The sequence below is a fragment of the Bos taurus genome, chromosome 20 (genome assembly GCF_002263795.3).
Source record: "Bos taurus isolate L1 Dominette 01449 registration number 42190680 breed Hereford chromosome 20, ARS-UCD2.0, whole genome shotgun sequence".
NCBI lineage: Eukaryota > Metazoa > Chordata > Mammalia > Artiodactyla > Bovidae > Bos > Bos taurus.
The window spans coordinates 49279034-49423212 of NC_037347.1; positions in this window are offsets into that span (position 1 = coordinate 49279034).

Sequence of the window (144179 nt, forward strand, 5' to 3'; positions counted from 1 at the left end):
TAATATTACTTCCAGAAAATGGTACATTTTAACTAGTCAGATTTTCTCTTTTCTTTTTTTTTTCATCCTGATTATGTATTAACAGCAAAGAGGTCAAATCAGTCAATCCTAAAGGAAATCAACCCAAATATTCATTGAAAGGGCTGATGCTGATGCTGAACCTCCAATACTTTGACCACCTGTTGCCAAGAGTTGACTCATTGGAAAATATCTGATGCTGGGAAAGAGTGAGGGTAAGAGGAGAAGAGGGTGGCACAAGATGAGATGATTAGATAGCATCACTTACTCAATGGACCTGAATTTGAACAAACTCCAGAAGATCGTGGATAGAGGAGTCTGGCATGCTGCAGTTCATGGTGTCACAAAGAGTTGTACATGACTTAGCAACTGAAAAACAGCAGAAAATACATTGACAGATAAAGAAACAACAATCTAAAAGTTACAGTTAAATTACTCACTGGCCAACTCATATCAGGAATACCTGTTCTTGGAATCAAGATTTTGTCTTTGTCTTCTTTATGTCACAGCTTATAAAATAACAATCAAGATGGAATGAAGTTGAGCAGAATAAAATTCATAATGACAGGGAATGTAAATATTAATATCAGTTCAGTTCAGTTCAGCCATTCAGTCGTGTCTGACTCTTTGCGACCCCATGGACTGCAGCACACCAGGCTTCCCTGTCCATTCACAACTCCTAGAGTTTACTCAAGTTCATGTCCATTGAGTCAGTGATGGCATCCAACTATCTCATCCTCCATCATCCCCTTCTCCTCCCACCTTCAATCTTTCCCAGCATCAGGGTCTTTTCCAATGAGTCAGCTCTTTGCATAAGGTGGCCAAAGTATTGGAGTTTCAGCTTCAACATCAGTCCTTCCAATGAATATTCAGGACTGATTTCCTTTAGGATGGACAAGTTGGTTCTCCTTGCTGTCCAAGGGACTCTCAAGAGTCTTCTCCAACACCACAGTTCAAAAGCATCAATTCTTTGGCACTCAGCTTTCTTTATAGTCTAACTCTCACATCCACACACAACTACTGGAAAAACCATAACTTTGACTAGATGGACCTTTGTTGGCAAATGCCTCTGCTTTTTAATATACTGTCTAGGTTGGTCATAACTTTTCTTCCTAGGAGCAAGTATCTTTTAATTTCATGGCTGCAGTCACCATCTGCAGTGATTTTGGAGCCCCCCAAAATAAAGTCTCTCACTGTTTCCACTGTTTCTCCATCTATTTGCCATGAAATGATGGGACCAGATGCCATGACCTGAGTTTCCTGAATGTTGAGTTTTAGGCCAACTTTTCCCTCTCCTCTTTCACTTTCATCAAAAGGCTTTTTAGTTCCTCTTTGCTTTCTGTAGTAAGGGTGGTGTCATCTGCATATCTGAGGTTATTGATATTTCTCCCAGCAATCTTGATTCCAGCTTGTGCTTCATCCAGCCCAGCATTTCTCATGATGTACTCTGCATGTAAGTTAAATAAGCAGGGTGACAATATACAGCCTTGACGTACTCCTTTCCCATATCAGTTGTAATAAATCACTGCAAAACCTATTGTCCTTCTTTCATAAAGCAATTATTGTTTTTCAAATTTCTGTGTATTGGCCGTGCATTCTTCCAGCCTGAGTTGGCCAACCTGCAGGTAATTGACCTCATAGTGTTTGACTTATCTGACTCATATCTATGCGTTCTCAACTGAAAAAACTAGAGTAACAAGGATGTATGGAACCACTCTCTACTTGGTCTCTCATTGTCCAACCAATCTCCCATCACTGGTTCACATGGTAGGAGAAGCTATTCCATAAGTGAGAGAGAAAATGTCCCAAAGTACAATTACTTTACATTCCTCTGCCTTCCTTACTTTTTTAAGGAAAGTCATATAGCCAAGCCCAGAATCAAACTGGAAGAGCATTAACCAAAAGTCTGTATAGATGGGGGTGGTATATAAAATATATTTTCACATTTATACAGAATAGACTTTTAGAATAAAAATCAATATGCATGTGTTATCATTTTTATATGATCAATAAAATCACCATATGAAAATTATTTGCTCCAATTAAATGCTAGCTAAGAAAGCTCTAATTTCATTTTGCTTTCCTATACACATTTTCTACTAGATAATTCACTGGAAAGGAATCTCAGAATTTGCATTTATAGTTCATAGGTATGAATGTTTAATATTGACATATACTCTATGGGCTTCCCTTGTGGCTCAGCTGATAAAGAATCCGCCTGCAATGTTTGATCCCTGGGTTGGGAAGATCCACTGGAGAAGGGAAAGGCTACCCATTTCATTATTCTGGTGTGGAGAATTCCATGGACTGTATAGTCCTTGGGGTCACAAAGAGTTGGACATGACCAAGCAAATTTCACTATAATCTATAATCTACATTTTATATATGTATAATATATATGACATACATTTCCTTCAACATAAATTTCTTAACATACTTGAAGGCTTAGAGCTTCTGAAAGAAAATTCATATGCATGCTTTCTTTGTTATATTATAGTCTCTTCCATTTAGAAAGCCATGATACAGGACATCCTAAAGCTCAATCATATATAATAAACAAATTATGTTTAATTCTGAGACTATTTCACCTGGCTACCGTGAATTTTCAATGTTTAATCATATCCCTTATCAAAAATGAAATCCAGTATACTATAAGTTCTCTATGTTTGTTAAAATATCCCATTAAAGAAAAAATCCCATGGACAGAGGAGCCTGGCAGGCTACAGTCCATATGGTGGCAAAGAGTCTGACATGACTAAAGTGAGAGCACAGCACAAGAGTGACTAGACATATTTACAAAAGAACCATGAAGGAAGAATGTGATCAATGTCCCTGATTGATTTGAGAAAGAACTAGTTAAAACATCTTGTAATATTATATTTAAATGTGTCTTCTCAGGCAGGTATAACAGAATACTGTAAACTGCATGACTTGAACAGCAGACATTTATGTCTCATAATTCTGAAGGGTGGGGAGTCCAACATTAAGGTGCTAACCTATTCAATAGTGAGAGCTAGTGAGAGCTCATTCCTGGCTGGCAGAGGGCCATCTTGCTATATCATCAAACGGTAGAAGGAAAGAGATAATCTCTATCATGTTGGCTTAAAACTAAACATTCAAAAATCTAAGAACATGACATCTGGTCCCATCACTTCATGGAAAATAGATGGGGAAGCAATGGAAACATTGACAGACTTTATTTTGGGGGGCTCCAAAATCACTTCAGATGGTGACTGCAGCCATGAAATTAAAAGATGCTTGTTCCTTGGAAAAAACATCATGATCAACCTAGACAGCATATTAAAACACAGAGACATTACTTTGCCAACAAGGGTCCATCTAGTTAAAGCTATGGTTTTTCCAGCCGACCAGTGTGGATGTGAGAGTTGGGCTATAAAGAAAGCTGAGCACTGAAGAATTGATGCTTTGAACTGTGGTGTTGGAGAAGACTCTTGAAAGTACCTTGGACAGCAAGGAAATCCAACAAATCCATCGTAAAGGAGATCAGCCCTGAGTGTTCATTGAAAGGACTGATGTTGAAGCTGAAACTCCAATACTTTGGTCACCTGATATGAAGAGCTGACTCATTTGAAAAGACCCTGATGCCAGGAAATATTGAGGGCAGGAGGAGAAGGGGACTACAGAGGATGAGATGGTTGGATGGCATCACCAACTCAATGGACATGGGTTTGGTTAGACTCCGGCAGTTGGTCATGGACAGGGAGGCCTGATGTGCTGTGCTTCATGGGGTCACAAAGAGTCAGACATGACTGAGCGACTGAACTGAAACTATAGAAAGGAACAACTGTAGATGCAAATATCAGAGTTATTGATTCTCCATACATCCTCTGATGAAAAAACAATATTCCTATTTTCAAGAAAAGAATTATTTTCATGATCCAACTAACATATACATTGAATATTACCTAGTGCTAGCCAAATTATACAACTTTATTTTATCATGAAAGTAGCCATACATTTACATAATTTTCCATCTTGTCCTACTTATGATAAAAGAATGGGATTTAGAAAGAGGACTGAAAATACAAGAAAAGTATGGCAAATGATTTCATAACCTGCCTTCATGCAGTTACAGAGGATAATTGGTAGACATTATAAAATGTCAGCTTTTATCTATAGTAAATATAATTTACAAAGCAGAAAAGAGTGATTAGAGTCAGATCACTGAGAGGCTAATGAAAAGAGCCATCGGCACAGACGTGGATTGTTCATTCTGCAACAGATCAGAGAGATGACAAGTGCTGAAGGTGTTTTTACATGCACTAAAACTCATCGCAGACATGCTCAATCATGCCCTGGGATGCAGAGCAATCTAATCATTTTTATTAAATAATTCAAATTCTATGGCCTGTGTTTGACTCACACTTTGAAAGGTATTGAATTGAGTCATTCATTGCTGGGAAGTTAAAGTATATTTCATAAACTGAGCTTGTAAGAAACATTAACAAAAGAAGCCTTAGCAAAACAGAACAGAATAGAGGGATGGGGCTTGGCAGAAACAATAAACTAGAGATCGAATTGCAAAACTAAATTGCAACAACAAAATAAATAGATCTTATATGCTGTTGAAAATAACAGTCGACATATTTGTTTTGTAAATGATGGCCTCTAATAACTATTAAAGGAGTTATTTGAAAAGTTTCATGTTTTATTTTGTACTCCAGTTAATGAGATTGTAGAACTTAAAACACTGCCTAAGGAAGAGAGGATGAAAGAAGAAAATAATGCTTCTTTAGCATCTTGTGGTAAATGAGTGCTATTGCCTAATCAAATAAAACTGAATTGCAAGGGAAATCAGAGGGAAGCACAAATATCTGAGAAAACACCCAGGAAAAAGTGTAAAGCAAACCTAGAATCCATGAAAGAGGAAAGGGCAATAGTAACAACTTTTTCTTTATATATATATAATATAAATAATATATATATTATATATATAATAATATATAGTTTTGGATAATAAATCAATTGGAGTAATAAAATCCCATGAATTGCTCATATTATTTAAAATTTCATTAAAGTATGTGATTAATATTTGGGGTGATTTTAGACAAGAAGATTTTAAAGAATAATATGTCTATTATGCTTTGGTTATTTGATAACATGTTCTCTAAAAATAAATATACTTGTGCAATTTTTGACTAGAATTGCTCTTTTATTTTTTCTTTGGAAGGTAAAATATAATTTAAATTACTATTCTCAGGAGAGATTAAGCAAACAAGAAATTAAAATGATTTAGATAATTATAGTAAATAAAGAATCAAGCAAAAGTATAGCAACAGCAGCAATAGCAGCAAAGTAATTAGAAAACAAGGGTGAAATTAAAGCAAAGAAAAATAAATAAAATTTCAATTTGTCTGACCATAAGCCCGAATGAATGAAGGAATTTATCTAGCAAGAGAAGAAAATTGAAAGATAAAGTATCCTTCATTCTGAACATACTATTCATTCAGAAAAAATACAATGACAATGAGAAAAATAAAAACTGAACTAAAATTTGCATAAGAGAAAAAGAAAATAACTGCTCACTATAGACTGCCATACAAAAATGCCATTAACCCTTTTAAGCATGTACAATGTGTTTAGTACCTGCATGTATGCTAAAGTCACCTCAGCCATGTCTGACTTTGTGATCCTATGGACTGTAAAAAAAGATGCCCTTTTCATTATTGGCTTCCCTGGTGGCTCAGAGGTTAAAGCGTCTGCCTGCAATGCAGGAGACCTGGGTTCGATCCCTGGGTCACAAAGATCCCTCTGGAGAAGGAAATGGCAACCCACTCGAGTATTCTTGCCTGGAGAACCCCATGGACAGAGGAGCCTGGTGGGCTACAGTCCACGGGATCGCAAAGAGTCAGACACGACTGAGCGACTTCACTTTTTACTTTACTTTTACTTTTCATTATAGGGGACTGGAATGCAAAAGTAGGAAGTCAACAAACACCTGGAGTAACCGGCAAGTTTGGCCTTGGAGTACAGAATAAAGCAGGGCAAAAGCTAACAAGTTTTGCCAAGAGAATGCACTGGTCATAGCAAACACCCTCTTCCAACAACACAAGAGAAGACTCTATCATGGACATTACCAGATGGTCAACACTGAAATCAGATTGAATATATTCTTTGCAGCCAAAGATGGAGAAGCTTTATATGGTCAGCAAAAACAAGCCCGGGAGCTGACTGTGGCTCAGATCATGAACTCCTCATTGCCAAATTCACAGTTAAATTGAAGAAAGTAGAGAAAACCACTAGAACATTCAGGTTTGATCTAAATAAAATCCCTCCCAATTATACAGAGGGGGTGGCAAATAGATTCAAGGGACTAGATCTGGAGTGCATAATGAACTACAGACTGAAGTTCGTGACATTGTACAGGAGACAGGGATCAGATCATCCCCAATAAAAAGAAGTGCAAAAAATAAAAATGGCTGTCTGAGAAGGCCTTACAAATAGCTGTGAAAAGAAGAGAAGTGAAAAGCAAAGGAGAAAGGAAAGATGTACTCATTTGAATGTGGAGTTCCAAAGAATAGCAAGGAGAGATAAGAAAGCCTTCCTCAGTGATCAGTGCAAAGAAATAGAGGAAACAATAGAATGGGAAAGACTAGACATCATTTCAAGAAAATTAGAGATACCAAGGGAACATTTCATGCACAGATGGGCTTGATAAAGGACAGAAATAGTATAGACCTAACAGAAGCAGAAGTGAACTGACTGAAGTGAACAGAAGCAGAAGATATTAAGAAGAGGTGGCAAGAATACACAGAAGAACTATACAAAAAAGATCTTCATGACCCAGATAATCATGATGGTGTGATCACTCACCTAGCCAGACATCCTGGAATGGGAAGTCAAGTGGGCCTTAGGAAACATCACTAGGAACAAAGCTAGTGGAGGTGATGGAATTCCAGTTGAGCTATTTCAAATGCTAAAAGATGATGCTGTGAAAATGCTGCACTCAATATGCCAGCAAATTTGGAAAATGTAGCAGTGGCCACAGGACTGGAAAAGGTCAGTTTTTATTCCAATTCCAAAGAAAGGCAATGTCAAAGAATGCTCAAGCTACCACACAATTGCACTCATCTCACACGCTAGCAAAGTATTGCTCAAAACTCTCAAAGCCAGGCTTCAACAGTACATGAACCATGAACTCCCAGATATTCAATCTGGACTTAGAAAAGGCAAAGGAACCAGCATCCATTGTATTATCAAAAAAGCAAGAGAGTTCCAGAAAATCATCTATTTCTGCTTTACTGACTATGCCAAAGCCTTTGTCTGTGTGGATCACAATAAACTGTGGAAAATTCTTCAATAGATGGGAATATCAAACCACCTGACCTGCCTCTTGAGAAATATGTATACAGGTCAGGAGGCAACAGTTAGAACTGGAAATGGAGCAACAGACTGGTTCCAAATAAGAAAAGGAGTACATCAAAGCTGTATATTGTCACCCTGTTTATTTAACTTATATGCAGAGTACATCATGAGAGATGCTGGGCTGGATTAAGCACAAGCTGGAATCAAGATTGCTGGGAGAAATATCAGTAACCTCAGATATGCAGATGACACCATCATTATTGCAGAAAGTTAAGAACTAATGAACCTCTTGATGAAAGTGAAAGAAGAGAGTGAAAAAATTAGCTTAAAACTCAACATTCAGGAAACTAAGATCATGGCAAAGGGTCCAATCACTTCATGGCAAATAGTTGAGGAAGCAGTGGAAACAGTGACAGATTTTATATTTTTGGTGGGAGGGTGCTACAGAATCATTGCTATGGTGATTGCAGCCATGAAATTAAAAATCGCTTACTCCTTGGAAGGAAAATTATGACCAAACTAGACAGCATATTAAAAAGCAGAGACATGACTTTGCCAACTAAGGTCTGTCTAGTCAAGGCTGTAATTTTTCCAGTAGTCATGTAGGTATGTGAGAGTTGGACTATAAAGAAAGCTGAGTGCCAAAGAATTGATGCTTTTGGACTGCGGTGTTGGAGAAGACTCTTGAGAGTCCCTTGGACTGCAAGGAGATCCAACCAGTTCATTCTGAAGGAAATCAGTAGTGAATATTCATTGGAAGGACTGATGTTGAAGCTGAAACTCCAAATACTTTGGCCACCTGATGCAAAGAGCTGACTCATTTGAAAAGACACTGATGCTGGGAAAGACTGAAGGGTGGAGGATAAGGGGATGACAGAAGATGAGATGGTTGGATGACATCACCTACTCAAAGGACATTAGTTTTGGTAAACTCTGGGAGTTGGCATGGACAGCGAGGCCTAGCATGCTATTTGGGTGCATATATCTTTTCAAATTACAGTATTCCTTGGATATATGCCTAGAAGTAGAATTGCCAATTCTGTTTTTACTGTTTTGAGGGCCGTGGGGTTGACTGTTTTGAGGACCAAGTGCATGGGGTTTCGAAGAGTTGGACATGACTGAACAGTTGAACAGAACTGAACTGTTAGATTGTAGCCTGCCAGGCTCCTCTGTCCATGGGATTCTCCAGGCAATAATACTGGAGTCGGTTGCCGTTTTGTTTTCCAGGGGATCTTCTTGACTCAGGGATGGAACTGACATCTCTTATTTGTCCTGCCTTGGCAGGCAGATTCTTTACCACTAAAGCCATCTAGGAAGCCCTTATTTAGCCAGAGTGATTTTCGCTTCATGTGCTTTTTCCTTTGCCATCTTCCCTCATAGCTCAGTTGGTAAAGAATCTGCATGCAGTGCAGGAGACCGGTGTTGTTGGTGAAATTTGTTCAAATTTTTGGCTTCATATTATTGTTTATTTTTTCTTTTAGATGAATACTTATCTACAAGTTCATAGATTGAGATAAAATATTTGCATGCCACATCTAACAAAGTGTTTATATCTGACAAAAGATATTAAACATATTCAGATCAGATCAGATCACATCAGTCGCTCAGTCGTGTCCCACTCTTTCAGACCCCATGAATCACAGCACGCCAGGCTTCCCTGTCCATCATCAACTCCCGGAGTTCACACAGACTCACATCCATTGAGTCAGTGATGCCATCCAGCCATCTCATCCTCTGCCGTCCCCTTGTCCTCCTGCCTCCAATCCCTCCCAGCATCAGAGTCTTTTCCAATGAGTCAGCCCTTCGCATGAGGTGGCCAAAGTACTGGAGTTTCAGCTTTAGCATCATTCCTTCCAAAGAAATCCCAGGGCTGATCTCCTTCAGAATGGACTGGTTGGATCTCCTTGCAGTCCAAGGGACTCTCAAGAGTCTTCTCCAATACCACAGTTCAAAAGCATCAGTTCTTCGGTGCTCAGCCTTCTTCACAGTCCAACTGTCACATCCATACATGACCACAGGAAAAACCATAGCCTTGACTAGACGGAACTTTGTTGGCAAAGTAATGTCTCTGCTTTTGAATATGCTATCTAGGTTGGTTATAATTTTCCTCCCAAGGAGTAAGCGTCTTTTAATTTCATGGCTGCAGTCACCATCTGCAGTGATTTTGGAGCCCAGAAAAATAAAGTCTGACACTGTTTGCACTGCTTCCCCATCTATTTCCCATGAAATGATGGGACCGGATGCCATGATCTTCCTTTTCTAAATGTTGAGCTTTAAGCCAACTTTTTCACTCTCCTCTTTCATTTTCATCAAGAGGCTTTTTAGTTCCTCTTCACTTTCTGCCATAAGGGTGGTGTCATCTGCATATCTGAGGTTATTGATATTTCTCCCGGAAATCTTGATTCCAGCTTGTGTTTCTTCCAGTCCAGCATTTCTCATGATGTACTCTTCATATAAGTTAAATAAACAGGATGACAATATACAGCCTTGATGTACTCCTTTTCCTATTTGGAACCAGTCTGTTGTTCCATGTCCAGTTCTAACTGTTGCTTCCTGACCTGCATACAAATTTCTCAAGAGGCAGATCAGGTGGTCTGGTATTCCCATCTCTTTCAGAATTTTCCACAGTTGATTGTGATCCACACAGTCAAAGACTTTGGCATAGTCAATAAAGCAGAAATAGATGTTTTTCTGGAACTTTCTTGCTTTTTTGATGATCCAGCAGACGTTGGTTATTTGATCTCTGGTTCCTCTGCCCTTTCTGAAACCAGCTCGAACATCAGGAAGTTCATGGTTCACATATTGCTGAAGGCTGGCTTGGAAAATTTTGAGCATTACTTTACTAGCGTGTGAGATGAGTGCAATTGTGCGGTAGTTTGAGCATTCTTTGCCATTGCCTTTCTTTGGGATTGGAATGAAAACTGACCTTTTCCAGTCCTGTGGCCACTGCTGAGTTTTCCAAATTTGCTGGCATACTGAGTGTAGCACTTTCACAGCATCATCTTTCAGGATTTGAAATAGCTCAACTGGAATTCTATCACCTCCACTAGCTTTGTTCGTAGTGATGCTTTCTAAGGCCCTCTTGACTTCACATTCCAGGATGTCTGGCTCTAGGTCAGTGATGACATATTAAAATAAGTTAAAAAAGCATGTGTGAAGTAGTAAATAAGACAAAGATAATTACATCCAAAACTAAGCTTGTAAAGTGATTATTTTTAAATGACATTTCTTGGTTTTTGTATATGAAACAATGCTAATTTTATTCATTTTTTCAAATTTATATCCATAAACTGTTACATTTTATTCCTTTTCCCATCTACATGGTTTGTAGTGATGTTCCCTCTTCAATTTATAATATTGTAATTTGTGTCATTTCTCTTTTTTTCTTGATTAATCTGACTAGAGATTGATTAAATTTATAAAAATCCTTTCCTCAAAGCAGTTTTTGCTTTCACTGAATTTGTGTATTATTTTGTTGTTTCTAATTTAATAGATGTCTGTTCTTATGCCTTTATTTCCTCCTTTCTACTTGTTTCTACTTGCTTTTCATTTAATGTGCCCTTTTTTCTACTTTCTTAGATGGAAATATGTATTACTTACTTGAAATCATATTTTTATATGAAAATATTTAATGCCACAAATTTCCTCTGAATTACTATCTTTGTTACAGTCCACTAATTTTAATATCTGTGTTTTAATTTTGTTCACATAAAAATTTTTATTTTATTTTAATCTTCCTCTTTGACGTGTGGTTTATTTACAATTAGATTGCTTAATCACCAAATTTTGGAATTTCCCAATTATCTTTGTGCTATCAATTTCAATTAATCATAATTTATTAACTATTATCAGTTAATTATTAATTCTTACATAGGCTGCAAAAATACTAGAAGAGAAAGCACAACAGTAGTTGTGAGTTGTAGTGCAACTAGTTAGAAAAAGAAAGGCAATTTGGAGTAGTGTTTCTGTTGGTTGGTGTTTGAGAAACACAGAAAAATACTTGTGTTATATCCAAATAAATATTTGGCTGTTTTGAAATTACATTAGTTAAACTCTACTTCTTAGACTTAAATATTGCTACAATACTGGATCATGAAACTTTCTGAATCAACAATGTGAAACATTTTTGTTATTGAACTCCTACACTCTGCAAAGCAGGTTTTTCTCAATGCTTTCTTTATTGACAATGTGAGCCACACAATTCTTCATGGTAGTGCTTGCCCTGTGCAATGTAGAATACTTAACAGTACTGATTTTTTTTTTTTTTTTTTTTGCTCCATGCCAGTAGCACCTGTGTCCACTTGTGACAACCAAAAATGACTCATGAGATTCAAAAACTACCCTCGAACATAGACAAACATCTCCTGGGGGCAGACTCATGCCTGTCGAGAGCCACTGCTGTAAAGGAACTTAGTCCTAAGCACACTGCCTAATAAAACTTCAGCATCTTCCTCTCTGTCATGGAGTCTTATGTCCCCAGAAAGCTAACCTGAAACTGTTGGCAGTTCTGAAAAAGCTGATTTGATAAGGTGCTTCCTCTTGGTGGGGGATGAGATTTTTGTTGAATATTGTGATGATCGTGGTATTTTGGTCAGTGTCTCATGAGAAATGCTGCTCTGGCTCTGAATTTTTCAGAAATATTAACATCGCTGCAGTAACCAGTCAAAAACTTAAGAGTCACATTGGACTTCCTTCTGTATCTTGTCATTGGCAAAGTCCTATCTGTACTGTCTTGCAAAATTTCAATCATGAGTGTTTACTCTTAACCCCCACTGCTATTGCCTATGTTCTTGCCTTGAGCATCATTCTTTAAATTTGATTGTCTCATGTTATTTTCTAATCAATCCTCCATTAGCTAGTAGAGTGGTCATTCGAATATTAAAAATTTATCTGGATACTTCCAAACTTAGCATTCCTCTGTGGTTTTTCATTATATACAGAAAAAATGTATGGTGCTCTGTAACAGGTCCTTGGGGATTATTCTCTTCCTTACATTGCTGTCCTTCTCTCCTGCTCTATTTTTCCTACTATAAGCTATTATTATAGAGCATAGTTAACATTTGTAGAGTATGTGCTACTAATCAGGACAAGAGTTGTCCAAAGTGACTTTCATGGGTTACTTCATGTAATCCTCACAGAGTACAAGCCTATTAACCTACTGACAACACAGTGAGTATATCAAGCTAATGTGTGCCTCAGTTTCCTATTATTTCCTCCACATCATATGGTGATATCCCCTTTCTCCTCTCTGCTATGTGATTATTGGCTAATCCTCCCAGACTCTGTTCCTTTATTACCTCCTCTATTAATACTTGCTGCCTGCCACTTCAAATGTTAGTGTGGACTTACTCCCCACCATTCATTTTAGACATTTCTATCATAAAAGCTCTAAAGCTTTATTAAAGTCTTTTTTTCAATCATTCACCTCCCTACTGATCTTTTAGCAATATAATGACGAAATAAATCATATCAAATATTTTCTTTTTTGCTAGCTAATTTAATGAATTTTTAAAAAATCAATAATACTACTGTCTTTTCTGCCAACAAGAACAATGATTAAATTAGTTTCTCAAATGTATATAGTTACTGCCAAAACTTGGTTTAGAGCTGCATCGAATACAGCTGCAAAAGGGCAGATTTTAAAACCAATCACATCAGGGTTTGAATCCTGGTTTTTGTCTCCTATTAATACATAAATTCATCCATGGTTCCTTTTTATAATAACACTTACCTCTGAATGTGATGATAATGACACTTTATTTTTTTCAACAAATCTGAAAGGCAGACTGATTACTTCCAATTACACATAGGGCATAGGAAAGCCACAAATGACAACCAGACATGTTGATTTTACAGCCGAGCTTTAACTCTACCTTCTGATATGTCAAGTTGAGTGAAATCAGAACTGGTAGTCAGAAATACAGACTATTAATAGTTACGTTGTGTCCTATAAAACAATAATTCCACCCCTCAGATTTGTTGAAAAGTATAAATGTCAGTCTCAGGATGCATGGTGCTAGGTAGGGTCTAACTGGCTTTCGCTATAAACCAGGTTCTCTTAAGGTGTCCGGTTTTGGGAATGTTCCTTTTTGCAGTTGGAGCTAAGGAAGGAAGCCTTGTGTGGGCCACAAGTTGATAGTCAAACCTCTGTTAATGGCATATGGAAGACTGCCATCTACATCCAAAACAACAAGCCACCGTGGCTGCTGGAACTGAATTACCACATTACCTGCTGCCTCCCATCCCCTTCTTCCACAATTGCCCCCATTCAACTGCAATCCCGCTGCGCTTGCACCTTATACTCTGCTTTGTATATCAAATTCCACTCTAGGGCCTGCTACCATTTGTATACCACTGTTCTCCATGACGGAAATTAACTGATAAGGTGATACTTCATTGCATTTGGAAAATGAACTGGCTTTGTAGAGAAGAAATGAAATGACTGAAAATTCTCTTAATTATGAAAGTCAGCTACAAAGGAAAAAACTAATAAACCAACCTAATAAAGTTGTTTTTCACTTTCATTTGCACTATCTCAGGATTTAAGTGAAATTCAGATAGAAATTTCAGCAGCAAGCTAGCAGAGCATGAGAAGTTTATATTAAAAAATGTATAGGTAAATTATCATTTTGTACTAAGCATTTAATAAACACCAACAGATAAAATTACTATACTATCAGACAATCTATCAACTACATTTGCATCCAATGGTTTCCTCACTTTCAGAAGATATTAACTATAACAGATTAATTGTGAACAGCAACAAAAAAGAATATATTGTTATGTATTTCTGAATTGTTTAATTTAAAATTATAAAATAAATTGATATAACCTTGAGCTTACTGAGTAGTAATTATCTTTCTGAATTTTTTTCCTTAATACAGTTGCTTATTTAGAATGCTTAAATGAACGTGTTTTAAATTAAATTAAATATAATTTAACTTTAATTTTATAACAAGAAAAAAAAAACCCAGAAGTACCTAAAGGCTACTTGGCTGACATTCTTCTATTTATTGATATAGAGGTAGTCCCCAACTATCCACTGTGATATATTTCTTTAAAGCATATTTTACAGAAAAACAGTATAAAGTAGAGTTTTCATAGGACAAAAAGGCTGCAGATACTGTTTTGACACTAGATGGCATTCCTGTGTAATCAGAAGAGCAAAAGGCTAAAGCAGTCTCTGCTGTTTCCCAGGACATGTCATAAATTTGGATTAATGAATTGCAGCTGAAGAAATTTAAAACAGGCTTTTATTCAGAAGATAATGTGAATAATCTGATTTTGTAACATGTTATTTACAGTTTGCTGGCTATTACAAATTAAAAAACCTTTTTTCTGCCTTCATAAATTATAAGTACAGATTCTAGCTACTAAATTTATCTTTTCGCTTTTTTCTATGATATCTATTCCCATGCAAGTATTTTTGTTTATGTTAATAATGCAGAAAACATATTTACTTCAATTTTCTATAGTATACTGTCACAAGATATTTTAATGGGAAGATAATTCCACAGATCAAAGTTAAATATTATCTTAGGTTCATTGTCAAAAGTTTAAACAACATAGGAACTTCTTAATAGGAACTTCTTAAAATTATTGTAAAAGTTAAACTTTCAAAAAAAATCTTATTGTTTGTAATTGTATATGATGGTGAAATAAGCCACTAATTTAATAGGACATGTCCTTTGACATTATGTTACATGTATGTATCTTGTCAACACATAGCTTCTCAAACTTTTATATAACAAAGCAAACTCATAAAAAATGATGAGAGAAAAAAGAAGTTGTCCTAAACATGGAACTGAGGGACAGAACTATCAAAAACCTGGAAGTCATTCTTGATACACTAATGGAGACACTCAGTGCTAGATATAAACACACAATAATTAAAATTTTAATATAATTAAATACCTTTTTCAGAATTATAGCAAAAAAAATACATATCATAGAATTTGTCTCTGTGAAACAAGAAGAACATTAATTTTTGTAGTAAGAGAGCTTACTTATTGACATAATATATGCCCAGCACATCACAAATATAATCGCTAATTTTCAGAACAGTCCACTTAACTCAATTCCATTTCCCTATTACTTGACATGAGAACATCCTGGGTTGAAGAATTAAATTACTAATCACAGGTCACCAAATGTGAAGCCAGAATTTGACCCACAGCCTATTGCACCACACACAGTGAATCTTTCACTACATAATTCAGCATGCTTGTTATGGAGTGGATTGTACTCCCTACAAATTCATTTGTTGAGGTCCCAAAGCCTAGTACCTCAAAATTTAACCATATTTAGAGATAGTCCTTAAAAAAGTAATTAAGTTTAAATGAGATTATATATGCTTCCCTTGTGACTCAGCTGGTAAAGAATCTGCCTGCAATGCGGGAGGTCTGGTTTTCACCCCTGGGTAAGATCCCCTGGAGAAGGAAACAGCTACCCACTCCACTATTCTGGCCTGGAGAATTATTTGGACTGTATAGTCCATGGGGTTACAAGGAGATTATATATGGCGGTGTCCATACATGATGAGAAAAAGAAAGTGGGGTACACGCTCAGAGAAAAGGCCATGAGAGGACTAGGTCAGAAGACAGCTGCATGGCAACCCAAGAGAGAAAGGCCTTAAGACAAAACAAACCTGCCAACATCTTGATCATGGATTTCTAACCTCTAGAACTGTGAGAAAATAAGTTTCTGTTGTTTAAGCCACCCAGTCCACAAAATTTTGTTATGGTAGCCCTGTAAATAACATTCAAAATCATATCCTTAACCTTTAATGGAATCTGCCTTATAATGTTTTCTAATATATTTAAAACAAAGAATCTTTCTGCAAAAATATTCTTAAAATAAAATACTATATGTGTATGCTTGATAAGTCGCTTCAGTCATGTCCTACTCTGCAACTCCATGGACAGTAACCCACCTGGCTCCTTTGTCCATGGGATTCTCCAGGCAAGAATACTGGAGTGGGTTGTCATGCTCTCCTTCAGGAAATCTTCCTGAGCCAGGGATTGAACCTCATCTCTTACATTTCCTGCATTGGCAGGTGGGTTCTTTACCTCTAGAGCCACCTGGCAAGTCCCAAAATACTTTATGCACAACCACAATGCTAGTATGTATATGAGAGAGAGAGAGAGAGAGAGAGAGAGAGAGAACTATTCTGCTACTATCTGTTCTAGAGAAGAACTACAACAAATAAGCCTTCAACTTTATTCAGTCACTTTTGACACCTTAGAAATATTTTTCCTGGTATATATTCAGGTAAAAACTAAAGTTAAAAACTAATGCTTAAGTGAAATAGAGTATTTTTTAAAATCTTATTTAAATTGTCTGCAACACCATGTATGCACTGGAAATTTCAAATATTAAAGCAAAGTCTTAATTTTGTTGACACTAAACTTGCATCTCTCCCATGCATGATATTGCATGCATACGTGCTCAGTCATTTTCGACTCTGTGCAATCCCATGACCTTGATCAGGCTCCTCTGTCTATGGAATTTTCCAGGTAAGAATACTGGAGGAGGTTGCCATTTCCTTCTCCAGGGAATCTTCCCAATCTAGAGATCAAACATGTGTCTTTTGCATCTCCTGCATTGGCAGGTGGATTCTTTACCATTGCACCACTAGGAAGCCCATATATCTTTCCCACGAAAGTATTTAAAAGTACTGATACTCAAGTAACAATAATCACTCCAACCACAACCTACTTGGACTCCCACTAATGTGTGGATGATAGCTAATGCTGTGCTGTGCTTAGTTGCTCAGTCATGCAGACCTGGCTTAAGTCAAGTACAAGTTGAGAATCACAATTTTTGATGCACCAGAAATAAAGAAATTTTCCAAGACTAATGATCACTCATCAGATACAGTATTCAGTTTGAAAATTCTAGTACTTTTTAAATTTGTAAAAATTGGAGTATCAAAATTTTAATTATTTTAACTGATTAGAACAGATTGAATAAATAACAATCTATGACTTCACAGGAGGACTCCAATGAAAGAAATACAAAAACCTAACAAATAAACAAAAAACAATTATCACAATTAGGTGTCTCTAATAAATCAGTTTTTCAGTCCAAAAATTGATATTAAAGAAACAGGCAAACACTTAGTCTGCTTTTGATTAAAAGTGTACTTCATTTAACATATAATTCTAGACAAGTAAGAAATCATACTCTCATGACAACAATGCTAGTTGAGAAAAGTGAAAGGAATCAGGAAATTGAAAATTTTCAATGGCCCCCAATGATATCATTAATTCAGAAAAGAACCACCAATCAGTGCTAAACCCAACAGGTGAAATACTGTTGTATGATTGAACATTCACAGAGTTCCAAAGTACTATGCCATAAAATCTTCTCAACAAAATATGGTAACAATGCAATGAAAAACAAAATAGCATAATTCATCTCTTGATGTTAAAACATTCAAAATGAATTCAACCTCTCTCCTTTGGAGATAATTTCCTGTTTACATAAAAAGAGAAGACAGAGGAATATGTTAAATAACAATTTGAAAAAGTTGATAGAAATCTAGAATAGATAACATTCTCCAGGTCAAATGTCTTCAACTTTCCCATAAGCCAATATGAGAAAAAAGGATGAAGGCTAGCATTTTACTAAGTTAAATAGATTGTTAAAACATAACAAGAAAATTAAATGAGTGGGCATTGGTTATATATTTTATTTAGGGGTAGAAAACAGTTACTAAAGAAATTTTGGAGAAACGTTGGAGAAATCAGAAATGAAATGTAAAACAGATATTAATTTCGTTAGCATGGTATTTAATTGCAGTAAAATATGAAAACTTTATGATTTGAACATACTTGTTCACAATTTTCAGAGAAGGCAATCGCACCCCACTCCGGTACTCTTGCCTGGAAAATCCCATGGATGGAGGAGCCTGGTAGGTTGCAGTCCATGGGGTCACTAAGAGTCAGACACGACTGAGCGACTTCACTTTCACTTTTCACTTTCATGCATTGGAAAAGGGAATGGCAACCCACTCCAGTGTTCTTGCCTGGAGAATCCCAGGGATGGGGAAGCCTGGTAGGCTGCTGTCTCTGGGGTCGCACAGAGTTGGACAGGACTGAAGTGACTTAGCAGCAGCAGCAGCAGCTCACAATTTTAAACATAAAGTGCTATGACACCTCCTAATAACTTTTAGGTATTTAACACCTAAAATACCTTCATTATTGCTCCGCTGGTATCTTAGCTGGTAAAGAATCTGCTCGCAATACAAGAGACCCCAGTTCAATTCCTGGGTCAGGAAGAGCCGCTGGAGAAGGGATAGGCTACCCACTCCAGTTGTTCTTGGCCTTCCTTGGTGGCTCAGCTGGTAAAGAATCTGCCCACAAAGTGGGAGACATGGGTTTGATCCAGGGTTGGAAGACTCCCTGGAGAAGGGAACTGCTACCCAAGCCTGTATTCTGGCCTAGAGAATTCCATGGAATGTATAGTCAATGGAGTCGCAAAGAGTCGGACATGACTGGGCAACTTTCACTCACTTCACTTTCACCTTGATTATTTGTTTTTTTTTTTTTTGTGGGCAAACGAAACAGGTTATCAAAACTGAAAAATTAGTGAATCTAGACATTAGTATACTTGAGTGTTCACAAGATTACTCTTTATGCTTTCCTTTGTTTTTGAACATTATTCTTAAATAAAAGTTTAAGGTTCCTCAGATTGTTTTCTGATTTACCTAAAGAACATCTACAGTATAAATATCAGTATCTAGTACATAGCATGAATAATAGATGTTTTCACAGCAGTGAGACTATGAAATCCAGTGTTCTGACATATAAGTAACATGCAATTTTCCAGTGTCATGTGTTTATAAAGAGACATGTTCAGTGTTTATAAAGAGATGAAACATGTTATTTCTAATTCATGTAATCAATTAGAGGAGTTACAGTTAAAAATTCCTTCAGAGTATTTTATGCCAGACTATCAATCATTTAAAGACTTTGAAAAACAACTGTCATTTAGTATAGGTTTAGATGACAGAAAACTTATTTAATGATTTGAGGCTATGTTCTCTGTCATGTCAGGAGTGTACTGCTCAGAGTTCATTACCAGTTCTGCATGACCTGACATAAAATCCAATACAGCACATGCCCCATGGTATTCAGTAGTAAGGGATAAGAAGTCCTTTCCCTGATGAGATGACAAGGAGGGAGAGATGGCAGGTAATTTGCTTTTTGTGACCTCTAAGTCTTTCCCATTACTTACTGATAGCAAATGCACACTAGGTGAGCCCTGCGAGGGCAGATAATCAAAGTCACATATGGCTACTGGATTTTTGTTTACTTGACTTTACTTAATTGTATTCTATGGAAAGCAATTAGTGACTCTGAAAAATCAAATTTATCTTCCACAATTATAAACTGATCTTCACTAAAAAAAGAAGTATTTCATATTACTGAAATTTTCACTATTTTTTAAAGAACTGTACTTCTCCACCAAAAAAACACACATATTTTGCATTGAGAGAGTAATTATTATAAGAACTAAAATTTTACTGACTTGCCACATGGATCCCCCTCAACTGCAATCAACATCTCATCAGGTCTTGAGGCCAAAATATGTGTATTTCCTGTCACATTAAACATTATCCATTTAAAAATTAATTGAAGGAAATTCTTCCTCATGGAATTAATTCTGAGTTTGTTAACATCCTTATGAGAAGCACCTTCTTGCAAGTTCTGAAAACAAAAGTACAAATTTTTAGTGATAAATATGGAATTCTTGTACTTTATTCAAGCCCAGATATATCGATTCATATATATATATATATATATATATATATATATATATATATATATATAATTACATGTATATGTATTATTGCAAGATAATTATGACTTGGGAACTGTCACAGACTATTTTTCATATTTTAAAAAAATACCACGGATAGCTTGTCACTAAAAAGTCTTACTTCTACACTAATGAGGCTAATAGATTTTCAAGTTAATCAGGGTGATAGTAATAGTTTCACAAACTGACTGAATGCAGGTTGGTAACTTAGATATATCTTTCTTCTTTTAAATACATTCTTGCCTAAAGTATGTGATGTTCTATAAGGCTAAACAAATTCTATTAATTTTCAACAAGTTACTGTTAAGTAAAATAAAATTGTTGTTTGATTGTAACAAGGAAAACTCCGAACAGAATGTATTAAATCAGCATTATTGGCAGTTGGAAAAGACACATTGCCTAGATTACTGTTAGTGACTAGGGGAATAAATAACCAATTTCAAAGTTTTAGAAGCACTTGGAAGAGTAAATGAAGATAGCTTTTGAAAATTGCTGATGGGAATTCATCATAATGGAAGCCTGAGTTATATAAACAACGTTTATTTTCCTGAATTGATCATTCTAAGAGGGAATAAAGTTGGGTGAAAAGAGATTCCATTTTTTCAGCATCAGAAAAATGCTGAAATAGCATAACATTCAAAAAAACTATGGTTGATACTAACCCGGTAGTAGAAAACATTTAGTTTACATCATGTTGAATTTGGAAGTCTGAGATTTAGGTTGCACAGAGCACTGGCTATAGTTTCCTGAGTTACACAGTAGGTTCTCATTAGTTATCTATTTTATACATGTTATCAATAGCGTACATATGTCAATCCCAGTCTCCCAATTCATCCCCCTCCGTTACTCCTCCTTAGTATCCATATGCTTGTTCTCTACATCTGTGCCTCTATTTCTGTTTTGCAAATAAGATTTTCTATACCATTTTTCTAGATTCCAGATATATACATTAATATATGACATCTGTTTTTCTCTTTCTGACTTCAGTCTGTGTGATAGTCTCTATACTCCACTAAAAATAATTTCAAAAATAAAAGTAGCAATCTTCAACTTATGTAGATGCCCAATAAGAAGCTCCAAGTGTTTTCTATTTAGAATACAATAGTGGGATTTAGAAGGGGGATATATCAAGAGTATTAACTTGTCTTTGACTCTAGGTATTGCTGCATTCAGATACAGTTCTGGCAATCTGTTGTCTCAGTTTAGTAAGACAAAAAGTGGTTCTATTTGTTGTATGTATGCTATAAAACTATAAGTGAAGATATCTGTACAGAAAGTGTGTTCAATACATGTGCTCCAGGGGTAAGTTTGACAGGGTAGGAACTATGATTTACATCTCTAAGAGAATTTTTTTTAATTTCACATTTTTCCAAATATTTATAATTTTAGTAAACATGAAAAACCACAGTCTCTAAGTTAATACCTGAGAAATAAATATTTAATAAAAATCAATTTGAAATCACTGACCTGAAGCTCTCAAGATAATTAAGAGAAGTTTTACTTTTATTGATTTGATTTTTATTTTAATTTATAGATTTGATCATTTAAGAGAAAATACCTTATCATAATTAAAAGTTATTTTATTCATAAAATATGCCCTCTTCTCTTAAAATTACAGTTTTATATTTCGGATTATAGGAAAAAAAGGAAATGGTATAATTTTTATTCTTTATTTTTAGAAAATTCAAATTTTAATAAACAATTCTAATGAATTTATAATGAATAGATGTTCAAGGAGTAGCTCTCATTAAGTGACCTAGTGAAATATTTCATCCTACTGTTATTTTATATATATATATATATATATAATTCCCATTAAAAACAGGATCACTTCATACTTTTAATGTCTATAACTTGTCTATCCTCAATATTCTCTTGAGTTACTGTTCTTAGTAAAAGTAACCAAAGCATATGATCCACACAAGACTAGACTCTACTTTTTCTTTACCTTTCATTTTTTTCTTGTTATTTGGAATGGATTCCTTTACACAGGTAAAACGTTTTCAAGTGTAGTGCTCGATTTAATCAGTTATAAAAGGTAAACCTTAAAAAGAAATAGTGGAATATGTGGTTGAAAGGCAGGTGGCTGTCATCATAGTAGGCCTCAGATATGATGCTGAGCAGATTGAAATTCTCATGACAACTGTACAAAATCAATGAAATTTACACCATTGCATTAAAATAAACAGGTATATTTTTGATAGATGCCAATGTCTGCTGAACTAAAAAAATAGATTTAAATTATGAAAGACTATAGTTAAGTGATTTTTGGAAGATTCTTGCCACAACCCAAATAATAAAGGCACAGATTAGATCAATGATAGCTATGAAGGAAACAGATGGTACTGAGGCAGAAAATACCATATGCAGAAAGGAGAAATTTGAAATGTATTCTATGACAAGGACATGAGGTCTTTGTATTTTGTTTTCATGTCTTGTTTAAATGTAACATTTATCACTTTAAAACTGAAGCATTAGGTCACAGAAAATGTTCCTTCTGGAAATTATTCACTTGAAGTAGGATTAAAAGCAACATGTAGTAACACATTAGGACACTGTAATAGTATGAATAAGCAATTGGCAATAATTAAGATTTGTACTGCAACTGCTGAAATAATTCATAATGAATATAAATTAAAATTTCTGTAGTTACATAGGGATAAAGTTAATAAAATAAAAAATAAGTTATTATACATTGCATGTATATATATTTTGTACATATTAATTGTAAAATAATATGGGATAGAAAATAGATAGACAACATAGGTAGATGTTTAGAGATGAATAATTATTAGAAAAATGGAAAGTTTTCACATGATCTATAAACATAAGCCTGAACTTAAAAATAGGTAGCAATTTAGAGTTGCCAGACTTATCAAAAAAAGCTGTTTGAATTCAGATTAATAAATAACAATTTATTATTATAAGTATATCTCACACAATATTTTGTATATTTTTATACTAAAATTTACCTATTATTTATGTAAAGTTCAAATACAACTGAATAGCCTGTATTGTATCTGGTAAACCCAGGCTTTAAGGAAAATAGCAATCCAACAAGGAAAACTGCTTGCTCCTAGGATGAAAAGTTACAACCCATCTAGACAGCATATTAAAAAGCAGAGACATTACTTTGCCAACAAAAGTCCATCTAATCAAAGATATGGTTTTTCCAGTAGCACGTGTGGATGTGAGATTTGGACTATAAAGAAAGCTGAGTGCCGAAGAACTGATGCTTTTGAACTGTGGTATTGGAGAAGACGCTTGAGAGTCCCTTGGACAGCAAGGAAATCAAAGCAGTCAATCCTATAAGAAATCAGTGCTGAATATTCATTGGAAGGACTGATGCTGAAGCTGAAGCTCCAATACTTTGGCCACCAGATGCGAAGAACTGACTCACTGGAAAAGACACTAATGCTGGGAAAGATTGAAGGCAGGAGCAGAAGGGGACAACAGACGATGAGATGGTTGCACGGCATCACCAAATCAATGGGCATGAGTTTGAGCAGGTTCTGGGAGTTGGTGATGGACAGGAAAGCCTGGTGTGCTACAGTCCCTGGGGTCATAAAGAATCAGACACAAAGAGTCAGACTGAGAGACTGAACTGAACTAACAGTGAGGTCTGATAAATATGTCACATACATACTGTGGTGAAGGCATATCGTAGAAACAGAAAATATACAATTAGATAGAAATCCAGATCTAATTGTATATTTTCTGTTTCTACAATATGCCTTCACCACAGTATGTATGTGACATATTTATCAGACCTCACTTTTATGGGGAGGGAGGAGGGAGGAGGGTTCGGGATGGGGAACACATGTATACCTGTGGCGGATTCATTTTGATATTTGGCAAAACTAATACAATTATGTAAAGTTTAAAAATAAAATAAAATTAGAAAAAAAATAAAAAATAAAAAAAAAAAGAAATCCAGATCTGATCAGTATTAAATGTTAGGCAGAGAAATGTAACTTTTTAAATTACAAAGATTAGACTGTTTAAAACTTTGATCAAAAGATCAGTCAAAATATGTTTAAGAATAATCTGTCTAGAAATTGAATTCTTGATGGATTGAAAAGTTAAAGACTCTGGAGTCAGATAACGGATTCAAGAGACCATTTAACCTAGGTTTGTAGCATGCTCTTCTGATAAATTATGGAAAAGAAAAGAGGAAGTCTACGAAAAAAGGGAAAGTGTGGTCAAGAATAGCAAATGCAATCACAAAGATAGGGCAACCAGAAAGAGTATGATGAAAATACTGAATTTCTTACTAGGCGCTTTTTTTTTTTTTAAGTTCAGCTCAGTTCAGTTCAGTCGCTCAGTCATGTCTGACTCTTTGCGACCCCATGAATCGCAGCACACCAGGCCTCCCTGTCTATCACCAACTCCCGGATTTCACTCAGACTCATGCCCATCGAGTCAGTGATGCCATCCAGCCATCTCATCCTCTGTTGTCCCCTTCTCCTCCTTCCCCCAATCCCTCCCAGCATCAGAGTCTTTTCCAATGAGTCAACTCTTCGAATGAGGTGGCCAAAGTATTGGAGTATTGAAGTTTCAGCTTCTCCTGATACTGGACACAAATGTTAAAGAAGAAAAAAAAAATTGTAAAATTAGAGATCTTTAGATGCCAAGCAACCATATTTCTAATGAGACTAAAGGTAGAGAAAGAAGGGACAGTAGTGTGAAAACTGAATTTGAGAGAGGTGTAGCTGTCAAATAGGGTATCTGGAAGGACATCACTGGAGCGAGTGCAAGGATGACTATGCACGCTGTGTTTCTTGTCACTTAGAGGATGCCATTCTTAGTGTAGTCATCATGGGTACATACAGTTATTAGAAACTTCCTCACAATACCAGTGAAGTGCTTTAATTTACATAAAGCCACCATGTTGGTTACTGATGGAGTGACAAGAGGCAGTAAATTAAGTATTGTAGAGTGCTGTACAGGGCCTGAGTGATATTCAACCAGTCGGATAGGCAAAGGCTACCCAGGGAAATGGGAGCAATGAAATAAACACGCTCAGCTATGCACACTAATGTGTGACAGACATATTTTTGAGCTAAATGGAGTCTAAATTGGATGTGAAAAAATAAGAAAATCTAATAAACATTGCAGAGAATGTGTAACAAGTCTGAATATACCCGATTCTTCCCTTCATTTCTCCTTTCTGCCCTTCCTCCTTTCCTGGCTTCTGTCCTTCCTTCCTTTCATTTCTTATTTCACTTCCTGGTGCACCACATAGGGATTTGACATTTCTATACATTACAATATGATTGCCACAATAAGTCTAGTTACCATCTGTAGGCATGCAGAGAGATATTACATTATTATTGGCTGTATCCCCACACTGCACATTGAGGTACATGAATATACCTGATTTTGATCTGAGAATTATAGATATCATTATAGAGTTTTCAAAAGATGCTTTAAGAATAAAATAGTTGAATTTTGCATCATCAGAAATAAATAATATGTCTGAATGGTGGTTTAACTTTCCAGTATTGACAAGTATTATTACTAGTCAGAATACTGAAAACAGAATTTTTAAAAAGTGTTCTGGATTTTCCCTCTGATTAATGTTTTATTATCTAATCTGTTTGCAGATTTAATGAGGAGAAATAATTATGGCTATAAAATGGTAAATTAATTTTGATCATAAAGTGATCTTAACTATATGCTATATATATAATTTAAATGGTGGTAAGTTTTATCACACTGTTGATTTTTACTACCTTAATCTTGGATTTACTGGCAGTGGTAGTTTTATCAGATTTTATATTTTTGTAAGCAGTTCTAATCCACTTGACTGACAAGTTTGCTTGCTAAAAGCTTTTGTTATTTAACCAGCTATATACATGGATTTAACCGAAAAAAAATGGGGAGGGGATAAAACAGATTATATAACAAAAATGGTAATACAAACTATTTCAGTTCATATTAGAAGAAAGAGTATAATTAATGTTATGTGGCATTTACAATTATTAAAGATGCTATAGCCTACATTTAAAGTATATTTAAATCTAAATTTTCTGTTATTAGTTATACACTTTAACTTTTATTTCATATGTCAGATTATGAAATGTGGGGTGAAAATTTAAATACTATTTGTTATATATATAGTATATATAGTGATCCAGAGTCATACATCATGGGTTAAAATCTCCACTCCATCACTTGCTAGAAATACACATTTGCATAAATTACCTAACCTCTCTATATACCATTTTGCTTATCTGGAAAATAGGGGTCATGATAGCTCACATTGTTGTTGTGCTTAGTCGCTCAGTTACACCCGACTCTTTGCGATCCCATGGACTGTAACTCACCAGGCTCCTCTGTCCATGGAGTTCTCCAGGCAAGAATACTGGAGTGGGTCATCATGCCCTTCTCCACATGGTTGTTAGGCAGAACAAAACTGTCATGAAGTAAAATATTTAGGAGAATCTGGCACAGAGAAAGTGGAACTGTCCAAATCACAGAGATTTCTTATATTGCAATTTTCTTTTTATTGAAAAAAAAAAAGAAATGTTTGCAATGCATTTTAATCTGTCATTCTCTCAAGCAATGATTCTACAATGTTCTGTTCACTTTAGAAATGAATACCATGGTACATCTTAATAAAATAGCTTTCCAAGAGTATAAAGAATTGCTATTATGTACCAGGGCTCCAACTCCCAACCACACATTTTAGCACAGCTCTTGCACTTTATGAATTTTCATATTTGGCCTCTGAATGTTTAATTTATTAAAAGCTCAGTGGGTGAGTCAAGTGTGCATACCTGGTTAAGAATAATGATTAAGGTTATCTTATATAAGGTTTCTCTCATATTAAATTGTAGAGTCACTTCTTTGATTTCCATGGTTTCAATACAGTAGTTGGTATTGTTGCACCAAAAATGACAACATTTGTTTAATTCTATTTCAGTAGAACTTCTTAATTAACTTTATGAATAATAAAGATATGAATAAATCTCCTTGGGACATTCTTTTAAAAATATTACAATTGTTTCTGATTTTTTGTGGTAATATCTTCTTAGATTTTCATAGCTTTCACATTTTTGTGCTGGCACCAGAATTCAATAAGTAATGACTTCTGAAACTCTGAATAAAAAGTTATGTTTGTTCATTTAAAATATTTAAATTTTTCTATCATTCATCTCTCTCATCCCATGATAGACGGTTATTTACAATATATTCTACACCTCCAAACTCAGTTCCTATTTTCCTCCATAGGATGATAGGGTTACTCTGATAATATTTAAATAATGAATAAATTAGTCTTTGTAAATATTTTATCATAAGGAACTACTGAGAAAGGTATATTTAAAACTTTTTATTTTTCTTTTAAACATTTTTCTGGGATAAGCTGTTCCATTAAACTGGCAGACCTCCACTAAGTTTAACACAAAACTGAGAACTTGATTTTCTTTTATGTTTTTAGTTATATTTATTTTAGTTGAACACCTAGAAGCATAGAGTACAATGTTGTTGTGGTTCAATCACAGAGTCTTGTCCAACTCTATGACCCCATGGACTGTAGCATGCCAGGCTTCTCTGTCCCTCACCATCTCCCAAAGTTTGTTCAAGTTCAGGTCCATTGCTTTCGTGATGCCATTCAGACACATCATCCTCTGACACCCCCTTCTCCTTCTGTCCTCAATCTTTCCCAGCATCAGGGGCTTTCCCAATAAGTCAGCTGTTCATATCAGGTGAAAAAATACTGGAGTTTCAGCTTCAGCATCAGTCCTTCCAATGAATATTCAGGGTCGATTTCCTTTAGGACTGACTGGATTGATCTCCTTGCTGTCGAAGGGACTCTCCGGAGTCATCTCCAGCACCATAGTTCGAAGGCATCAATTCTTCGGTGCTCTGCCTTCTTTACAATCCAGCTCTAACAACCATATGTGACCAATGGGAAGACCATAGCGTTGAGTATGACCTTTGTCAGTGATGTCTCTGCTTTACTACACATTGTCTAGGTTGTCATAACTTTCCTGTCAAGAAGCAAACGATCTGATTTCATGCCTGTAGTCACCATCTACAGTGATTTTAGAACCGAAGAAGGGGAAATCTGTCAATACTTTCACCTTCCCTCCCCGTTTATTTGCCATGAAGTAATGGGGCCAGATGCATGATCTTGGTTTTTTATATTTAGTTTTAAGCTGACTTTTTCACTCTCCTTCACCCTCATCAAGAGGCTCTTTAGTTCTTCTTTGCTTTCTGTCATTAGAGTGGTATCATTTGCATATCTGAGGTTGCTGATGCTTCTCTCACCTATATTGATTCCAGCTTATAACTCATCCAGCCCAGCATTTCTCATGATGTGCTCAGCATATAGATCAAACAGGGTGACAGCAGACAGCCTTGTCGTACTCCTTTCTCAGTCTTTTTTTCTTCTATTTTTGATATTTCTTTTTTTTTTATTTTATTTTTTAACTTTAAAATATTGTATTGGTTTTGCCATATATCGACAACCAGTTCTTCCATACAGAGATCTATTTGTTGCTTCTTGATCCACATATATGTTTCTCAGGAGACAGGTAAGATAGTTTGGTATTCCCATCTCCTTAAGAGATTTCCACAGTTTGTTATGAACTACACAATCAAAGGCTTTGGTGCAACTGACAAAACAGAGGTAGATTTTTTTTTTTTTTTAACTCCCTAGTGTTTTCTATGATTCAGCAAATGTTGGCAATTTGATCTCTGGTTCCTCTGTCTTTTCTAAATCCAGCTTTGTCTTCTGGAAATCCATGTTTCGCATAATGCTGAAGCCTAGCATGCAAGATTTTAAGCATGACCTTACTAGCACGGGAGATGACTATGATTGTCTGATAGTTAGTATATTCTTTAGCACTCCCTTTCTTGGGAATTGGGATGAGGACTGACCTTTTCCAGTCCTGTGGCCACTGGTGAGTCTTCCAGATTTGCTGACATATTGAATGCAACACCTTCATGGCATCATCCTTTAGAGTTTTGAATAGTTATACTGGGATTTCGTTGCATCCGTTAGCTTTATTAACAGCAGTGCTTCTTAAGGCGCTGCTACTGCTGCTAAGTCGCTTCAGTCTTATCTGACTCTGTGTGACCCCATAGACGGCAGCCCACCAGGCTCCCCGTCCCTGGGATTCTCCAGGCAAGAACACTGGAGTGGGTTGCCATTTTCTTCTCCAATGCATGAAAGTGAAAAGTGAAAGTGAAGTCATTCAGTAGTGTCTGACTCCTAGCGACCCCATGGACTGCAGCCTACCAGGCCCCTCCATCCATGGGATTTTCCAGGCAAGAGTACTGGAGTGGGTTGACTTAATTCTCAGACTGTCTGGCCCTGGGTGACTGACAACACCATCATAGTAGTCTGGTTTAGCTGTATTAGTTTATACTGTTATTCCATATATTCTTTCCATCTCTTCTTGATCTCTTTAGTGTCTACTATGTCTCTATCTTTTACATCCTTTATTGTTCCCATCTTTGGGCAAAATGTTCCCTTATTGTAATACTTTCCACAATATTGTACAGAAAGAAATGAAGAAAACCATCACAAAGAAAAAGAAAAGCAAGAAGGCAAAGTGGTTATCTGAGGAGGCCTTACAAATAGCTAAAGAAATTGGAAGAAAGCAGAATATTGATTATCAGATATCATGGGGTGAGGGCGACGGTGGTCCTGGTCAAAGGATACATGGTGTGTTGCTCAGTCGTGTCTGACTCTTTGTGACCCCATAAACTGTAGCCCACCAGGCTACTCTGTCCATGGGGACTCCCCAGGCAATAACACTGGAGTGGATAGCCATTCTTTTTCCAGGGGATCTTCCTAACCCTGGGATCAAGCCCGCATCTCCTGCATTGCAGGCAGATTCATTACTGCCTGAGCTACCAGGGAAGCCTTCAGTTACAAGATAAATAAGCTCTGGGGATCTAATGTAAACATGGTGAATACACTTAATAATACTGTGATGTAGACAGAAAATTTGCTAAGAAGTTAGATGATCTTCATGACGCAGATAATCACGATGGTGTGATCACTCACCTAGAGCCAGACATTCTGGAATGTGAAGGCAAGTGGGCTTTAGGAAGCATCACTATGAACAAAGCTAGTGGAGGTGATGGAATTCCAGTGGAGCTATTTCAAATCCTGAAAGATGATGCTGTGAAAGTGCTGCACTCAATATGCCAGCAAATTGGGAAAACTCAGCAGTGGCCACAGGACTGGAAAAGTTCAGTTTTCATTCTAATGCCAAAGAAAGGCAATGCCAAAGAATTCTCAAACTATCGCACAATTGCACTCATCTCACATGCTAGCAAAGTAAAGCTCAAAATTCTCAAGCCAGGGTTCACTAGTATGTGAACCATGAACTTCCAGATGTTCAAGGTGGATTTAGAAAAGGCAGAGGAACCAAGGATTAAATTGCCAACATCTGTTGGATCATTGAAAAAGTGAAAGAGTTCCAAAAAAACATCTATTTCTGATTTATTGACTATGCCAAAGACTTTGACTGTGTGGATCACAAGAAACTGTGGAAAACTCTTAAAGAGGTGAATACCAGACCATCTTACCTGCCTTCTGAGAAATTATATGCAGGTCAGGAAGCAACAGTTAGAACTGGACATGGAACAACAGACTGGGTCCAAATAGGAAAAGGAGTATGTCAAGGCTGTATATTGTCACCCTGCTTATTTAACTTATACACAGAGTACATCATGAGAAACGCTGGGCTGGAAGAAGCACAAGCTGGAATCAAAATTTCCAGGAGAGATATCAGTAACCTCAGATATGCATATGACACCACCCTTATGGCAGAAAGCAAAGAGGAACTAAAGATCCTCTTGATGAAAGTGAGAGAGGAGACTAAAAAAGTTGGCTTAAAGCTCAACATTCAGAAAACTAAGATCATGGCTTCAGTTCCCATCATTTCATGGCAAATAGATGGGAAAAAAGTGGAAACAATGACAGACCTTATTATTATTATTATTTTGGCTCCAAAAATCACTGCAGATGGTGATTGCAGCCATGAAATTAAAAGACTCTTGCTCCTTGGAAAAAAATTTATGACCAAGTTAGACAGTATATTAAAAAGCAGAAACATTGCTTTTCCAACAAAGGTCCATCTAGTCAAAGCTTTGGTTTTTCCAGTAGTCATTTATGAATGTGAGAGTTGGACAATAAAGAAAGCTGAGTGCCAAAAAATTGACGCTTTTGAACTGTGGTGTTGGAGAAGACCCCTGAGAGTCCATTGGATAGCTAGGATATCCAACAAGTCCATCCTAAAGGAAATCAGTCCTGAATATTCATTGGAAGGACTTATGTTGAAGCTGAAACTCCAATATTTTGGCAATCTTATGTGAAAAACTGACTCATTTGAAAAGACCCTGATGCTGGGAATGATTGAAGGCAGAAGGAGAAGGGGCGACAATGGATGAGATGGTTGGATGGCATCACCGACTCAATGGACATGAGCTTGAGTAAGCTCTGGGAGTTCATGATAGACAGGGAAGCCTGGCATACTGCAGCCCATGGGGTTGCAAATAGTTGGATATGACTGAGCAACTGAACTGAACTGACTCACCACACATAAGGAAAGGTACCTGTGTGCGGTATAGCCTGGTTGGGGCAGACAATTTGATTACTGTGATATTGAATGGTTTGCCTTGGAAATGAACAGAGATCTTTCTGTCATTTTTGAGATTGCATCCAAGTAATGTATTACAGACTCTTTTGTTGACCATGATGGCTACTCCATTTCTTCTGAGGGATTCCTGTCTGCAGTAGTAGATATAATGGTCATCTGAGTTAAATTCACCCATTCCAGTCCATTTGAGTTCACTGATTCCTAGAATGTCGACATTCACTCTTGCCATCTCTTGTTTGACCACTTTCAATTTGCCTTGAGTCATGGACCTGACATGCCGGGTTCCTATGCAATATTGCTCTTTACAGCATCGGACCTTGCTTCTATCACCAGTCACATCGACAGCTGGGTACTGTTTTTGCTTTGGCTCCATCCTTTCATTCTTTCTGGAGTTATTTCTCCACTGATCTACAGCAGCATATTGGGCACCTACCGACTTGGAAAGTTCCTCTTTCAGTATCCTATCATTTTGCCTTTTCATACTGTTCATGGGATTCTCAAGGCAAGAATACTGAAGTGGCTTGCCATTCCCTTCTCCAGTGGATCACATTCTGTCAGAATGAGGTCAGAATGATTAGAGTACAGAATGATCTCTGTTCGTTTCCAAGGTGAGCCATTCAGTATCACAGTAATCCAAGTCTATGCCCCAACCAGTAATGCTGAATAAGCTGAAGTTGAATGGTTCTATGAAGACCTACAAGATCTTTTAGACTAACACCCCAAAAAGATGTCCTATTCATTATAGGGGACTGGAATGCAAAAGTAGGCAGTCAAGAAACACCTGGAGTAACAGGCAAATTTGGCCTTGGAATACGGAATGAAGCAGGGCAAAGACTAATAGAGTTTTGCCAAGAAAATGTACTGGTCATAGCAAACACCCTAGTCCAACAACACAAGAGAAGACTCTACATCACCAGATGGTCAACACCAAAATCAGATTGATTATGTTCTTTGCAGCCAAAGATGGAGAAGCTCTATACAGTCAACAAAAAAAAGACCAGGAGCTGACTGTGGCTCAGATCATGAACTCCTTATTACCAAATTCAGACTTAAATTGAAGAAAGTAGGGAAAATCACTAGACCACTCAGATATGACCTAAATCAAATCCCTTATGATTATACAGTGGAAGTGAGGAATAGATTTAAGGGCCTAGATCTGATAGAGTGCCTGATGACTATGGAATGAGGTTCATGATATTGCACAGGAGACAGGGATCAAGACCATCCCTATGGAAAAGAAATGCAAAAAAGCAAAATGGCTGTCTGAGGAGTCCTTACAAATAGCTGTGAAAAGAAGAGAAGCAAAAAGCAAAGGAGAAAAGGAAAGATATAAGCATCTGAATGCAGAGTTCCAAAGAATAGCAAGAAGAGATAAAAGAGATAAGAAAGCCTTCTTCAGCAATCAATGCAAAGAGATAGAGGAAAACAATGGAATGGGAAAGACGAGAAATCTCTTCACGACAAATAGAGATACCAAGGGAATATTTCATGCAAAAATGGGCTCAATAAAGGACAGAAATGGCATGGACCTAACAGAAGCAGAAGATATTAAGAAGAGATGGCAAGAATACACAGAAGAACTGTACAAAAAAGATCTTCATGACCCAGATAATCACGATGATGTGATCACTGACCTAGAGCCAGACATTCTGGAATGCGAAGTCAAGTGGGCTTAGAAAACATCACTACAAACAAAGCTAGTGGAGGTGATAGAATTCCAGTTGAGCTATTTCAAATCGTGAAAGATGATGCTGTGAAAGTGCTGCATTCAATATGCCAGCAAATTTGGAAAACTCAGAAGAGGCCACAGGACTGGAAACGGTCAGTTTTCATTCCAATCCCAAAGAAAGGCAATGCCAAAGAATGCTCAAACTATTGCACAATTGCACTCATCTCACATTCTAGTAAAGTAACGCTCAAAATTGTCCAAGCCAGGCTTCAGCAATACATGAACCGAGAACTTCCTGATGTTCAAGCTGGTTTTAGAAAAGGCAGAGGAACCAGAGATCAAATTGCCAACATCTGCTGGATCCTGGAAAAAGCAAGAGAGTTCCAGAAAAACATCTATTTCTGCTTTATTGACTATGCCAAAGCCTTTGACTGTGTGGATCACAATAAACTGCGGAAAATTCTGAAAGAGATGGGAATTCCAGACCACTTGATCTGCCTCTTGAGAAATCTGCATGCAAGTCAGGAAACAACATTTAGAACTGGACATGGAACAACAGATTGGTTCCAAATAGGAAAAGGAGTCTGTCAAGGCTGTATATTGTCACCCTGCTTATCTAATTTATACGCAGAGTACATCATGAGTAACGCTGGACTGGAACAAACACAAGCTGGAATCAAGTTTGTCGGGAGAAATATCAATAACCTCAGATATGCAGATGACACCACCCTTATGGCAGAAAGTGAAGAGGAAATAAAAAGCCTCTTGATGAAAGTGAAAGTGGAGAATGAAAATGTTGGCTTAAAGCTCAACTTTCAGAAAACGAAGATCATGGCATCCGGTCCCATCACTTCATGGGAAATAGATGGGGAAACAGTGGAAACAGTGTCAGACTTTTTTTTTCTTTCTTTTTTAAATTTTATTTTATTTTTTAACTTTATTGTATTGGTTTTGCCATATATCAACATGAATCTGCCACAGGGATACATGTGTTCCCCATCCTGAACCCTCCACCCTCCTCCCTCCCCATACTATCCCTCTGGGTCGTCCCAGTGCACCAGCTCCAAGAATCCAGTATCATGCATCGATCCTGGACTGGTGACTTATTTCATATATGATATTATACATGTTTCAATGCCATTCTCCCAAATCATCCCACCCTTTCTGTCTCCCACAGAGCCCAAAAGACTGGTCTATACATCAATGTCTCTTTTGCTGTCTTGTATACAGGCTTGTATTGTCCCAGAGAAGGCAGTGGCACCCCACTCCAGTACTCTTGCTTGGAAAATCCCATGGATGAAGGAGCCTGGTAGGCTGCAGTCCATGGGGTCGCAAAGAGTCGGACACGACTGAGCAACTTCACTTTCACTCTTCACTTTCCTGCATTGAAGAAGGAAATGGCAACCCACTCCAGTGTTCTTGCCTGGAGAATCCCAGGGACGGGGGAGCCTGGTGGGCTTCCATCTATGGGGTCGCACAGAGTCAGACACGACTGAAGCGACTTAGCAGCAGCATACAGGCTTATTGTTACCATCTTTCTAAATTCCATATATATGTGTTAGTATACTGTGTTGGTGTTTTTCTTGCTGGCTTACTTCACTCTGTATAATAGGCTCCAGTTTCATCCACCTCATTATAACTGATACAAATGTATTCTTTTTAATGGGTGAGTAATACTCCATTGTGTATGTGTACCACAGCTTTCTTATCCATTCATGTGCCAATGGACATCTAGGTTGCTTCCATGTCCTGGCTTATAAACAGTGCTGCGATGAACATTGGGGGACACGTGTCTCTTTCAATTCTGGTTTCCTCAGTCTGTATGCCCAGAAGTGGTATTGCTGGGTCAGAACTGCCTTATGATCCAGACTTTATTTTGGGGGGCTCCAAAATCACTGCAGATGGTGACTGCAGCCATGAAATTAAAAGACGCTTACTCCTTGGGAGGAAAGTTATGACCAACCTAGGTGGCATATTCAAAAGCAGAGACATTACTTCACCATCAAAGGTCCGTCTAGTCAAGGCTATGGTTTTTCCTGTGGTCATGTATGGATGTGAGAGTTGGACTGTGAAGAAGGCTGAGTACCGAAGAATTGATGCTTTTGAACTGTGGTGTTGGGGAAGACTCTTGAGAGTCCCTTGGACTGCAAGGAGATCCAACCAGTCCATTCTGAAGGAGATCAGCCCTGGAATTTCTTTGGAAGGAATGATGCTAAAGCTGAAACTCCAGTACTTTGGCCACCTCATGTGAAGAGTTTACTCATTGGAAAGACTCTGATGCTGGGAGGGATTGGGGGCAGGAGGAGAAGGGGACGACAGAGGATGAGATGGCTGGATGGCATCACTGCCTCGATGGACGTGAGTCTGAGTGAACCCCGTGAGTTAGTGATGGACAGGGAGGTCTGGCATCCCACGATTCATGGGGTCACAAAGAGTCGGACATGACTGAGTGACGAATTGAACTAAACTGAGGTACAACCTGTGTTAGTTAACTGGATTCTGGTAATTATTTCACGAAGTATGTGTATGTCAAATCATAACATTATATTCTTTGTCTACAATTTTATTTATCAATTATAATTCAGTAAAGCTGAAGGAATAAAAAAGAACTTTAGATGTCCATTAGGAAACCACCAGGATGACACCTATAGCTGGAAAAAAGTTTAGTATATTAATATTTGTTACAAGAGAAAAAGGGAGATGATAGAGCATGTGTAATCATGGAGTGTCTCAGAAATAGAGTTTAGGAGGGGCTGTTATAGGTCTAGAATGTGTTAGGCAATTTTGATGAGAGTTTAACAAAGCAATAGTTTATTCTAGATAGGTCACTTTGAGAAGCAGGGACAATGCTGGATTGTGTCTCTATCTCGTACTTTTTTTTTTAAATCTAAATTATGGAACAAAGGGAAGCCAGTTTGTAATTTTCAAAGCAGCATCAGTCATCACACCAGTGAAGAGGTATTATAGCACTTTCAATATGTTAACAATGTATTAAATATCAATTAGTAGAAATTAATAAGTAAATAATATGTTATGGTTTGTGATCCCCCATTTTTTAAGGTTAACCCTAATGACTCATCAAATTTCTTACCATTGGCAATTGGGTTATTTTAGGAAAGTAAATTAAAATATGTCCAGAAGAATAACAACTCAACTTCTACAAATAATTGTCAAATGCTGTAACATTTAGAATGTAGAGATTTCTATGCTGTTTGCCAATGGTTTCATGAAACAGAGAAATTTGATTTTAATTTTAAATCAAACTTGTAACAAGATATTTATGTGACTGGTGATTTGAAAATAGTTGAGAATCTAAACAGTCTTACAGCACTGCCCCACTTGCTGTTACTGACCAATTACAGGTGAGCCTTTGTTACCCAATTTTCTTATTTATAACTATATTGTTACCTTTCATCCACCTCTCACTAAACCGTTTACCACAGTATCATGCAATTAGAAAAGAAGCTATCACGGACTTTTCTGTCTTCCTTAGAGAAAGAACACTGATTCTCAAAATCATACACTTTAAAAATGAAAACACACAGTAGCTTGAAGCAAACAATGACTTCACTTTTAAAGACTATAAAAGCTTTTAGAAAATGAAAGACTTGAAAATCATTTAACAATTTTCCAGTGGTGGCATGTGAATATTTTATGTAAGCCATAAACTTAAAAAAATGTTTTTGTGAATCTGTTAAGGCATCATCAGATTCGATAATTTTTAGTGTTTACAGAAGAGATACCATCTGAATAAACATGGTTAAGATTCTGAGTGAGAAATTGGATGATTTCTGTTCAGATTTACACTTGTTCATATTTTTATTTGTGTTAACACAGGATTGTAAATATATATATATATATATATATATATATATATATAAAATTCATTAGGCTATTCTTTTTCCTGACATAGTTTAATTTCATAATTGAACCAATACTTCATTTGTATTACTAGATACCTGTGTTAAACATATTGATAGAATTTCATTATGTCTTCTTCCAAGCTTCCTAAACATGAACAGTAGTTAGCTTCTAACAGTGAATGATTTTGCAACTATTTTTGTCAGTATAGTATGCTGAATTTGCTTTTGCATAAGAATAATATATATATTTTTTGATGTGTGTGCTCGGTCGTGTCCAACTCTTTGTGACCCTATGGACTGTAGCTCTCCAGGCTCCTCTGTCCATGGGTTTCCCATGGACAAGAATCTAAACAGTCTTACAGCACAGGCAAGAATACTGGAGTGGGTTGACATTTCCTTCTCCAGGGATCTTCCGGACCCAAGGATCAAACCAGAGTCTCTTGCAGCTCCTGCGAAAGGTGGACTACCTACCATTGCACCACCTGGGAAGTCTGAGAATAATATAATGTAGAGTTTAAAACATAGAATCTGGAGGCTGTCCAGTTTAATATTTAATTTCTATGACCTACAATTTTTTGTGAACTGGAACAGATTTTAGCCTCTCTTTCAAAAACACTGTTTTTCACTTATGTCCCTCTTGAATAAAAAGTGTTTAAAAATAATACTTGACTCATATGGTGGTTTTGAGCATTACAGCAGTTAATAATGAGAAATACTTAGCAGGGAGTCAGGTATACATGTGTGGGCCATGTTATTATTCCTTGTTTTCCTTTCACTGGATCTTCGTGACACTAATCATTCATTTTATCATTCCTTTCTCCCAGAATTGTCAATGATATACAGTGACACTAGGAAATGTCAAACTGTAGTCTGTTTTTCAAATGACCGCGCTTTATCATTTCTGGCCTATGTTCCAGTGCTTCAGCATAGAGAATTCTTTTGTTACCACCTGTTTCAACACCCCAAATCTAATAAAGGCCAAAAGTCGTGTACTTTTTTAAAGAGACTCAATATATACACTCCAGTCCCATTTCTTCTTTTTTTTATCTCCTGGCTAATTTTCCTTCTTCCCTTTGCAAGTAAGTTATGCCTATAAGAGTGAATGTTTGCTAAATAAGTGGGGATGATAGTGATCAAGTCATTTCCAGGTGCATTTAATCATAACATCTAGCACAATCCTGGAGAAGGCAATGGCACCCCACTCCAGTACTCTTGCCTGGAAAATCCCATGGATGGAGGAGCCTGGTAGGCTGCAGTCCATGGGGTCGCAAAGAATCGGACACGACTGAGCAACTTCACTTTCACTTTTCACTTTCATGCATTGGAGAATGAAAAGGCAACCCACTCCAGTGTTCTTGCCTGGAGAATCCCAGGGATGGGGGAGCGTGGTGGGCTGCCATCTATGGGGTCGCACAGAGTCGGACACGGCTGAAGTGACTTAGCAGCAGTATCACAATCCTCCATTTTTCTTCTCTTTCCTCAGGATACCAGCCAGAAGAAGAAAGGAGCCTAGATTACTGAATGACTTGAGTGCATGATATAAAACCTCTCAGCTGACTGCATTGTATTGGCATATAAGAAATATAAAGGTTTTTGTGTGCAAGACATGCCATGTTTCATTAGTGTATTTGTTGTGACAATTACCTGACCTTATCTATTTTGCAATATATGTCTTCAATCCCCCAATGTTCAATATATGACTATTGCTTGTTGGATGAACTTAAATCATAATTTACCAGATAATATAACAATCTTTTAAAAAATCTCTCAGTAAAACTACAAGAAGGGTAAATAACATTTTATCTCTTAAAAAAATTCCTTTCTAATTTATAAAAATTTTGTTGTTCAGTTGCTCAGTCATGTCTGACTCTTTGTGGCCCCATGGACTGCTGCACACCAGGTTTCCCTGTCCTTCACCATCTCCCAGAGCTTGCTCAAACTCATGTCCATTGACTCAGTGACTCCATCTAAACATCTCATCCTCTGTTGTGCCCTTTTTAATACACCTTCAATCTTTCTCAGCATCAGGGTCTTTTCTAATGAGTTGGCTCTTTGCATCAGGTCGCCAAAGATTGTAGTTTCAGCTTCAAGATCAGTCCTTCCAATGGACACCTAGGACTGATCTCCTTTAGGGTGGACTGGTTGGATCTCCTTGCACTCCAAGGGACTCTCAAGAATCTTCTCCATCATTACAGTTCGAAAGCATTGATTCTTCAGTGCTCAGCTTTCTTCACAGTCCAACTTTCACATCCATACATGACCACTGGAAAAGCCATAGCTTTGACAATATGGACCTTTGTTGACAAAGTAATGTCTCTACTTTTAATATGCCATCTATTTATAAAAATACCTTCTCTAGTAACTACATGATAGAGTTTAACATGCATGTGAACTTAGCAAAGGATACCGTAATTTTTTTTAGCAAACACATAATTTTAAAACTTTAATCTTCTTGATTTACTGAAATATCATAGAAGTGAATTAATCTTGCAGGTATTTTACCTTGTTTGAAACTGGCTCAGTGGTGCAAATAAACTTCATATCTCTCTCCATTTAATTTTCTTTAGCTTATATGTTCTAAATTCTAATTAATGTAGTCAGAGATTTCAAAATGCATATCTCACACAAAGTTCTGCAATATTCACCTTTTCTGAATAATTCCCTCATTGTATTCAGAATAGTCAATACTTTATATGTGCATAATATCAACCCAACTTAGGTAAAGTGAAAAGAGAAAATGAACTGAGAAAATATAAAAACTGCTGACTAGCTCCTCTCTGTTTTACTAAGGGCAGGAGGAGAAAATATGAAGAGGAATTTCAGCATGAAGGATTTGGAATTACTTCCTGTCAACAAGGGCCCTAAAATATATGCTTTTTTGATTGAACAATAAACTTAGGTAATAAAGCAGTAAAAAATCCAATAACGTCTGATTACACAAATATTTTATGTACCATAAGTAAGTCAATACACAATTTAAAGCAAAAACAAAATCACCAAATGTTATTGTACTTTAGGTTAAATATTTTGACCATTATACTTTGCCGTGAATTGCACATTAATAATTGCTAATCACTATGTAATACAATCTTTGACAAAGGTTTTAAACTATTTTATGTGCTATTTAGGCACAGAGTGCTTAACAGAACTTAATTCGTCTTCTAAATCTTTCATAAACTTTTTAATGAAGGGAATACCAATTCTATATCAGAGATAAAATGTTAACAATGTATCTCCATTTACTGCATGATAATTCATTCTCCCAATTATAGAACTGAAAAATGTTTTCTACAATTATCTGATTGTTTGATGTGATATTACTTACCCTGTGTCTAACTAAAAGATAATGACCCTATTTGTTTCTAATGGTTTCTGATAGATGTACCAACCAAATGAAATTGAAGAGGGAAAAGTCAGCTAGATTACAATTTTTGTCCTATAGTGTCTTCCCTGGTGGCTCAGACAGTAAAGAATCTGCCTGAAATGCAGGAGACCTGGGTTCAGTCTCTCAGCTGGAATGATCCCCTGGAAAAGGGAATGGCAACCTACTCCAGTATTCTGGCCAGGAGAATTCCATGGACTTTATAGTCCATAGAGTCTCAAACAGTCGGACACAACTGAGTGACTTTCACTTTCACTTGTAAGAGTGGCAGAATTTTACCCCCAAATCCTAAGACTCTGCTCTGTGATTCATCTCTCAGTCAGTTCAATTGCTCAGTCATGTCCAACTTTTTGCGACTTTTTTTGTAGATTCATCTATAAAAGCCTGCAAAATGCCCAAAACAGCATCTCTATCTGCCACTGACACCCCTCGTTTGCTATTTTTATTGTACAAAAGGAAAGGGAGGGAGGGATTAATGTGATCTAAAATGAGTTCATTTTATACTTGACTAGATACACTTTTTACTATATTTATTAATATTTTTGGTGACTTTAAATAACATTTGGGGTAAAATCCTGGCATTCATAGGCTTTTAGGCACAAGGTCATGCTTATTTGTAAAGCTATTTTTGCCCATTTAAAAAGCAATCACTTCTGGGCTTTTATGGTAGATATGATGAAGTACAAGACTAGAACAGTTTCTCCTTATAAAATACCAAACCAAAGCAATACTGAATTCCTCGAGGGATTGCAGAGTTTAGTACTATAATTTGAAAGGTTCAGGAGTGGTGATATGACCATATTCCCATTCAACCTAACTATTTGCCTGGCACAGAAAGAAGGCAGTTTTGTTTTGTTTTGTTTTGCAAAAGGTCTCTCAATACATTTCTCATATTGGTTTGATTTCTCTGGTAGAGCCTTGACTGATTCAGATTTTGGTACCTGGAGTGGAGTACTGCAATAAAAAATTCCTGAAAATATTGAAACAGCTTCAGACTTTGGCAGTTGACAGAGGATAGAAGATTTCAATAATCCTGGTTATATTTGATCATGCGTGGTGGGTGAGGGCTTAGAAGAAATTGAGTATGAGAGAGAAAATCTGTCTCATCTTAGAGAATATCTAAATCATCTTAAAAAAGACTTTCTGGCAGTAAGAGTTCAAAAGGAAATGAAAAAAAAGTTACTGGAAACTGGCGGAAAGTTGATCCTTTTTATATAGTGTCAGAAAACTTAGTTGAATTGCATTGTAAAGACATGTGAAAAGCAGAACATTTAAGCAATGAACTTGTGTGTTTAGATGAGATTTCCTAGTGAAGTGTTGAAGATGTATTCTTTCTTCTCACTGCTCATAGTAAAATTTACAGGAAAGAAATAAATTGAGGGAAGAACTGTTAAGCAAAATGGAACTAGACTTTAATGATTTGGGAAACTGTGAGCCTATTCAAATTGCCAAAGACTCTAAAATGAAAAGATTTACTGTCAGTAAAGTATGCTCTTGAGAGAAAGTTAACCTTTAACTAGTGCCTCCGATGTGTCAAAATGCCAGAGTATTCAATCATATAGATTGGTGGTGTGACAGTAGAAATAGAGGGGAAAAGAGACATGTGAAAATGGAAGCAAAGATTGGATTGCTGTAGAGCCATGAGCCAAAGAATTCAGGTATCTTGTAGAAGCTAGAAAAAAGAAGACAAATTTTCCTCTAGAGTCTCCAAAAAGATCACAGCACTGCCAAACCTTGATGTTAGACTGCGTGCATGTGTGTGCTAAGTCATTTCAGTCATGTCCAACTATTTGCACACCAGGCTTCTAAGTCCAGGGAATTCTCCAGGCAAGAATACTGGATTGGATTGCCATGCCTTCCTCCAAGGGATCTTCACAACCCAGGGATCAAACCCACCCCTCTTACCTGTCTCTTACATTGGCAGGAAGATTCTTTATCACTAGAGCCACCTAGGAAACTCTGATGTTAGATTACTAAGACTGATTTTATACTTCTGAACCAAAGAACTATAGACTACTAAATGTGTTTTGTCATTAATTTTGTGGTAATCTGTTGCAGTAGAAATAGAAAATTTATGTATGAATTCTATTCATTCAAAAACATACACTGGGAAGAAACATATTGTCCCCAAAATTAAAAAAAATATAATTTCTTCTTGAATTCTAAAAAAAACTGTTATTCTCCCCACCCTTAATGAATAAAATTTTACAAATGTATATTATTGATTCCAATATTCAAATGTCCTTCAACACTTTAAATATAGGTTTCACTTTTCTTTATATGTTAATGGAATATTAATCATAGAGACAAATAAAAATTAATAGCCACTTTTTTAATTCAGAAAATCCATATTCAGTAAGAAATAACTTGACCTCATATGGTTTTAGGGCTTTCTAGGTGGCCCTAATGGTAAAGAATCTGCCTTCCAATGCAGGAGAACCAGGTTTGACCCTGGGTGGGGAAGATCGCCTGCAAGAGGGCATGGCAACCCACTTCAGTATTTTTGCCTGGAGAATCCCATGGACTAGGAGCCTGGTGGGCTGCAGTCCATAGGGTCACAAAGAGTAGGAAATGATTGAACCAACTTAGCAAGCATGCATATGGTTTTAACTAATGGTCTATAATCATTACAAAGCTTGATAACTAATAAGGAACATTTTTTATCAAATTATATTTTATAACAATTCTTTGGATTATACTTAGATATATTTAACTTATCTCTTTTCTTCTGCAAAGTTTTTGGAAAACAGTCCATGGATAAATTGATTGTAACACATATATTATTGGAAAAAAACAGTTTACATGGTGTATTAGTTTGCTAAGTTTGCCATTAAAAAAATAAATAACCACAAATTGAGTGCCTTAAAACAACAGAAATTTATTTTCTCACAGTTCTGGAGGCTAGAAGCCTTAGGTCAAGGAGTCAACATGATTGACTTCCTCTGAGGCCTCTGCCTGGTTTACACAAGGTCAGCTTTTGTGGCCTCTTTAAAAAGTCATCCCTCTGTGTATAAGACCTCTGGTGTCCCTCTGTTCTAGTCTCTTCTTATAAAGCCATCAGGCAGATAGGATTAGGACACACCCTAATAAGTAGGTGAAGTTGTTCAGTCATGTCTGACTCTTTATGATCCCATGGACTGTAGCCCACCAGGCTCCTCCATCCATGGGATTCTCCAGGCAAGAGTACTGGAGTACCATTTTCTTCTCCAGGGAATCTTCCTTACCCAAGGATAAAAACCAAGTCTCCCGCATTGTAGGCAGATACTTTACCATCTGAGCAACCAGAGAAGTCCAATTATAACTAAATTACATTTTAAAAGCTCCATCTCCAAATACATATTCTGAACTATTGAGTAAGAATAGGGCTTTAACATTTGAATATGGGGAAACATATTTCAGTCAATAATAGATGGTGAAGTACATTAGTATTATAACATCTATCTTGCAAATTATATTTGAGTTCATAGACATAAATACACTATGATCACCCTTTTTTAAACCTCTTGTAAGAACTTTTTCCAAAATCACTGCAGATGGTGACTGTAGCCATGAAATTAAAAGACGGTTGCTCCTTGTAAGAAAAGCTATGCCAAACCTCAACAGCATATTGAAAAGCAGAGACATTACTTTGTCGACAAAGGTCCATCTTGTCAAAGCTATGGTTTTTGCAATAGTCACGTGTGGATGTGAGAGTTGGACCATAAAGAAAGCTGGTCACCAAAGAATTGATGCTTTTGAACTGTAGTATTGAAGAAGACTCTTGAGTGTCCCTTGGACTGCAAGGAGATCAACCATTCCATCCTAAAGGAAATCAATCCTGAATATTCATTGGAAGGACTGATGCTGAATACTCTGACTGATGTTCTAATACTGATGCTCTAATACTTTGGCCAACTGATAATGAAGAACTGACTCCTTGGAAAAGACTCTGATGCTGGGAAAGATTAAAGGCAGGAGGAGAAGGGGACAACAGAGGATAAGATAGTTGAATGGCATTACCGGGTCAATGGACTTGAGTTTGAGCAAGCTCTGGGAGTTGGTGGTGGACAGGGAAGCCTGGCGTGCTGCAGTCCATGGGTCAGACAGTCATGTCCAAAGAGTCGGACACGACTGAGTGACTGAACTGAACTGATTGACGGACTTTTTCATTAATATCTGTTTGGTTCATATTTACCCACTTTCTCATTTATATAAAAATAGAGAAATTATATATATATATATATATATATATATATATATGTATACTTAGTTCATTTGATAATTTAGTTTAAAAGAAAACCTGTGATGATTCAATAGTCCAAAAACAAGGGAAAATATCAAAATATTTGCATTTTGACTGATCCTTTTTATTAAAACTTTTAAATAACAAAATGCTTGGTGGAACTATTTTTGTATAAAATAATAAAGAGGGGATGAGTTATTCAACTAAATCACAGAGAATGCATAGATAGCAGATGGAAACTGTAAGACTGGAGATGAAATGAGATTCTTAAACTCTGTGGGAACTCATAGAAGCCTCAGGGGAAGTTGGGATTTGCCCAAACTAACAAAACTGAGGGCTTGAGGAGGGAGTGGCAGATGATAGTGGTAGCCTTCTGAGAAGTTTTGCTAAGAATGCAAATACCATTAAGTATTTTAAAACTTGTTATGGGTTATTAAACTGAACAACCTACCACAAATAAAAGGATTTTTCACAGCGCTTGAAGACAAATACTATTAAAATCACTGTGCTTCCTGGTATAATCAGAATTTAAATTCTTTAAATGCTTTCTAAAAGAGTTTACAAAATTAGAACAATCAAACATATTGCAAAAGTAAATACAGTAAAATATGCTATCTGCACTGGTAAGATTAGATTCATTGAGGGTTTGGGGGAAGTGTTAGAGCTGTGCCAAGGAGAGGTTTTTGCAGGAAGTATACTGATTACAAGAACATATAAGCAAAGAGAGCATCTTACTTCAAAGACATAAATCTTGAAGAGGCAATTATCATTGTAAGATAAAAAAAAAACAAAAAAACAGATTAAGGTTGGTAAATGACAGTAAACTTCAGTGAATAAAACAATTTTGCCAGCACTTGGAATATGGGATATACTTCAGCCACCAACTAAAATTCAGACCCTCCCTCTGTCACTCACAACAGGCACCAAAGAGTCCTTTGTTCAATAGCAAATCAGTCATTTTCAGGCTTTTATGACTATTTATAGTCTTCCCTCTGGTAATTGCCTTCACTTCATTGACTAATGACTGGATATTTGCAGAGATCCAATTCAAAAACTGCCTCTGTTTGTGCTCTCTTATTATATAATGAAAGTTCACTTTACTTCTTTTTATATGGGATGGTAGATTATTATTTGAAATCTTTTGTCTATAACCAAATGTGTTCCATACAATTACCTTCCTTTGTACTCTTGTCTCTGTTGGTACAAGTAAGAGAAGAGCCACCATCTCCCTTTGCTTCCAAATCACCACAGTCAGAGACGTCAGTCTGCTGACAAATGTCCATATAATTAAAGCTATAGTTTTTTCCAGTTGTCATGTACAGATGTGAGAGTTGGGCCATAAAAAAGGCTGAGTGCCGAAGAACAGATGTTTTTGAACTGTGGTGCTGAGAGTCCCTGGGACAGCAGTGATATCAAACAAATCAATCCTAAAGGAAATCAACCCTGAATATTCATTGGAAGGACTAATGCCGAAGGTCCAATACTTTGGCCACCTGGTGTGAAGAGTCAACTCATTGGAAAAGACCCTGATGCTGACAAAGATTGAGGGAAGGAGGAGAAATGGATAACAGAGGACAAGATGGTTGGATGGCATCACTGACTCAATGAACATGAGTTTGAGCAAACTCCAGAAGATAGTAAAGGACAGGAAAGCCTGGAGTGCTGCAGTCCATGGGATTGTAAAGAGTCTGACATGATTTAGCAACTCAACAACAACATTACCATGTCAGAAGAGGTGGCTTCAAATGCCACATGTCCTGAAAGTATCCTACCCTCCCATCTCATCCAGAGTTTCAAACTGAGAAATGAGATCTGTGTCATTCATCACACCATTTATTTCTGTCATTTCTATCACAAGAAACTTGGATGTCAGGGTATTGTTTATTCACAAGCTCTAAACCTCCTGAATGTTGATGAGTATTAAGTAAATCTATTTTACTACCCTTCTCATCCTTATTTCCTGTGCTTATTAATATCTGGTATCCTATATACTTTAGTTATTATTTGTCTGCCTTCCTTCATTAGAAAATATGCAACATGAAGACAGCTTTGTGTATGTGCATGCCTTGTTCATAGTTGTACCCTAAGGGATTGGAACATTTCCTGATTCATAATAGGTGCTAATTACATGTCATTGAAAAAAAAAATGCTTAGAATATAGTAGTTCCTTGATAATTGCTTGTGAAATGTATCAAAGCATTTATTTTATGTAGAACAGTAAAATAATTATAAGCTGACTCATATTAGGCACACATTGTTATAAACAAGTAAAATAAAAATTTACTTTTGGTTTTGATAAAAGTAAATCTCACTCATCACATTGGCAAAACCAATACAATATTGTAAAGTAATTAACCTCCAATTAAAATAAATAAATTTATATTAAGAAATAAAAAAAATAAATTTTGAATTGATTTACAAAATTACTAAACTTATCCTAAAGATTGATTGACAACTCCCCTAAGATTATGAGAAATGCTATATTAAAAATAAATAAATTCACATATTTTTATCAGTTTTGTTTTTCTTATTTCAACTGAATGTCTTCCATGGGTATAGCTACTTATAAACGGTCATGTTTATATGAACTCAGACATTCTCATATTTTATTTTAGCATATATATATGTATATATTAATAACGTTATTTAGTCACATGATGGAATACAATACAGACATGAAAATGAACTACGTACAAATACATGTGAGAAAAGTCTGTCACACTGTTAAGCAAATAAGCCAACATGAAAGAATACATACATTTGATTCTAATAATATAATGTACAAAAACAGACAAGCCTAATTTGTGCTCTCAGAAGTCCAGATAGTGGTTATCCTTGGGAGACAACAACTGGGAGGCAACAGTAGGGTCTTCCACGGTCTTGGCAATATTTTTTGATCTGCTTGCTGAATATATGTGAGTTTTCCATTTGTTGTTGAGGTCCTTTAATGGACCGGGACCTGGCGATCCAGAGGCGACGATAAGAAAGTGAAAGAGAGAAAGAGGCTGATACTCCCTGGTTTAAAGTCCTTGACACAGGACTTGCATCCCTCACGAAGGCACCAGGCACCCTCTCGAGGGGTGGTGAAGGTACAGGGTGCCTTCTCGAAAGAGTCTTAGAAGCCCGGGCAGGAGAGTGAGGAAGACGAGTCTCTGCGCTCCAAGGAATCAGCCGAAGAGAGAGAGAGAGAGAGAGAGAGAGAGAAAGACAGACACGGGGACCCAAGCTCTGATGGAGCAAAGGTGCTTTAATGAATTTTCTGTGAGTATATATAAGCTATGGTACAAGAAGTTTCTTACGACTATGATAAAGATCAGAAAACCAAGCGTATAACAACTGTTACCAAGGGAACAAGGGATTAATAATTGCCACAAGGTCAGAAGACCATCCATATCTCAAGAAAGAGGATTGAGACTAAGCAGTTTTGTCATAAAGAGAATGTTTACTAAAGGAGACTCAAGCCTATCTCACACAATGACTCTGGTTCCTGGGAGCAGCATTCTGCTCTGCTTGAAAAGAAACAAAGGACTTGTGAGAAACAGCACGTAGGAATCCTCCTGTTAAGCATTCCCTGACACTATCCTTTGCTAAGAAAAGGAGAAATGGTAAGCAGATTATAGAAAATACATGTGGCAATTGGATACAAAAAATAATATGCTCAAAGCCAAATATATAAATATTTCTAATGGATGAAAAAAATCACCGATCTGTTTATACATATATATCACTCTACAATAAAAAGTTTAAATAAAATCATGTGCTTCTGACTAGATAATCAGCTCATAGTGAAGAATTTATTCCTGTCTCAGCCATCTGCTTAATTCCTACCTGCCTTTTCCAAACAGTATCATCCTCTAATATACAGACTAGATTTGCTATGGGCCTGGCTGCTAAAAGCATATGTATATTTTATTTAGAACATGTTTTCCTTAAATTTTTGCTCATAATTTGTCTTTATAGTTAATACTTCTTGATAGAAGCATTCAATTTTTTTCAATATTTTAGGAATTTCTGGCCACTGAAAGGGCTGTAATTTCCTATAGTGCAGCATACTCATTTACAATAAATGAATACTTTCGGTCTCAGGTATAAAAATGTATCTAGACAGAAGCAGATGTCTCTGAAGATGGTGCTCAGATTCCAGCTATATTTATTATCCAAAATAAAACAGCAGTTGTGTTTTCTAAGAGGCTTATTTTATTAGTAATAAAATATTCTTGGAAATTATATTTATTTATATGAGAAATTGAAAGAAACATACTTTAACAGATGCTATGTTTTACAAAATAGTCCTCCCATAAAGAATAATTCCCTTTATGTAATGAATTTAGCTAGTCCCTAGATGTTTCTATCAGTACCTTTTAGTCATCCCTACTAACATAATCTGTCATCTAACATAAAAGCATTTCCATACAGCTGAATTTTTTTTTATTTTTGAGAAAACATACTATTGACAGAAAGCTTAAAAGCTAATAGCGTTTAAAATGAAAACTTGCAAAGCTACTCCCATGAAAAGCTCTGTATACGTTCATTGTGACCCCACAACTAAAAAGAATATATATGATAACTGAGGTCTAGTCCAGAAAATAAGTATGAAGAATTCAATACATGGCAATGAATTTAAAATGGCAATTTTTTATTTGGTTAATACATAAAACAATTCATACTTACATGCAGAGATTGCTTTACTCTTTTAATTTGTTTACATCAAGAAAATAAAATTTAAGCAGGAAGGTTACTAGACTAAAATAACTGTAAAAAAAATAAATAAATAAACAGAAACCTCAATTAAACAGAGTTCGGAGGCCAGCAAGGGGAGCTCTCACATTGAGACAACAGCAGAGTCCAATAGGAAGAAGAAAGATTCCTTGGCCAAAGAAAAACCCACTCTTTGTTTACTATATAGTCGTCTCAACTTCATTTTCCTCCTTTAAAAGTATTCTTCCCTTGTCTGGTCTATAGGGACTTGCACATTCCTCACTATGGTTGCAGACTCAGAATTGCAATTCTCTACTGATCACAAATAAACCCACCTTTGTTGGAGAAATATCTGGCATTTTATTTTTTTTAAGTCGACAGTACAAATCCTTGCCACATTTCAAAAACAAACAAACAAAAAAAAGGTTTAAAACCAAATTAAATGAAACTCTAAAATAAATCAAAATACAAGAAAAAGGAATCCAGAAAGGCCTGACATTTTATTTTTGATGATTCAATTTTAAGGGTATTGATAGTATTTTTAATGGGGGAAAATCCCTCAGAAAACCTTCTAATTGCATGCTTCCAAAATAAATAGCAACAGAATCATATACAGATTGGCAGCTTATTACTTTTTCCTTTGTACGTAGATCATTTTCATTATTCTTTCATTTTGCATGAAACTTAGAATTAAATTCTACTTTAAGGGATCACAAAAACTTATCCATTTTTATTAAATGGGATAGAAATTCCTTTATCCTTCATAGTCCCTAAAATATAAATTATGTGGAAATAGAGATATTTTCTTTCCTATATCTTTACTTTATGTGAAAATGTGAGGCCAAATAGAACTTAAAATATTTAATGACATAAATAATATAGCATTAATTAGCAGATTCATAAAGTGTCAATCTTTGGGACCTAGTTCTCATGGACTATTCTACTAGGCTTCATTGGTCTTCTAAACCAGCATGAACCTCTCGACTTATTTAAGGTGATGCTTTTTAAATATTTTTTATGCATTTATTTATCCCTTAATTTGACTTTTGCTTATTAAAAATCATTGAAATATAGAACCTATCTCTCTCTGCATAGTAAAATAGATGTAACAATATAATCATTTAAAATATAATGTGTTGGGTAAAATAATGAATCTGTGTATACCATGCAGCAGTGCACTTAAAAAGGAGGCTTCCTGGACTGATGTTTAGGGAGCTATACACTATTGTTTTTAAACTGTGATGACTTCACCAGGCAGTCTGAAAAAAGGGGATATGCTGGTCAATGGGAGTGGTATGGCTGGGACTGTATTATGTGTTTAGAGAGATTTAAAATCATGGTATTGATGGTTCTTTAAGAGGTAGAAATATTTGAAAAAAAAATCTGGGACTTGCATCCAAGGCCCACAATATTTCTTTCTTTACTTGTTCAACAAACATCCAATATGCACCAACTTTGGGCCTCCTGAAGGGTCAAATGATGCATAAAGTGAACCTGGATTATTCTTACTAAACCTAGTACCCAATGGATAAAAAGCTTACAGCATTCAAAAATGCAAATAAAATGTGATTGGGCTACTGTAGAAAGATGAGCTGGTCTGGTTATTTGTTGTATAACAATCTTCTCTCAAGTTAGTGGTTAAAAACAATTTAGTATAATTGTTGGTACTATTATTATTATCACTCTGCTAGTTTGACTAGATTTAAGTAAGTAGTTCCCCCGTGAAGTTGCAGGAAGATGTTGGCAGGGGCTAAATCAACTGAAGGCTCAATTAGGCTGGAAATCCAAAATGACATTTGGTACAGAGTTGCTTTCTAGGAGCATAGCTGAGCTGTTGACAAGCACATCAACACGCAGCTTTTTCATGCAGCATGGCCTTCACTATATGGAGGCTGGGTTCTGAGAGTGAGCATTCTAAGCATTGCCATTTCCTTCTCCAGGGATCTTCCCAACCCAGGGATCAAACACAGGAAGCAGAAAAGTACAAGACTATGTAAAGGCTATGCTTCGAAATGCCATACACTCTAGGTCAACCCAGCTTCTTAACCTGCCCAGATTTAAGAAGATAGAAAAATACCTACTTTAGAAAATGAAGTCCACTCCACTAAGCATATAATTTGTTGCTCAAGTGGGTTTATTTCTGATAAGGAGAGTAAAGTTTTCTACATATTTCTATTTTTACACCTGTGTAATTCCCTATGTTTCTGACATATTGCCACCTAGAGTTTTCTTGGATCTTACCAGACATGTCATTGGGCCATAGCATTGCAGGCTGGTATACGGAATGGCCAGAAACAGAATAAAAGATCCTCTCTTACTGCAAGGAGTAAAATGTCCTTAATCATTTGTAACTGAGCATTTTGCTTTAGTAACATGCCCTACACACTGACTTTGAAAGGGAAGTATTAGTTATGTTGCTTTTAGAATGGTTCCAGACAGAAGTACAATCACCAGTCATTTTCTAGCAGTAATCTGTTATGGAACATGTATTTCAGTTACTACTAAATGGCCACCCAGAAAAAACTGAAAATAAAATTTAAATGTTTTTCTAAATCATTGAGCCTACTTTACTACAAATTTCAAAAGAATACTTCATTTACAAAAATAAAAATTAAGGACAATGTTAAATCATATCGGAAGCATGGAAAACAAGCATAAATTAGGACTGTCCTTGACAATCCAGAAAATGATCTCCATAAAGGATGTATATACACAATATTAAAGAAGCACACAGAGGAAAAGCAACTGAAATCTAATGGAGGACATAGAAGGATTTTTGACAAGCTAAGCATTTTCAGCATTATCCTCGGGCTATGTATAATTCAAGCATGAAAATGCAACATCAGATTGGAATTTCAGAATCATAACTATATAAATATGGGAAATGGATTGGAGCAAGTATATGCAGAGAGCTAGAAAAACAATGAAGAAGCAATAACCATTTTCAAGATAATATTGTATTACAGGAGGGTATGAAATAAAGGGTTAGCAATAAGTATGAAGTAATATAATTTTACTTAATGAAAATACAGAATAAAGAGTTATCAGACACAATTGTCAAATATTTAGCATGGTACTATCGTATCACTGTTAGCACAATTTAGTTTCAAGGTCACTATCAATTCAATGAATTATGGCATTAAGAAATGGAAAATTCCAGCTTTTCTTCATCTGAGATTTAAGCACCAATTGTCTTCCTGAGCCTCTGCTTGTTAATATTATATATAATTCACAATCAATGACAAAAAATTGATTTTTCAATCAATGCTAATTAATGAAAAGCAAACTCATAATAATTTTAACAAAAAGTTCCAGTAAAACATGTATATTCTGGAATGTTTTGCATCAATAATGATTGTCTAAAATGATATCAAAGTAGTGTGTTCTATGTGTAGTTTCTAAGTTATAATCAACTCTTTGCAACTCCATGGACTGTAGTTTGTCAGGCTCCCCTATCCAGGGAAGCACAGAAAGCAGAATAAGTTAGGCATAGAAGACTGATGTTCCATCATCTTTGTTTTATGGAAATTATAGTCTGTTTGGGCTTCCCTTGTAGCTCAGCTGGTAAAGAATCCTCCTACAATGTGGGAGATCTAGGTTCAACTCCTGGGTTGGGAAGATCCCCTGGAGAAGGGAAGGGCTATCCACTCCAGTATTCTGGCCTAGAGAATTCCATGGACTGTGTAGTCCAGGGGGTCCCAAAGAGTTGGACACGACTGAGCGACTTCCACTTTCACCATAGTCTGCTTGGAGGTAAGTTGATTTTATTTTCTTGTACTTGATGTTTTTGAGCACTATTCAATGAGGAAATTCAAACAATCCCTTCTTGAGGTTGGCATGCAAATGTATACACACTGTTTCTTTACAGTCTATAAGAGATTATACAGTAGTTTGGAGGAAAGTTAGAGTAACAAAAATGAGCACTTCTATCTGGTTAGTCCACTCGTAAAAACAATTCAAAATTTCATTGTGATTGTATTGACAATACATATCAGTAATGTAATGTCCATAAATGTCTATAAAGCACTTGGGTCATCACCATGTAGCAATTTAAGAGCAAAGGCTCACGATGAGTTTGAATCTGAGGTCTTCCATGATCAAAAAGTCTGAATGAGCTAACTTTGTTAACTCAACTTCCTCAATGGTCAGTCAGGGATACCAACAGATCCTTCTGCTGTGAAGGATCTGTTCAAAATTAAATGAGCTGATAAATATAAAACACATAGAACACAGAATGGCTTAGAGATAGAATTCAGTTCAGTTAAGTTCAGTCGCTCAGTCATGTCTGACTCTTTGAGACTCCATGAATCGCAGCATGCCAGGCCTCCCTGTCCATCACCAACTCCTGGATTTCACTGACTCACGCCCATCGAGTCAGTGATGCCATCCAGCCAATCTCATCCCCTTCACCTCCTTCCCCCAATCACTCCCAGCTTCAGTCTTTTCCAATGAGTCAATTCTTCACGTGAGGTGGCCAAAGTATTGGAGTTTCAGCTTTAGCATCAGTCCTTCCAATGAACACCAAGGACTGATTTCCTTTAAAATAGACTTCGGATCTCCTTGCAATCCAAGGGACTCTCAAGAGTCTTCTCCAACACCACAGTTCAAAAGCATCAATTCTTCGGCACTCAGCTTTCTTCACAGTCCAACTCTCACATCCATACATGACCACTGAAAAAACCATAGACTTGACTAGACGGATCTTTGGGAGATAATATATTTTATAATCCAGACAGGGACACCTTGAGAGAAAAAGGGTGAACTGAGAACTGAGATTGTCATAGGCAAAAATATCCACCTAATTAAAAGTTACTACGTGTATTTTGTGGCATTGATCTCCTGTGAAATCAACCTCTATTTCATGAATGAAAGCATCAGACAGTGTTTGTACCAGACACTGTTTTGTGAAGACTGTCTGTGTATGCAAGCTGTTACTTCAGTTGTGTCCGGCTCTGTGACCCCATGGACTGTAGCTGCCAGGCTCCTCTGTCCATGGGATTCTTCAGGCAAGAATACTGGAGTGTGTTTCCATGCCATCCTCCAAGGGATCTTCCTCACCCAGGTATTGAATCTGTGTCTCTTACATCTCCTGCATTGGCAGGAGGGTTTTTTTTACCACTAGCGCCACCTGGGAAGCCCCTGCACATGATACTATCAGTCTTCAAAACATAGAAATTCTGCTGCTGTCACAGGATGGTGAGATATTTCAATGATTGTTGAAATTATTTACTATAACTGTAATAATTTTGTGAAGAAATAAGATTACGCACAATGTTTAGAAACACAAAACAAAAATTATACATACTACAGAAATGAAATAAAATTAAATTAATGGCTCAGTTTGCATTAACTATTTAAAGTTCTTTTTTTTAAATCAGGAAAGGAGATTTAACCTGCTTTTAGGTATTGTATGCCTAATGTACTACAAGAAAAAAATGTTAATTAAATGGGAAAATATGTATTTCTTTCAGGAAACAGAACTTTTAAAATGACTGAAGTTGATTTGTTTCCTTTTAAGTCATTAATTAATGAATTTGTATTGATTTCTACATGTGGTAAAGAAATCTATTTGAAAGAAAGACGAGTTAGTTACTAGTGCTAACAAAACTTTAAACCACTTACATGGAGAAGCATCTAGGTTTTTAATAATTTTAAAATTTTAACTAATACAATTAATTTAGAATGTACAAGTGTGATTTAAATGTGTGGTGATATTATGAGGATACTACATTCTTCTGTTAGTCAAATTGGAGAATGCAAAAACAAAAAAATATATTCTGCTTAATTATTTTATTTTAACTTTTTGGGAAGCATTTGGCCTGTGCATGTCACATATTTCTACTGCTAATCATAGAACTAGAAAAACATTCATATTATTGAGTTTGTTATAGAAACATTTCTTTGTTGCCAGTCTTGAAAAAAACTTCATAAATATTAGGCAATAGTAAAAGCAACCTAAGTAACTTGAATCCTTAAAAAGCTTGTTCTTACCCACTTTATATCTTCAACTATCGACATATCTTGGTTTAAAGATTGAAAATTATTAGCTCTATGAAGGAAAAAATATGTTCATGTATGCATGTCTGTTGCATGAGTAAGGTTAAAAATGAAAATAAACAGTAATTCAAGGATTTGTTCTTTTTGTTCTGAAGGTTTATTATCAGCAGTTAATCAACATGCAGGCACATGGCCTGAACAAGGTAAAGATGAGAATTCCAAAGTCAATGCAATTTTCTGTCAGGAAGAGATGAGTGTATGGAATCTATCATGACCGTGTTCTTCCACTGACTCCTGTCCATCAAGCATTTGGCAAAACCAATACAATATTGTAAAGTTTAAAAAAAAAAAAAAGAATAGAACAAGAAAAGGGCTATCAATCACGTCTAAAGTTCTGCTGCAAAAACGTGAGACCAGTAGTAGAAGTTCCTGTCCTGTGATTGTTCAGCTTATAACCCCGTTAAATCAAAACCAACGACTTACTCTCTGAACTATGTCCATGCCTGTATTCTTGTCAAGAAATATAACATCATTTCATGGTTCTTAATTTATTGAGAACTTAAATCTAAGAATTTTCCCTAGGTTGTATTTCTGACTTCCTAGAAGCAATTGCAAAAGTCATTTACTCTTCTGTGCAGTCCAACAGCACTCTTTGTCAGGAAAAGGAATATTCCTCTTTCTCCTCTAGGTACTTGGCTTAATTTATATTAGTATAGAACTTTTCCGTTTGTATCATTTTTCATATAAAAATATCAAGCTTTTATTTCATCTTCATGTACTTCCTGTCAATTGCTTCCCCTGTCTTATTTCATAGTAATATTTTTAGGATCAGTGCCATTTTAATCTCTGAAGGAACTGCCTTGAAGACTGTTTATCAAGAGAGTACCTTCCTTTTTGCTTTTTCAGTCAGCAAATGTGAATTGAAGTGTTTATTTTAGACATTACACATATTATAATGTTTCATATGTCTCTAAATATTATAATGAAGAAGAGGGAAAAGGATTATACGTAGGTTTTTAAAGTTGATTTCAAGTGTGTGTTTGCATGCTAAGCTGCTTCAGTCATGTCCAACTCCATGTGACCCCATGGACTGTAGCCCACCAGGCTCTGTCCATGGGATCTAAACTCAAATGTTACTGTGTGATGTTTCTGCAGACCTTAGAATCTTCTTTGACAAACATCAAAGAGTACCTTAGACTATATTGCTACTATGTATTGAGACACTTTTGAAATCCTTAAGTGGAATAAATATTATATATACACATCATATTTCATTTGAATTTTGAAAAAAACGCAGATAATTACAGCTGTGGACACCAATAATAACCCATGATTGGAAAGTGAACTATATATATATAAGCAGTATGTTCTTATAAGCAGGAGCAATCATACTGTTACACAAAAACACAATCAAAATGTTACTTAACTGAAAGTTATAAAAGTATAAAAAGTATATAAGAAAGTATAATACAAAAGTATGTCAAAGTATATGTAAATTTCCCTACTACCAAATGTTATTTCTATTATTACTGTCACAGTAACAATATATTTTTTAACAAAATAATAAGATAGTGTTAAGCTCCAAAGAATTGATGCTTTTGAACCATGGGACTCTTTAGAGTCCCTTGGATTGAAAGGAAATCAAACCAGTAAATCCTAAAGGAAATCACCCCTGAATATTCATTGGAAGGACTAATTCTGAAGCTGAAACTGCAATACTTCGGCCACCTGATGCAAAGAACTGACACACTGGAAAAGACCCTGATGCTGGGAAAGATTGAAGGCAGGAGGAGAAGGGGCCAACAGGATGAGATGGTTGGTGGCATCACGGACTCAATGGACATGAGTTTGAGCATGTTCCAGGAGCTGCTGATGAACAGGGAAGTCTAGTGTGCTGCAGTTTATGGGGTTACAAAGAGTCAGACATGACTGAGTGACTGAAGGGAACTGAACTATTAACTCAAAAGGTAGACTATAACCATACCTTCCTTTCACCTTTGTTAAAGTGAAAACTTTCCGTGAAATATTTACAATTCCAAATTGAGAGAATAATGCATACATTAGGAGTTTAACATAGCATATATTATTTTAATGATAAAAGACCATAGTTTTATATTCATAGCCACACTTCAAAATGATTGTTATTAAAAATAAAAATAAAGACAGTATGTAATGAAACATGTTTTAACAATAGATGATCTACTTCTCAGGCTAAAACAAATTTCAAATAAAAATTAATAGTATAAGTTAGAGAAAATCTCCTTATCATCTGGTATCTGATATACCCACTTGGACGTAAGCAATTCTAAACAGAGCAAATATCTAAAAATTTACAAAAGAAATTAGTGCACGATTTTGACTGGGATGATTAGAGATAATCATAGTAGGATTGCAATCATTCATCTAATTTTGGTATTTGCACCTTATATATAACAACTCATAAACCAAGCCCAGGCTATTTTGTGTGGTCATATATGGTGTGCTCCCCAAGAAACCATAGACATGAACTGAGGGATGGGTAGCAATAAAATGAAAGTAAATCCCATGAGAGTTTCAGCCACTGACCTGTACACTATAATAGTTGTTGCTGTTCAGTCGCGTCCAACTCTTTGCATGTCCAGCACTATGGACTGTAGCACACCAGGCTTCCCTGTCCATCACCAACTTCCAGAGCTTGCTCAAACTCATGTCCATCGGGTTGGTGATGCCATCCAACCATCTCATTCTCTGTCATCCACTTCTCCTCCTGCCTTCAATTTTGTCCAGTGTCTGTGTTTTTCTAATGGGTCAGCACTTCACATCAGGTGGCCCAAGTATTTGAGCTTCAGCTTCAGCATCAGTCCTTCCAAAGAATACTTAGGGTTGATTTCCTTTATGATTGACTGGTTTGATCTCCCTGAGGCCCAAGGGATTCTCGAGAGTCTTCTTCAACACCACAGTTCAAAAGCATCAATTCTTTGTTGCTCAGTCTTCTTTATGGTCCAACTCTCATATCCATACATGACTACTGGAAAAACCATAGCTTTGACCATATGGACCTTCTTTGGCAAAGTAAAGTCTCTGCTTTTTAATGCTCTGTATAGGTTTGTCATAGCTTTCTTCTGAGGAGCAAGTGTCTTTTAATTTCATGGCTGCAGTGATTTTGGAGCCCAAGAAAATAACATCTCTCAGTGATTCCTTTGTTTCCCCATCTATTTGCCATGAAGTGATTGGACTAGATGCCATGTTCTTAGTTTTTTGAATGTGGAGTTTTAAGCCAGCTTTTTCACCTCCTCTTTCACCTTCATTGAGAGGTTCTTTAGTTCCTCTTCACTTTCTGCCATAAGGGTGGTGTAATCTGCATATCTGAGGTTATTAATATTTGTCCCAGAAATCTTGTTTCCAGCTTGTGTTTCATCCAGTCTTAAATAAATAAAACAGTTGCTCAGTCATCTCTGACTCTGTGACCTTTTGAACTATATCCACCAGTCTCCTCTGTCCATGGAATTCTCCAAGCAAGAATACCAGAGTGGGTTGCCATTTCCTTCTCCGGGGTATGTTCCTGATCCAGGGATCAAAGTCAGCTCTCCTGCATTGCAGGCAGATTCTTTACCATCCAATCCTTGCTCAAAAGTGGTTGCATTATGGGTTTTCTGAGAAAGTGGTTCAAAGCAACACAGACATAAGTGATAAAGATTACCTCTATAAATCTAAGTGGTTCAGTAATTATGGAGCTTCTTTCTCAGGTGCTAGGTCCCTGAATTTTCATTGAGTCTTCATCCCACCTTCTGGCAAACACATTGTCTTAAGAAGTCACATTGACATTTGCCCCTTTTGGCTTACAAGTTCCACTCACCTTGCTATCCCTAACTGAATGATACAGCATGATAATGTGGGCAACAACAAAAGATCAAGGTAACAGTGAGTCTGATTATTCTAGTGACATACCTGTAGGACTTCAAAAATCCTGATTTAGACAGTAAAGTTGTATAGATGTCCTTATGAGAACACATGGCTTCTGCCGGCATTTCCTTTTTGATAAAGGTGGCAGAGGTGGCGTTTGTCTACCAAAATACCAAAAAACAAAGGCCTGGGAGGTTAGATCCAGTAAAGATAAAATAACTAGCACAGCAGGTGGAACTGTAGTCAACACCTGTTAAGAATTACATTAGTAGACACCCATTTATCAATATCTGTATTTTTTAGAAGTCAAATTAAAAAATTCAGAGAAAGTGACAGGAAAGACACTTCTATATTTTTCATGTCTCAGAGTGTGGCAATATTTGCAACCTGTCAGCTATGGTATATTGCTTTTGGTTTAATATTTTGTTAGAGTAGGAAAAGAAAAGGACTAAGCACTTCCAGAGAAGGCAATGGCACCCCACTCCAGTACTCATGTCTGGAAAATTCCATGGACGGGGGAGCCTGGTAGGTTGCAGTCCATGGGGTCGCTGAGGGTCGGACACAACTGAGTGACTTCACTTTTACTTTTCACTTTCATGCATTGGAGAAGGAAATGGCAACCCACTCCAGTGTTCTTGCCTGGAGAGTCCCAGGGACAGGGGAGCCCGGTGGCTGCCGTCTATGGGGTTGCACAGAATCGGACACGACTGAAGTGACTTAGCAGCAGCAGCAAGGACTTCCACTTTTACTTTTTTACTGTAATAAACCCTAACTTGTGGTTTAGGGACCTGACACAGAAATCCTGCCAGTTGTTTCCCAACGATATATTTAAAAACAGGAAAATGGTAAAATGTATGTTTATGGGAAGGTTTCAGATAGGTTTAGATAAACCTCTTCATTTGTCATTTTATTTTTTGTGTTATTTATGAGTTTCTTTCCTCTTAGTTCCATATTCACCCATCATTATGTTCTGTGTTAATCAATAGTATTTATTAAAGCAACTTTTCTTTAAGGGAACACAGTGTTTGGCTCAAAGAAGGCAATGGCACCCCACTCCAGTACTCTTGCCTGGAAAATCCCATGGATGGAGGAGCCTGGTAGGCTGCAGACCATGGGGTCACGAAGAGTCGGACAAGACTGAGCGACTTCACTTTCACTTTTCACTTTCATGCATTGGAGAAGGAAATGGCAACCCACTCCAGTGTTCTTGCCTGGAGAATCCCAGAGACAGGGGAACCTGGTGGGCTGCTGTCTCTGGGGTCACACAGAGTCGGACACGACTGAAGTGACTTAACAGCAGCAGCAGCAGCAGCAGCAGCAGTGTCTGGCTCTCAGTAGTGCATTTGAAGCACATGGCAGGTAGATGACATTGTTCAGAGCTTTTGATTATTACTCTTTACCAGCTGAGCTACAAGGGAAACCCTTGACTACTACAAATGCATTAAAATACTTCTATCATTGTAAGTATTGTCCCAATTATATTATAAAAAAGAAATTCTAAAGCTATTTTTATTAAAAGCTACTATTGAAATGGCAACCCACTGCAGTATTCTTGCCTGAAAAATTCCATGGACAGAAGAGCCTGATGGGCTACAGTTTATGGGGTCACGAAGAGTCTGACATGATTTAGTGATTAGACAACAACAAGAACAATGTGGATTACAAGTTTGTTTTTGTGAGTTATTGTTTTAGTTTTGTTGAATCTAGGTTCATGTCATTCAGTCAGGCTAACTACTAGAGACTCTTCTGTGGTAGGAACTAACTCAATGAATCCAAACACTCTGGTTAGTCCAGGTTTGTCCAATGTTACATACTTTCCTCTATGTAATAACCTCTAGGATTTTTCCTTATAAATATTCCTAAGGTTGTGCCAACATAAATGGTAAAATATTTGTAGTACTTTAGTAGAGATTATAGCCCCATCCAAGTAAGATTTTATCCTGTTCTTGAGTGATTTCGTTATTTTACCCTTTTTATCCATATTTGTTAGCTCAGTTGGTAAGAATCTGTCTGCAATGCAGAGACCCTGGTTCAATTCCTGGGTTAGGAAGATCCACTGAAGAAGGAATAGGCTACCCACTCCAATATTTCTGGGCTTCCCTTGTAGCTCAGCGGGTAAAGAATCCACCTGTAATGCGGGAGACCTTGGTTCTATACCTGGGTTGGGAAGATCCCCTAGGGAAGGAAAAGGCTATCCACTCCAGTATTCTGGCTTAGAGAATTCTGTGGACTGTATAGTCCATGGGGTTGCAAAGAGTAGGACACAACTGAGCGGCTTTCACTTTCACTTCATTATCCATATCTAGTTGGGTCTAAATGCAATGACAGTTAGTAAGGTGGGCCTTGAGCAAGGCTGGTATCTGTGTGTCCTTTTTTTGGAATTGTTTAGATCTCTGAATAAGAGGAGACTGGTCTCCTCAGATGAGAGGAGAAAGTGTTGGCTGAGAAGGGAGGCAGAATGTTATGGGGCAGTGTAATATAAGTAGATTCATGAGAATTTACCCCTAGGTACCTGCCACTCTGTCTCCCAAGTTTTCTCAACCAATTAAATTTAGTATAAATGACCTTCAAGGCTGTGTATTATACTCATTTTGTAACTCTTTATAGTATAGTCACAGATATTTGGATTCAAAATTGGATATATTGACCTTGGAGAAGATTATTTCAAGACAGATATAGAAGATCTCTGGTCTTCCTACCTGGTCCAGAATGGAGATTGAAAATAATTTTCTGGTCATTTACTTTCTGTAAGTTCTCCAGTATAATCAGAAGCTGTCATCACCTTATAGTCACCTTAATCATTATTTCCAATATGCCATTCTGTAGCTTGTGTAGCATCATCTCCTAAATCCTTGCTTTCTGTGAGAACATCATTCCAGAAAATAATGTTATAATTTAAGTAAATATTTTGCTACTCTACTCTCTGTGTCTATCCAAACCCAATTTACCACTGATGATAAGACTCTTACCAACCTGAAATCAAACCAAGTTATACATGGAGTTCCAAATTTCTGTTTAATGATCTCTGTGAAAATATTTCAAACATCTAGTACTTTATCCAGAAAGGTTGAAATGGGGAAACAGAAATTTATATTATTTGTTTCAAACAAGTATTGAATGCAGGAATTTTGATGATTGAAAGCTATTCCAGAAAATGATCAGAGAGAGCATTTCTAGGTTCGAGCTATTGGACACCATAGAAACCAGAGGAAATAATGATACATAGCATCAGTTGCTTTCAACACCAGAAGTAGATGATTAACATTAGTAGAAAGAGGCCTAAAATCCAAAAACAATATCTTAATTTTTGCCTTATTTTAAAGCAAACACACCTGTCCTCAGTGTCAGTTAGATAAATAGGTTTTCATTCTCTTTTGCCATTAAAACTTTGTATGAGTACATTTCAATAGCAGCATTTAACCTGAAGCTTGATATTTAAGAGTCTATGAAATGAAGATTTAGGGATTTCAGTACTTATGGTAAAAGAGAAGACATATAAGGACAGAAGGACAATATCTAGCACAAAGAGACAGTGACTGCTTTGATCAGATGATGTTTTAGTCTATCTTGGCAGCTACAAGATAATACCATATACTGCATAGCTTATAACAACAGAAATTTATTTCTCATAGTTTTGGAGGCTGAAAAGTTCAAGATCAAGGCACTGGCAGATTTGGTATTTAATGAGGACCCAGTTCCTAGTTCATAGATATCCATCTTCTTCCTGAGTCTTCACACAGTGGAAGGGATCACTCTGGGATTTCTTTTTTTTTTTTTTTTTTAATTTATTTTTATTTTAATCGGAGGCTAATTACTTTACAATATTGTAATGGTTTTTGCCACACATTGACATGAATTAGCCATGGGTGTTCATGTGTCCCCCATCCTGAACTCTACACACACCTCCCTTTTACAAGGCCACTAATCCCATTCATGAGCACTACACCTTCACGACCTGATCACCTCATAAAGGCCCCAACTGGAAGCACCATTACATTGAGGACTAGTTTTCAAAAGAGGAAGTTTTAAAGGACACAGACATTCAGTCTACAGCAGATGTGTTCTAAATTCTAAATAATCTAAATTCTAAAATGATCGTTTTATTTGCTCTGCTGAAAGTAGACAGGAGGACTATAAGAGTCATTGAAGCCAGGAATTTCTTTCATTAATCAAGGAAAGGAAAGGGATAACAGGAGTTTGCTTCAAGATGTAATGGTGAAGTTGGTGAGAAATATTGAAACTCTGGAAATGTTTTAACGGTGAAACTGAGAGTGTCTGCAGATGAACAGGATGTGGAGTGGGAGGGATCAGGTGAGCAGTCAAACACTATTATGCTTGAGTGCTGAAGGACTGAGGTGCCATTAAAATGGATAAAAAAGACCATGGAGAGAGTTTATCGAGGAATAATACAATGCCTTTAGTTCGTATACCACATTTTAGAAGTTTATTAAAAGGCAGCCAAATGCATGACTAAAAGGATTTGAGTGAGAACAGAGAGAGAGAAGTTTACATAGAAGTAAAGGAGGTTTTAGATTTTTTCCAAACCTCCTCACATAAAATACACATGTGGCTATGCACACACACACATAGATATCACCTTCACTTCACTGTCATGAATCACAATAATTTTCTGGGGCCAAATCACTAATATTAGTAGGGCTAATTTAATGTGGCAACTGTGTGTGAGAAAACAAAAAGAACAAAATTGGAATGTTTTTGATAGTCCTAATAACCTAGGAAATGCAATTTAATATTCAGTTTACTAAAAGGAAGGTTACTTTCAAGTTTGGAGGAAGAAGCAGGTACAGGAATGCAACAGCCAAAACTAGAAGGAGTCTTCCTACAATTCCTCTTACTGGTGAATGCCAGAGAACCAAAGAAATACTAGTAGTTACTGCAGTAGACTAGTTCTCAGAGATCTTAGAAATATTCAGTGGAAGATAACCTTTAAAAAAACAAAAACAAAACACACTTTTGGGTGGAATAGAGCTTCAACAAAGATAGAATCCTAAGGTATATTCAATAGAAGTTTGGGCACCAATAGGAATCACAAGTAGAGAAAACAGACAAAACTCAGAAGGATTTGGGTAAATTCATAAAGTTGTTGTTCAGTTGCCAAGTCATGTTTGACTCTTTGCAACCCCATTGACTGTAGCCCACTAGGCTTCCCTGTCCTTCACCATCTCCTGGAGTTTGCTTAAACTCATGTTCATTGAGTCAATGATGCCATCCAACCATCTTATTCTCTGTCATCCCCTTCTCCTCCTGCCCTCAATCTTCCCCAGCATCAGGGTCTTATCTAAACGTTTATAAAGGGAATATATTAAGAACAGTCACAAGGGTTGCTGAGCATTTCATTATTTGGTTAGCATAATATATGAATACACAAAAATAATTTAGCTGTCAACCTTTGTCACTTTTATAAAAATCATTAAATATACCACATTTTAGACTCTTAAATCCTAGTATGAAAATTAAGCATAAATAACTCTATGTAATGCTGCTGCTGCTAAGTTGCTTCAGTCATGTCCGACTCTGTGCGACCCCAGAGATGGCAGCCCACCAGGCTTTCCCGTCCCTGGGATTCTCCAGGCAAGAGCACTGGAGTGGGTTGCCATTTCCTTCTCCAATGCATGCAAGTAAAAAGTGAAAGTGAAGTCACTCAGTCGCGTCCAACTCGTAGCGACCCCATGGACTGCAGCCTACCGGGCTCCTCCGTCCATGGGATTTTCCAGGCATGAGTACTGGAGTGGGGTGCCATTGCCTTCTCCGATAACTCTGTGTATCTAGCATTAAATTATTATATAGTAGTTACTAAGTACAATTTTGCTTCTCTCTAGAGGCATTGATGTTAAAAATTAGTTTCAAACTATGCATGATGAAGTCACTCTTCTGTATCTACGGTGACCATATTCTTAAGATTCTAAACATAAAGACAGAAAAATGTTTCCTGACATCATCAGAAGATTATGGATAGATTCAAATATAGAATTTTATGACTTTAAGGCCTTAACTTGATTCTTTTGCAGTAAAGAGACAATCTTCTATAATATGGAAAGCTGGTAGTGGTTGCTTCTATTTCCAGCACTGTAATGTATGAACTTGCAAACAAATGAGAAAATTTCAACAGTGATTCTACCATTGATTACTATCAAGAGAGCATTCTGCAATTCATAAATCTTAGTGAAGCGTATTTTGCAACTTGTCATCTTTTGTAAATCACCATTTCCTTTGTAAAAAATAGAGTATGTTGGGAATACAAAACAGCAAAGCATATTTTAACCTATCTCAATGTGTGATGAATTATACTTTTCTATTTGAAGTAGATAAAATGAACATTTATCAGAAATATAACTTAGTTGTAGCCACAAGGCATCCAAGAGTATGTTCTAAATAAGACTACCATTGATTTGGACAGATCAAATGAATATAAATCATGACTAAATATAATCATCTAGTTTGGCATGATTAAATACTTTGGGACTATGATTTATTTAGCTTACATACTAGATATTTTAAACATGTTGTGATCTCAATCTAACTAGAATAATTTACTATCTCCCTCTCTCTGCCAAACAAAAATGAAGGAAAACTAATTTGATTTCTTAATACATGGGGTGCTCTGCTATTGAAAGTGGTCAGAAAAATGTGATGTGTATTATTTAAAATGTAGTAGGCTCCAAGTTTTAGAAACAGATAAACCAATTACTATTTTACACAATAATACAATTCTTGAATTGCTGAAGAAAATAGAGATGTCTAGCTCATTTCTTGGTATTGTACTGGCCCTCAAAATGAATGTCTTTGCTTGAAAGATGTATGAGTGTTGGAAAAAATAATATTAAACAGTCATGCTTTCGTTTGTCAATTTTTGTTAACTAGAAGGGAAACATGACTATATCCAGGCTTGACTATGCTTATGGGGTGGACTTTGGTAGGCAACAGTGATCCTGATACTGCATTCCAGGGTTACTATAGAGAATGACAGACAGTATAACCATGGGACAGAAAATAAAGACAGATCCAGAAATCAAAATACTGTCTTATGACCAAGGGTGAGGATTCAATTCAAGAAAATGAAAGGTGACTTTTTAAGGAGAGAAGAAGAACTACTTAGAAAATAAAAAAATAAAATGAGGAGTATCTGCAAGAGAGCATTACGACTACTTTCATGGATCCTTCCTCTGAGAACCCTGCTGCTGCTGCTGCTGCTGTTAAGTCACTTCAGTCGTGTCCAATTCTGTGTGACCCCAGAGACGGCAGCCCACCAGGCTCCGCCATCCCTGGGATTCTCCAGGCAAGAACACTGGAGTGGGTTGCCATTTCCTTCTCCAATGCATAAAAGTGAAAAGTGAAAGTGAAGTCGCTCAGTCGTGTCCGACTCTTAGTGACCCCATGGACTGCAGCCTACCAGGCTCCTCCATCCATGGGATTTTCCAAGCAAGAGTACTAGAGTGGGGTGCCATTGTCTTCTCCGTGAGAACCCTGAGAAACCCTAATTTTAATAACAGCTTTCATATGGTAATATTAACATTTAGGGTGTAGGGTTAAAGACTGTATATGAATTAATATTCTGTATATCTTTGGAACTTTTTTTGTAAGTCTGAAATTATTTCAAAATGAAAGTTAAAAATTAAAATAATATACAAAACAAAAAAGGCCAAATTACCATTTGATATGATATTTTCCTTAGAAATTGCTCCAGACTTTAGCTATATATACTATATATATATATATATATATATATATATATATATATATATACACACATGTATACCATATATATACATGGTGCAAATATGTTTATGAAAGTTATATTCTCTTTTGTATTGATCTCCTTGTCATTTCATAATGTTCTTTTGTTTCTTTGGTTAAAGACATTGTTTTAAAGTCTACTTTGTTTCATCTGAGTATCACTACCCCAGCTCCAGCCTTCCTTTTGTTTCCAATTTGTGTGGAATATCTTTTTCCATGCCCTCACTTTCTGTCTGTGTGTATTTTTAGACCTGAAGTGAGTCTCTCCTGGACACATATAGATGATTTTTTTAATGCAATTAGCCACAGTATGTATTTTGATTGGAGCATTTGGCCCATTATCATTAAAATGTTATGTTTATGTATGTACTTATTGCCATTTTGCTACTTGATTTCTGGTTGCTTTTGTAGTTGTTTTCTTTCTTCTTCTTCTAGTCACTTCCCTTATCATTTGATGATTTTTTTTAGTGTTATGTCTGCTTTTTTCTCTCTTATATTTGCATATCTGTTATAAGATTTTGATTTTCAGTTACCATGGAATTTCTGTATGTTAACTACATCTACTTGTCATTTAAGTTCAAGCACATTCTAAAAGTTCTACATTTTTTATTCCTTCCCCTAGCTTTTTGTGTTTTTGATATCACATTTTACATCATTATGTTTATCCCCTGTTTACTTTAGTTACAATTGATTTTACAATTTTTGTCCTTCAGCCTTCATACTAGCTTATTACATGGTTGATCCACAGCCTTTCTTAAGTATTTGTGTTTACCAGTGGGATTTTTCCCTTCCTATAATTTCATATTTTTTGTAGCATTTTCTTTTTCATTTAAAGAAGATTCTGTAAGACTTCTTGTGAGATCAGTTTAGCATTAGTGAATTCTTTTAATTTTTGCTTGGCTGAGTTCGTTCTCTTTCAGCTATTAATGATAACCTTGCCAGGTACAGTATCCTAGTTCGTAGGTTTTCTTCTTTTGGCCCTGTAAGTATTTCACGCTGCTCCCTTCTGGCCTGCAAAGTTTCTGCTGAAAAATCAGCTGATAATCACTTTATGGGGGTTCATTTGTATGAGCCTTTTTGTTTTTCTCTTGACACTTTTAAAATATTTTTAAACTTTTGCCATTTTAATTATGATATGTCTTGGTGAGGATCTCTGGTACACTTTGTTTGGAACTCTGTGTTTTCGGTAGAAGGAAATATATTTCCTTCTTCAACTTCAGGAAGTTTTCAGCCATAATTTTATCAAATACTTACTCTATTTCCCCTTCTCTTTTTCTTCTCCTTCTGGGACCCCTGTAATGCAAATGTTAGCCCTTTTTGATGTTTCCTCACAGGTCAACTAAACTGTTCTCACTTTTTAAAAATTTCCTCTTTGCTATTCTGATTGGGTGATTTCTATTATTCTACCTTCAAAATTGCTTCTGTGTTCTTCTGTATCACCCAAGCTGCTATTAATCCCCTCTAGTGTATTTTTTATTTCAGTTATTAAGGGTGAGGCATAGCCCAACGGGCTGGAAGAGGAACTCTAACAGAGTTGGGCTTCTCTTGGGTATGTTGGCAGTCTCTGCCTTGCTTTGGGATGTGACCAGGGCCCAAGAGCTGGAGGCTGCACTTCTGTCCAGGCTTCACTTCTTCTCAGGTACATATGCCTTGATTAAAGGCTGTTTTGGGGCAGGAGGCGTTGGTGTGACAACACTGAGCTGTCTCTCCCCCACCTTGTCCAAGTATGCACAATGATTCATGTGTGCTGCAGCAGTGACAGTTTGCTGTGGAGCTAGCCTAGCTCCCTTCCAAGTGTGTGGGCAGGGACAGGCATTCTGGAATGAGTCCGGATCCTTCCTGAGTGTGTACACCAAATCATCTGCTGGCAACGGGTATGCCCATCCTGGTCAGAGACAGGGTCGGGTCCAAGAGAACTCCATCCCCTCTCTGTGCACTCTCTTGCTGGATGTGCACATGAATGTCTTGCACACTCATCTATTTCCTTCATGTATGTACCTTTTGGTTGGCAATGGCAGCCTCCACCTTAGTGGGGAGCAGCACCCACCAGGGCAAGAGAGCTGGAGCAGGAGCCCAGTGCTGGCTGGGAACATGCACTGGGGTGGCTCTGGAAAGACAGTCATCAGATCAGATCAGATCAGTCACTCAGTCGTGTCCGACTCTTTGCGACCCCATGAATTGCAGCACGCCAGGCCTCCCTGTCCATCACCAACTCCTGGAGTTCACTCAGACTCACGTCCATCAAGTCAGTGATGTCATCCAGCCATCTCATCCTCTGTCGTCCCCTTCTCCTTCTGCCCCCAATCCCTCCCAGCATCAGAGTCTTTTCCAATGAGTCAACTCTTCGCATGAGGTGGCCAAAGTACTGGAGTTTCAGCTTATAGACCCAGGCAATTCATATGTATATTCTAAGTCTAGGTATGACATTCAGTCATTTCTCACCTCCCCCAAGTCAATCATCCATCCATTAATTTATTAAAAAAAAAAAAAACTTGGATGATCTATTATGTACCAGGCACTGTGTTGAACCCTGGAGAACAAAATTTCCTGCAAGATGTTGGTCTAAAACTCAGAGATCTATACTCCCAAGGAGGGGAAAAACTGGTGAATCAAATATCATAGTGCAGTAAAGAGAAAACTGATAGTTATTTTTATATCATCTTATGATTGAAAAAGAGTGCCTATAGGTCTAGTTATCATCTGCCAAGTATTTGACAGATTTGAATTTAATTAATCTTCAAAACAACCTGGAACTTTGATATGTCATCTACTTTGCACTTAAGAAAAGTAAGACAATGGAAATTAAATATCATTCCTAAGGACATTCAGGCAAGTAAATGAATAATCCAAGGAAATAGGCTTCCCAGACCCAATTGTGACGTGATTGTGCGCCTGTGTGTGTGTGTGTGTGTGTGTGTGTTTGTGTGTGTACAGTTCCCCTCACCAACAAATTCTTTGATGCCAGCAGGGTGTAAAAGGGCTCAATTCAACTCAATTATGACACTCTCTACTGTGGGACAGAGTAAGATTTCATAGGTAAAAATGGCTCAGTCCCATGAGACAACCCTCCACTTGAGATGCCAGCCTCAGGTCTAGGTTGTCGCTGTGCTTATGACCAACTGGTTACAAACAGGAAATTCCAACAATCCTTCCAACTCAGGATGCCGATCATAAATCCAGTTTGTTATCTCTGCTTCTGACTGGCTATAAATTCGGTTATAAATCCCCAAATTTCCTCCCTGTGTTTAATGTACAAGAAAGGTTTTCATAACTTAGATTAAACTTACCAAAAGGAAAATTCTGACTTAACAAAACTTATTGGATTAATATGGCTATATCTTTGGCTAACGTTCTTTGTACAATGTCCAGAATCCTATCAAAAATTACTAACCCAGTTAAGAGATAGACACAATAGGTGAAAATAAAAACAGAAAGCAGAAAAAAATGTAACATGATGTCATGTGTATTATGTAAATGAGTAATTAGACAAAATTTTACACAATTGATAAAATTAAAAGTTTATAATAAAGTATTACAAATAGAAGGAAAGATATAAAAGTAAGCATGATTGTATTTATTAAAACGTGAATAAATCAAAACTGTAGAGATGAGAATATACTTTCTTAGATTAAGAGTCAACCTGAACAAAAGTTTAGGCAGCAAATGGCAGGAACAATAAAATGAATGACACAAGCATGAAAAAAAAAAAGTCAATCTGAATACAATAAAGAAAATTCATTGGAAATACAGGGGGTAAGAGACATGTGGGATAAGTAAACTTTAACATATATACACTTTTAATTCCAGAAAAAATAAAAGAATGAAGATATAAATGCTGATAATTTTCTAAAATTGATGAAAACTACTAACACAAAATCAAAACTCTCTCTGAATTTCAAGCCAGTGTCCCTACACAGTTACAGTAAAACTCTTGAGAAAAACACCACAGATAAAATCATAAAATCTAGTAGAGGAAAAAAAAGTTTTATTCAAAGGAACACCGATAAGCTTGACAGGCAATTCCTCAGCAGAAATAAGGAAAGCAAGAAAATAATCAAAAAACTCTTCAGCATAATGAATGAACATAACCTAGAGTTCTATACAAATGAAAATGCTTTTCAAATTAATTGGTGGTGGTGAAGAACACAGAAATAGAGTATTGCTGAATACAATTTTAATTAACAGTGGTACAAATATCAATTTATTGCTTTGACAATTAGTGCAGGATTAAATTCTGTGAAGGGTATACAGGAACTTTCTGTTTGGGAAATATTTTTCTATGTGAAAAATTACTGTAAAGAACTAAAAATATAAATGGAATGATAAACTTGGCTTCCCTGGTGGCTCAGATGGTAAAGAATACACCTGCAATGCAGGAGACCTGGGTTCCATCCCTGGATTGGGAAGATCCCCTGGAGGATTCTAGCCTAGAGAATCCCTATGGACAGCAGAGCCTGGCAAGCTACAGTCCATAGGGGTGCAAAGAGTAAGACACAACTGAGAGACTAAGCACATAATGATAAATTGACAGAAATTACATGAAAAAATATGCAAATCCACAACATTAATACTTTAATAAGTGGCCCAATGAGGGTAATAAATTTGTGAAGCAGCCTCCCCAGTTAATCCAGTCTATACTAGATGACCTCAAAGCCAACTAGCAAATGTGTATGTTGGGTACCTTTCTCCTCCTTCCTATTTCTGAATGTGGTAAAACAAACTACCCTAAAATGCATAGAATTGAAACAAATATACTTTTTTATTGCTGGACTTGGATGAAGTGACTCATTTAAGACTATTCTGATTCTCAATTCTCCCTCAGGAATTATAGGCTTAAAGTGAAGTGGTTTTTGTTTGTTTGATTTTTTTTTTTTTTTTTGTCTTCCTCATGATGCTAGCATATGCCCAAGAGAGCGAGTAGAACAGACAGGGACTTTTAAAACCTAAATTCAAAACTGGAAACCAGTCAGTCCTGTCTAACTCTATTGGTCAACACAAGGCAAGTGGCCAAGCTGAACGTAAAGGAGGAGGAAAGATATTCCACAATAGAGGTAGGTGAAGGGAATAGTTAGAGTTAATAACATAGTCCACCATAGTATACTCTTAGTCAGAAGGAGTTATGCCTCTCCTACTCAGCAAATGTGCTCACTGCAAGATTCCCAGTCCACTCAGCAATCATGTTGTGATATTCAAACTCCAGGTTGTTCTCAACTATGCCTGCATACTAAGTTGCTTCAGTTGTGTCCTATTCTTTGTGACCCCACGGATCATAATCCATCAGGCTCTTTTGTCCATGGGACTCTCCAGGCAAGAATACTGATAAGGGCGGCCATGCCCTCCTCCAAAGGATCTTCTGACCCAGAGGTCAAACCCATGTCTCTTATGTCTCCTGCATTGGCAGGTGGGTTCCCCAACACTAGCACCACAATATCACCAAATGGTCACCACCAAGCATTAGTTAACACCACCATCAGGTAAGTTGCCCTTTCTTTTTGGTGATGAGAAATTTTACAATCTATGCTCTTAGTAGCTTTGAGTATGTAATACAGTCATTAGTTTTCATCACTGTACTATACACTAGCTCATTTTGTTCTCTGTTCTGAATGTCCATCCCCACCCCAAGACACCAAGTCACATCTTTCTCTCTATTGGTTTTAAACATGGCTTCTCCTGATCAGGTGACCTATGGACAAAGCAAGTTACATGCCCTCCTTCTCTGCACACTCCACAAAATGTTAAAGCCTAAAGAGAAAAACTGCAGCAACATTCAACATAAAGGATAATGAGAGATGTATTAACAGTCACTGAATCTTAGAAATTTGCAAGTCTTGCTGAGTAAGGATTGGCAGGTGCTCCTACAAGGAGAATAGAGGATATTTCTTAATTAGGTTCTAGTGTTACTTAGTATTGTCTCTGTTCATTTTTCTCCAAGAGTTTTTATTTACTATCTTCAGTCACTTATAAAGAGACCATTGAACGATATTATCTCTTTGGTGGTGGGAAATTTTTTTAAACCTTCTTTCTGCCTTTAGAATGTTCAAATTCCAATGAACATTTCATATCTAAGACACTTCAGTCATATATTTGGTCAGATGGAGATAATTTCTTCAACAAGACTTTCGAAAACAGTATGGTTTTCTGTGTATTAAATTCTATTTACTCCATTAAATAGAAGCTATAGATAATATTCTCTTGTTTTGTTTTAGTCACTAAGTCATGTCTGACTCTTTGTGACCCCCTGATCTGTAGCCCACCAGGCTCCTCTGTCCATGGGATTTCTCAGGCAAGAACACTAGACTGGGTTGCCATTTCCTTCTTTGGCGGATCTTTCTGACCCAGGATCATACCCACATCTTCTGTTTGGCAGGTAGATTCATTACCACTGAGCAATCTGGGAAGTCCAAATATTCTATTAGATACATGTTTCTCTCTTCTGTAACAATAAAAAAAAAAAAATCAGGCTACTGTGGATGCTCTATACTCCCTAGAGGTTCTTCTTTTCTGTGAAAGAGACTACTGGAGTTCACCTATATGTGAGTTACATATTTTCATTTGGAAATCATATAATACTGGGTAAGGCCTTTGATTTGGTCTAGGACCACATGATACAATTGAATTTGAAGGTCTTTTACTTATTTAAGGATCTGGATATGAGAATTAGTTTCATTTTATTTTCTGAAGATCGATTTTTATATCTTATCATATGCAGCTAAAAAGGAACAATTAATTTCAAATATTCTACCTAAAAAATATGCTTCTGTCGACACTATATTAAATACATTTTCAGTCTTTTATGTTGTTGTAGATTTAATTTTACCAAATGCTTTGCAACTAAGTAATAAAGGCCAACATTTTTTTTATTCTCCTTAAATAGTTTCTTCACCATTTCCCCAAGCATCCATTCTTTATGTCGTTCTAATGACAGTGACAGTAATAAAGTAACTATTTTATTATAGTTGTAGCCTCACTTCCAGTTTCACAGTTTAAATCTGCTAAAAAATGCTGTGTATCAAACAACCCCAAAGCTCAATGACTGAAAATGAAAACATTTATTTTCACGTATACACCCATATGTCAGCATAAAATCAACTAAAGGAAATGGGTCAGATGACAGCTCCAAATCCGCATAAGGTTCAAGCTTGTATCAGTGGGTCAGCTTAGAGAGAGTTGTTTTATCTGAGACTTTTGCTCTATTTCCCTTTTATTCTCCTCCTGAAATCAGACTCATTGCCCAAGTGTGTAGTCCTAACCACATTGCTTAAGAAAATGCTGAGTAGAAACAAGTCAAGTATAGAAAACCAAAGTCAACAGCACACTGAACATCTTTAGTACATGGAGTTTTATTTTTTATTTATTTATTTTTTAACTTTACAATATTGTATTGGTTTTGCCATATATCAACATGAATCCACCACAGGTATACACGTGTTCCCCATCCTGAACCCTTCTCCCTCTTTCCTCTGGGTCGTCCCAGTGCACCAGCCCCAAGGATCCAGTATCGTGCATCAAACATGGACTGGTGACTTGTTTCATATATGATATTATACATGTTTCAATGCCATTCTCCCAAATCATCCCACCCTATCCCTCTCCCAGAGTCCAAAAGACTGTCTTATACATCAGTGGTACATATACACAGTGGAGTATTACTCAGCCATTAAAAAGAATACATTTGAATCAGTTCTAACAAGGTGGATGAAACTGGAGCCTATTATACATAGTGAAGTAAGCCAGAAAGAAAAACACCAGTACAGTATACTAACGCATATATATGGAATTTACAAAGATGGTAACAAAAACCCTGTATATGAGACAGCAAAAGTACATGGAGTTTTAATGTCATACATATGGCAAACTGTGTGGACACAAGGCGGACTGACCAATGGTAAAATTATAATACATATTTATATAACTCTGAAGTTTCCTTTTTTAAAAAAAATATTGTTCATGCTCATGTTTCTGCTTGAAGTTTCTGTTTCTCTATACTGTATGATAGCTTAATATTAAAATCATACTTTCTAGGTTCAGTACCAATCCTTTTTATTTCCAATAATGTTTCCCTTACTTCCCCATCTAGAAATTATTCTTTGTCTTACTAATCATAGCACTGCATTCTGATCACTACTATGATTATACTCTTTAGAGCTTTGTACTGTATTTGTATTAATTTATTCAAATCTGGTTCTTATTTTAAGTTGGTAAGAAAGAAAGAAGTATCTTATCTATTACTACATCATTTCAAGAGTGTTGCATATAATCTTTTCCATTATGGTTATTCAATATATTTAACTTAGTTATTAAATGGCACCAGCTAACAAGTCAATAATATCTCTGTTCTTGAATTTGTTTAAGCCTTCAAATTCAGTTTCCTTGCATAGCTATTAGAATCTTCCTTATCTAAAAAGACTACACGTTGGGGACATACATTTATTTAAAAACTAACAAATGTTGAAAACTTATCCATATCCTCTACTAATATTAGTCTGATAAAAAGTGTACATGACTTTGAAACTTCACCTCTAAAGTGCTTTACATGACCTGGAAAAAAATATTTCTAAAAACCATTACACAATTCATTGTATTATAGCTAAAGTGATATTTATAAACCAATTCAAATGAAGTAGTACTATTGTAAGAATTTCATTTTGGTATCTAACCATGTAAAAAATCATTTTAATCATAGAGTCTACTTTCATGTATCTAGCAAACACATTATATTTAATATAGCAACAATTTTTTATATCTGATGTTGATGCATGGGCTAAAGCAGACAAATAATTGTAAGCAAATATATGCTGAATGATCAAAAATACCCAGGTTTAAGTAATATGAGGTGCTAGGCAGCACATTTACATAAGTATCTGTTGGCAACCACTAACAAATGCATGTCACAGCTCAATATAGAAGTGTTAGTAATTTGTCTGGCAGCCATACTCCTCCTTTAGATTGCAAGCTATTAAATGTGATGTTTTTGAACTGAAGGGATTTGCTTTTTTATTACCAAGTTTATATTATGTGTCATTATTTTATATTCTCGAAACATGATTCTCTCATCTTAGATTAAGTTTCAGCAGCAATTTAAAATCACTAATAAACTCTAGAAACAAATTACTATTAAAGAAAAAAAGGAAAAAAGACAGTGCTATTTGATGCTGAATTTAATTTAAAGAATCCATTTAATCAGCAAGAAATATTTACCGAGTAGTGCATTTCTTTATGTCAAAAGGAATCTTTATCATGTTGGATCCTAGTAGCCATTAAGCTACACTTGAAATATTCATCTTCCCAACATAGCTTTTTATGCAGATTATATAACAAAATCACATTAAATTGCTTGGTGAAAAGCAATTCTGCACTCTGTATCTAATCACTTGTTACTCAGACTTGACTCAATCAATCATAAATATTTAACAAATTATTGCTACATATCTATAATGTGCCCCTATGAAGTTTATAAGACATAGTTTCTGTCAACTTGCTTGTATTATAAGCGTACGAACCTAATCATATTAAGCACTGAAAGATTATTAACAGTATCTTAGAAAAGTATATGGCAGAGAGACCTTTTTCTCATAAAAAATATTCAGCTTTTCTTGTATTAGTAGGGCTAAAAAACAGATAGGAAAAATATCATATAAATTCTTATGTTTATTTAAATGTCAAACTGTCAAATGACTGCAACAATAGCTTCCTTAACAGCTCTGAGATTATACTGGTTAGAAGGTGCTTTCTGAAGAGAAAGCATATATTAACCCGGAGGGACAGGTGATAAAAACAAAATATCAAGATAAGTTAACATTATGAGTTGTAAGAGCTGGACATGACTTAGAGACTAAACAGCAATAACATGAGTTAATCTTACAGTCAGGAGAGGACATGGTTCATATAAGGACAGGCTGTGGCAGACAGACTCTAGAATAGTTCCTGAGAGCCCCATGTCATGGTATTCATATCTTTGTGTGATTCTCTCCCCTTGAGCGTGGGTGGAATCTGAGACTTGCTTCTCCCCAATATTACAGAGCAAATGAGATAGGATGCACATAGTGACTAACTGTACACAATTATTTTGCAAGAATGTTAATCATGTTACTAGAAGACTATTTTCTTTGCTAGCTCTTAAGTCTCATGCTGCCACACTCTGTGTCTCCTCTGGAGAAGGCCACAGCAAAGTGGAGAAGGCAGCTTCCAGTCAAGAGCTACCAAGAAAGTGTGGTTTTAAGACCCAGGATCCTGCAAGAAATGGAATGTTGCTAACAACTATGTGACCTTGGAAACAGATTCTTCCACAGTTGATCCTGGGATGAGATTGCAACCCTGGTCAACACTTGGACTTCAGCTGTGTTAGAGCTTGAAACAGAGGATGTAACTAAGCTCTTCTGTAACTCTTGACTCACAGAAAATAAGACAAAAAACATCTTGGTTATTTTAAGCGACTAAGTTTGTGCAACATTTGCACACAGAAATAGACAACTAATACAGTAACTAAAATTTCAGCTTTTTAAATGGCAAGCTTATGATAGAACAATGAAAAAAAGAAAAGATCATTTGCTGTTTATGTATACCTATGGCTGATTCATTTTGAGGTTTGACAGAAAACAGCAAAATTCTGTAAAGTAATTATCCTTCAATAAAAAATAATTTTAAAAAATGTGGAGGACTGTGAATGCCAATGCATTCTATATATTTTCTTGTACATACCTGTGTCTCAAGGAGGTAAGTAACATAGTCATGAAATATTCTGCTACAGATAGGAGTTAGATAAATAATTGGAAGCAGTCTCATTATGAATATGATGCACTGTGTGTGTGCTGTGCTTAGTCACCCAGTTGTGTCTGACTCATTATGACCCCATGGACTGCAGCCCACGAGGCTCCTCTGTCCATGGGGATTCTCCACTCAAGAATACTGGAGTGGGTTGCCATGCCCTCCTCCAGGGGATCTTCCCAACCCAGGGTTTGAAGCCAGTCTCCTGTATTATGGGTGGATTCTTTACCATCTGAGCCACAGGGAATATGATAAACAGATCATAATTTAATTGGCTGCTTAAGAGGCTTGTAAAGGAGTTGAAGGACAAGGTAGAATAGCCTGTGCTAAGCTTGAGGCAAGTGAAAATAAGTAAGAAGGAAAAGCTTTCCATAGTACAATTTACAGTTTGCTTGTATAAATGGGGAAAAAGAAGATAAAATATAAATTATAGCACTAAGCTCGAAAGTTTGCTTTTAGACTGATATTTTTAAAAGCAGAGAAAATAAGAGGAGACTGTATTGATCTGTCAAGAAGAAGGTCTGGATGAAGAATACAACGAGTTCATTTTACCCATGTTATATGAATGTTGCTTGAAATACTGGCAAGGTAATTTAAGTGACAATCTAAGGAAGGGGACTTAAGAATAAGAGTTAAAGTTGAAGTTATGGGAATGTATATGATGATTGTTGTGATTGAGGTAATTATGAAAGTTGTTATATTAAGATAAAAAAGAGGAAGAAACATTCCCCAGGAGCAAAGTGAGAAGAAAGTGAAGTTGATCAGTCATGTCCCCATCTTTGTGACCCCATGGACTGAAGCCTACCAGGCTCTTCCATCCATGGAATTTTCCAAGCAAGAATACTGGAGTGGGTTGCCATTTCCTTCTCCAGAGGATTTTCCTGACCCAGCAATCAAACCCAGGTCTACTGCATTGCAGGTAGATGCTTTACCGTCTGAGGCACCAGGGAATCCCTTCCCCAGGAGCAAAAGGAACAGGCAAAAAGAGTAGTTATGCCTAATATAATCAGGAATAGAGACACTATTATAACACATTCACTACTTAAAGAATTTAAGTATCATTAAATTACCATTTCCTTTACTCTTTTTTTAAAATAATATTTGTGTTATTTTTTATAGAGTATATTCCTCCATGACCTATTAATTATTTGGAGAATTAAATAGAATGTAGAAGGCTAAATGAGCTTAGTGGAGGCTTCCCAGATGTCTCAGAGGTAAAGAATCTACCTGCCAATGCAGGAGATGCAGGTTTAATCTCTGGGCCAGGAAGATCCCCTGGAGAAGGAAATGACAACCCAGTCCAGTATTCTTGCCTAGGAAATTCCATGAGCAGAGGAGTCTGATGGGTTACAGTCCATGGGGTTGCAAAGAGTCAGACATGACTGAAAGACTGAGCTTACATGCACAGAGGTAGATCCTAATCCAATTATGATTAGTGTCCTTATAACAATAGGAGATTTTTATCACAAAGACACACACAGAGGGAATACCATGTGAATGCCAAAAGAAGACAGTCATGTACAAACCAACCAGACAGCCCTCATAAGAAATGAACCCTGCTTACACCTTGATCTTGAATTTCTGGCCTCCATAAATGTGAGAAAATAATTTTCTGTTGTTTAGCTGCCCAGTTTATGACACTTCATTATGGCAATCCTAGAAAAGTAATGCAGCTTACAATCAATAAAACGACATACTTGTTTAAAATGTATAGCAAAATACTAAGTTTTAACAAATATATCTTATTATAAAGAAAGCTGGTTTCAATGTGATCTGTTTATGAAGAATTTTTCTCATGCCTCCGATGATGACAAATAAGAAAATGTGAGGTGGATGAAACTGGAGCCTATTATACAGAGTGAAGTAAGCCAGAAAGAAAAACACCAATACAGTATACTAACGCATATATATGGAATTTAGAAAGATGCTAACAATAACCCTGTGTATGAGACAGCAAAAGAGACACTGATGTATAGAACAGTCTTATGGACTCTGTTGCAGAGGGAGAGGGTGGGAAGATTTGGGAGAATGACATTGAAACATGTATAATATCATGTATGAAACGAGTTGCCAGTCCAGGTTCGATGCACGATACTGGATGCTTGGGGCTAGTGCACTGGGATGACCCAGAGGGATGGTATGGGGAGGGAGGAGGGAGGAGGGTTCAGGATGGGGAACACATGAATACCTGTGGTGGATTCATTTTGATATTTGGCAAAACTAATACAATTTGTAAGGTTTAAAAATAAAATAAAATTAAAAAAAAAGAAAATGTGAGAAAGCTTTTTCCAAAAATATTACATGTGCATCATTAAGTTACACATTTATGTTTTTTCCAGAATATAAATTTCCAGAGATGGAGTAAATATTAGCAAAATCTGCCTAATTGCTTACATAGGAAATCTAATATAATGAAACTAACAGAATCAGAAAGTATCATGGTCTGTGCATGGGTTGGAAAAGAATTTCCAGACACAAAGTGTTTCAGAATAGAGTTTCTTAGAGCAGGAGACCTTATTAGAATAGTGGGCTGGCTCAAGGGAGAGCCAACCCTTTTCACAGGTTAGTAGGCAATTTTTATAATCTCAAGACAAAGAAAATTCCTGCTGGAAGGTTGGCATTAGGTGATTGTTAGGGTGCTATAAGGTGTAAATTTTACCTAATATGAAGTCAGGGAGCTGGCTGGTTTAGGTCAAGGGAGCTTATGACAACAGTGGCTATGGAGCTCTGTCAGTTCTGGAGATGACCTTGGTTCAGGGTTCTAAAGCTGTGGCCCTGGCACAAGGCTTTATACCTGTGATCTTGGTATAGGGCTCCACAGAAAGTATGGTGGTCATTACTGGGAGCTAGGAAGAGGAGGAAATTACAAGTTGCTGTTCAAGGGATATGAAGGTTTGTGATAGAGAAGAACAAATCTGACTCCATACTGGGTCTATTCCTTTCGCTCTAAACTTTGTGTTCTGTGCTTCATCATTCTGGCTCTGCATCCTTGTAAAATAATGTCACATATAGTCTGAAATATACATCATAGCCCATTCTCAACACTGTGCTTCCCAGACTTGACCTTTAAAGGTTTAACACTTTTCATTCATATAAAGAGAAAAAGTTACAGAATAGAGAATAACACTTGTGTTGTTGGAGGGTTACAGAATAATTGTGATGAGACCTATCCAGACAGCTAAATGAACAAATGATTCTGACACCAAGATGTTTCCAACAGGCAGCCACCCCTTTCCCCTTTCAGTACAAATGAACTCTGAATTCAGGTAAGATAGTTCTTTGGGACACTAGTCCATTATCATTTTGGTCTGCTAGCTTTCTGAATAGTTATTATTGCTTGCCCTGACAAAGGCACCCTACTCCAGTACTCTTGCCTGGAAAATCCCATGGACGGAGGAGGCTGGTGGGCTGCAGACCATGGAGTCGCGAAGAGTCGGACACGACTGAGCGACTTCACTTTCACTTTTCCCTTTCATGCAGTGGAGAAGGAAATGGCAACCCACTCCAGTGTTCTTGCCTGGAGAATCCCAGGGACGGGGGAGCCTGGTGGGCCGCCGTCTATGGGGTCGGACAGAGTCGCACACGACTGAAGTGACTTAGCAGCAGCAGCAGCAGCAGCCCTGACACCACATCTCTTGATTTATTGGCCTGTTATTCTGTGAACAGTAAGAGTTTGGGTTCATTAATAGTTTCAGTTCTACAAACAAGGCAAAAGTACAGCCATTTTGGAAAAGGACTGAGGGAACGGCCTTGAGCCAGGAGACTTGACACACCCAGTAAAACAAAGTGCTAAAGGCTTGGATTTCACAGACGATAATCAAAGACCCACAGGAGTAAAAGATTAGCTCTATCTCTGTTCCATCAATTTAGGTACGTAATTTCCAAAAAACAAGAGAAGGACTATAAATTTCTCACCTCGTAGAATCACCAAACTCCCAGTTCCCTGAAAGATATTGATACAGGCCCAACACACGTTCCTAAGTTGCTTTTGCAGGAAGCGACCCCCCCACACACCCGCCCAAATGAAAAATGCTGATTGCAAGCATGTAGATCCCAGAACAGTTGAAACCGTAAGATTGATGATGCTCAAAACTTCATCCGATACCACTCAGTCTAAGAATTGAACACATACTGACCAGACACCCTCACAGTGCCTTGAAAACATCTTCCTTAGAAGTGCTAGGGGAGTTGGCAATATTTTCTGTCTTCTCTCTTGTGCAAAAGCTATCCTTTCAAAATAAGTTTTGCTTTCCTAAGAATCTTGAGGGTGTGATATTCATTTCTGTGGTAATGCTGCCCAAGAATCTGGAAAGGGTCTGACAGCACTAGTTAAATAAGTTATAGAAATCTGCTGAAAAGCATGAAAAGCATTGTACTTATAGTTGGTAGTACTGAATTGTGCACACTTAAAAATGTGTTGAAGATATCATATATCTATTATTTCCATGTATGTATATATATATGTATATATGATGCATGTATGATATATGTATGTATGTATGTATGTATGTATGTATGTATGTATTAGGGCTCAGATGGTAAAGAATCTGCCTGCAGTGTAGGAGATACGGGTTCAGTCCCTGAGTTGGGAAGATCCCCTGGAAAAGGACATGGCTACCCACTCCAGTAGTCTTGCCTGGAGAATTCCATGGACAGAGGAACCTGTGGGCTGCAATCTATGGGATCACAAAGAGTGAGACACAACTGAGTGACTAACACTTTCACTTCACTTTTATATATATGTATATATAACACATTAAATGTCATTAAATGTACAGTGTGCATGCATGCATGTGTGCTAAGCCATTTTAATCATATCTGATTCTTTGTGACCCTATGGAATGTACCCCAGCAAGATCCTCTGTCCATGGGAATCTCCAGACAAGAATAAAATAATAATATATAGCATCATTGTATGAATATTAACAACATCAAATGCCAGGGTGTATGCAGAAATGCAAGTATCAAAAGCATAGTGTTGTGGTTTTTCAAATTTCTGACTCGTCTTAGATTCTTTCATCTCCTGCTTCACTGCTAGCAAGGTCACTGAGGACTTAAACTTGAAGGAGTCATCGAGTCTTGGCAAGTAATGCTGAGTCCTGGTGAGTAGTTGGACAGGAAACTAACTGGCTTCTGTACTATATGAAAATGCTGCATGCTTTAAAATTTTCAGTTGTGTTCTTTTGACAGACACTTATTGAACTTGATGCAGTAATAAAAGCTAATGCATTTTTTCCCTCAAATGTTAACTTTGTATGAAATGGTTTGCTGCTCATCAAATAAATCCACTGTTTCCTTTATAGCAATGCTACCCTGCTGCATCATTTTGAGGAGATGCATACATGATCAGTGTTTTGTGGAGCTAGTCCCTCACATTTCTTAAACCCATTTAAATTGTATGACAGGAATTATAATATGTGTATATAGACATAAAAGTGAGCCCTGTTATCAAAAATATTTTTAGAAATGTTTAGCAATACGCAAAAAATATCCTTTGTATTATACATAGATACTATTACACATAATCTGCTTATTCAACATTCCAATTTTCTATGCTCACCCCCACTACCAATTTGAGACCTGTGTAAGTCACTTCTAATATCTAAGTGTATGCTTACTACTACTTTATATGCTTTTATCATTTTCTTTTCTTAAGTGCTACCTAAAAGAGAACTGAGAAACTGTTGCAAATAGAGCTGTTTATTTGATATGAGGATTCAGGTGTGTCAACAGATAATGCCAGGCATATCAAAAGAAAGGTTTCTTGTAATTATTTCAATAGAACAGTATAAAGTATCAATCAGTTTATATATATATTTATATACATGAATATTTTTAAACATCCCAAGGCCTTTAGTACTTCTTCAGTATAACTGAAAAATACTTAGGTCATTATATTCCCATTGTAGGCAATACATAACTCAAGTTGCATATTCTGTGTAAAATTTAGCAGTCATAGATGGGTATAAGATGTATTGTCACATAAGGTTCTGATTTGGATTTCTATAATTAAATATTTCTTAAAGAGATGGGAATACCAGACCACCTGACCTGCCTCCTGAGAAACCGTATGCAGGTCAAGAAGCAAAAGTTAGTATTGGACATGGAAGAACAGACTGGTTCCAAATTGGGAAAGGAGCATGTCAAGGCTGTATATTGTCACCCTGCTTATTTAACTTACACAAAGAGTACATCATGTGCAATGCCAGGCTGAATGAAGCACAAGCTGGAATCGAGATTGCTAGGAGAAATATCAATAACCTCAGATACACAGATGACACCACCCTTATGGCAGAAAGTAAAGAAGAACTAAAGAACCACTTGATGAAAGTGAAATAGGAGAGTGAAAAAGTTGGCTGAAAACTCAACATTTAGAAAACTAAGATCATGGCATCCAGTCCCATCACTTCATGGGAAATAAATGGGGAAACAGTGGCAACAGTGGCAGACTTTATTTTTCTGGCTCCAAAATCACTGCTGATGGTGACTGCAGACATGAAATTAAATCCTTGGAAGGAAAGTTATGACCAACCTAGACAGCATATTCAAAAGCAGAGACATGGTTTTTCCAGCAGTCATGTATGGATGTGAGAACTGTACTATAAAGAAAGCTGAGTGCTGAAGAATTGATGCTTTTGAACTGTAATGTTGGAGAAGACTCTTGAGAGTCCCTTGGACTGCAAGGAGAGCCAACCAGTCCATCCTAAAGGAAATCGGTCCTGAATATTCATTGGAAGGACTGATGCTGAAGTTGAAACTCCAATACTTTGGCCACCTGATGGGAAGAACCAACTCATTGGAAAAGACCCTGGTGCTGGGAAAGATTGAAGGCGGGAGGACAAGGGAATGACAGAGGATGAGATGGTTGGATGGCATCACCGACACGATGGGCATGAGTTTGAGTAAGCTCTAGAAGTTGGTGATGGACATGAAAGCCTGATATGCTGCAGTCCAGCAGGTCACAAAGAGTCAGACACGATTTTGCGACTGAACTGAACTGAAATAAATATACTGCTGTTAGCTTTTTTTAACAGCTAATGCTTTAAAAACAATGTCTCTTAAAACACATGCTAAAATTTAACTTTTTTAAAGGTCATTTTACTGAAAACATATACAATTGATGTCTTTGTCTCTCTCTCCCTCTATCTCTCTCTATGAAAAGTGAAAGTGAAGTCTCTCAGTCATGTCCAACTCTTTGAGACCCCATAGACTGTAGCCTATAAGGCTCCTCCGTCCATGGGATTTTCCAGGCAAGAATGCTGGAGTGGATTGCCATTTCCTTCTCCAGGGGATCTTCTGACCCAGGAATCAACCCTGGGTCTCCCACATTGCAGGCAGATGCCTTACCATCTGAGACACCAGGGAAGCCTGCTCATTCTCTCTCCCTCTCTCTCTCTCTCTCTCCCTCCTTCTCTCTCTCTCTCCCTCCCTCTCTCTCTGTCTCCCATGAGCATTAACTCTCTCTCTCTCCCCGCCATGAGCATTAGCTCTCTCTCCCATGAGCATTAGCTCTCTCTCTCTCTCTCTTTCTCTCCCCGCCCCTCCCATGAGCATTAGCCCACCATACTCCTCTGTCCATGGAATTTCCCTCTCTCTCTGTCTCTCCCCCATGAGCATTAGCCCACCATACTCCCCTATCCATGGAATTTCCCAGGAAGAATACTGGAGTGGGTTGCCATTTCTTACATCAGGGAATATTCCAACCCGGGGATCTTCCAACCCAGTGATCTGCCCTGTTTGGCAGGTGGATTTTTCACCATAGACCACCAGGGAAGCCCTTTTTAAATATGTTAATGTAAAATCCATCACTGCAATCTTATCCTAATGTGAAACACAGCCTTCTAAATTAAGTTTGTTAATGCTTGCAAAGATCTTTAGAAAAATTTATCGTGAGAACATATGCATCTATATTTTCATACTCTTTTTAGAAGAAATCATCTGGACTTCAATGCATATCTTACATGGTTTTATTAGGCTTTCTTAATAAGAAAACATAAAATGACCTTTATTACTTTAAACACAGAAAAAATAGGATTTACAATTTCCGGCGCTATAATACACAAGTAACTGTTTTACACTATGGCTCTTACATGAATGAGGTTGAATTCTGATTGTGCTATTTCCTATCTACTCATATGTACTTGGGTAGACTACTGTTTCCTGTTTCTCTTCTTTAAAATGGAGATAATAAAAGCAATCCCTTAGGCCAATTAATAAGAACATGCAAATTAAGCATGTAAGAGAGCCCAAAACAGTGTAAATACAGTAGAAACTGATAATATGACAATAATTTTATTGTGTGCTTTTGATTCAGATTTTATAATCCAGACAAAATTATTTTAGAGTGTATTAAAAGTTAGCCATGCTATTCATAATGTTCATGCTTCCACCATATATTAATGTGAAAAACTTTTTTTCAACAAGAAAACCAGGATGAATTGGAAAAGACTTGCTTCCTAGTTATTATGATGTTATTGATCTGAGTGCAACATATTTCTTTAATGACATTGTCATAGATTGGATTATTATTCACAAGTCTTGTTATATATTGATAATAGTATTATATGCCCTTGTCCCTTGTTATGTGACTCTGATGCATTCCAGTAGATTAAAAACAATGGACATTCCCACCTCATCAATTCTGACATTGTGCATAAAAACAGCCTTCAGCAACAGAATCTATTAAGAAGAACATTGTATGCAGTCCAAATACATCACCTTATGCTTGCCCCTCTTGAGCTCTCTTTGATAACAGTATTATGTTCAGAGATCAGATGTTTCTTCAGCCTGAGTTCTAAAATGAAAGAACTTGTAGAGTCCAACTGAGCCCTACAAAGATGCAGACACCACAGTAGGAAATAAAATTTTGTTTCTGTAAGCCACTGAAATTGGACATTATTCATTACCATAGGAAAAATTAATACATGTGCTAAAAGCACTTATATACAGAGGAAATATAAACTATATATTACTCTATAGAGTAAGGATAGGAAGAATGAAAAAATAATTTAAGCACTAATTAATTTTTTCCCCTGAAATTTCTAGGGGTAGTAAAACCTATTGAAATAAAAATGCATTTGGTATTTAATGAGAAATACACAATTTTGTGCTTCATGTTAGTGTAGTGTATAATGTTTAATTTTATGTGTCACCTTGTCTGAGTCATGGTGCCCAAATATTTGTTCAAACATTACCTTTGATGTTCCTGTGAGGGTGCTTTTTGATGAAGTTAACATTAAAATCAATGGACTCCAAATAAGGCAGAATGTGCTCATAGTGTAGGTAGGTCTCATCTAATCAGTTGAAGGTCTGAATAGAACGAAAGTCTGAGTTTTCCCAAGTGAGAAGAAATTCTGCCAGGAAATGACATTTAGACTTTAACTGTTCAGACTTGAATTGCAGCATTGACTTTTTTCTGCTCTCAAGTCTGACTGCCTTTGGACTTGAACTGCAGCATCAAATATTTTCCAACCCACTGGACTACCTGGCAGGAGTAGACTTGGAAGCTTCTATAATCATGTGATATGATTTATTAAAATATACATTTCTTGTTACTCTGTCTCTATCTCTCTGTGTCTGTCTCTAAACACACACACACACACACACACACACACACACACACACACACACATCCTATTGGTTCTGTTTCTTTGGGAAACCCTGACTTGTACAGGTTTTGGTACCAGTAGTGAGGAATAGAATCTTAAGAATGAGTTTTCTGAATTGGCTTTAGGGTTTCTAGAATTAGGTTTCTACTCTGATTAGATTTATAGATACTGAAATCTCAATTTCCAGGAGCAAAGTGAACACTGATAGTTCATTGTGTGATATAACAATACAGGTATGCAAAATACAATCATTGGATACTTAAAGCATTTATGAGGCAAAGATTTGATTGACCATTTATATGATGTATTCAAATATTTTTTGTCAAATAAATGAGTAAAATAAGATTAGCTGTTGCTCCTAATGTTTCTAAAGAAAGTGGACAAAGAAAAGGATGAGTTCAGGGATTTGAATTTCCAGGTAACAGATACAAAAATGAACTGGAAGCTTCTACATCTGCCTTGAAAGAGACCTGTATCTCCTATAATCACATGGCTGAGATTGTTAAAACCAAACCCACAATCTCATCCTGTCAATTACAATGCAAATTGAATGGCCAGGTCACAGGGTGTCTTCTGCTAAAGTGAGAATAGTGATTGGGAAGGTGTGGTATACTGAAAGTTGGAACGTGGAAACTGGAGACATTCAATCTCTAAATTCTGATGTCCTATTTGTCAATATGTCCTCCCCTGAGGAAGTTGCCTTACACAATACTGTTGAATAATTTCCAATCCCTCTTTGCTTCCAGATGTATCACTAGACTCAAGTCTCAGTAGGCTCCTAAAAGTGAGGTATGAAATTTGACCCAGGAGAAAGTGGTTGTGTGTGTTATTTGCTCAGTCATGTCTGACTCTTTGCAAACTTATAGACTGTAGCCTGCTAGGGTCATCTGTCCATGGAACTCACCAGGCAAGAATACTGGAGTGGGAAGATGTTCCTTTCTCCAGGGGATCTTCCTTACCCCAGAACTGAACCCAAGTCTCCTACATTGCAAGAAGATTTTTTACTGTCTGAGCCATCAGGGAGAAAGTGTGCTACCCTCCAAAAACTACTTAATTTTTCTAATTTATATAGATAGAAATCAAAAGAATATATGTGGGAATCCACATTAAGGATGTGACTTAATGATGGAAGGAGCACATAGTTGGATTAGACCAAATTTATTGATATGGGCCCTTTATACAGAAATTTATGCATTTACTATTGCAACTTAAAGAATTTTAAAGGACCCTATCAGATTGCTTTCTTGGTTGGCTGAAACATGGGAAAAAGCTGGCCCACGTAAAATGAACTTGAAAAGCTGGACATGACTTGGCTTATTATAGAGCAAGAGATTCAAAGAGTTAAAGAGACTGGGATGTTAGAGTGGATTTATCACTTAAGAACATCTTACCCTGACTGGGACAGTCCAGAAGAAAAATCATCCAATGTTATCAGAAGAGATGAATTGCTCTGTAATTGTTCTTCTCTATAGGTGATTCCTACCACATCCCCATCCAATTTACCTTTTTAGGTCTGCACAGAGAACACATAGTTCTTGAAGAATGACAGTAGACTATCACAAGCATAACCAAGTGGTGACTCCAAATTGCAGGAACTTCACCAGATATGGTTTCATTGCTTGAGCATATTAACATATTCCCAGGTAACAAGTATGCAACTACTGAGCTGGCAATTTTTTTTTTCTTTTTAAACATCCCTGCTGATAAAGATCAGCAGAAATAATTTGCTTTTAGTTGGTAGGCCAGTAGTACACCTAACTACAGCACAATTGCACTCATCTCACACGCTAGTAAAATAATGCTCAAAATTCTCCAAGCCAGGCTTCCTCAATACATGAACCATGAACTTCCAGATGTTCGAGCTGGTTTTAGAAAAGGCAGAAGAACCAGAGATCAAATTGCCAATATCCTCTGGATCATGGAAAAAGCAAAAGAGTTCTAAAAAAAAATCTATTTTTGCTTTATTGACTATGCCAAAGCCTTTGACTGTGTGGATCACAATAAACTGTGCAAAATTCTGAAAGAGATGGGAAATACCAGACCACCTGACCTGCCTCTTGAGAAACCTATATGCAGGTCAGGAAGCAACAGTTAGAACTGGACATGGAACAACAAACTAGTTCCAAATAGGAAAAGGAGTACATCAAGGCTGTATATTGTCACCCTGCTATGCAGAGTACATCATGAGAAACACTGGGCTGGAAGAAGCACAAGCTGAAATCAAGATTGCTGGGAGAAATATCAATAACCTCAGATATGCAGATGATACCACCCTTATGGCAGAAAGTGAAGAGGAACTCAAAAGCCTCTTGATGAAAGTGAAAGTGGAGAGTGAAAAAGTTGGCTTAAAGCTCAACATTCAGAAAATGAAGATCACGGCATCTGGTCCCATCACTTCATGGGAAATAGATGGGGAAACAGTGGCAACAGTGTCAGACTTTATTTTTGGGGGCTTCAAAATCACTGCAGATGGTGACTGTAGCCATGAAATTAAAAGATGCTTGCTCCTTGAAAGAAAAGTTATGACCAACCTAGATAGCATATTCAAAAGCAGAGACATTACTTTACCAACAAAGGTCTGTCTAGTCAAGGCTATGGTTTTTCCAGAGGTCATGTATGGACGTTAGAGTTGCACTGTGAAGAAAGCTGAGCACCGAAGAATTGAAGCTTTTGAACTGTAATGTTGGAGAAGACTCCTGAGAGTCCCTTGGACTGCAAGGAGATCCAACCTGTCCATTCTAAAGGAGATCCGCCCTGGGTGTTCTTTGGAAGAATCATGCTAAAGCTGAAACTCCAATACTTTGGCCACCTCATGCGAAGAGTTGACTCATTGGAAAAGACTCTGATGCTGGGAGGGATTGGGGACAGAAGGAAAAGGGGATGACAGAGGATGAGATTGCTGGATGGCATCACTGACTCGATGGATGTGAGTTTGAGTGAACTCCAGGAGTTGGTGTTGGACAGGGAGGCCTGACGTGCTGCGATTCATGGGGTCACAAAGAGTCGGACATGACTGAGCAACTGAACTGACTGAGTACACCTCATTATCCTACCTCTGTTGTATATCATCTTTCTAGCTCCATGTCATAATTTAATATACTGTGATCTTGATCATCTTCCCCTTCCACAGGATATCACAGTGATCCATTACACCGATGTCATTACTCTGACTGGTCATAGTGAGCAAGAAGGTGCAGTTACTCTACCTCTATTGATGAGACATTTGTGTGTCAAATGGTGCAAAATAAATCTAATAAAGTTTTAGAGCTTTCTACCTCAAGTGAAACTTCTAGGGGACCAGTGGTGTGGAGCATGTTGAGCTATCCCCTCTAAACTGAAGGGTAAGTTGTTGCATCTAGTCCCTCCTACAACTAAAAAAATGATACAAGTAGTCCTTACTTGGGTGTGAGCTCATTTGCCAAGTGACCCAAGAAATGCTAATTTTGAATGGCGACCAAAACAAGAGAATGCTCTGCAGGAGGTCCAGGCTGCTATATGTTGTTCTGTTGCTTGAACCATATGCTCCAACAGTGGTTGAATGGGAGCTATTGGGAGCCTTTGACCAGTCCCTGTAAATGACTCACAGTGAAGTCACAGGGTTTAGAAGAAAAGTTCTGCCATGTTCTGCAGATAATTACTCTACTTTTGAGAAACAGCTTTTTGTCTGCTGCTAAGTCTTAGCAGTCACTGAATGCTTGAAATGGATCACCAAGTTACCATGCAAAGGAGCTCCCAATTGTGAAATGAGGGTTATCAGATTTACCCAGACACAAATTTGGCCACACACAGCAGTACTCAATCATCAAATGAAAGTAGGAATATGAGATTGGTCTGAGAAGGTCCTGAAGGTGGCAGTCTATTTTACTTTATAATATATGGACAGTTTTTAGTAAGTACATTTTATATGTTAAGCATCTAAATTGTAAAGGTACATTTAAATATTATGCTAATTTTACATTTAATTATATCTAATCATTTACCATTTTGGTACCTGGATTTTTTTAATTCTTTGTAGTTCTTGGGCTGGTAACATATAAAATTTTTATTTCAGTCTTCAATAGTTTGCTTACCATGGATGAGTGGCTTAAACCACAGGAATTTATTTCTTTAAGCTCTAGAGAAATTGAAGTTAAGATGAAGTACAAGGCAACTTTGTTCCTGGTAAGAGCTCTTTTTCTAGCTTGCAGATAGCTGCCTTCTCCTTGTGTCCTCATGTGGCAGAGAGCGAGAGAGAAAAAAAAAAAAAAAACAATCTCTCTCCTTTCCTCTACTTATGAGGCCACCAATCTTCTTGGGTGAGGGTCCCACCCTTAAGGACCTAATTTATTTTTAATTACCTCCTAAAAGCCCTGTCTCCAATATAGTTAATTGGGGGTTAGATTTCAATGTAAGAATTTTGAGGGGACACAGTTCCATCCATAACACAAGCCACATTCTTAGTTTTCTGAGCAAGTTGATATTTCCAAAAGTTCTACAATTTAAGTGTATATGACTCCATCCTCAAATGACTGAATAAATATTTTACAAATCTGTACGGCAAGATAAATGTACAGATCATGTCTCTTCTATTTGGGTATTTTGTTGTTGTTGTTGTTGATATTTCGTTTTTTGCCCTCTCCTTTCTTAGAAACATTCCTGATTATTTTAATGCTGTCATACATAAAAATTTAACAAAATAGTATCCTTGAATGAAGAGTGACATCCAGAGCAAAAACAAGACAGAGTCCAACCAGGAATATATACAGAGAAAAACTCTTTGCCTGAATGAGAAATCGTCTCCCTCTCTTCCATGCACACTCACATCTGTAATCAGAAACTACACCCAATGTCCAGGAGAAGCAAAAGCTGTCTGGATTACAAAGAGTTCTCTTTAATCTTATGTTTTAAATACTTAGATTTTCTCATGTTTTTATTTTGTTCATTTGAATAGGTAGTACAGACTTGGTAAAAAGAAAACAATGAGATTACTAAAATGAGTGAACTGTGAAGAATAATTTACTCTTTTCTTTATTTCCAGGGTTTCCAGAACTTTCCCTCAGAGGTAGTCACTATTCAAACTATAACTAGTTGAACATTCATACAAGCAAAAATTCATGTGTGCATTCCATGAATTTTTAAATAGTATAGTAATAGACATTCTGCTTTTTTCTTAAAATTATTCAGTCACTTCATTTCATTTAAATTGCTCAATAATTGGTATTGACTGTAAACTCAATCTTCCATTGACAGAGCTTATACTGTGTGTTTATGTATTCTTATTACAGAGTATGCTGCAACTGTCTTATGTATATTTCTTCAGCTCTCATAACATTTTGCCAGTCATCTGAAAAAGTGAAACAGATATAGAGAAACATAGTCGCAAAAAATACAGTAGTATAATTACAGAATTGGAGTTGAAATACATACATATACATATATATATATATGTATGTATGTATTTACCATATATACTCCCCAAATTTAGCTTAATATGTGCTTGAAAATGGCCAACTCCTTAAACAAATGGCTTTTGTTCTATTATATTCATGTTGAAAATCCCTTTCTTGTCTTTAGAGATTCTTGAAAGAGGTGTCTGCTTCACCCCTAAGCAACTCTGGCTCTGACAGCCCTTCTCAGGGTGTACAATCTCCATTCTAGAACTCACTTTCAATCCTACAGTACTTTTGCTTCCCTGGTTGTCCAAATATTGAATCTGTCTTATCTTAAAAGGTGTCACCTAAGCTTGTGTGATGTAGACTTTGAGTATCCTTGGAATGAGAAGGTAGAAATTGGGAAGTTTTAAAGCAAACTATCATACTGACAGACATTAAAAAGTATGTTAACGTATATTTACTATTGAGAAGGGCATGGCAACCCACTCCAGTATTCTTGCCTGGAGAATCCCATGGACAGAGAAGCCTGAAGGGCTACAGTCCATAGGGTCTCAAAGAGTCAGATACGACTGAGTGACTTATACTACAACTCTATCCAAAGCTTTCAATTTCCCAGTTTGTCATTGGGAACACGCCGTTCTTTCTATGCTTTTTTCTCTTTGAGCTCACCTCTCCTTTTTTTTTTTTTTCCCCTTCTCATCCTTCTTATCCTCTGTCTTCTTTCCTTACTCTTCTCTAAATAACGGTCTGAAGTTAATATTTCTCCCCATATACTGATGAGTTTAGTTCTCTCCCGTTGACATTTTATTCCAGGACCATTTTGCCTACATACATATACATATATGTATAAATGAGGTAATCTTCTAAGCTAAATGCCATTGACTTTTGATTTCCAACTTCTATCAGTAAAAATAACTGCTACTGAACTGGAATTAAGGGATTTGTTTTAGTAAATCAAATTGTTAGGCAAAATTTCTTGCTTTTAGTGTTCACGAGGAAACTGAAGTCATACAATATAAAAATGTTTATCTAATTTGCTCAGAACATAACTTCCTATATATACATTTCTAAGCAATTTAATGCTTAGACATAGGTTATGGATACAATCAAGTTTTGTTTTGTTATATTTCTTGGTTTAAACATGGTTCATATATATTGCTTTAAACAATGTACGTATATATTTTCCCCTTTGAAAACACAAAAACAAATCAACATAGAAACACTAGATTAATATCAATGATCAGTAGAGAAATAGAGATGAGAGCTAAATTCTTATACAGTTGTCATTATAATAAAATCTCTTCATCTGCCACTGATCCTTACTATCCAAATTAGACCACATTGAGATTATATGCATTGATATTATTTCCATAGACACTACAAAACTAGAAAATTTTATTTAACAAATGCATAAGTAAATAATTTTTCATTGTTTCCAAAGAATACAAAGTTTTATAATAATAAAACCATCACTACCATCTTAGTATAATAATTTGTATATTATTATTATTATATTAGTATAATAACTAAGATTGTGGGATTTAAAGGAAACAGTTTGCAAAGTGCTTACTTCTGTGTATTATATTCTAAGCTCCATAAATTGATAGCTGTGTGGCTTGGGGGGATTCTTTAACCTCTCTAATTCTTAGTTTCCTAGTATGTGAAATGAGAACCAAAACAGTCTTATTGCTTTTCATTTGATTGATGCAATGACAAAATGCTTAAAAAATGTACAATATTTAGAATAGTGACTGAATGATACAAAACCAAAAGATAATTTTAATCAAATTTATTCTTTAATTAAAAGTCAATAGGTCCATGGGAGGATTAAGTACCAGATAAACAGAAAGACAAAGTGTGTACTCTAAACTGAGATGAAATTTATGGGAACATGGGCTACCTAAAAACAAAGTATTAAGAATTTTTAAAAAAGATTCTGCTTATATATGTAGTGTAAAGTAAGTATCATTGTCATTCTTCTATTTCCATATTCTTAAATAAATTTTGAAAAAGTACATTATAGGAATCAGGGAGAAAAATATATATATATTTGCATTTGATTTTTCTATGAAATGCATCTAATTGTAATTAAATTTAATAAAAGCATGTGAAATTTTAACTTGCTCAGACTTGATATTTAGAGTTATTCATATTTCTAAATTATTTAAATTCTGCTTAGCAAACAACAAAGTTATGTATTTGAAAGATACCAAAAATATGTGAGTACCATCTAGTGGTAAAACAGGAGGTAAGCAACAGGCATGAGAGAAAGGGGGTTAAAACAGGTCAGGGGAACACACAGCAGAAAGCTTACATGAAAGAATGAGGTTATAACCAGAACCAGTAAATATAAAAAGGAGCACATGTCTTTATTAGAGTGTGTTTGCTGGTTAGTCAGTAAAACACCTGAGGTGTAACAAAAGGAACAACGTTCATGTACCAGAACTATGCCCTTACCACACTTCTCTACAGTGAAGACTCAGCTAAATTCTAGAACCCTAAAGGTTGAAACGATTGAAACTTAAACCCATCATATTGACACAGAGCACCGGTAATGCTGCACTATTGTGAAACAAGGCTTGACACAGGGAACTGGAAACAAGGGATTTGCAGATTGCTGTATAATACACAGAAGTAAGCACTTTGAAAACTGCACTGCACTTGAGCAATGGGGTTTCCCTTAAGTATGACAATCATTATAGAAACAATGGTATGTTTTGGAAGATACTGAGTCAATTATCTTAAAACTTCAGGTGAGAAAAACTGAAACGTGGCTAAGAATTCAAACTTAGTAAGACATGAAGCAAAAATTCAAATTCAAGACTGTTTTGTTACTGAATACAAACTCAATAAATAAAAAATGCATTTTCATAATATAGAGTAACAAAATCTATTTAATGTGAATGTTGTTCTAGTGCCTAAGGAAATAATAAGTGGAAATATCCTGCTAGAATAAAGTTATGAAATCCCAAGTTGTTTCAAATGAATCAAAATCAGCAGGAGATAAGATTGTCTGCTCTGTTTGGATCTTATGAGCAAACAATGAGGAAAAAAAGAAAAGAAAGGAAAGAAATCCGCACATATTCAAAAGATAAAAGTATATTTTTAGCCACAGAACTAATAGTTTTTCCTAGGCATCTATAAGAAAATGAATGATAACAAAACTAATTGACAAAATGCATCATATATCTATGACTATGTATGGATATGTGAATAGGAATATATATTGCGTGAAGGCAATTCTTCAAATTTAGTGCCATTATTCACTGAAAGGTATGCTTGTCATCTTAATAAATTTGAAATATCATTCTCCATTTATAGTGATGAAAGTTTATAAAGGTTCAGTAGAGTTTTATTGCATTAAATTAAGCGGTAGAATGGAATCCTGGCATGCTGAAGTACATGAAAATCAGACACAACTCAGTGACTGAAAAACAACAGCAAAAACAGAGGGAGAATTAAAATAAAGTAAAATAAAGATTCTGAAAGATCTGAAATATGTATTAGAAGATTCAGGCCAGCTACACAGTCTGATGTCATACAGTTCTCTAAGAGACTGACTCTAACAGCAGATTCAGGAGGTTCCTTGAATCACTCACAGGTTCAACAATTTGCCAGGAGGATTCAGAATTTACTGGAGGCTGTTACACTCTTAGTGACAGTTCATAACAGGGGACAAATAGGACTGTGTACATTAATCTTGGAACTGACATCCATAAACCAAGAAGATTTCTATTGCTCACAAAGAACTGTTCAAAGAGCACTGCTTAAGGGGCTTGACTGACCAAATTATGGAGTCAACCCTAAGGGAAATTTGGCTACCTGCTCATGAGTATCTCCTTGCATTCCCCTGCTATCATGTTCTGTCTAAAACATTTCCATTTTACTATAGGCATTGTCTGTCTAACTTTCTCTGAAATCACCCAACACATAGGGCTTCCCTGGTGACTCAGACGGTAGAGAATCTGCCTGCAATGAGGGAGACCAGGGTTTGATCCCTGGGTTGGGAAGATACTCTGGAGAAGGGAATGACAACCCACTCCAGTAGTCTTGCCTGGAGGATTCCATGGACAGGGGAGCCTGGTGGTCTACAGGCCATAAGGTTACAAAGAGTTGGACACAACTAACACTTTCACTTGCAAGACAACATAGGCAAGGTAAGTTTCAGAAATATTTCATGGTCCTCACACACAGAAACAATTCTGATTATTTTTAACAGCAACTAGTAATTGCTTCCCAAGGGGAAACTTTCTGGTTCAAATCCCAGCATTGTTGCTGGGTGGCACTCACAGGCTTTTCCTATAAGCTCCAATCTGTACACCACTCTGGCTATTGTAGAGTAAATTAATAACATATGTGGTTTCAAGCATCTTCTGTGTTCCCATGTAGCATGTCCAATCAATATTGGGGGAAATGTGGCTTCATATACTTTCTGTTTTACAATACTGGGTACGGGGAGCATTCCTCAGACAGGCACAATATCCATCCTCATTATATTTTCAGGAAAAGAAAACACAACCGTTTCAGATAAAGTCTATTCAAACAAGCAGTTTTCATCTAAAGTTTTACCTTCATTCTTATCAACCTTTATATTTCTTTATCCTTCTAGCCTAACTGTAGCTCTTGCTGTAAACTCATTGGTAGGTCACATGCATGGGATCTCATTTCAAGGAATCCCAGGATTTCTTCACCTTCCTGAGCATTTTACCCACTCATGTGTAAGTGACTTTGGATTCATAGCTGGTGATGGGGCCAAAGGACTCAGGTCTACTTCTCAGCACTTATCCTGATTACATTCAGGACCACTATTCCAGGAATTTGGAGGTTGGGTTTCTAATTGCCATCGTTGCCTAATGGCTCTATAAATTTCTCCCGACTGAGATTATTAAGCAGATTTATTTAGTGTTCTTCAGTGTTGGGCACCATCAGTCCACCTACTTCAGAGGGTGCTAGTTAAGATTTTGTTTTGGCCCTAAGTAAAATCACTGCAGATGGTGACTGCAGCCATGAAATTAAAAGACGTACTTACTTACTTACTCCTTGGAAGGAAAGTTATGACCAACCTAGATAGCATATTCAAAAGCAGAGACATTACTTTGCCAACAAAGGTCTGTCTAGTCAAAGCTATGGCTTTTCCTGTGGTCATGTATGGATGTGAGAGTTGGACTGTGAAGAAGGCTGACCACCGAAGAACTGATGCTTTTGAACTGTGGTGTTGGAGAAGACTCTTGAGAGTCCCTTGGACTGCAAGGAGATCCAACCAGTCCATTCTGAAGGAGATCAGCCCTGGGATTTCTTTGGAAGGAATGATGCTAAAGCTGAAACTCCAGTACTTTGGCCACCTCATGCGAAGAGTTGACTCATTGGAAAAGACTCTGATGCTGGGAGAGATTGGGGGCAAGAGGAGAAGGGGACGCTAGAGGATGAGATGGCTGGATGGCATCACTGACTCGATGGATGTGAGTTTGGGTGAACTCCAGGAGTTGGTGATGGACAGGGAGGCCTGGCGTGCTGTGATTCATGGGGTCACAAAGAGTCGGACACGACTGAGCGACTGATCTGATTGGATCTGATCTGATGTTCACTGTATTTATCCCATTTCTTAATAACTGTTTAAATATTTACACCCTGCTGGGACAAAAATCTTGATTCTCCAGGTCATCTTTCCCCATTTTCTTGAACATCATTCTAATTTTCTTCACTATCTGATATTTATCTCAAATTTTCCCTTTAGTAGTGGCTCTGATGCTAGAAGCTGATGCTCTGAATTGCTGGGATCCAATCATGGCCAGACATTCAGGATCCACCCCAACACTCTTTCTTACTTTAATTATAGTTATTACTGAAAACAATAAGCAGATGACATATTTTTCTTATTTCTTGTTAATATCATTTCCTTATACATCCAGGGAATAAACTGCTCAGAAGTTAGGTTCATCATTTCTAAATCCAATTGGTAACTTTTACCGTTAGTAACTGAATGCAACACAGCTGTATTTCTATAAATCTCACAGCCATCCAGGAATCAGATTGGTCATTTCCCACTGTCTCACCCTCCTTTTCCACAGCACATATTTATGTGACTCCGGGCCATTTTAGCAAATTTGTCATCCAAAGACAGTGCTCAGAGTTAACTGAACTGCAGTCTGAGGGCACACAGTCCTCCAGAAGAATGACTTCACTTCTTACACCAACTGCAAGTTGCAAAATTTCAATTTTCAAAAACTGTCAGGATTGATAATTCTTTAGAATATCTCAAATAACTTACTGGAAGCTTTTTTTCTCACACTTAAAGTGGATAATAGCGAAAGGATACAGATTCAGTTCAGTTCAGTTCTTTTTCTGTCGTGTCTGACTCTCTGTGACCCCATGGACTACAGCACGCCAGGCTTCCCTGTCCATCACCAGCTCCCAGAGCTTGCTCAAATTCATGTCCATCAAGTTGGTGATGCCATCAAACCTCTCAGCCTCTGTTGTCCCCTTCTCCTCCTGCCTTCAATCTTTCCCAGCATCAGGGGCTTTTCCAATGAGTCAGTTCTTTGCATCAGGTGGCCAAAGTGTTTGGCCTCTATCTACAACCATGTAGATAGAGGACTGTCAAACAATGAGGCTCACTCTAGCTGTTTCAAATTGCTCTTTGGGGTTCCATTAGGAATTTATGATTAATTCCCTGTATTTTCATGTGGGTGATCTCAGTGTCCAGGTTGACTGATACTGCATTGCCCCAAGCACACTGTGAGTCACAGTTGGTTTTCTGGTACGAGCTGCTCTGATCCTAAGAATAAAGCAGTATGGACAGTCACATCTTAAACAAAAAACACTTCTATAGATAATAACCATGATTACATTTTAGTTTAATGCAGATGTGAGACTTCTTGGGCAAGGTCAAATTATGTACTGAATGATAGGTCATTACAAAGTTTTAGACTAGGAGTTTGATAGAGGTTCATATTCTAGAAGGCCTGGGATGATGAGTTTGGTGTACAATGTTGGACTTCATTCAAAGAATAACATAGCACTTTAACTATGCTTTATATTGGAAGAGATTTGAACACATGCAAATCTATATTTTACATATGTATCATGCATGTAGATAGATATGGATAAGGATATGATATTGAAGAGAAAAAGTTAAAATTTTACATAACCTCCTTCTCCTTCTGCCTCTGTAACTCGGCTTGCCCCTTGCAAAGTCTAGATCATGTAGATCACGTAGTCTCAGAAAGTGGGGACTTGCAATACTAGGAACTGGAGTTTATCTCACTCATTTGTCCTGCCCAGCCCCTGCAAACCTGCTTAACCATGCCTGTCCAGGTCAGGCATCCCCCTCTCCATCTTGACTGTTGTTCTAATGTGCGTAAAGCCCCTTAGTTTAAACCAGCCCACTACAGTCTGTCTATATAAACTCTGTAATCCCTCTGTTCAGAGCTCAGAGCTTGGAGTGTTAACCCCTCTGGGTTCATCAGCATAATAAATCTCAGTTCTCCAACTCTCCAAGTGTGGTGCTTGGTTTCCTGATTACTGGTTTCTGCAACAATATAACTATATAGATATAGATATTCTTTCTTCAGGAACTGTATACATAATTGATTTGTAGAAGGTAAAAGCAGAAGTTTGACAGATAATCAGCAATCTATTAATCCACTGCAGGAATCCAAGTGAAAATAGATAGTCAAAAGAAAAAAAAAAGAAAATGGATACTCAGAGATGAAGAAGAATGCATATTACTATAATAATTACCTAAGATATGATATTGATGACAAGCTATATATATAAATATATTAAACAGATTATACAATTATTTTGCACATGAATTTAGTATTTTGTACACACATTGTGAATTATTTTGTAATGTTCTAGATAATGTATTAGAGTAAAAAATGGGAAAACAATTTTATGGCAAGGATAGGTTCCACTAGAGAAATTAGACTAAAAAAGCAAGTATGTGATTTATATACAGAAGAGATTGTTAAAAAGCAGAGACATCGCTTTGCCAACAAAAGTCTGTATAGTCAAACCTATGGCTTTTCCAGTAGTCATGTATGGATGTGAGAGTTGGACTGTAAAGAAATCTGAGCACTGAAGAACTAATGCTTTCAAATTGTGATGCTGGAGAAGACTCTTGAGAGTCCCTTGGACAGGAAGGAGATAAAAACAGTCAATCCTAAAGAAATCAATCCTGAATATTTGTTGAAAGGACTGATGCTGAAGCTGAAGCTCCAATACTTTGGCCACCTAATGCAAAGAACTGACTCACTGGAAAGACCCTGATGCTGGGAAAGACAAAAGGCAGGAGGAGAAAGGAATGACAGAGGATGAAATGGTTGGATGGCATCATTGACCGAATGGACATGCGTTTGAGCAAACTGTGGGAGATAGTGAAGGACAGGGAAGTACAGTGTGCTTCAGTTCATAGGGTTTCAAAGACTTGGACACCACTTAAGAGACTGAACAACAAGGACAAGAATGATAATGGAACTGGGGAGATTAGGAACGGCTTGATTGGCCCACCACAGCCTAATAGACAGTAAATGGCTAAACCAGGCATGGGGAGCTTTAAAGCTCCTAATATTGATAGTACTTGTGAGAATCATGAAGTCTGTATTAGAATTTGAAATCAGAGCTAGTGATTAAAGAACAAAGTCAGAACAGGTGAAAAAGTTTATGGGGTTTGTTAAAATTGAAGATATGTTTCTCAGACAGGACAAGGGGCATCAACTGACACTTCAAAAAGGCCCAATTCTTTTAAAGCTGTGACATAAAAATTCTCTGGTTAGAAACAAGAAGACCTGTATTTCTGTCCAGGATTCTCCACTAACCACTATGGTAGGGTGTCTTTGCAGGAATTATTAAATTCAATAATCCAATATTTGTATTCTTAATTTAGGACTGACTCATTTTGAAATGAGAAGGCTATTTTGAATTATCCAAGTGGGATCACTTCAGATGATCATGAACTTCACCTGTGATCCAAGAGAACAGCCATATTTAAAGATATTCCCCAGTCTTTTGTGTTCTGGAAAATGTCTTACTGTAAAAAAAAATCCCTCCCATTTGACTTAGCTAACATGCAGAGGCACACACTTTTTTCACCTGTAATAAAAGAGAACACATAAACATGCTCTCCATATCCCCATTATTCACTTCATAAATGATTAACTGAACTATTGTGGCCCGACTGATCAATCATAACAGATACTTGTAAATCAAACTTCAGTAAATAATCTAACATTCCTCAGGGTCCAAAAATGTGGCCACCCTCAGCCTGTGCCAGCCTACAGCCCCTCATTAAGGGAGCCTATGGGGGAACCGGAGATCAAATTGTCAACATTCACTGGATCATAGAGAAAGCAAGGAAATTCCAGAAAAACATTTACCTCTGTTTCATTGACTATGCTAAAATCTTTGATGGTGTGAATCATAGTAAACTGTGTAAAACTCTTAAAGAGATGGGAATACCAGACCATTTTACCTGTCTCCTGAGAAACTTGAATGCAGGTCAAGAAGCAACAATCAGAACCCTGTGTGGAACAATTGACTGGTTCAGAATTGAGAAAGGAGTATGACAAGGCTGTTTATTGTCACCCTGTTTATTTAACTTACATGCAGAGAACATCATGAGAAACGCTGGGCTGGATGAGTCACAAGCTGGAAACAAAACTGCTGGGGGAAATATCAATAACCTCAGATATGTGGATAATATCACTCTCATGGCAGAAAGTAAAGAGGAACTAAAGAACCTCTTGATGAGAGTGAAGAAGGAGAGTACAAAAGCCAGCTTAAAATTCAAACTAAGATCGTGGCATCTGGCCCTATCTCTTCATGGCAAATAGAAGGGGAAAACGTGGAAGTAGTGACACATTTCCTCTTCTTGGGCTCTAAAATCACTGCGGATGGTAACTGCAGCCATGAAATCAGTAGATGACTGCTTCTTGGCAGGAAAGCTATGACAAATCTTGTCAGTGTGCCTGATTCATGTTGAGGTATGACAGAAAAAAAGAAAAATTCTGTAAAGCAATTATCCTTCAATTAAAAAGTAATTTTTTTTTTTTAAAGCAAAGACATAACTTTGCCAACAAAGGTCTGTAAAGTCAGGGTTACTGTCTTTGTAGTAGTCACATACAGTTGTGAGAGTTGGACCATAAAGAAAGCAAAGTGCTGAAGAATTGATTCTTTCAAACTGTGGTGCTGGAGAAGACTCTTGAGAGTCCCTTGAACATCAAGGAGATCAAACCAGTCAATTCTAAGGAAAATTAGCCCGGTATACTCACTTGAAGGGCTGATGCTGAAGCTGAAGCTCCAATACTTTGGCCACCTGATGTGAAGAGCCGACTCATTGGAAAAGACCCTGATGCTGGGAAAGATTGAAGACAGGATAAGAGCGCGATAGGGGTGAGATGGATAAATGGTATTGCTGATGCAATGGACATGAACATGGGCAAACTCTGGGAGATGGTGAGGGACAAAGAAGCCTGGCGTGCTGCCATCCATGTGGTCGCAAAGAGTTGGACACAACTAGGCAACTGAACAACAACATGGGGGAAGAGGCTGCCTTCAAAGTATGTTTTTCTTTATCCAGTTTTTCTACTATTCAGTCAGACCACCTGTTTTATCCCAATTCCCTGAACCATTTCATCTCGCTTCCCTGCACTGTATTTTTTCTAGTCTAGCTTTCTCCTTCCATTAAAACAAGAATTTTAGCAGGAGAGTCAGAGGTATAAACTACAAGGTATAAAATAAGCTGCAATGAAACACCATACAACATGTGGAATATAGCCAATATGTTATAATAATTATAAATGAAAGATAACCTTAAACATTTAGAATTGCTATATTGTACAACTGTACCTTATATAACATTGTACAGCATATATAATTCAATAAAAATTTTTAAAAATAAAAATCTTATTTTTTTGTTGTTATGTTTAGAAACTTTGTTATGTTTAGAACATTCTCTGTATTGCAGCTGCTGCTGCTGCTGCTAAGTCACTTCAGTCGTGTCTGACTCTGTGCGACCCCATAGACGGCAGCTCACCAGGCTCCCCTGTCCCTGGGATTCTCCAGGCAAGAACACTGGAGTGGATTCCCATTTCCTTCTCCAATGCAGGAAAGTGAAAAGTGAAAGTGAAAGTGAAGTCACTCAGTCGTGTCCAACTCTTAGCGACCCCATGGACTGCAGCCCACCAGGCTCCTCCATCCATGGGATTTTCCAGGCAAGAGTACTGGAGTGGGGTGCCAGTCTCTATTGCAGAAGTGTTTCCAAATAAAGTTTCTTCTAACACAACCCTGGATTTGTTTTGAATTACACAGTTTAAAGTACTCACAAGGATTCTTATAAGAGGAAGCAGTACAGTTAGGGGACCTGGTGGCTTAGACAGTAAAGAATCGGCCTCCAGTGCAGGAGATCTGGGTTCAATCCCTGGGTCAGGAAGATCCCCTGGAGAAGAGAATGACAGAAAGAGAAGATATGACCACAGAGCAGATGTTGGAATGATGCCAAAGCATAACACAACCCTAGTCCCATGATGCAAACAATCGTGAAACACAAACCTCCTCTAAAGGCTGGAAAAGACAGGGACATAGATTCTCCCTGAGAACCTCCAGGAGGAAACAGATTAGCTGACTCTTGACTTTAGCCCATTGTTTTATTTTGAATTTATCACTAACAGAACTGTATAATAATAAATTTGCATTGTTTTAAGCCATCATATATGTGGAAATTTATTACAGAAATAATAGGAAACTAATACAGTTCTTGTGTAAATTTGGCCAAATCTCTTCTTAATTTTCTCACATGTAAAAATGACAATGTTTAGTAGGTTATTTTTAAGATTATGTTTAGTTTAATATTCTGTTATAATATTGTGGCCAAGGTCAGATGCACAGAGTGTTAAGCCAAATAGCACAATTTTGCAGGTTTTGAACTTAGACTTTAAAAGTCAGGTATCAAGTACTGAAATAGGAAGATGGTTTGGGCTCCGGAAATATGAATACACTGGGTGCAAGGACAGCGTTTAATATTCTAGTGTAGTGAGCTTGTGATTAAGTCAAAAAGACTAGCCAATCATGACAGAATGCAAATATAATACTATATGAGGCCAGAAGCAGAACCCAATGACCAAGTAAACAACCAAACAACCAAAAGAAAAGCTCTGCCACCAAGGCTGGGGAGGAGGTAAGAGTGGAAGTGACAGATTGAATGACTCTCTTGAGAGGCTCTTTCTACTCTTTTCAGGGTAAGAATTAGGTTTAACCCCAGGGTCAAAACCTGCTCATAGATTAAGATCAATCTAGGTCTGAAAATGTCAGCCTCAGACGCAGAACTCACATAGTTCAGGAAATTCAGGCAAAGGAAGAGCTTTGACAATGTGACAGCGTCACAAAGGTATAACCTTTTGTGTCAACTTCTGACAAAGCAGCAGTAATTACCATAAATTACCATTGAAGGATTTAAAAAATGTACGGGGAAATTATTGATATTTTTAGGCTTCCCAAGAGCCCTAGGGCCTTGAAAACTACATAGTCTTATGAATAAAATACCTCCTAGAATACTAATATTTTAAACTATATAATTATATGTGTGTATTATAAAAGATCTGAGATATTTATGAAGTTATAAAGTTATACTAGCCTGATCAGGTGGCCATAACAAAATAATCACAGATTAGTTGGCTGAATAACAGAATTCTTTTTTCATATTTCTAAAGCTAGAAGGACTTCCCAGGCCGTGCTAGTGGTAAAGGACATGCCTGCTAATGCAGGTAACTTAAGACACACAGGTTCAATTCCTGGGTCAGGAAGATCCCCTGGAGAAGGCCATGGCAATCCATTCCAGTATTCTTGCCTGGAGAATCCCATGGACAGATGAGCCTGGAGGGCTACAGTTCATAGGGTCACAAAGAGTCGGACATGACTGAAGTAACTTAGCACAGAGGCTAGAAGTCCAAGATCAGAGTGTCTGTATCTGGTCTGGTGAGCTACTCTACCTGGATTTCAGTTATCCTTCTTTTTGCTGTGTCTTCACATGTCAGAGACAGCTCCAGCATACATTCCTCTTCCTATAAGAGCATACATATATCAAACAGGACTCCACTCTTATGAGCTCAATTAACCTTGATCATCTCTTTGAAGGTCTTATCTCCAACACACAGGTGGTGTTTAACATATACATTACGGGAAGACAAATCAGTCTACAGAAAAAATTTAAACATTATGATTTGGTTATTATTAAATAAACCTCATTTATTTTGGTGGAAACAGAAAGCAATAAATAATTAATAAGAACAAAATTATCTACATTCCTACTCCCATGGCAAATGCTCAGTATTACATTTCATTATAGTCACAATTCTGTATATGCTTCTTGAAAAAAAAAAACTTAAAAATTTAGTATTATGATGTTTATTAAAATAAACTCTACAGAAACGATTTGTAAAGGTTTTAAAATATTTTTACAAATACATGATCAGAAAAATGTTTCTAAGTAAAAGACACAAATGGTAGCATAGTTTTCATCTTTCATCAGTTTGTCTGTCTTCTCTTTATCTTGTTTTTTCTGAAGTAGAAGATACATTAATGTCACACATCAGTTTCTCCCCAGTAACTGTTCTCATAATCTGTTTCTGTCAGAGCTCCTCAGTGCACCCAGTATCAGTAGTTACGACAAATGGGTCACACAAGAGCCAAAGTTCTTAGTGCTGGGGCTTCTGGATGGGCCCTTGAATATATAAGCTCTCTTGCTGGTAATGGCCATATCTACTAACCTGAGGGCATTGTACAATATAATTATCTATGCGTGCCTCAGTCTGAAAATATTTAGGAGGCACTGCTGAAGTCTCACGTTCTAAGGATACTGTGATCAACATATTCATGAGCAAAAGCATATTCAGTGTTTCATGTTTTATTAATATTAGATTGGGCTTCCCAAGTGGCACTAGTGGTTAAAGACACACCCACCAATGCAGGAGACATAACAGAGGTGAGTTTGATCTCTGGTTTTGGGAAGATTCCCTGCAGGAGGGCATGGCAACCCACTCCAGTATTCTTGCCTGGAGAATCCCATATACAGAGGAGCCTGGTTGGCTACAGCTCATAGGGTCACACAGAGTATGACACAACTGAAGCAACCTAGCGTGCAATAATATTAGATTATACCCCTTTGAGTAAAAAAAAGGAGATGATTAGATAGCGTCACTAACTCAATGGACATGAATCTGAACAAACTCCCAGGAGACAGCAGAGGACAGAGGACCTGGCGCACCTCAGTTCATGGGGTTGCGGAGAACTGGGTATGAATACGCGATGGAATAATGACAGCCTCTAAGTAAATGATTAATTAGAAGGAAGATAGCTTTCAAGTAAATGGTGCATACTGCAAGACTGCTTTGTATAAAAGTTGTATCAGTTCACAGAACCACTGTTATGGATTAAATTGTGTTCCCCCAACATTCATGTGGAAGCCCCAACCCCCAACATCTGGGGATACGATCTTTAAGAATTAAATTAAATTAAATTTAATTTAATTTAATTAAATTAAATGAGAACATACTAGTTTGGTCCTAATCCCAAAGAATGGATTTTCCTGTTGAAAGAGAGATATCAGAAGTGCGTATGAACAGAAGAAAGGCTATGTGTGGACACAGATGTATCCGCAAGACAGGAAGAGAAGTCTCACTAGAAACCAACCCTTTTGGCACCTTGATTTTGGACTTCTAGTCTCCAGAACTGTGAGAAAACAAATTTTGTTGCTAAAGACAGCCAGTATATGATATTTTATTACAGCAGCTTCAACAAACAAATACAATCACTAACAAATTATGATATCCCTTTTATATTGATGAAATAACGATATAAAGAGATAAAAAGAAAGAATGAGAAAAGTTAAAGAAATAACTATAATATCTATGATAGTATATAATATCCCTCAAACTGTATGTGTTTGTATGTGTGCAAGTGTGTAGTGCATTCATGGAGGAGTTTTCATAAAGAATTGATTTCTAAACTCAAAGAGATAGGAACACTATTACTTTTCCAATGCATATTGTGATTGCCAAAGCAAGTAGTATTAAAAGGACAGAGAAAACAAGGAAATTGATAGCATTCTCAAAAACTACCAGTAGATGGTGTAACAGGAGTAATCGAAATTAAGAAAACACCTATGCATAATTTCTCAATAACCACTCTTTAATTGTTTTGTTGAAGAGAGTTTTTATTTTTAATAATATGAGTTACTTTATGAGCAAGTGCCTATATAAAGTGTATTTAAGTTATCTCCACAGTATTTTAAAACTGCCACAATTGACTCAAACATAAGTAGGAGGAAAGATATGACACATTAGTTTTCTCCTTTCATTAAGTTCTATGCACAGACATTTCAAAGTTTACTTGCTTCCATGGTAGCTCAGATGGTAAACAATCTGCCTGCAATGCAGGAGACCAGGGTTCGATCCCTGGTTTGGGAAGATCCCCTGGAGAAGCGAATGGCAATCCACTCGACTTTTCTTGCCTAGAGAATTCCATGGACAAAGGAGCCTGGAGGGCTACAGCCTATAGGGTTGCAAAGAGTCAGACACAACTGAGCGAGTAACACACACATGCTTTTAATACTTCATAGATTTCACGTATAGACTTTATGCATTTAATAAAATACATGCATACTATATGCATCTTTTTTTCTCCTAGCACAGCAATTCTCTTTCATAAGACAGCATTAATGTAATCCATACTGGTCTATGAGAAAATAATGCCTATCTTATAAAAAAAAAAAAACAAAAAACACCCACACAGTTGTACCTTGGTATCCAGGCGGCATTGTTTCCAAGAGTTCCTATGAATACCAAAATCCCAGTATGCTCAACAGAGCATCCTCTCTATCCACAGTTCCCCACCCAGGATTCAACCAGCTGAAGATTCTGCAGAACTATAGGGTTTTTTGTTTTTTTTTTTTTGTTTTTTAATCCAAATATAAGTTGACCCGCACAGTTTAAATTCCTGTTGGTCCAGGGTTTACTGTATATTGCTAGAGTTGAATTCAACAATATATTTGTTATTCTCTTACTATCAGAGATTATATATGTATCAAAGAATACATATTTAACGAGTTAAGGTTGTTTTAGCTATTAGAATTTCATGAATTGTCACACTAGGTGACCTCTCCAGGAGAACTAGTGCAAAATCAAAATAGCAGTGTGTAAAATATGAAAGAGCAGCCTCTTGCACACCTCTATATTTTACATTGTATGACCATTGCCACTAAAGCTCCCTGTCTACTATGTGGCTGGAATAATGATCATTACTTGATGTTCTCTGCAAAGTAGTGTGATCATGATCATTTTTAGAATTTGTTTAGCTTCCTTGTCTTCATGTTTTCTATTTATTAGGGTCAGTTATTTATGAGATACACCTCCCAATCCCCTGATTAGGACGGTTTACAGATAATCTAAGATTTCTAGTGAAAGTATACACAAAGGAATCAATTGTGATGGTCAGCTCCTTCCAGTCCACCAACCAGCTCATGTTCAGCACAATGTTTCCTATTTCGTTTCGGAAGTGAAGGGTGGCTCCATGACCTGATTTTTTTTTTTAAGTTTGTATTTTATATTGGAGGATAGCTGGTCAGTTTAAACTGTGTTGATTAAATAACTTCATATTTATTAAGAATATAGGATAGTGCCTGATATGTAGGAAGTACTAGATTAAGTGCTCATGATTGCCCATCCCCAATACTAGTATCTTAATTACTGTATCTTTATATTAAGCCTTAAACTCAGTGTGAGTCCTTCCACTTTGTTTTTCTCCTTCAATACTATGTTGACTCATCTGGATCTTTTGCCTCTCCATATAAAATTTATAGTGCTTTTGTCAATATCCATAAAATGAATTGCAGGGATTTTGATTGAGACTACACTGAGTCTATAGATCAAGTTGGGAAGAACTGACATTCTGACAGTATGGGATCTTTCTATTGATAAAAATGGAAAATCTCTCTATTCATTTAGTTGGTTGATTTGTTCATCAGAATTTTAAAATTGTCTTCATATATCTTGTATAAATTTTGATAGATACAGATTGCTATTTAAAAAGTTATTTAAAAATATATGTAGTATGTATCAGTGTCTGCCTGTGTCTGTGTCTGTTAAGTCATTTCAGTTGTGTCTGACTCTTTGAGACTCTATGGATTATAGCCCACCAGGCTCCTCTTGTCCATCAGATTCTCCAGGAAAGAATACTGGAGTGGGTTTCCATGCTCTCCCTCCTCCAGGGCATTTTCCCGACCAGGGATCGAATCCACATCTTTTATATCTCCTGCATTGGCAGGTGGGTTCTTTACCACTAGTGCCACCTGGCAAGCCCAGTATGTATCAGTAAGTCAAAACATCTGAAATTAATAAAAATATATTTTTTGAGAAGATTATTTTTAATAAGAAGAATGCACCAACCAAAAGATCTGCAAGCATCTTAAAAGAAAGTGAAGTTTCTGAGTCGTGTCCAACTCTTTGCAACCCATGGACTGTAGTCTGCCAGGCTCCCCTGTCTGTTGGATTTCCCAGGCAAGAATACTGGAGAGGGTTTCCATTTCCTTCTCCAGGAGATTTTCCCAGCCCAGGGATCAAATCCAGGTCTCCAGCATTGCAGGCAGACTCTTTACTGCCTGAACCACCAAGGAAACATCTTAAAGATTAGGAATAAAAGTATCTTAAAGACTAGGAATAAAATGACTTTTTATAAGGAGGCCAAACAAAGTTAGATGAAACCAGGATCAGGAATTTGGACAAGAAATGTTTTCCTGAACTCTGTTGAGTTGGTAGGGTTAGCTCTGTCTTCTAATTTTGCCTGAGCCTGAGAATGAATCTAAGATCAGAATCCTTCAGTTCAGTTCAGTTCAGTTCAGTCACTCAATTGTGTCCAACTCTTTGCAACCCCATGAATCACAGCATGCCAGACCTTCCTGTCCAGAAGGCCTGAGTTCACTCAAATTCATGCCATCAAGTCAGTGATGCCATCCAGCCATCTCATCCTCTGTCATCCCCTGCTGAAGCCTGGATTGGAGAATTTTGAGCATTACTTTACTAGCATGTGAGATGAGTGCAATTGTGCAATAGTTTGAGCACTCTTTGACATTGCCTTTCTTTGGGATTGGAATAAAAACTGACCTTTTACAGTCCTGTGGCCACTGCTGAGTTTTCCAAATTTTCTGGCGTATTGAGTGCGGCACTATCACAGCATCATCTTTCAGGATTTGAAATAGCTCAACTGGAATTCCATCACCTCCACCAGCTTTGTTCATAGTGATGCTTTCTAAGGCCCACTTGACTTCATATTCCAGCATGTCTGGCTCTAGGTCAGTGATCACAGCATTGTGATTATCTTGGTCATGAAGATCTTTTTTGTACAATTCTTCTGTGTATTCTTGCTACCTCTTCTTAATATCTTCTGCTTCTGTTAGGTCCATACCATTTCTGTCCTTTATCGAGCCCATCTTTGCATGAAATGTTCCCTTGGCATCTCTAATTTTCTTGAAGAGATCTCTAGTCTTTCCCATTCTCTTGTTTTCCTCTATTTCTTTAGGGTCCTTATTTACAGACTATAAGTTAATGTGAAGTAAATATAAATTCTGAAACACAATAATTGCATACATCATGGGCATATTAGTCAAAATTTTCCAGAGGCAAAGGTTTCTTTACATAAATAAATATATTCATTTATTTTAAAGAATTAGGTCATGCAATCACAGAGGTTGGTAAGTCCAAAACTGGCAGGATGGAAAACCAGAGAAGAATTGACATTGGAGTTCAAGGCTCAAGACTATCTGCTGGCAGGTTTCTCTCTTGCTCAGTCTTTTGTTCCATTCATGCCTTCAGTTGATTAGATGAGCCCTACTTACATTATAAAGGGGTTTCCCTGATGGCTCAGTGGTAAAGTATCTCCCTGCAGTGCAGGAGCAACAGGAGACATGGGTTCAATCCCTGGGTTGGGAAGATGTTCTGGAGGAGGGCATGACAACCCACTCCAGTATTCTTGCCTGGAGATTTCCACAGACAGAGAAGCCCAGCAGGCTATAGGGTTGCAAAAAGTCTGACACAACTAAAGTGACTTAGTATGCATGAACTTACATTACGGAGGGCAATCTGTTTTAACCAAAATTCAAAATCTCAATGCTAACCTCACCCAAAAATACCCTTAAAGAAACATCAAGCATAATAAAGTTTGACCACATATCTGGGCATTGGGGCCCAGCCAAGTCTGACACATAAAATTAATCATCATAATGAATATGAGGACTTTTTTTTTTTGGTCACTCTCTCTTCCCTAACATGCTATGACTTATAATAATGTGCATGGGATTAACTGGGGTATTAATTATATAGTCAAATTCCAGACACTTCTGTTTAGTATTCTAATCCATTAAATTTCAGGTAGAGGACATGCATTTACAAATTTAGCAGAATTCCAGGAAGGATTCAGATACAAGTGGACAGGCACTTTTCTTTGAGAAACAGTGTTAGTGTTAGTGATTTTCTTCTGACATTCAGTGTTTAATTAATGCTTTATGAAGTCATGGAGATTTTATAAACTGGCAATTATTAGTCATCGTGTGGTTTAATAGTGTGGAAATAACATATTTTGATGTATAATATTCTTTGAATCCATTACTTTCTTTAACTTTGTTTTTTTGTCACTAATATACTAGGCTCATTATGCTTACCTTTTTTTATCAGACTTTTTATAAGACTTGCTAAACGTGGACTCTAAATATTATCCCCTGTAGATATTATTTTAGCTGCCTTATTTATTTGGTGTTCAGTTAACATTGGCAGTGAATCAGTTGAATAATGACACCAAAAGCTTTTAGCAATTTGCTTATTAGAACATGTATATTGGTCTTAAAAATACATATGCATAAAACTGTCTACTCAGTTCAAAATAAAGGAATAGAAATAAAATGAAAATAAATGAATTTATATCAATTAAATATATTTATATGTTAAAATTTTAATTAATATAAACTTATATACTCAACAAACTAGTAGTTTAAATTTTCATACAATTAGTTTTTCTTTTCTTTTTTAAATTTTTATTATTATTATTTTTTTACTTTACAATCTGGATAATTTAATAACCAATACTTGGAATTAAAAAAATGATCTATAATAAGAATGCAAACATAATAATTTTTTCAGCAAAATTGTAATCCTTGAAGCTTTTCGTGGTGTTTAGATAGATACAACAAATATGACACATATACAAAAAAATGATAATTCCATTTTCAGTAGAATTAGCATTTATAATATTGGATGCTATAAGACAGTTGAGAAATAACTTCTGATTCTGAGCAAAATCTTGTTGGGTATGAAAACAATATCATATATTTTCTTTACTGGTGCATACAGAGAGATAAATAACATTTCCATACGTTTTTTTTGTAAAGAAATTAATCAAGAATGAATTCCAGAATAAGAAAACCAATAGAAAATATTGATATAAGACGTAGTAGTTTATATGAACTGTAGGAAATTATACAGTGTCAAAAACACTTATATAGATAAGCACATTTTATTTAATTTATTTTTAAAAATCAATATGCAAGTAATTTGTGAACCACTGTGAACCATTTTTGCATTAAACAACATGGTATCAAAGTACTCAGTGATTTAAATAACAGATTTTCTAAATTCTCATCATTATCTTAAAATGGAGTGTTCTGCTTAGTATCTAAATAATTTCTCCTCCCATCCATTTTAGTTCATTGATTCTTAAAGATATTGATGTTCATTCTGACAATCTCCTGCTTGACCACATCCAATTTACCTTTATTCATGGACCTAACACGAAACTAAGATCATGGCATCGAGTTCCGTCTCTTCATGGTAAATAAGGAGAAAAAGTGGAAACAGTGACAGATTTTATTTTCATGGTCTCCCAAATCACTGCTGATGATGATTGCAGCCATGAAATTAAAATACACTTGCACCTAATTAAACTTAAAAGCTTCTGCAAAACAAAGGAAACTATAAGCAAGGTGAAAAGACAGCATTCAGAATGGGAGAAAATAATAGCAAATGAAGCAACTGACAAACAACTAATCTCAAAAATATACAAGCAACTCCTACAGCTCAACTCCAGAAAAATAAATGACCCAATCAAAAAATGGTCCAAAGAACTAAATAGACATTTCTCCAAAGAAGACATACAGATGGCTAACAAACACATGAAAAGATGCTCAACATCACTCATTATCAGAGAAATGCAAATCAAAACCACTATGAGGTACCATTTCACGCCAGTTAGAATGGCCGCAATCCAAAAGTCTACAAGCAATAAATGCTGGAGAGGGTGTGGAGAAAAGGGAACCCTCTTATACTGTTGGTGGGAATGCAAACTAGTACAGCCACTATGGAGAACAGTGTGGAGATTCCCTAAAAAACTGGAAATAGAACTGCCTTATGATTCAGCAATCTCACTGCTGGGCATACACACTGAGGAAACCAGAAGGGAAAGAGACATGTGTACCCCAATGTTCATCGCAGCACTGTTTATAATAGCCAGGACATGGAAGCAACCTAGATGTCCATCAGCAGATGAATGGATAGGAGATCAGTGGTACATATACACAATGGAGTATTACTCAGCCATTAAAAAGAATACATTTGAATCAGCTCTAATGAGGTGGATGAAACTGGAGCCTATTATACAGAGTGAAGTAAGCCAGAAAGAAAAACACCAATACAGTATACTAACACATGTATATGGAATTTAGAAAGATGGTAACAATAAGCCTGCATACGAGACAGCAAAAGAGACACTGATGTATAGAACAGTCTTTTGGACTCTGTGGGAGAGGGCGAGGGTGGGATGATTTGGGAGAATGGTATTGAAATATATATAATATCATGTATGAAATGAGTCGCAAGTCCAGGTTTGATGCACAATACTGGATGCTTGGGGCTGGTGCACTGGGATGACCCAGAGGGATGGTATGGGGAGGGAGGAGGGAGGAAGGTTCAGGATAGGGAACACATGTGTACCTGTGGAGGATTCATTTCATTATATGGCAAAACCAGTACAATATTTTAAAGTTAAAAAATAAACTAAAATTTAAAAAAATACACTTGCTCCTTGGAAGAAAAACTGTAACAAATTTTGTCGTGGTTTAGTCACTAAGTGATGTCTGACTCTTGTGACCCCCTGGACTGTACCCACCAGGCTTCTCTGTCAGTAGGATTTTCCAGGCAAGAATACTGGAGTGGGTTGCCAATTCCTTATCCAGGGGATCTTCCCAAGCGAGGGATCGAACCTGGGTCTTCTGCAGTGCAGGCAGATTCTTTACTGACTGAGCTACCAGGGAAGACCTTAGTGTATTAAAAAGCTGAGACATTATTTTCCCAACAAAAGCCCATTTAGTCAGAGCTATGGTTTTTCCAGGACTCATGTATGGATGTGACAGTTGGACTATAAAAAAAGCTGAGCACCAAAGAACTGATACTTTTGAACTGTGGTGTTGGAGAAGACTCTTGAGGGTCCAAGGGACTGAAAGGAAATCAAACCAGTCAATCATAAAGGAAATCAATCCTGAATATTCCATTGGAAAGACTGATGCTAAGGCTGAAGCTCCAATACTTGGTTACCTGATGTGAAGAACTGACTCATTGGAAAAGACACTGATACTGGGAAAGATTGAAGGCAGGAGGAGAAGGATTGACAGAGAACGAGATGGTTGGATGTCAACAGCGACTCGATGGACATGAATTTGAGTAAGCTCCAGAAGTTGGTGATGGACAGGGAAGTCTGGCGTGCTGCAGTCCATGGGGTTGCAAAGAGTCAGACATGACTGAGTGACTGAACTGAACTGAACTGAACTGGTATCAGGTAGAATTTAACTCCTTCTTTCTAACTTTTTCCTATATCTAATACCCAAAATCTTCTTTCATCAGAAAAACTATAGATACTAGTCCTACTCCCTATCCTCTTTTAGAGTCTTCAGGTTTAATTTGCCCTATGTTATCTCTCAAGTTAAACTCTTTTCTATAAATCAGCTTTTATCTTTAAAAATATATAAGCAGAAATCAAACTTGTTTATAAATATAGATAAAATATATTTCAATTCATATTTACATCTGTGCCAATAGGCTAAAAGTTCCTCCCTGGGATTTCAAATGGATATCATATCACAAGTAAGCTCTTTGAAAGATTATTGGAAAGTCATTGTTTACCAGTAGATGAATAAAAACAGATTACACTTATTCCATAATTTATATGCTTTTGCACACATGTTATTTTTTCTACTTAAATATATTTGAATATAAATTTATTTTACATGTTGTCTATATTAATATGTTATGCTATCCTATGCTAAGTCACTTCAGTCATGTCCGACTCTGTGCGACCCCATAGATGGCAGCCCACCAGGCTCCCCAATCCCTGGGATTCTCCAGGCAAGAACACTGGAGTGGGTTGCCATTTCCTTCTCCAGCGCATGAAAGTGAAAAGTGAAAGTGAATTCGCTCAGTCGTGTCCGACTCCTAGCGACCCCATGGACTGCAGCCTACCAGGCTCCTCCATCCATGGGATTTTCCAGGCAAGAGTACTGGAGTGGGGTGCCATTGCCTTCTCCACTATATTAATATAGCTTTAGGCAATCATATATTATGAGGTTATACATCCTGCTTTATTTCTAAAATGTGTTAATTTGTGTTTTAAAAATAATGATTACATTGGAGAAACTTGGCAAGCACTTAAACAAGGATATGGTTTAACATCATCAGTATATCACTGGTTTAGCATGTAATCCCCCACACAAGTGTGAACAGAGCACATATCCTTTGTATTCTTCCCCAGAGAACTTGTAACTTCAGTCTAATAATATGGAAACAGAAAAATCAAAAACTTAAGATTATGCCATCTGTACCAGGTCTACATTCCTCAACATTATAAAGATCATGGAAAATAGGAAAGGGGAAAACAGCACATATGAGGGAATGCTGGGGACACCTGACAACTGAGTACACTGTGGAATCTTTGATGAGATCCTGGGAAAGAAAGAAGACATTAATGGAAAAAAAGGTGAAACCCAAATAAAATCTGGAACTTAGTTAATAGTGATGTACCAATATCAATTTATTTTTTCTTTCTTTCTTTAAAAATTTATTTATTTTAATTGGAGACTAATTACTTTACAATATTGTATTGGTTTTGCCATACATTGACTTGAATCCACCATGGGTGTACATGTGTTCCCTATCTTGAACCCCCCCGCCCTGACCTCCCTCCCTATCCCATTCCTCAGGGTCAGCCCAGTGCACCAGCCCTGAGCACCCTGTCTCATGCATCGAACCTGGACTGACGATCTGTTTCACATATGATAATATACACGTTTCAATGCTATTCTCTGAAATCATCCCACCCTCGCCTTCTCCCACAGAATCCAAAAGACTTCTATACATCTATGTCTCTTTTGCTGTCTCACATATAGGGTCATCGTTACCATCTTTATAAATTCCATATATATGCATTAGTATACTATATTGGTGTTTTTCTTTTTGACTTACTTCACTATGTATAATAGGCTCTAGTTTCATCCTCTTCATTAGGACTGATTCAAATGTATTCATTTTAATGGCTGAATAATATTCCACTGTGTATATGTACCACAGCTTTCTTATCCATTTGTCTGACAGTGGACATCTAGGTTGCTTCCATGTCCTGGCTGTTATAAACAGTGCTGCTATGAACATCAGGGTACACGTGTCTCTTTCAATTCTTTTTTCCTCAGTGTGTATGCTCAGCAGTGGGATTGCTGGGTCATATGGCAATTCTATTTCCAGTTTTTTAAGGAATCTCCACATTGTTCTCCATAGTGGCTGTACTAGTTTGCATTCGCACCAACAGTGTAAGAGGGTTCCCTTTTCTCCACACCCTCTCCAGCATTTATTGTTTGTAGACTTTTTGATAACAGCTATTCTGATTAGCATGAGATGGTACCTCATTGTGGTTTTGATTTGCATTTCTCTGCCAATATCAATTTGTTAACTTGATAATTATACCATCAAAATGTATAGTGTTAGTAGTGTCAGAAAATTGGTGATGTGTATTCAAAAAACCTCTGTATGACATTGTAACTTTCTCTTTCCAAAATGAAAAGTTTAATTAAAAAGACTTACATGTACTTGTATGTATGTATGCATATGCATGTATGTATGTATTTACTATGGACTTTATATGCATTTGTTGACTGTACACCACATTGTCATCATTTACACTTGTTTTCTTCACAAAATAATTATATATCCTATGTATTAATCATTTTTTAGTTTTGTATCAATTGCCAACAATGATAGTTTTATTTCTTGATTATTTAGTAGATTCAATACAAAAATGTTCTTGACTTTCGAACCCACTCTGTTTCTGTATCTTTAACAATACTACTTTGCAGTTTCTGTCACCATGAGATTGAGTTTATTTCCACATTGCAAATTTCTGCGCTGGCTTTATGACTTGCTTTTGCCAATAGTATGTAGTAGAAATATTGTTATACCACTTCCAAAGGCAAACCTCAGAAAGTTCTTCTCACTCCCTTGGAAACCTGCTGCTACCATGGGAAAAGGTTTTGACCAATGTGCTAGATCCTGAGAAACACAATGTCTGATCACAGTACTTAACCCAGCAGACAGACAACCAACTGCTAGATATGTATCAGATGTCTACTTAGAATAGCCAGTCTCCCACAAGCCATGTATAACTAACCACTGAAATATAATGAGTCTAGCTGAGATCAGTCAAACAGTACTAGCTCAAGTGATCTATGGACTCATAAAAAATTAACAAATAGTTCTTGTTAACTGCTACTATGGAATAAGTAACATAAATGCCTTATCATACATATATATTAACAAGTTCTACTTTATGCACTTCTATGCAAGTCCAACAAATAATTTTATGCATATAGTGTTTAGACGTCATCTTTTATCTATTTAAAAAAATCAAATAATTTCTCTATTAATTTATTAATATGTTGGTTTAAATTTTTAGATGTTTTGTAATAAGCCAACTTAACATTCTTGAACTATATATAGTAGAGTGCATTTTGTCCATTTAAAAAAAGATTGTGGTTTGAATTATATAATGCTTTATCTAAAATTTGTTTTTCACTGTAATTTATAAGTGAAATATGTCTACATATTATATATCCTTTTGCATTGCCTTTTAGAATTTAAAAAGCCAATGGTATAATAAATATGAATAAAGAGCAGGGCATGGTCTGTTTTGTTTCTTTTTAAACAACTCTAAGAAATTAACTGGGCTTCCCTGATGGCACTAACGATAAAGAACCTGCCTGTCAATGCTAGAGACATAAGAGATGTGGGCATGATCCCTGGGTGTGCAAGATCCCTGGAGGAGGGCATGGCAACCCACTCCATTATTTTTGCCTGGAAAATCCCATGGACAGAGGAGCCTGGTGGGCTATTGTCCATAGGGTTGCATAGAGTCAGACACAACTGAAGCAACTAAGCATGCTTGCACACAAGAAGTTAACTGCTTCCTGACATTTAGGTTACAGTTAACCACAATAACACCTTGCAAATAGCTTTGTTTTAGGAAAACTTTTAAAAAATAATTTTTGAGTTCTTTTTCATGAAAAAAATGTCTGATGTTTTCTTTTTTTACTCTATTTTGCTGATTTCTGCTCTTTATCTCTCCTGAATTTTCTTATTGACACAAAATCTTTTTCAGTTGTTATTATGCAACTTATTCTAAGATTTTTGACCAAGAACCAAATAGGAAATTACACATGAAGAATAAGAACAAGGTAGAAGAATATGCTGTATTGGGTACCAAGTATTAAAGAATATAAGGTATTCATTCCACTTCCAGAATAGCATCTAAAGTGTACTGCATACCTTTTCCCAGCAAAACAACTACAACCGAAAATTATTTTTAAAATAACCATTTATATCATGAAAATTACCCTAAGGATACACTGTAAGTTAAGAAACATGTATTTAAGAATGTCTACCAAATCTTATAGATATGAAGAATGGTGAGAGTCTGTAGCACTTGAACCATGACTCAGTCCTCCTTGTTCTACTTACTCCCCACCTATGTGACAGAAGTGCAACTTGAACAAATATGGCCAGACAACTGGGCTCCATCTCACTTCAGCTACTGGTCAAGGAATACAGTATTTTTCAAGGAGGGACAGGCCACAGCTTTTCTCATTCCCCTGTTCTGAAGCACAGAGTATAACCTGGAAGCTATGACTATGAGACCACGGTCTCATTCTTCCACCTGTCTCCCACTCATAGGATAGAAACTCTACTCCAGGCACACTCAAGGATATTGGAACCCTGAGTACTCCCAATCAGCTTGATCAACTGGTGGGGATTCCATACCAGGAAGTGTCAGGTTGAGAAAACTAGATGTTACCATTCCTGCTTAGCCCCTACTTTTAAAGAAGGGGGTCATTCTAAGAGAAACAAAAATAAGCCATATTCCCATTTCTAGCCCAGGAACAGTATGGCTTAGTGAATTTTAACCACTGAGGGCTGAAAGTTCATAAGGATGGGGAACACCAAAGCCCTCCCTGATGGAACACTTTTTATTTGAAACAAACAGTGGGGAATTCAAGCCTAAGAGTGCTCTCGAATATAATGAAGATTTCGAATGGGCAACAAATAAGAGGAGGCAAGTAGATTCCTTTCAAGAACCATGAAAAGTGATAGCTATAAAGAACCATAAAGGATTCAGAAAAAAACAAAACAACATGAAATATCTCAGTAAGGACCTGAGCAAAGACACTCACATTTGATTACGTATAATCATGGAACCATTTATGTAGCTTCACCTCCAAGGATCCCAGGGCATTGTAGCTTTACCTTCAAGTATTCCAACAATCCTAGCCACCACAGCCACTTACAGGACCTTCAGAGTCTTAGCTACTAAAGGCCTCTGTAGTCGGTGCTAATATTGCTCACAGTGATAGAGTTAAAGATTAGAAACGACAAAATTCCCTATCAACAGTATAAAGTACGTACATGCATTAATTTGCATTAATCTACCAATCACATATTGAATGTAAAAGATCCAAACATCATGTGATACAGATGGATGGATTCCATGTGTTTAAAATTAACAGATAAGTGTCTGATATTTGGATGAGGAAGGGAAGAAATGTCTAGAGATGGTAAAGTGGAGTTTTAAGATTGGTAGTGATGTTCTAAGTTTGGTAATGATTATATTGGTATGTTAATTTTTGAAATATTTAGTAAGACAAATTTATGATTTTTGAAGATTTGAGTTTCTTATGTGCTATAATTCAATAAACATATCATTTTGCTCTAAAAAAATTAAAAAGTTAAAAAACTCCTCCCAAGAGATGCAAAATAAAATGCAAGACATAACCTGGGTAAAGTCATATATAGTGGACCTTCATCTCTTTAATTTCCCTTGCACTCCATTTTAGCAAGATTGAACTTCTTGCCTCTCACAGAAGGCAAAGAGAACACTTAAATTCATGGTACACCAGGCAGTATTTGCTTTTTAAGTGAAATAGCAATCTATTAATACTTAAACTAAAGACCCTCTTGATGAAGGTGAAAGAGGAGAGTGAAAAAGTTCACTTAAAACTCTGCATTCAAGAAACTAAGATCATGACATCCAGTCCCATCACTTCATGGCAAATAGATGGGGAAAAAGTGGAAGCAGTGACAGACTTTATTTTCTTGGGCTCCGAAATCACTGCCAATGATGACTGCAGCTATGAAGTTAAAAGACGCTTGGTCCTTGGAAGAAAAGTTATGACAAACCTAGACAGCATATTAGAAAGCAGAGGAATTACTTTACCAACAAAGGTCCATATAGTCAGAGTTATGGTTTTCCCTGGTAGTCATGGATGGATGTGAGAGTTAGACCATAAAGAAGGTTGAGCACCTAATAATTGATGCTTTTGAACTGATGCATTGGAGAAGACTCTTGAGTCTCTTGGACTGCGAGGAGATCAAACCAGTCCATCTTAAAGGAAATCAATCCTGAATATTCATTGGAAAGGCTTATGCTGAAGCTACAATACTTTGGCTCCCTGATGCAAAGAACTGACTCATTAGAAAAGACCATGATGCTGGGAAAGACTAAATGCAGGAGGAGAAGGAGATGACAGAAGATGAGATGGTTGGATGGCATCACCAACTTAATGGGCATGAGTTTGACTAAGCTCCAGGAGACAATGAAAGACAGGTAAGCCTGGCATGCTGCAGTCCATGGGGTCACAAAGAGTCAGACACAACTGAGCAACTGAACAAAAGCAACAAATACTTATACTGAGACAACTATGACTTCCCTTGGAAAACTGAAGTGAATGGTCACCCCACTTATTCAGTTGTACATATCAACTTACTTCTGCTTTAAAGGCTATGGTATCCACTAGGAATGCTCTTCTTCTGGGTCTTCTGGCTAAACTCTCATTGCATTTCAGCTTACTCTTTGTTATGGGTTTAATTGTGCCTTCTCTCAAAAGGTCCTAATGTCTATTAGCTCAGAATGTGAACTTCTTTAGAAATACTGGCATTGAAGATGTAAATAGTTAAATCCAGATTCAGTCAGGCTGAAGTGGAGAAGGCACTTTACCATCTATGACAGGTGTGCTTTTAATAAAACGATGTGAAGACACAGGAGAACACTATATGTAAAGACAGAGACACATAGAGAACACTGGAGTACCGACATGAAGATCAAGGTGATGCAGCTTTAAGCCTAGGATGGATGGCCCACTTGTACCTAGAAGGAGGCAAGGGAGGAGTCCATGCAGAGTTTCAGAAGGAAAGCACACCCCTGCTGACACCTTGAGTTTATGGTACTTTGTTATGGCAGTCCTCAAAACTCATACACTATTTATGGGTCATTTCGGCAGACAGGTCTCCTTTGGCCAAACCAACAAAAATAGATACTCCACACCTTGCCCTGTCACTTGAAATCATCTTAAAAATTATAAAAATATTACTAACTGATTGGAGATTATCTATTTATTTTTCACCTCAATATCAAAAAGACAAAAAACCTGATTAAAAATGGGTAGAGGACCTGAATAAACATTTTTTCAAAGAAGACATACAGATGGCCAACAGACACATGAAAAGATGCTCAACATCACTAATCATCAGAGAAATGCAAATTAAAACCACTGACATACTACCTTGCACCTGTCAGATGTCTGACATCAAAAAGACAACAGATAACATGTATTGGTGAGGATGTGGCTACAAGGGAACACTTCTGCACTCTTGATGGGATAGTAAATTGGTACAGCTGCTGCAGAGAACAGTACAAAGGCTCCTCAAAGAATTCAAAATAGAACTACCATATGATCTAGAAATTCCTAGCTACTTACCTAGATAAAACATAAACACTAAATTCAAAATAATATATATGCATACCAATGTTCATTGCAGTTATTTGTAATAGGTGAAATATGGAAACAATGTGTGTCCATTAATAGATGAACAACTAATGACCAAGTGGTTATATACATACACACACAATTGCTCAGCATAAAAAATAAAATCTCGCTATTTGTGACTATAAGCGTGGATTCAAAATGTATTTTATTACAGTGAAATATGTCAGACAGAGAAAGATAAATACCATACGACCTCACTTATATGCGGAATCCTAAAAAAAAAACAACTCGGAGAAGGCAATGGCACCCCACTCCAGCACTCTTGCCTGGAAAATCCCATGGACGGAGGAACCTGGAAGGCTGCAGTCCATGGGGTCGCTGAGGGTCGAACACGACTGAGTGACTTCACTTTCACTTTTCACTTTCACACATTGGAGAAGGAAATGGCAACCCACTCCTGCGTTCTTGCCTGGAGAATCCCAGGGACGGGGGAGCCTGGTGGGCTGCCCTCTATGGGGTCGCACAGAGTCGGACACGACTGAAGCGACTTAGCAGCAGCAGCAGCAGCCAAAAAAAAAAAAAAAAAACCTAAACAAAACGAAATGAAAACAGACTCAAATATACAGAGAAGAAACAGGTGGTAGCCAGAGGGGAGAGGCATGAGGTTGTATGCAAAATAGGGAGGGGCATTAAGAGGTATAAGCCTCCAGTCATTCAATAAGGAAATTAAACGTGTGTGTTGTATGTGTGCTCAGTCACTCAGTCATGTCTGACTTTTTGCAACTCCATGGACTATAGCCTACCAGGTTTCTCTGTCCATGGGGATTCTCCAGGCAAGAATACTGGAATGGGTTACCATTTCCTCCTCCAGGGAATCTTCCCAACCCAGAGATCAAACCCAGGTCCCCTGTATTGTAGTTTCTTTACTGTCTGAGACACCAGGGAAGACAAAATGTGTGCAATATACAGCATAAAGAATAAAGTCAATATTGTAATAATGTTTCGTGAGGACAGATGATTACTTATAGTGGGGACCATTTCATAGTGTATGCAAATATCATTTCACTATGTAGTATACCTAAAACTAGAATAACATTGTACATCAACCATATTTCAATAAAACAAATAAAGCTGTAAGTGTTCCACTCAACACTAATTTAGCTGAATCTCTACACTTATGTTGCATAATATTATTATGATTCAGTTTGAAATATTTTCTAACCTCCAATTAGATGCTGAACACATCATTTAGAAGTGTGTTATTTAATTTCTGTAGTATTTTATTTCTGTAGTATTTACTTTCTGGAGTTATTTAATTTCTGACGTATTTGCCAACAAAGATCTGTGGTTTTTCCAGTAGTGGTTATCCAGTAGTGGTTTTTCCAGTAGTCATATATGGATGTGAGTGTTGAACCATAAAGAAGGCTGAGCATCAAAGAATTGATGTTTTTGCACTGTGGTGTTGGAGAAGACTCAAGAGTCCCTTGGACTGTATAAAGATCAAGCCAGTCAATCCTAAAGGAAATCAACACTGAGTATTCAGTGGAAGGACTGATGCTGAAGCTGAAGCTCCAACACTTTAGCCATCTGATGAGAAGAGCCAACTCAATAGAAAAGACCCTGATGCTGGAAAGATTTAAGGCAGGAGGAGAAGGGTACACCAGAGGATGAGATGGTTGGATGTCATCACTGACTCAAAGGACATGAGTTTGAGCAAGCTCTGTAAGTTGGTGATGAACAGGGAAGCCTGGAGTGCTGCAGGCTTGGGACTCCAGGCTGTCTGGCTCTAGGTGCATGATATCATCATGGTTATCTGGGTCATTAAGATCATTTTTGCATTGTTCTTCTTTATATTCTTGCCACCTTTTCTGAATATTTACAGCCTTTGTTAGGTCCATACAGCTTCTGTCCTTTACTGAGACCATCTTTGCATGAAATGTTACTTTGGTATCTCTAACTGTTTTGAAGAGATCTCTATCTTTCCCATTCTACTGTTTTCCTCTATTTCTTTGCACTGATCATTGAGGAAAGCTTTCTTATCTATCCTTGTATTCTTTGGAATGCTGCATTCAGATAGGTATATCTTTCGTTTTCTCACTTGACTTTAGCTTCTCTTCTTTTCTCAGTTATCTGTAAGGCCTCCTCAGACAACCCTTTTACCTTTTTGCATTTCTTTTACTTGGGGATGATCTTGATCACAGCTTCCTGTACAATACCATGAACCTCCATCCATAGTTCTATAAGCACTCTATTAAATATAATTCCTTGAATCTATCTGTTACTTCCACTGTATAATCATAAGAGATTTGATTTAGGTCATACCTGAATGGTCTAGTGGTTTTCCCTACTTTCTTCAATTCAAGTCTCAATTTTGTAAAAAGGAGTCCATGATCTGAGCCACAGTCAGCTCTGGGTCTTGGTTTTTTTGTTTGTTTGTTTTTTTAATGCTATAAATTTTATTTCAGAAAATATTTAGAGAAAACAATTTATTATTATAAAACGTGTTTTTAATTAGAGAAAGACCTATTTAGCATAAAAGATATGTCTATTATTGGCACAGTACCGACAATATTTGTTGACTAGACTATGATCTCCTTGAAGGCCAGGGTGAGAATCGTGTTTCTATTCCCAGAATTGAAGGCTCAGCTCAGTATGAAGTCATTACATAATACTGAATGAATGTCCTTATCATAAAGCACAGGCAGTGTGGTGACAGAAAAACTCTTTTTATCTGTTGGTTTTTATAGGTGATCAGCTTTTGAGATACAGGTAAAGTGAAAAGACATGAATTCTTCATATTAGGAAGTATATTTGCTAGCTTCCCAGGCTCTACCAAGGAAAAGACAAGGCAATGGGCTTGTGAAGCTCTCAAACTTTCATTGGTATATCTTGTTATTGGCAAAACTGATCATAAAGATACAGATTCTTGTATTATTTTTCAAGCATATTTAAGGCTCTTATGAATCAGCAAAGGAAATTTCCATGGTGCTTTGCCTAGAAAACAATGATTTTGCAGGATAAGAGTTATATAAAAGAATAAAATTCACTTCATCTTGGTTATCATACTTGATTATGATGAAAATCATGATCATAGGGACAATTTCTTTTTATCTAAGAGAAGGCCAATAAATATTTCATTTCTAATTCCTAATTATTGTGATTTTGTTTTTAGCTTTGGTTCTGTCAGTAAAAAGTGAATTTGGGCATGTCTAATAACCTATCTTAACCTTAATGTCTTTTTTTTTTGCTTTTTTTTAATTTAATTTTATTTTTAAATTTACAATATTGTATTGGTTTTGCCAAATATCGAAATGAATCCGCCACAGGTATACATGTGTTCCCCATCCTGAACCCTCCTCCCTCCTCCCTCCTCCCTCCCCATACCATCCCTCTGGGTTGTCCCAGTGCACCAGCCCCAAGCATCCAGTATCATGCATCAAACCTGGACTGGTGACTCGTTTCATGTTTTTGATAACTGTATAGAACTTCTCCATCTTTAGTTGCAAAGAATAAAATCAATCTGATTTTGGTATTGACCATCTGGTGATGTCCATGTGTAGAGTTTTCTCTTGTGTTGTTGGAAGAGGGTGTTTGCTATGACAGGTGCATTCTCTTGGCAAAACTTTATTAGCCTTTGCCCTGCTTCATTCTGTACTCCAAGGCTAAACTTGCCTATCACTTCAGGTATCTTTTTACTTGCTACTTTTGCATTCCCGTCCCCTATGATGAAAACGACATCTCTTTTGGGTGTTAGTTCTAGAAGGTTTTGTAGGTCATCATAGAACTGTTCAAACTTCAGTGTTTTCAGCATTAGTGGTTGGGTCATAGAATTGGATTACTGTGATACAGAATGGTTTGCCTTGGAAATGAATAGAGATCGTTGTGTAATTTTTGAGAATGCACCCAAGTACTGAATTTCAGACTGTTTTGTTGACTATGAGGGCTATTGCATTTCTTTTAAGGGATTCTTGCCCATAGTAGTAGATATAATGACCATCTGAATTAAATTCACCCATTCCAGTCCATTTTAGTTCACCGATTTCTAAAATGTTGATGTTCACTCTTGCCATCTCCTGTTTGATCACTTCCAATTCATCTTGATTCATGGACCTAACATTCTAGTTTCCTATGCAATATTGTTCTTTACAGCTTCAGACTTTGCTTCCATCACCAGTCACATCCACAACTGGGCATTGTTTTTGCTTTGGCTTTGCCTCTTCATTCTTTCTGAAGTTATTTCTACACTCTTCTCCAGTAGCATATTGGACACCAACCAACCTGGGGAGTTCATCTTTCAGTGCCATATATTTTTTTCCTTTTCATTCTGTTTATCAGGTTCTCAAGGCAAGGATAATGAAGTGGTTTGCCATTCCCTTCTCCAGTGGACCATGTTTTTTTCAGAACTCTCCACCATGATCCATCTGTCATGGATGGCCCTACATGGCATGGCTCATAGTTTCAATGAGTTAGACAAGGCCATGGTGCATGTAATCAGTTTTGTTAGTTTTCCATGATTGTGGTTTTCATTCTGTCTGCCCTCTGATGAATAAGGATAAGAGGCTTATGGAAGCTTCCTGATGGGAGAGACTGGGGGAAACTGGGTCTTGTTTTGATGGGCAGGGCCATGATCTATAAATCTTTAATCCAATTTTCTATTGGTGGGTTGGGTTGTATTCCCTCCCAGTTGTTTGGTCTGAGGCCAAACTATCAATCCATGCCTCCACCAGAGACTCCTGGACATTCACAGGCAAGTCTGGCTCAGTCTATTGTGGGGAAACTTCAACTTTCTCCTGGTGCACACAAGGTTTTATTTGTGCCCTCCAAAGTCTGTTTCCCCAGTCCTGTGGAAGTTCTGTAATGAAATCCCACTGGCTTCAAATGCAAAATCTGTGGGGGTTCTCAGTCCCTTTGCTGGAATCCCAGATTGAAAAATCTGTTGTGGGTCCTAGAACTTTTTAAATAGTGCGAGAATTTCTTTGGGAAAAGTGACTCATTACACCAATCTAATATTGATTCTAGTTTAACAAAGGCACTTATGCTTATTTCTATTAATAATCACTTCTTTTTACATTTATGTCAAATCTGTGAAAGTCGTTCAGTCATATCCAACTCTTTGCAACCCAATGGACTATACAGTCCATGGAATTCTCCAGGCTAGAATACTGGAAAGGGTAGCTTTTTCCTTCTCCAGGGAATAGTCCCAAACCAGGGATCAAACACAATTTCCCATATTGCAGGCAGTTTCTTTACCAGGTGAGCCACAAAGAAGTTGGTCAGTCAGTCAGTCAATTCAGTCACTCAGTCGTTTCTGACTCTTTGTGACCCCATGGACTGCAGCATGCCAGGCCTCCCTGTCCATCACCAACTCCCTGTCCATTACCAACTCCCTGTCCATTACCCAAACTCATGTCCATTGAGTCGGTGATGCCATTTAATGACTTCATCCTCTGTCGTTTCCTTCTTCTCCCACATTCAATCTTTCCTAGCATCAGGATCTTTTCAAATAAGTAAGTTCTTTACATCAGATAGCCAGAATATTGGAGTTTCAGCTTCAACATGAGTCCTTCCAATGAATATTCAGGCCAGATTTCCTTTAAGATTGACTGTTTGATCTTAATGCTGTTCTAGGGACTCTCAAGAGTCTTCTCCGACACCACAGATCAAAAGCATCAATTATTTGAGGTTCAGCTTTCTTGATAGCCCAACTCTCATATCCATAAATGACTACTGGGAAAACCATAGCCTTGACTAGACGGACCTTTGTTGACAAACTAATGCCTCTGCTTTCTAATATGCTGTCTAGGTTGGTCACAGCTTTTCTTCCAAAGAGTAAACATCTTTTAATTTCATGGCTGCAGTCACCATCTGCAGTGATTTTGGATCCAAAATAAATAAATAAATAATGTCTGCCACTGTTTCCACTCTTTCCCCATTTATTTGAAATGAACTGATGGGACCGATGCCATGATCTTAGTTTTCTGAATGTTGAGCTTTAAGCCAACTTTTTCACTCTCCTCTTTCACGTTCATCAAGAGGATCTTTAGTTCTTCTTCATAAACTGCGATAAGGGTGGTGCCATCTGCATTTCTGAAGTTATTGATATTTCCTTGGCAATCTTGACTCCAGCTTGCATTTAATCCAGCCCAGCATTTCTCATGATGTACTCTGGATATAAGTTAAAGAAGAAGCGTGAAAATATACAGCCTTGACATACTCCTTTTCCTACTCATAACCAGTCTCCTGTTCCATGTCCAGTTCTAACTGTGGCTTCCTGACCTGCATACAGATTTCTCAAGAGGCAGATCAGGTGGACTGGTATTCCCGTCTCTTTCATAACTTTTCACAGTTTATTGTGATCCACACAGTCAAAGGCTTTGGCATAGTCAGTAAAGCAGAAGCAAATTTTTTTTGGAACTTTCTTGCTTTTTTTTATGATCTGAAGGATGTTGGCAATTTGATCTCTGGTTCCTCTACCCTTCCTAAAACAAGCTTGAACATCTGGAAGTTCACTGTTCAAATATTGCTGAAGCCTGGCTTGGAAAATTCTGAGCATTACTTTACTAGTGTGTGAGATGAGAGCAATTGTGTGGTAGTCTGAACATTCTTTGGCATTGCCTTTCTTTGGGATTGAAATGAAAACTGACCTTTTCCAGTCCTGTGGCCACTGCTGAGTTTTCCAAATTTGGTGGCATATTGAATGTGACACTTTCAAAGCATTGTCTTTTAGCATTGGAAATAGCTCAACTGGAATTCCATCACCTCCACTAGGCCCACTTGACTTCACATTCCAGAATGTCTGGCTCTAGGAGAATAATCATACCATCGTGATTATATGGGTTGAAGATCTTTTTTGTATAGTTCTTCTGTCTATTCTTGCCACCTCTTCTTAATATCTTCTACTTCTATTAGGTCCATAGCATTTCTGTCCTTTATTGAGCCCATCTTTGCATGAAATGTTCCCCTGGTTTCTGTAATTTTCTTGAAGAGATCTCTAGTCTTTCCCATTCTATTGTTTTCCTCTATTTCTTTGCACTGATCACTGAGGAAGACTTTCATATCTCTTCTTGCTATTCTTTGGAACTCTACATTAAAATGGGTATATCATTCCTTTTCTCTTTTGCTTTTCTCTTCTCTTCTTTTCACAGATATTTGTAAGGCTTCCTCAGGCAGCCATTTTGCTTTTTTGCATTTGTTTTTCTTGGGGATGGTCTTGATTCCTGTCTCCTGTACAATGTCACAAACCTCCATCCATAGTTCTTCAGGCACTCTGACTATCACATCTAGTCCCTTAAATATACTTTTCACTTTCAGTGTATTGTCATAAGGGATTTGATTTAGGTCATACCTGAATGGTCTAGTGGTTTTCCCTAATTTCTTTAATTTAATCTGAATTCAGCAATAAGGAGTTCATGATCTGAGCCACATTCAGCTCCTAGTCTTGCTTTTGGTGACTGTATAAAGCTTCTCCAACTTTGGATGCAAAGAATATAATCTATCTTACTTTGGTGTTTACCAGCTGGTAATGGTCAAGAAAGAGACTGACAGCGACTTTCCTGTGAGTGTCCAGAAGTCTCCAGCAGAGATGTCGGTCGGTGGTGGCCTACTGCAGGGTTGGGGGCACTGAGTGTAACATTACATGCATGGAATCTTTTGAAGCAGGTCGCCATTATCTTCACTACCTCCACCATAGTTTGGCCCAGGTAAATAGCAGAGAGGGAACACAGCTATATCCATAAACAGAAGGTCAGATTAAAGACTTACTGAGTATGGCCCCACCCATCAGAACAAGACCCAGTTTCCCCCTCATTCAGTCTCTCCCATCAGGAAGCTTCCATAGCGTCTTATCCTTCTCCATCTGAGGGCAGACAGACTGAAAACCACAATCACAGAAAACTAACCAACCTAGTCACATGGATCATGGCCTTGTCTAACTCAATGAAACTGTAAGTCATGCCCTGTAGGGCCACCCAAGAGGGATGGGACATGTTGGAGAGTTCTGACAAAATGTGGTCCATTGGTGAAGGGAATGCCTAACCACTTCAGTATTTTTGCCTAAGAACCCCATGAACAGTACGAAAAGGCAAAAAGATATGACACTGAAAGATGAACTCTCCAGGCTGGTAGGTGCCCAATATGCTACCGGGGATCAATGGAGAAATAACTCCAGAAAGAAGGAAGAGAAGCAAAACAACAAGTAGGAAGCAAAAACAACACCCAGTTGTGGATGTGACTCATGATGGAAGCAAGATCCGATGCAGAGAGCAATATTAATAGGAACCTGGAATGTTAGGTCCATGAATCAAAGCAAATTGGAAGTGGGCCAACAGGACACAGCAAAAGTGAACATCTACATTTTAGGCATCTGCGAACTAAAATGAACTGGATTGGGTGACTAGCTGAGATGACCATTGTATCTACTACTGTGGGCAAGAATCTCTTAGAAGAAATGGAGTAGCCGTCATAGTAAAAAAAAAAAAAAAAAAAAAAAAGAGTTCAAAATGCAGTACATGGATGCAATCTCAAAAACGACAGAATGTTCTCTGTTCGTTTCCAGGGCAAACCATTCAATATCATGGTAATCCAAGTCTATGTGCTGACCAACAATGCTGAATAAGTTGAAGTTGAAAGGCTCTTTGAAGACCTACAAGAACTTTTAGAACTAACACCTAAAAAAGATGTCCTTTCATTATAGGAGGCTGGAATGCGAAAGTAGGAAGTCAAGAAACACCTGGAGTAATAGGCAAATTTGGTCTTACCTTTGCTTCTTTCTAGTGTCAACATTTCTGTTTTCTTTCTTTATTTTTTATGTAAGTCTTATTCTAATTTTATTGAAAATGCCAAATACTTATTTTCTATTATGCATTTTTCAATTAAAAAAATAAGTCACTTGTAATCAAACTTAAGAATTGCAAATTTTATGATTGTATATATCAATAAGAAAATATGTTCTCAGCTAAAAGTTGACTTGCTGTGTTTTTCAAGCTGCAATCTGATTATCTGTCTCATTTATGTAAAAGTTTTGTCTACAGAAAGCCCTGAATGTTCCAAAGTGTCTTATTTTTGAGGTGCTTTTCTTTGAAGAGCTCTAAAAGGTTCCTTGAGATGCTTATCTAATAGTATGATGAAAGAGAGAGAAAGTGAGAAATGTGAAAAGAAGTGGCATCTATCTTTGAAGAAGGATAAAAGTTTAGAAATTTGAAAATACTACTGATATAATACCTATGACTAAAATAGGAGAAACAAAAGTAAGTTTGAAGCTACTTACTATAATTTCATTGGATTCCTCTGAAAACCACATGAATGCAAAGTAAAGAGAAACTGGACTCTGATAAATTTCCTGATGGGAATGTATAATGGTACAGCCACTCTTGAAAATAGGTAGCATTATTACAACCACTCACTTAATACATGACCCAGTAATCCATTCCTAGATGTTCAGCCAAAAGAAACAAATCATATCTATACAAAGACCTGTATATTAATATTTATATTAGCTTTATTCATAATAGCCACAAACTGGGAACAACCCAAATGCCTACTAATTGAAAAATGCATAGTTAAAAATCAATATTTTTAATTTGAATAATTCATTAATCTTCTCTCCACAGTCTTAATATTGATGAAATTGGAATGGGTTGAAATTTTGAAAGACAGGTATACATAACACAAAGTATCTTCCATTACAACTCCAGGAAATTAATCATCTTCATAAATACCAATGTCCTGATTCCTAGATAATTTTAACCTGAACATTTATGAATGTACCCATGTACTAAATAATTTTCAATACTAAGGTTTATATATGAATATTATATATATATATTATATATAAAATAAATGATCAAAGATGGGTTAGATGTCACAAAACTCAATGTAATAATAGCCAATACCCTAACATAATAATGGCCATTTATGACAAAACTATGGCTAACATAATACCTAACAATAAAAAGTTGAAAAACTTTCCTCTAAATTAAGGAACAAAACAAGGATGCACACTTTTGTCACTTTTATTTAACATAGCATTCGAAGTCCTAGTCATAAATTTCAGACAAGGAAAAAAAAAATACAGTGCATCAAAATCAGAAGGGAAGAAGTAAAATGGTCACTATTAGCATATGACATGATACTACATATAGAAAACTTAAAGTTTCCACCAAAAAACTATTCAGTTCAGTTCAATTCACTCGCTCAGTCATGTCCAAATCTTTCCAACCCCATGCCAACAGCATGCCAGGCCTCCCTGTCCATCACCAACTCCCGGTGTTTACTCAAACTCAGCTCCATTGAGTTCGTGATGCTTTCCAATCATCTCATTCTCTGTCATCCCCTTCTTTTCCTGCCTTCAATCTTTGCCAGCATCAGGGTCTTTTCAAATGAGTCAGCTCTTCGCATCAGGTGGCCAAAGTATTGCAGTTTCAGCTTCAACATGAGTCCTTCCAATGAACACCCAGGACTGATTTTGTTCAGGATGGACTGGTTGGATCTCCTTGCAGTCTAAGGGACTCTCAAGAGTCTTCCACAACACCACAGTTTAAATGCATCAATTCTTCCAGGCTCAGCTTTCCTCACATCTATACAGTTCAGTTTGGAGAAGGCAATGGTACCCCACTCCTGTACTCTTGCCTGGAAAATCCCATGGGCAGAGGAGCCTAGTGGGCTGCAGTCCATGGGGTCGCAAAGAGTCGGACATGACTGAGCAACTTCACTTTCACTTTTCACTTTCATGCATTGGAGAAGGAAATGGCAACTAACTCCAGTGTTCTTGCCTGGAGAATCCCAGGGACGGGGGAGCCTGGTGGGCTGCCGTCTATGGGGTCGCACAGAGTCGGACACGACTGAAGTGACTTACCTTACCTTACCTTATCTTATACAGTTCAGTTCAGTTCAGTCACTCGGTCATATCAAGACTACTAGAAAAACCATAGCCTTGACTAGACGGACCTTTGTTGGCAAAGTAATGTCTCTGCTTTTGAATATGCTTATTCCAGGTTGGTCATAACTTTCCTTCCAAGGAGTAAGCATCTTTTAATTTCATGGCTGCAGTCACTATCAGCAGTGATTTTGGAGCCCCCAAAAATAAAGTCTGACACTGTTTCCACAGTTTCCCCTTCCATTTCCCATGAAGTGATGGGACTGAATGCCATGATCTTTGTTTTCTGAATGTTGAGCTTTAAGCCAACTTTTTCACTCTCTTCTTCAATTTCATCAAGAGACTCTTTAGTTCCATAGGGTGGTGTCATCTGCATTTCTGAAATTATTGATATTTCTCATGGCAATCCTGATTCCAGCTTGTGCTTCATCCAGCCTAGCATTTCTCATGATGTACTCTGCATAAAAGTTAAAGAAGCAGAGTGACAATACACAGCCTTGATGTACCCTTTTCCTATTTGGAACCAGTCTGCTTTTCCATGTCCAGTTTTAATTGTTGCTTTCTGACCTGAATGCAGATTTCTCAAGAGGCAGGTCAGGTGGTCTGGTATTCCCATCTCTTTCAGAATTTTCCACAGCTTATTGTGATCCACACAGTCAAAGGCTTTGGCATAGTCAATAAAGCAGAAATAGATGTTTTTTTGGAACTCTCTTGCTTTTTTGATGATCCAGGGGATGTTTGCAATTTGATCGCTGGTTCCTCTGCCTTTTCTCAAACCAGGTTGAACATCTGGATATTCACGGCTCAAGTATTGCTGAAGCCTAGCTTGCAGAATTCTGAGCATTACTTTATTAGTGTCTGAGATGAGTGCAATTGTGTGGTAGTTTGCACATTCTTTGGCATTGCCTTTCTTAGGGATTGCAATGAAAACTGAGCTTTTCCAGTCCCATGGGCACTGCTGAGGTTTCCAAATTTGCTGGCAAATTAAGTGCAGCATTTTCATAGCATCATCTTTCAGGATTTGAAATAGCTCAACTGGAATTCCAGGAGAATGGAACAACAGAGGATGAGATGGTTGGATGGCATCACTGACTGAATGTACATGAGTTTGTGTAAACTCTGGGATTTGATGATGGTCAGGGAGGCCTGGCATCCTGCAATCTATAAGTTCACAAAGATTCGGATATGACTGAGTGACTGAACTGAATTGAATTATGAAAAACTGAATTTTCTTCAAGAAACTAAAAATAGGACTACCGTATTATACAGTAGTACTACTCTTGGAAGTCTACCTAAGAAAACAAAGACACTAATTCAAAAAGATATATGCAATCCAGTGTTAACAGCAACATTATTTACAGTAGCCAGGTATAAAAGCAGCCTAATGTTTAACAGGGCTTCCCTGGTGGCTCAGCTGGTAAAGAGTCTGCCTGCAATGAGGGAGACTTGAGTTTGATCCCTGGGAAAGGGAAGATCGCCTGGAGAAGGGAACAGCTATCTATTCCACTATTCTGGCCTGGAGAATTCCATGGACTCTATAGTCCACGGGGTCTCAAAAAGTCACACACAACTGAGCAACTTTCTTATTATTCATCAACAGATGACTAGATAAATAAGATACGGAACATATATGCAATGGAATACTACTCAGTCATTAAAAATATAAATTCTATCATTTGCAACAACATTGATGCACTTAGAGGTTATTATGCTTAGTGGAATAAATCAGACAGAGAAACACAGATACTCTGTGTTGTCATTTATATACAGAATCACAAAAAATAAAACAAGTGAATATAACAAAAGATAAACAGAGTCACAGATGCAGAGAATAAATTAGAGGTTACTAGTTAGTGGAAAAAAGGAAATCAGGGAGGGGTGAGATAAAGATACAGAATTAAGAGAAACAAATATGTATAAAATAAATAAGCAACCAGGAAATAAATAATATTAAATACAAACAAAAGTAAGGGAAGAAATGTGAAGGTTAAGATATAACCAGTATACTTTAAGGCTTTTTAGTAGTGTGACTCACATTTTCCAAAATGTTAGTGAACACATTTTTAGTAATGCTGTCATCTCATAACCAATTAAAAAATGGATGATATTAAATATTGAGGGAGGAGGGAGGAGGGTTCGGGATGGGGAACGCATGTATACCTGTGGTGGATTCATTTTGATATTTGGCAAAACTAATACAATTATGTAAAGTTTAAAAATAAAATAAAATTGGAAGAATAAAAAAAAAAAAAAAGAAAATATAGGGAGGAGGGTTCAGGATGCGGAACATGTGTATACCTGTGGCGGATTCATGTTGATATATGGCAAAACCAATACAATACTGTAAAGTTAAAAAATAAAATAAAATAAATTAAAAAAATTAAAAAAAAATAAAATAAAAAAAAAATAAAAAGATGGCAATTAAAACAATTTTAAAAAACAAAAGCCCTAGGAGACTTTAGTTCAGTTCAGTCACTCAGGTGTGTCTGACTCTTGGCAGCCCCATGGACTGCAGCACGCCAAGCCTCCATGTCCATATAAACTCCTGGAGTTTACTCAGACTCATGTCCATTGAGTCGGTGATGCCATCCAACCATCTCATCCTCTGTTGTCCCCTTCTCCTCCCGCCTTCAATCTTTCCCAGCACCAGGGTCTTTTCAACTGAGTCAGTTCTTTGCATCAGGTGGCCAAAGTATTAGAGTTTCAGCCTCAGCATCAGTCCTTCCAATGAACACTCTGGACTGATTTCCTTTAGGATTGACTGGTTGAATCTCCTTTGGATCACATAGTAACTACTTTTCTTTTTAGAGGTTTAAAAGGAGTTATATACACCTATTCCTATCTTTTAATATATAAGGACAAGCTCGACGCACAGACTATCAATGCACACTGTCCTGAGACTCTACGTTTTTTTAGAGATGCACATAAAGTTTCAGGACTGAAGAAAGACCATTCCCAAATCATTTGCTATGTTCACATTTCCAGGGACAAAATTGGGGTATTTGTGGATTTTGTAGCAGAAACATCCTAAGCACAAAATTTCAGTGCTTGTTTCTCAACTCTGCCTTTCTTATTGTGTGCTTACCTAAGTTTTAACCTCCATCAGTCTCATAGATTTTAGACTATCAATTAGCCTGCTTTAAAATTCTAGTTTTTCCTAAGTGAATTAATTTGAATTCTAATATCTGAATACCGATTTTCTGACTTCATATGTTCCCTTCTTAAAATGTCTATTCACTAGTTCTTGAAAATACTTAACAAACCAGACACAGCAAGACACTCCATTATTTCCTTGATACTGCTTTTATAATCCTTTATGTTGAAACTAAATAAAAGAACAATCTCACTATTGTCAAAATGTATTATTTCAATCTTTTAAGATTGAAAAAATACTGCACCATGTACAAACCATCATTAGGGGTCCATTTTAATGAGCCACACAAGCTAGGCAGATGAATGATTTCAGAATAGAAATAACAAAACTCTCATGCCTTCAGTTTTTAAGTTGTTTATTCTTATTACAGAGAAGGTCTCTAAAGATATTCTTTTACAAAAATGTACTAAAGATGAGGACATGACTAGTCAACTTTACAACATAGATAGTCCTTATTTTGTTTTATTCCTCTGGAACTGTTTGAAGAACAAAAGTTCAGCTTTGATAAAATCATTGAAGCTTCTAAAATGAATCAAATAAAGCTAGTCATTTAATTAATGTACAAAGTGTACATGTGCAACATTTTTGAAACCACATAGTGAATGACAAGAACTTATAAAATATTTAAATACATTAAAAATTTTAAAAGCCTTGGCTATTATTATTAATTATCTCTCATGAATACTCTCATTTTATCAGGCTTTCTCATTATCAATATATAGTTCCATATATATTTTAGAATACTTTAAAGGTCAGTCAGTCAGTTCAGTTGCTCAGTCATGTCCAACTCTTTGGGACCCCATGAATTGCAGCACATCAGGCCTCCTTGTCCATCACCAACTCCCGGACTTCACTCAAAATCATGTTCATCGAGTCAGTGATGCCATCCAGCCATCTCATGCTCTGTCGTCCGCTTCACCTCCTGCCCCCATCCCTCCCAGCATCAGAGTCTTTTCCAATGAGTCAACTCTTCGCATGAGGTGGCCAAAGTATTGGAGTTTCAACTTTAGCATCAGTTCTTCCAAAGAACACCCAGGACTGATCTCCTTTAGAATGCACTGGTTGGATCTCCTTGAAGTCCAAGGGATTCATTCTCAAGAGTCTTCGCCAACACCACAATTCAAAACATCAATTCTTCAGCGCTCAGCTTTCTTCACAGTCCAACTCTCATATCCATACATGACCACTGGAAAAACCATAGCCTTAACTAGGCGGACCTTTGTTGGCAAAGTAATGTCTCTGCTTTTGAATATGCTATCTAGGTCGGTCATAACTCCTTCCAAGGAGTAAGCGTCTCTTAATTTCATGGCTGCAATCTCCGTCTGTGGTGATTTTCAAGCCCCCCAAAGTAAAGTCTGACACTGTTTCCACTGCTTCCCCATCTATTTGCCATGAAATGATGGGACTGGATGCCATGATCTTAGTTTTCTGAATGTTGAGCTTTAAGCCAACTTTTTCACTCTCCTCTTTCACTTTCATCAAGAGGCTTTTGAGTTCCTCTTCAATTTCTGCCATAATGGTGGTGTCATCGCATATCTGAGATTATTGATATTTCTCCCATGGCAATCTTGATTCCAGCTTGTGCTTCTTCCAGCCCAGCGTTTCTCATGATGTACTCTGCATAGAAATTAAATAAGCAGAGTGACAATATACAGCCTTGACGTACTCCTTTTCCTATTTGGAACCAGTCTGCTATTCCATGTCCAGTTCTAACTGTTGCTTCCTGACCTGCATATAGGTTTCTCAAGAGGCAGGTCAGGTGGTCTGGTACTCCCATCTCTTTCAGAATTTTCCACATTTTATTGTGATTCACACAGTCAAAGGCTTTGGCATAGTCAATAAAGTAGAAATAGATGTTTTTCTGGAACTCTCTTGCTTTTTCGATGATCCAGCAGATGTTGGCAATTTGGTCTCTGGTTCCTCTGCCTTTTCTAAAACCAGCTTGAACATCTGGAAGTTCACGGTTCATGTATTGCTGAAGCCTGCCTTGGAGAATTTTGAGCATTACTTTACTAGCGTGTGAGATGAGTGCAATTGATACACAGAAAACTGTACAAAATAATCTTCATGACTAAGATAATCATGATGGTGTGATCACTCACCTAGAGCCAGACATCCTGGAATGTGAAGTCAAGTGGGCCTTAGAAAGCATCACTACAAACAAAGCTAGTGGAGGTGATGGATTCCAGTTGAGGTATTTCAAATCCTGAAAGATGATGCTGTGAAAGTGCTTCACTCAACTTGCCAGCAAATTTGGAAAACTCAGCAGTGGCCACAGGACTGGAAAAGGTCAGTTTTCATTCCAATCCCAAAGAAAGGCAATGCCAAAGAGTGCTCAAACTTTAAGGGTAACGAACACAAATTACAATAAGTTTTTAAAAATATTGCATTTTAAAATTTGGTGAAAATTTTATATTAATATTTTAATGAAGAGATCTCTAGCTAATATTAAGATCTTGGTTGATTTAATCCAATTGACTGATTTAACCATCTATCCAGGTATATATGGAAAACATTAAAAATTAAAGTAGCATAAATTATATGAATAGAAACTTTTTCCTACAAATACTTGAAGAGTATGTAGCATTTATCTATGAAATAAATTGAAATCAAAATTCAGAGAGATAAATGCTTAAGCCAAATCAATTTATCTCTCTGAATAAGACCTCAGCCTAAACAGGAGTATGGCTATATACAGAGATACTACTTAGTATTAATAACATTGAAAATATGCTTATAGTATTTCATTTCATAATTAAGGATAAAAGTTGATTAAATTGCCAGAATAAATAAGATAAAATGGAGAAACTATATTTGATTTTGATATTTTATTCCAAATTCAAACTTAATTAATGGATGAACTACATTGACTACTGTTGTTCAGTTGCTCAGTTACGTCCAGCACTTTGCAACTCCAGTGACTACAGCACACCAGACTTCCCGGCCCTTCACCATCTCCTGGAGTTTGCTCAGTCTCATGTCTTTTGAGTTCGTGATGTTATCCAACCATCTCGTCCTCTATTTTCCCCTTCTCCTCCTGCCTTCTATCTTTTCCAGCATCAGGATCTTTTCCAATGAGTCAGTTCTTCACATCAGGTGGCCAAATATTGGAGTTTCAGCTTCAGCATCAGTGTTTCCAATGAATATTCAGGACAGATTGAAGACCTACAAGACCTGCTGGAACTAACACCCCAAAATGATATCCTTTTCATCACAGAAGACACAAATGCAAAAGTAGGAAATCAAGAGACACCTGGAGTGAAAGGAAACTTTGACCTTGGATTACGAAATGAAGCAGGGCAAAGGCTAAGAGTTTTGCCAAGAGAACGCACTGGTCATAACAAACACCCTCTTCCAACAACACAAGAGACATCTCTACACATGGACATCACCAGATGTCCAAAACCAAAAGAGGATTGCTTATATTCTTTGCAGTCAAACATGGAGAAGCTCTATACAATCAGCAAAAATGAGAACAGGAGCTGACTGTGGCTCAGATCATGAAATTCTTATGGCAAAATTGAGACTTGAATTGAAGAAAGTAGGGAAAACCACTGCTGCTGCTGCTGCTGCTAAGTCACTACAGTCGTGTCCAACTCTGTGCGACCCCATAGACAGCAGCCCACCAGGCTCCCCTGTCCCTGGGATTCTCCAGGCAAGAATCCTGGAGTGGGTTGCCATTTCCTTCTCCAATGCATGAAGGTGAAAAGTGAAAGTGAAGTCGTTCAGTCGTGTCTGACTCTGAGCAACCCCATGGACTGCAGCCTACAGGGCTCCTCCGTCCGTGGGATTTTCCAGGCAAGAGTACTGGAGTGGGGTGCCATCACCTTCTCCAGGGAAAACCAGTAGAATGACCTAAAGCAAATCCCTTACAATAATACACTGGAAGTGAGAAATAGATTCAAGGGATTACATCTGATAGACAGAGTTCCTGAAGAACTATGGTTGGAGGTTCATTACATTGTACAGGAGACAGTGATCAAGACCATCCCAAGAAAAAGAAATGCAAAAAGGCAAAATGCTTGTCAGAAGAAGCCTTAAAATAGATGAAAAAAGAAGAGATGCTAAAGGCAAAGGAGAAAAGGGTAGATACACCCATCTGAATGCAAACTCCATCTATTCAGTTCAGTTGCTCAGTCCTGTCTGACTCGGCAACCCCATGGGACTACCTGTCCACCAATTGCTGGAGCTTTTCAAACTCATGTCCATAGAGTTGCTGATGCCATCCAACCATCTCATCCTCTGTTGTCACATTTTTCTCCTACCTTCAATCTTTCCCAGCATCAAGGTCTTTTCAAATAAGTCAGTTCTTCGCATCAGGTGGTCAAAGTAATGGAGTTTCCGCTTCAACTTCAGCATCAGTCCTTCCAATGAATACTCAGGACTGACTTCCATTAGCATTGACTGGTTTGATTTCCTTGCAGGAAGGTACTCTTGAGAGTCTTCTCCAACACCAAAGTTCAAAAGCATCAATTCTTTGGCTCTCAGCTTTCCTAATAGTCCAACTCTCACATCCATACATGACCACTGGAAAAACCATAGCTTTTACTAGATGGACCTTTGTGGCTCCGGTTTAATGTCTCTGCTTTTTAATATGCTCTCTAAGTTTGGTCCTTTCTTCCAAGGAGTAAGCGTCTTTTAATTTCATGGCTGCAATCACCATCTGCAGTGATTTTGGAGCTCAAGAAAATAAAATCTTTCTGTGTTTCCATTGTTTCCCCGTCTCTTTTCCATGAAATGATGAGACCAGAGGCCATGATATTAGTTTTCTGAATGTTGAGCTTTAAGCCAACATTTTCACTCTCCTCTTTCACTTTCATCAAGAAGCTCTTTAGTTCTTCTTTGTTTTCTGCCTTAAGGGTAGTGTCATATGCATATCTGAAGTATTGATATTTCTCCTGGCAATCTTGATTCCAGCTTGTGCTTCATCCAGCCTGGCATTTCTCATGATGTACTCTGCATTTAAGTTAAATAAGCAGAGTGACAATATACAGCCTTGACGTACTCCTTTTCCTATTTGGAACCAGTCTGTTGTTCCATGTCCAGTTCTAACTGTTGCTTCTTGACCTGCATACAGATTTTTCAAGAAGCAGGTCAGATGGTCTGGTATTTCCATCTCTTTAAGAATTTTCCACAGCCCATCTATTATTCCACAGTGTCTATTACTGAGCATTAATTATGTCTTGAGTTTTGTGTAGAGAAACTGATAATATTATAACAAAATTCCACTTATTTTATAGAATATTTCTTAAAGTGTATATTCAAACACTAATATGTTCAGTGAATAGTATAAACTTTTAGACTTAAATTATAATGTTTTTAACAAGATATATTATATAACTAGCTATATTTATTAGTAAATACTAGAACACAAAATAAAACACATTTATAGAATCATTTTCCTTATGGACTTAATTTTCACATTGATTTAAAAAATCAAATTTCCCATTATAACATATATGTTTCCAAGCCAAAATCAAAGTTCAGTTCAGTTCAGTCACTCAGTCATGTCCAACTCTCTGTGACCCCATCAACTGCTGCACACCAGGCCTCTCTGTCCATCACCAACTCCTGGAGTCCACCCAAACCCATGTCCATTGAGTTGGTGATGCCATCCATCCTACCATCTCATCCTCTGTAGTCTCCTTTTCCTCCTGCCCTCAATCTTCCCAGCATCAGGGTCTTTTCAAATGAGTCAGGTCTTCACATGAGGTGGCCAAAGTATTGTAGTTTCAGCTTCAACATCAGTCCTTCCAATGAGCACCAAGGACTGATCTCCTTTAGTATGGACTGATTGGATCTCCATTCTGAAAATGAATCTGTCAGTATTCTGTCTTTGTAATATTTAATACTTGAAGATAAAATCATCCATTTAGTTTTGTTTAAAAAGTTATGTAACTCATCTATTAAGTAGTACAAATGTATGTATTTGAAATATAATACAATAAAAATAAACAGACAAGTCTCCTGAATTTTCTCAAAATTTGCAGCTTGAATTATTTGAGAAACAAAATTGTGTGACTCCTTAGAAGTACATTAACAGGTTATCATTGAGTCTAAGTTTTTGGTGTTACTTATTTTGTCCCTGATTCTTTCACTCCTTTTTCTAAAAATCTGTCCAGACATGTATTTTCACCTAGTATCACAATTGCTTGATAAATTTTCTTTAACACTGTCCTTTAAAAATCTAAAATAGTTATAATTATAATACAAAGATTTTTAATTGGATAGTAGTTGACATGTATAGCTAACAGAATACGACTGGAAGCATTTATTTTTCCCAAATATTTTCAAAATATTTTTCAATTTTATTTTGTTGATAAGTATTTAGATCATATCTCTAGAGCATCTATTTTAATTTTGTTAGTTATTATTAAGGCTTAAGAAAGTGGTAAACCTGAGAGTGATTGATAATTATACATAAGCTGCAGATGACCAATTACTAATACAATTTCTACTGGGACACTTTCACATTGCTTTACTTGCATGTTGCCTGCATGCTAAGTCACTTCACTTGTGTCCAACTCGTTGAGACCCCATGTACTGTAGCCTGTTAGGTTCTTTGGTCCATGGGATTTCCCAGGCAAGAGTACTGGAGTGGATTGCCATTTCCTTCTCCAGGGTATCTTCCTGACCCAGGCATCAAACCCGTGTCTCTTACGTCTCCTGTATTGGCAGGCGGGTTCTTTACCACTAGTGCTACTTGAGAAGTTAGTAGCATTATATTCGTATATAACTGATAAACTTCTAATTATTGTAACT